Consider the following 107,609-nt stretch of genomic DNA (forward strand, 5'->3'; position numbering starts at 1 on the left):
CTCAGTATAGACATAAGGTGTTAGCATAAAATGTATTAAGTTAAAGATGATTAAAGTAACAATTAACAACCATTAATCCAAACAATGCAGTTCAGTGTTCAGTTCAGTTTTTACATTAAAATAAAAAACCATGCAGTAATACATTTATAAATAAAAATACTCACTCAGCTTTTCTGGAGAGTTTGACCACTGGCAGCAGCCTCAGAAGACATTCCTCTGACGGGTCATATTTACTCAAATCAAACTCATCCAGCTCCTGTTCTAAGTTCAGTAACACAAACACCAGAGCTGACCACTGAGCAGGAGAGAGTCTGGTTCCACTGAGACACCTGTAACCTCCTCTGTTAATTTAAAGGTAATTTTGTACTTCCTGCACTAGAGAATGATCATTCAGTTCATTCAGACAGTGGAACAGATTGATGGATTTCTCTGGAGATGGATTCTCCCTGATCTTCTCCTTGATGTACTCGACAGTTTCCTGTTTGCTGTGAGAGCTGCTTCCTGTCTGTGGCATTAAGTCTCGTAAGAGAGTCTGATTGGACTCCAGTGAGAGACCCAGAAGGAAGCGGAGGAACAGGTCCAGGTGTCCATTCTCACTCTGTAAGGCCTTGTCTACTGCACTCCTGAGGAAATCAGACATAGTTTGATTTCTGAAAAGATCAGACAGATCAGTGGTTTGTTGAACGGTTACGTTTCTTCTGATGAAAGAGAGAAATGCGTATAAAGCAGCCAGAAACTGTTTTACTGTAATAAGGTATATATTGGCTTTATCTGTGTAATCTTCTTCCCTAGTTGTGGAGATTGTCGAGTGAAATAGCTGAGGCCACGTACGGAACATATGAAGTTCCACTGAAACAGTGAGACTGAACATGACTTTTGGTGCTCATGATTGAATATGGCAGTTTTATTAGGAACCCTAAACATTAGAGAAGGAAATATTAAATGTGAAGTGTAGTAGTGCTAGTGCTTGTGAATAGACTCTCAGTTTAGATAGTGACGCTGAACAAAACTAACATGCAGTGCTTTATTAGGGTGCTGATGAAGTTGGAGTTGAACTGGTAAGAAAGCTATTATAGAGAGGCCTCATTAGACTCCCGAGGATGTTCAGTCAGAAGCTGCCCCAAACTCCCCTGATTCCAGTCATCAGCTGGAATGAAGCAAAGCGGCCTGCACGAGCTGAGGCGGGGGTTGTAGAGAAAGCAGATAAAACACTGCCATGTGTTAGATAAGGGCTGGGAAACTGGGCTTTACACACAGGATTTAGAGGACACAGCTTTGGAGTTAGTTTGATTACAGGTTGCAGTGATCAAGTTGCTGAAAATAAGAAGAGTAACTGAAAATAATAATTATAAGAATTAATAAAGAATGACCAGAGTAAAGAATGCAGAAGAACTTTAGCATCGTGGATTTATTTAAAGCCCCTGTTTGTAGACCTTCATTATCTATAGAGCTGCTAGTAAATCTGCTCTTTGACTAATACACATTTTGTAAAACTGACTGGTATGCCATCAGGTCCCGGACTTTTCCCATCATTCAGCTGTGACTCTGCTGGAATTATTTCATCAGTGTTAATTGGGTTACCTAGTGGTGTTAAATTAGGTTTTTTTCTGCTGACATGTGATTAGCTGATTGGATAATGACATGAATGAGCAGGTGTTCCTAATAAAGTGGCCGGTGAGTGTAGTGTACAGCATGTTAATGGCAGTAAAACGCTGTTACTGTGGAGTGGATCCGTACTGAACTTGTCTCCATGTCAGTAATGGCTTTTCTGGGTTCATCTCCTGGAGGATTTCATTTATCTGGTGAAAATCTGCAGATTCACAGCACATGTAATCTGCTCCACTTCTGTAAACCATTCAAACACTGCAACTCTTTCTTTTCTACGCTTACAAGCTGATGGACATTTTTCCAGATGTTTCCTGCACTAACTGCACTTCATAGTGTTTCTCTTAAAGCCTTGTTGATGCAGATGTTATACATACACGCCACTTTATTAGGAACACCCCTTACTCATACACACCACTTTATTAGGAACACCCCTTACTCAACTTACTTATAAACGATGGGGAACGTCAGGTGTTGTGTCTAAATCCGACTGCCCGGCTGGATCCTACACCCCTTCACGTGCACGCGCACAGCATTATCGTGTTTCCTGTAGATGGCAGTAAAAACACAGAAAGTTCACTCAAAGGCTTCACTTTTCATCCAAACGTTCAGTTAGATGGAGAACTTGTGCATTTTCCTGTAGATGGCAGTAAAGACTCTGAAATTTAATAACTCATATAACACACTGAGAGCTTATTTGTGCTCTTTTTTCTTTTTGTTTTCTCTTTTTTCTGCTTGGAAGTAAAATCAGTATGTACTCGTTGAATTTTACACTAAAGTGTCGGATGCTTCACAAAAGAAATGTAGTTTGTCAATAAGACAACACTCTTAACTCTTGTAATGATGTAAAAATGTGCACATTAGTGTATTAGATTTGTACAAAACCTTGAATAGATCTGTTTTATTTATGGATTCATTTATTTAAAAATATACTGAAGAAACTTGTTAAAAAGCCATGTAGACAATGCTGATGTTAATAACTCTTAGCAGGAGCCTGTTTTTCTCCTCATGTGTAAAGCTGTAAGTGATGTGAAGGATTGTGGTTTATGAGGTTTATGAAGTGCTGTAAGGGTTTACTAAAGAGCTCTAGAAATAAAATAAATAATAACAATAGTTACTGTGAAAAAATACTGTGAAACGCAAGTAGAAAACAAACAAACAAACAAACAAACAAGAAAAAGTAAAAGGAACGGGGGATGCTTTTCAAACCTCATCTCAAATGATATTGCGTATATTAAGTCCTTATAGCAACCGTTACATCTGTGGAAAAAACAAAAAAGAAAAGCAAAAATAAAAGGAAAAGGGACATGCCAAGCTGGGACTATTCGCAGGGCATGGGTGCTTGGTAAGGCGTGGCACTTGCCCATTTCAGGAAAGACCACTTTGCGCTTAATCAAACACCGAGAGATAAAAGAAAACAGAAGCTATTTATGGGGCAGATAATCACTACACTTCTCGATCATGGTAGATTAAAATAATAATAATAATAATAATAATAATAATAATAAAAAATAAAATAAAACCTTTTCTAAACAGTTGTACATGCTAAAAGAAAGATGTGTAATAATGAATATTTCACTATAATCACTAATCATTGTTTCATATTTACTACAATACCTAATGAGAAATTGTTTTTAATGTTTTGTTTTTGTTGCCGAGGTGCATTGTGGGAGAATTCCAAAGTTCCATTGCATCCTATACGTGTCTCTTAGTTCAATGCTTTGTTCTTTACGTGTTTTTCACACACAAGCGGTAAAAATGTTCACAAAAGGGCTTCAGTACTCTCGAATTAATATCTGTAAAAACTGGCAACAATTTTAAGAAAAGGACCTCAAAAAAAGAACACAACTACAAAAAAAATTAAGAAAAAATAAAAATTCCCAAGGTAGGCGAGAAAACACTCAAAATATTACCAAGTACAAATGAGGATATGACAGAATGAGGTAATGAGGTTAATCCTAAAATAATAAAATAACACCCACAATAACCCTGTGAATAAATCAGGAGAAGATCCTCAGGCTCCTCTCCACCTTCTTATTCACATAACTCAAATACAGAACACAGAATATACAAGACCAAATGTCTTGTAATACAAGACGCAGAATGTACAAGACCAAACCAAAGAAAAGCAAACCAACAAAACTAAATAAAACCAGGCCAGTAGCACAAGCAGCAGTCAGCCGCACAAAGCGGACAAAACAAAGCAGCAGTGCGGAAAATGGCGCCCTGCAGAATCACTGCACTTCCTTTAACCCGGATTATTCTCCTTCATGTGGACACTACACCCGCGCCTCTACTAGCGCTCCAAGCCGCTAACACACACACACACACAGCTTCAGCCTGCCAGTAACACCCTGAAACCCGGAAGGGAAACGACTGCACCAGCGGACCACATCAACAATCTTTCTGCATCAGCCAAAACCTCAAAGCGGAAAAGGGGGAACCCGGAACAGGCGCTCCTGCGGAAATGACGCAGCCCATGATTGGACACCCAAACACTCAGGGCGTGATACAATAACTGGGGAAAAACATCAGTGCAATGCCCCGTATCCAGGCCACTACAATATCCGCTACACTAGTATAGTTTTATCTTACCCATTCCACTTTCCCCTACTTTTAAAACATGTCTCCCGACAACTTATACAGGCTTGGATCAAAAAAAGCATCTGACTTTATCTCACTGGAATATTTATGGAGTGTAATGGACCACTACAGGTTTCCCAAAAACTTACTGGTATGCTTAAAACTCTGTATAAAAAAATCAAAAGTACAAATTAATATCAGTGGATGTTTAACTGATGCTTTTGAAAAACACAGAGGTGTAAAACAAGGCTGTCCTTTAAGCCCAGCACTTTATATTATCACAATTAGTCACTTTTACACAAGATAAAAAACAAGCCAAGAATACAAGGAGTATTTTAACTTATAAACACCTCCGTAAAACACTTAATATCAGAATAATGATTGTGGGAAATTGCAGTTATTATTATACTAGTCACTATGATTAATATTATTCCATGCTGTAAGATAAACAGAGTTTTTGTGTAGTTAGTGAAGTGTGTTGTGCTGGATGGATCTTGGTTACTCTCGTGTGGCCACATTTCCAAACTTGACTCTCTGCATTTTCAGTAAATAATTTGGTTCAAATAATGAAATGATTTAATAAATTAAATGTATGAATGCATGTTGGTCTTTATTTGGGGTTTAATCAGAATAATTTCATTGATGACAGCTGTATGATAATTACTTTTGAACATTAGATTGAATGTGATTGGTTCATTCTGAACACAGCCACACCCCCAATTATGCAACCAGATTACTGTAACTTTTATTTTTCCTATTTTTCCCTAAAATGTTTCTGATGGTAATTATCATCATGTGGAAAAAGTTCTGATATGATTTATCTTGGTTTGATTTTTTTACATCACAAAAACCTGCCATTTTAACAGGGGTGTGTAGACTTTTTATATCCATTGTAAGAAGCTTTAAATATGAGTTTCTCAGGTGGCTGTACATCCGAGAATCTTTTCATATGGTTGTATATATGTACTTACATAACTGTGGCCATGTCAAGTATGTGTTCTTGTTATAAAAACATGTTTATCTTGATTTTGTGTACTTTGCTGGCATTGTCTCTGTCATTTGTTTTATTCAGGTCTCATGGTAGAGTCTATGTTTGCTACATGCTGCAGCAGCCTCCTTGGGTGCAAAGTGTGTGTAGAGCAGAGGCAGGAGACTTCTGACCAGTGCATGAGGTGCCGAGGAGATTCTTTCAACACTAATGTGCATAGGGTTGCTGGGATCTCTGAAGTCTTCAGTGTACAATAAGACACAGTTTATGTCTGACGAACAAAAAAACAAAACGCTTAAATTCGTTCTGTCATGTTAAGGTTATGTTCTTTATGCTATATTGAGCAAAAACTTGCCATGAGTTTTTCTATCCAAAATTAGTACTTTACAATGAAAGTACAGTTCAGTAAAGTATAGTACAGTTTGTACAGCTTTATTTATTTATGAAAACTCTACAATTACTATTATTTAGTGTGAATTTATGAACCACTGATTAAACTACAAGCCTCACATGTACACACATATACAGAATTGTCAGTTTATTAGGTACACTCACTTTGTACCTACATCACTGGCCCTTTTTTTAAATCAGATAATCCACCTTATAGGCAACAAATGTAATGCTCAGTGAGTGTAGATACAAGGTAGGTGTAGCTAACAAACAGAAACACATAAACATAACTGTGGGATAGGGTTGGGTTGAACTTCAACAGAATAGAAAATACAGAAGTATGTTCACTGTTCCATACTGTATGTATTGTTCACTAAGTGCATTCCATGCCTGAACTACTCCAGTGAGTCCAAGATGGGCTACATGGCAAGACAGGTTGGATCAGCAATATCTGGCCACATTATCCTCCATGTTCAATTCATCTCTGTCTATTAACTGAATTAAGGATGCCTTTATTGGGTAATTAAGCTGATTATTTGTTTCTGGTCACATTCTCTCAACTGTGTGGCTCTGTTGGAGGAAAATGTTGCTTAATATCATGTGCATATTAACAAAATAAAACATTCTATTGATTTAAACCAAAGAATCAACTTTCTCACTTTTTATACACTTTCATCCAGCAATCCCAAAATCACCTGTGCTGACTGAGTTTGCAGATAAGGCAGACTTGATTGATTGTGCCTGTACTTTGCAAGCTGTTCTTGGATAAAAAGTGTGAGATAAAACTCTTTCCCGTGATCGACGCTTACTTGATCCCATGATCCAAAGGAGAGAAGTGCTGGTCTGCAGCACATAACAGGGACAGGCTTTCTGAATGGGATTACTAAGTCCATTACAAATATAACTGGAAAATACAACATTTCGATTCAAGTCTAGACTATAAGATTGTGGTGGTTAGTAGAGTAAGCCTGTTGTGTTGTTCATCTAAATGTGTAACCAAATGATGGCAAATTCCCTGTAGACTTCTCTGCATATTGTGAGGTTATTCTATACAGGCATTGTAGAATATCCCACAGTTTTGCTGCTATATCCATCAACTGCAAGGATGTGGGTCACCCCAAACATCCCAAGCTTTTCATTTTGATCCAAATGGATTTTATGCCCCATGTACTCAGCACTGTAGGAAACAGGATCGAGATTTCTTGCACCTTCAGTAATAAACAATGAGAAAGTGTGACAGCCTTTTAGGACAAAAAGGCTAAAAGAAGTAAGACTACAGGTCCAGAATTGCATATACTACATTTTTATTCTATGAATTTATATCTGGCTAATCTTGTTTTTAGCATTAAAACAATTCTGCTTACAGTCTAGCTATATAACTGTAACTTTTTATATGCAGAATAAGTGTGTAGCCTGCATGCAACTATACACATATTGGAAGGATTTGACACAGGCAGGTAAATCCAGGCTCATGAGACCATCAGAAATCAACTGAACTCCTTTTTTTCCGTGAATCCTGATACACTCACTCATTTGGTGGAGAAAAAAGTTATTTTTTTAATCAGTGTTATATTTCTAAGAAATAATAAAATGCTAAAATAAATATATGTTTGACCATATGGGGAAAAATATACAAGTAATTAAATCTTTTTATTTCCATTATTTCTGAAAAATATTGGAATATGGAAATTGGGTAGCTTAATTAATACATTTTCTATTCTGTAATTACATAAGAAAAAGACTGGAGAGAGCCACTATGAATATAAAACAAGTTTCATAACATGCGAAAATGCACTGTTCTGTTTTTACTGCTTACTGTTTTACTGCAGAATCACTTAAAAACACACACACACACACACTTCCACCTCTGCAGAATAAACAGGTAAAGTGAAAAAGCGAAGTGAAGGTGAAACTCAGAAGCTCCATTTTGTGTCGAGGGGAAAATAAACCATTTCAGGAGTAAAAACACAGTGAGTATCTAAATCTAAAGCTATAATATATAAACACACTGAAGTGACACTAGATGCAGAAGAGTTTTGTGGGTTTGTACTGAAGTTTTAATGTACACAGGTTGTTTTAGGACTTGATACCGTGACTATTTCCTGTAAGTGAACTCTGTGCTGATACAGGGTTTGATTTAACACACAGATGTTGGAGTGAAGTAAACGTGTGTCCTGCTGTAATCTGGAGAAGGAGACATGACCTCCAACATGAGTGTGTCTGGAAAACAGGACTTAAAGAAAGACGAGAGGTGAGTTACTTTTCCATTCATCAGCAATAAATACACACCGTCTCATGGGAACAGATCTGTATCTCTAAACACTCACTAGTTAACAGAGGAACTAGACTTTGCTTTAAGGTGTTTAATAGCAGTGAATATATCAGTGATCTGATCTAAGAACAGTTTAGAGAAATCATTCCCTGAGAGAAGAGTAAAAAGGACTGTGTAATGTGTAGCATAAGAGCAGCATAGCTTTGAGTCAGTGAACTCTACAGGCTTTAAGACCCAGCTGAGTCAGTTAGCTGTGATTGGGACTCCTGACATCAGAGTAATTCCTGAGGTATGAGGCGAGTCTCCTGTTTGAATAAGTGTGCAGACTGTAGCTGAATTAAAAAGATGGAATTATTGGTGTTTAATGATGAACACATTGTTTAACTGTGCTGAGACAGCAGAGTATTAATTATTGCTGATATTTCTGTTGTAATTCTAGAATGATGGAGGGAAAGAGATCAGACTCACCAGAACCCAGCTGTGTGTCCATGAAGAGTGACCGGTCAATGGGATTTCCACTTAACTTCACAGAAAGAGACAGTTCTACTGATGTGAGGTCAGTATAGTGAGGTGTTTTACGGCAGTGTTCCACCTGATCAAACTCACTCGTCTCATTATGAAGCCCTTCATGAGCTTTATCAGGTGTTGAAGCAGTAAAACACTAAACTGTGCAGTGCTGCAGCTCTCGGACTGGCAGTGAGGAAAACTGCTTTAAGAGTTCAGTTCAGTCTGCAGTCCCTGAGCTGGAGGGTCTGTGGTGCTACAGAAGAACATTTACACCTGGGAGATTAATGACAATATAACTATTGATTGATTCATTCATTCAAATATTTGTTTCTAAACATGTTAGCGTCAGTTGGGAAATCCTGAAATCAGTGTATTGTGTTAAGAGGATAGTGGAAAATATCTGTCACTGTATTTATTAGTGTGTGTTGTGTAGCTATGAATACATATAGTCCATATTATATGATGTGTTTTGTTTGTTCACAGACCACAACAGAAGAAATCAAACATCAGCAGAAATCAGTTGAAGTCAATATTCAAGGTGTGTGTCTTTTTAATGTGTGTAAATTGTGTGTTAGTAGGTTGCAGGTGTTTAAGATAATGACAATTTACAGTTTACAGATGTGTAGCAGCATTATGAGTAATCGGACAGAATTTCAGTTGTGACTTGTGGTAATAGAAAGAGACTTTTCATCTTTTCATGAAATAAAAGCATATTTCACTGTATTATTAGATTATAATATTTAGATCTGTTACTGTGTGTTTCTAACCAGGAGCTGGAACACAGAGTCATCATTCTGATAAAGAATGAGCTGAAGAGGTTTAGGAAGCTCCTGAGTCCAGATTACCCAGCATGCACTGAGAGGGAGGTGGAGGATGAGGAGGATCTGCACAGTGTCAGAGAGGGAGCGCTGAAGATCACACTGCACGTCCTGAAGAACATGAACCACACAGATCTCGCTAACACACTGCACAACAGTAAGAGCTCTGAGTCACAGCTTTATTCCATCAGGTTCACTTTAGAGAGAGGAAATTGTTTTAGATATTAACGCTTTTAGTTTTAAGTTTGATTTTAGTATCATGTGGATCTGGTGCTTTTCTGTTCTGTTTGTGGTCCAGCTTGTGGTTACTCTGTACAATGGTCCTGTTCCTTCAATAATATTTAGTACATGAATCAGGAATGAACAGCAGCATTTGAAAGAATTTTACATTTTATATTGTGGTCAGTGATTTTGCATTAAAACATATTATTACTTTGTTTATTAGAGTCTGTGTCGCCTGTGTATCAGCCAAAGTTGAAATCCAACCTGAGAGAGAAGTTTAAAAGAATTAATGAAGGAATCTCACAGCATGGAAGCTCAGCACTTCTGAATGAGATCTACACAGAGCTCTACATCACAGAGGGTTGGAGTGGAGATGTCAATAATGAACATGAGGTGAGACAGATTGAGACAGCATCCAGGAGACCAGGGACACAGGAGGCACCCATCAAATGTAATGACCTCTTTAAAGACAAGTCCATCAGAAGTGTGCTGACTAAAGGAGTTGCTGCAATTGGAAAAACAGTCTCTGTGCAGAAGTTCATTCTCGACTGGGCTGAAGGAAAAGCAAATCAGGATGTCTTCATGTTTCCACTTCCCTTTAGAGAGCTGAATTTGATGAAGCAGAAAAATCTCAGTCTGATGAATCTTCTTCATCGCTTTTTCCCAGAAATGAGAAAACTACAATTAATAGACTCCTACAAAGTGGTGTTGATCTTTGATGGTCTGGATGAGTGTCGACTTCCTCTAAATTTCCAGAACAATGAGAGATTATGTGATGTGACGGAGTCAGCCTCAGTGGATGTGCTGCTGACAAACCTCATCAAGGGGAATCTGCTTCCCTCTGCTCTCCTCTGGATAACCACTCGACCAGGAGCAGCCAATCAGATCCCTCCTGAGTGTGTAGACCAGGTAACAGAGGTACGAGGCTTCAGTGATCCTCAGAAAGAGGAGTACTTCAGGAAGAGGATTAGTGATCAGAGCCTGGCCAATAAAATCATCACACACATGAAGTCTTCAAGAAGCCTCTACAACATGTGCCACATCCCAGTCTTCTGCTGGATTTCAGCCACTGTTCTAGAGAGAATGTTGGTTGAAGCAGAGAGTGGAGAGATCCCCAAGACTCTGACTCAAATGTTCACACACTTTCTGATCTTTCAGATCAAACACAAGGACCAAAAGTACCATCAGAACTGTGACCCTGATCCTCAGCAGACCAGAGAGAGTATCCTGGCACTGGGAAAACTGGCTTTCCAACAGCTGGAGAAAGGAAACCTGATCTTCTATGAGGAAGACCTGAGAGAGTGTGGCATTGATGTCAGAGAAGTGTCAGTGTACTCAGGAGTGTGTACCCAAATCTTCAGAGAGGAGTCTGGGCTTCACCTGGGGAAGGTGTTCAGCTATGTACATCTGAGTGTTCAGGAGTTTTTGGCTGCTTTATATGCAATTCTCTCCTTCATCAGCAGAAATGTAACAGAACCACCAATGAATAATCTGTCTGATCTTTTCAGAAATTCAAACATGTCTGATTTCCTCAGGAGTGCAGTGGACAAGTCCTTACAGATTGAGAATGGTCACCTGGACCTGTTCCTTCGCTTCCTTCTGGGTCTCTCACTGGAGTCCAATCAGACTCTCTTACGAGGCTTAATGCCACAGACAGGAAGCAGCTCTCACAGCAAACAGGAAACAGTTGAGTACATCAAGGAGAAGATTAGGGAGAATCCATCTCCATAGAAATCCATCAATCTGTTCCACTGTCTGAATGAACTGAGTGAGCATTCTCTAGTGCAGGAAGTACAAACTTACCTGAACAGAGGAGGTTACAGTCGTCTCAGAGGAATCAGGCTCTCTCCTGCTCAGTGGTCAGCTCTGGTGTTTTTGTTACTGAACTCAGAACAGGAGCTGGATGAGTTTAAATTGAATAAATACGATGAATCAGAAGAATGTCTTCTGAGGCTGCTGCCAGTGGTCAAAGCCTCCAGAAAAGCTCAGTGAGTATTTTTATTCATAAATGTACTACAACATGGTTTGTTATTTTATTGTAACACTGAAATGCACTGTTTGGATTAATGCTTGTCAATAGTTACTCTGATCATCTTTAAATAAAGCTCTGGCACTTTTACAGAAGATTCTTTCACTTTTTACACTAACACATTATGTCTGCACTTAGGCACACATGTGAGAGAGAACAAGGACACTTTCACACCTACCCTTATTGGTTTGGACCGATTAAACTTTTTCTTTAGTTTGGATCTCTTTGGTTGTATGTCAACACTCCACCTGTTCTGGGGTCCACACCAAACTACTGAACTAGTGTCTGTGTAAAATCTAAGGTCCTGAGGTGACAGATTTGTAACGGTACACACCAACTACTATACCGTCTCTGTGAAATTCAACATGTAACTCACTGTAAAGTACCACTAGTACTGGCATGTTATTAACTGATAGTGTACAGTTCTATAATTCTTTATTTTCTGTAATAAAATGCACTATATCTGCAGTGTTGGTTGTAGAAACTTGAACACAGATCAGAGTGTATTGTTTGTAGGCTGCTCGCTCTCACATGTGTGTGTTATGTACATGACCTAATGGTCTTATAATAAATTGTAGCTGAGAGATTGTGGAGTGCAGAAAGACGTCCCTCCTCCTGTAAATGTGCTGATGTGGTGTCCTGTCCTCTGATTTCTGTGTGTGAGAGAAACACACTGACATTTCTGTTACATGTTAAACTTTAGCTGTATTATGGCTGTGTTTGTGTGTTTGGGATCAGTGTTCTGATATTTCATCATTTCTCTTCCAGGCTGTGTGAGTGTAATCTGACAGAGGAAAGCTGTAGAGTTCTGTCCTCAGTTCTCAGCTCAAACTCCTCCAGTCTGAGAGAACTGAACCTGAGTGAGAATAAACTACAGGATTCAGGAGTGAAGCTGCTCTCTGCTGGACTGGAGAATCCACACTGAACACTGGAGAAACTGAGGTACACATACACACACACACACACACACACACATGCACACACACACACACACACACACACCTATCTGAGTTTTAATAGATGCAGCAACATGCAGTTTTCATCTGTGGTAACTGTAATTGTAGTGATCTGATATATTTTCATTGTTATGTGTGTGAGATGGAGAGTAAATGTACTGTATATAAAGATTTTGTGTAGTTCATGTTTTCAATGCTAAAACTGAGTGTGTTAAGTGTGAGAAGGTTTTCTTTCTTGCAGGATGTGGTGCTGCAGTATTACAGATGAAGGTTGTGCTGCTCTGGCTTCAGCTCTGAGGTCAAACTCCTCATCACACCTGAGAGATCTGAATCTGAACGGTAATAATCCAGGAGAATCAGGAGTGAAGCTGCTCTCTGATCTACTGAAGGATCCACACTGTAAACTGGAGACACTACAGTGAGTTACTGACTTACTGCCTCTTTACTGTATTGTATGATATTGAATAATATTTACTGTGTACTGTATAATATTTTCTCTTTTTCTGTGTGTGTGTGTGTGTGTGTCTTGGTGTTTATGTTGATGTTTGTTTACACTGCTGCTCTTCTCTGTCTTTCAGCATTAAGGATCATAAATTCACCAGGACTGGCTTATGACAGGAGTCTCAGCTCAAACCTCTTTTCCAGGATAAAGCAGTTTTGGTGAAGCGTTAGAACCCGTCCCACATTTCCAGCAGTTTGGGAGCTGAATCATTCATATTCAGATGTAGAAGTTCCATAACAATAACCGGGACTGATCACATCCTTTTATCCACTCAGCTACAAGTTACTTCAGGCTTTAATAACATATTTTACAATCCAAAGTCAAATCCTTCAGCATCTACACACAACACAGAGATATCATCACATCATCACACTGATTACACAAATACACATCCATGTGTTGTAGCTGTTTATAGCTTATTTTTAGCTCCTTATTTTTTATCTTTTTTTTTAGTGTGTTTCTGCTCAACATGGCTTTATTCAGTTTGGTGTAACATGACAGTGAATTTTTTTCTCCACAGATGATTGATTTATAGTTGTGATTTAATCCATTTTTTCCCAGTTTTTTGTAAGTTTTTTTAAACTTCTGTTCCTTGTTTGCTACTGTGTTTTTTAAAGGACAATTCTGGCATAAAACTAGAATTTAATATATTATTTGTCATGCTCTGTAGTACTCTGTTGCATGGGATTGTATTGCTTACTGTCTGTGTTTTAGCCGAATTCAAGCAAAACTAAGTAATCATGTAATCATGCTAGCATTATGGTAGCTAAATATGTTGTTGCTAACTTCATTTATTTGACTCAGTTTAATTTTGAAAGATGTACAGTTACTCTCTGCTTGCCTCGTGGAGGCAGTTTCTCCAGTATTCAAACCAGTAAATCTCTCTACAGTGTCTGCTGCGTCATCATAAGATGTACGATCTGTAAGATACAGTTAGGCATGTTTACAACAGCTGTATCAATGGTTACATTTTTAACAAGTCAAACCATGAAGTTGGAGGGGCGACAACAAGAGAAGACCACATCAGGTTCCACTCCTGTCAGCCAAGAAGGGGAATCTGAGGCTACAGTGGGCACAGACTCACCCAAACTGGACAGTTAGAGATTGGAAAGAGGCCAGTATGTATTCTTCCAGGCCACTGAGAATGAAATGGATATAACTGAGATTATATTTCATGAATCTACACCAAATATCCCAAAATATTTTGACATTAGTCTAAGGCAGGCAAATACTAGTCTAAAACTAATACTATTTGTCATTTCTATAGGCATGTTGGTAGATTGTATTCAGTCTTAATTATTTGTTTTTACAACTCGAAATAACTTTAAACAACTTTTTCACCTCTCAGAGTATAATGAAGAGTATTTGTAATGAACATTGGTTCATCAAGATTTATTGATTGTGTGTTTGTGTGTGTGTGTGCGAATTTGTGTACTGTGTATCATCGGGTCCTTGGCTCCTGGCTGCCAGGATTGTTGTCTGGATGGTCGAGTTCCCTGTTTAAAGTGTGTTATTATGTACATGTATGTAAGGATTTAATAAAAAGGCATCATGCTCATTGGTTATTTCACTGTCATGATCCGCCCACTTCAGTTCATGAGATTTAGTTGGTCTATCAGTGTGGGTGAAAGAGAGAATGAGAAAGCCTGTGTGTCTCTGTGTATTGTTGCAGGGCTGGGGAGGAGGCCGCATTACCACTTTATGTTCTGTTTGGGGCTAAATGACTCCTTTTAAAACCCTGTACATTATAGAACTGATTGTTTCAGCCTGAGCTTACCTCAGCTCCTCTAACAACAATATTCACTTTACATAGATTGATATGTAACATGATTTTAAACTAGCACGTTGAATTAAAATAATAAAACTGGTATTTATACATCTGAAATAAAAAGGTGATGTTAGTTTTTGTTCCATTCCCTCCATCTTTTATTCCTGCTTTGGGCATAGTGGATTTTAGACTGAGTTATTATCTAAAACTCAAGAGGGACCAGGAAGCTAAAATGCTAGTTTTATATAGCAGCCTAGAGAGTATTACTTTACATTACATTATTACAGCTTTTTTTTTTTTTTTAAGGAATCCTTAATTCAGTTAATAGACAGAGATGAATTGAACATGGAGGATAATGTGGCCAGATATTGCAGATCAAACCTGTCTTGCCATGTAGCCCATCTTGGACTCACCAGAGTAGTTCAGGCATGGAATGCACATAGTGAACAATACATACAGTATGGAACAGTGAACATACTTCTGTATTTTCTATTCTGTTGAAGTTCAACCCAACCCTATCCCACAGTTCTGTTTATGTGTATATACAGAGCTGATAGTTTGTTAGCTACACCTACCTTGTGCCTACACTCACTGAGCCTTACACTCATTACCTATAAGGTGGATTATCTGATTTAAAAAAAAAAAAAAAAAAAAAAGGCCAGTGATGGAGATACAAGTTGAGTGTACCAAATAAACTGAAAACCCTGTATATATGTGTAAATGTGTGTGCAAGTGTGGTTCATAAATTGACACTAATTAACAGTAACCATAGAGTTTTCAGTAATTTGGAGTTTTCACTAATAGAAATAGAAATAGAAAAACTAACCTAAAATTGTTGCTCAATATAGCATAAAGAGCATAAACTTAACATGACAGAACAAATTTCAGCGTTTTGTTTTTTCGTTGTGTCGTCAAACATAAACTGTGTCTTGTTGTACACTCAAGACTTCAGAAAGCCCAGCGACCCTATGCACATTAGTGTTGAAAGAATCTCCTCGGCACCTCATGCACTGGTCAGAAGTCTCCTGCCTCTGCTCTACACACACTTTGCACCCAAGGAGGCTGCTGCAGCATGTAGCAAACATAGACTCTACCATGAGACCTGAATAAAACAAATGACAGAGACAATGCCAGCAAAGTACACAAAATCAAGATAAACAAGTTTTTATAACAAGAACACATACTTGACACAGTCAAAAAAGTCTACACACCCCTGTTAAAATGGCAGGTTTTTGTGATGTAAAAAGACAAATAAATAAATAAATAAATAAATAAATAAATTCAAAATAGTAAATAGTCCAAATGTAATTATAATACATCTGTCATCAATGAAATTATTCTGATTAAACCCCAAATAAAGACCAACACGCAACTCTTCTACATTTAGTGTCAGTTCAGTGTGTTTATATATTATAGCTTTAGATTTAGACATTCACTGTGTTTAAACTCCTGAAATGGTTTGTTTTCCCCTCGTCACAAAATGGAGTTGCTGAGTTTCACTTTCACTTTCATCGTCTACTTCGTTATTCTGCAAAGGGGGAAGGGCAGTGACGCAGTTCAGAGTGACGTAGCTATTTGTTATCGATATGATTCTCAAATCCCCGTCTCTCGCAATGCGCATGCGTGATGTAAATAGGTTGCGATGACGCAGCCCGACCTTTACCACGCAAGCGAACTCAATCCTCTGCGCATGCGCAAAAAATTCCAGACGTTCCGAAACGTTTTCTATTCAAAGTGGGCGGTCTCCAATCATTCTGATACATAATTACAGTATATAAAATGTATTAATTAATTAAGCTATCCACTTTCCTTAAACAAGTGTTTTATTTTCATTCAGATTACTAAAATCTTTTACTAAACTCTGACCTGCTGTGGTTCTTGGTGCTGTTCCTATCAGAGTTAATCCACTTTTAAAGAGCTCTATGGAGTCATAATTCCTTGCTGTTGAAATCAAACAAATTAAACAGTTAAAGGTTTTAATGAGATCAAGCACTGAAATGTGAGATATTCTCAAAAAAACAAATAACAGCTTACTTAAAACAAAAATGTAAATTTACTTAATCAGTAAAAGAAGCAGCATTATAATGAGCTTGTCTCAGACTATGTCCAACTCCAAACCAGACAGAACAAAAATGTGGAGGATGATGATTTCTTCTCCAAAATAAAATCTGAATTACACAGAATAAATGATGAATTATTCCTAAATGTCCAGGTCCAGACTGGTCTTGATATAAATCACACAGAAAACCCACAGAATGTAATAAAACAAGTAAAAACTTGTCAGAATCCCTCTTCTTTAGCTGCAACCTGACTTGGTAAAAGTGATGAATTAACCTCCAGCATACCTCTTTAACCTCGCTTCTTATAAGATATTTATACAGTAGAGCTCAAGGCTCCAGTAAGACATGAATATATTAATCTACTAATCTTCCTCTATTTCTAACACAGGGTTTGGATGGGAAAGAGAAACAAATTCACCCAACCACTCTGTGTATGGATGTGCAACAGCAAGGAGAGGAATTATGACTCCATAGAGCTCTTTAAAAGTGGATTAACTCTGATAGGAACAGCACCAAGAACCACAGCAGGTCAGACTTTAGTAACAGGAACATCCTTTGGGGAAATGTGAGACTGGAAATGAGCTAGAAATCCCTTATATGAGACCAACATCCCCCGAGATTTTAGTAACAGGAATATTTCATTCATTTAAAAAATCTGAATGAAAATAAAATACTTGGAAATTGGGTGGCGTAATTAATTCATTTTATATGCTGTAATTGCATAAAAAAAGATTGGAGAGCTCCACTTTGAATACAAAACCGTAATATTTAATTTCGTAACGTGTGACGTTATTGCGCATGCGCATATGATTAATTCCCACCGTGTCAATCTGCGTCACTGCCCTTCCCCCTTTGCAGAACTGACAAGTAGACGGTGAAAGTGAAAGTGAAACTCAGCAGCTCCATTTTGTGTCGAGGGGAAAATAAACCATTTCAGGAGTAAAAACCTAGTGAATATCTAAATCTAAAGCTATAATATATAAACACACTGAAGTGACACTAGATGCAGAAGAGTTTTGTGGGTTTGTACTGAAGGTTTAATGTACACAGGTTGTTTTAGGACTTGATACCGTGACTATTTCCTGTAAGTGAACTCTGTGCTGATGCAGGGTTTGATTTAACACACCGATGTTGGAGTGAAGTAAACGTGTGTCCTGCTGGAGAAGGAGACATGACCTCCAACATGAGTGTGTCTGGAAAACAGGACTTAAAGAAAGATGAGAGGTGAGTTACTTTTAAAAAGTGATTAGTTGACTTGTAAAATGTTAAATGCAAATAAGTAATAATAATAATAATATATTTATAATAATAAATAAATGTTAATAATTAAAAAAAAAGAAGATAAATTACTTGAAGTTCTACATTGTTCATTTTATGCCTCTACCTCCATTCAGAACAGCAAACTTATTGCCCAAACATAAAATCCCCCCTCATCTGAGTGGAGAAAAAATCTTCCACATTAAAACTCAGAAGTCTCTGCTTATACTAAACTAAATGAGATAAATATGCCTTGTCTTAACTAAACCAAGAATAGAAAAAAAAATCAGATAAAATTGCATTAAAATGAATTTTAATTCTTTGTGTGAACCTTTAAATGTAAACGGCTAAAAAAATGAATAAAATAAAAGCACGTACCCACAGCCATAGTCCTACATCTGAACAGAACATTAGGTGAACATTTGATGAACATTTTTGCTCAAACTTCTAGCTCAACAGAGAATTTTTTAAGGCCAGCAGTTCTGGATTGAGTTTTTTCTGGGCTAACTGTAACATCACCTTCTCCACAAAGTGAAACATGTTCCTCGTACCTGCATTATAGTCTATGTGCAGCACTGAGTCCAAACAAGACAAAGTGCATTTGGGTAAGGACAATGTCTCCAAGTGTTATTGCAATGGAAGATGGGTGGAGGTGTAACTGGGTTGTTCCTGGCTTTGGACTGTCTTCAGGAATGACAGTCAATATTAAGGCGCAGCAAAGCCTGTTTATTCAAAAGGAGGCTAAAGCAGAGATGGCTTGCCCCCTCACATCATTATTAGGTTTTATAGATGAATCATCAAGATGTTTCTGACCGTGTAACTAACCCCTAAGGTGTACTAACCATCATCTCTGCCTGGAATGAAAAGTGCTCAGCATCTGACAAGAAACCTGCAATAACTGATTGAGTACACATTACTACGCAAAAGTTTTAGGCAGAGACAGAGACAGTTCTACTGATGTGAGGTCAGTATAGCGAGGTGGTTTATGGCAGTGTTCCACCTGATCAAACTCACTCGTCTCATTATGAAGCCCTTCATGAGCTTTATCGGCTGTCGAAGCAGTAAAACAGGAAGGTTGGGCTGAACATTTAAATGAAGTATCCATGGCTGAATATTCAATACTCTCTCATCAATGTAATCAGTGATGTATTCTGTTACACTAATTTAAAAGGGTCACTTATTCAGATTACTTTTAGAATGATTTTAGAATACATATTTTAAAGGCACAGTTGAAAGAATTATGATGTGTGTTAGGTCATTTTTGTTCTTCTTATTTTGCTTCTTATTGATCAGTGTTATGGGATGGTAGCTTGCTGTATGTCATGCAAAGCCCTTCTAAATAGTTGGTTTGCTAATCCCTTCAAATTCACACACATTAGGTACCATGAATTGTATAATAAATTTAGACACCATGGTTTGGTTAACAATATCTATAGGAATAGTCTATGTATGTTCTGATTGGTGTTAATTTCATTAATGAAAACTATGATGAAAAATGTTTGTCAACGACCTTTTTCTCCATGACTAAGACGAGACAATGATGAGACGACACCGACATCATTAAAAACTAATTATATCAGCATGCAGTATTGTTGACGAAAAAAAGACTAGACTAAAATGTAGTAAAAACAAAATAAAAACTTTACAAAAATATTTTTGTTGACAAAATATTATAGACTTTTTTCTAAATTACAATCCAAATATCCTGTTCATTGGATGGCATGAGTGGCAGTTTCCTTTCTTGTGCTATGTGCGGCATATCAGGACTAAGCAAGCCCAGTGGGGAGTACCTCTCAATCTAATGTTCATTAAATAGTGACAGCAACAATTTGATTTGGGAGAAAGAGAAGATCTGATATTTGGGCCCATGTTCTCTATACTGAGGCTAAGAACAAAAAAAGCAAATGCCTTGTTATATCAGAAGGGAAGCAATGTGGAAACACAACATCTAGAAAGAATACAAAAAATCTCAGCCAGCCATATGAAGGCTAACCACAAAGATATTGAGGTAGGTTTACGTTTTGGTGGTAACGTTAGGTTGGTACTTCACACATCCAAAAAATTGGTTTCAAAACTTTTTTTTCTGTACTGCTCACTATTTTATAGTTGTTTTAAAGATAATATTGCACTCCAGTTGTTGAATCGTGTTGGTTCAAAATAAATGTGGAAATCAGAACATGTTCCATGTCTGGATGTATTCCTTAAATGGACACATCAGACCAGACACGTTCTGCAAAGATGCATTCTTAATCATTCAACCTGTGTGTTTCATCAGATAATGATAAGCTAAATCTCATGTGAAATAAGTGAAATAAGACAAAATAAATGACAAAATGACAAAACATAAAATGACAAAAAAAATATTGGTTTTGGCTAGACTAGATTGACTGAAATGTTAATCAATAATAATCTTATGGCTAAAAATGTCTACAGTTTTCAGTGACAAACTAGACTAAAATACTTACTTTCTTTGACTAAGATAAGACTAAAATGCCCAGACTTTTAGTCAACTAAAACATGACTTGAAGCAAGTGTTTATTGATGATATTTCTGTTGTAATTCTAGAATGATGGAGGGAAAGAGATCAGACTCACCAGAACCCAGCTGTGTGTCCATGAAGAGTGACGTGTCAATGGATCATCCAATTACCTTCAGAGACAGAGACAGTTCTACTGATGTGAGGTCAGTATAGTGAGGTGTTTTACAGCGGTGTTCCACCTGATCAAACTCACTCGTCTCATTATGAAGCCCTTCATGAGCTTTATCAGGTGTTGAAGCAGTAAAACACTAAACTGTGCAGTGCTGCAGCTCTCGGACTGGCAGTGAGGAAAACTGCTTTAAGAGTTCAGTTCAGCCTGCAGTCCCTGAGCTGGAGGGTCTGTGGTTTACACCCGGCAAATTAATGACAATATGACCATTTTATTCATTCATTCATTGAAACATTTATTTCTAAATATGTTATTGTCAGTTAGGAAATCCTGATATCAGTGTATTGTGTTAAGAGGAGAGTGTTAAAGGAGCAGTAATTGATTTTTACATGTACGTATCACCTCTAAATTTGCAGAACATGAAAAAAAAGGTCATGGCCTCAGCACAAGTGTATTATGTGGCTGGGTTGTTCCTGGCTTTGGACTGTCTTCAGGAATGACTGTCAATATACCCACAGACACCTGAGTAAAGTCCCCAGTTACATCTGAGTCTTACATGTGATCAGCAGAGTTAGAAGTTAGATTTCTCTGTGCTTCATTTTCTGCATCTATCCAGTGCCTTCAAATGATCACCTGCTCAGGAGGCACAGCAAAGCCTGTTTATTCAAAAGGAGGCTAAAGAAGAGCTGGCTTGCCCCTCGCATCATTTTTACAGATGTTTTACAGATGAATCATCAAGATGTTTCTGAGCGTGTAACTAACCTCTAAGTTGTACTTACCATCATCTCTGCCTGGAATGAAAAGTGCTCAGCGTCTGACAGGAAACCTACAGTAACTATTTGATTATACACAGTACTGCGCAAAAGTTTTAGGCAGTTTGGAAACAAATGTTGTAAAATTATGATGATCAAAAATAATGCCATGAATAGTTTTTATCAATTAACTGCATGCGAGGTTCAGTAAATGTAAAAAAAAAAAATCAAAATCCATGTTTGGTGACCACCCTTTGTGTTTAAAACATCACCAATACTCCTAGGTACACTTGAGCACAGTTTTTTAAGGTAGTTGGCAGGAAGCTATAAAAAATAGATTATAGTTTATAAATATAGATTATGGATTATAAAAATAAACTAAACTAAAACTAACAAAACTATAGACACTTACAAAACAGTCAGAAGAATTCTGGGTCATTGTCACCGAGGAGGATGGGGAAACCACAAAGCACAAGAGTTTGCATTGCTATAACATCCTGTGTCTCTCAAAAATGGAGATGAATTAACTAATTAACTTTATAAATTAACCACAAGGAGTGGAGTCTGTAACAGGTGGCTTTAGTTGAACTTATGGCAGAAATACATTTGCAAACCCAAAATTTTGCATGGACAGCCTCAAACATTTTAGGTAAATAAATAAGTCTAAAAATTTAATTAGAAGACATAAAATTTAAGTTAATATTAATGCAATATGTAGCCCACCTTTGTATTAACCTGGTGTAGAAAGTTTGAGAGTGTTTTGCCAACCAGATTTCAATCAAATGTGGAGTATGGTTGTCCAATGACCCAAAGAACAGCTACTGTAGATTTTTAGTTGCAACTCTTTGGAATTCTGCAAAAAATCCAAAGAAATAAACCATACAAACCATGCAAGGGACAATAAAGCTCAAAGCAGAGTTTTTAACAATACCACATTATTTCTTACCTCGCTATTTGCTTACACACCAGATACAACACAGAGGTTTTGTCTCTTAACAGTCAAGTAATGGACAAACTAATTTTATTTTTTTTAAAAAAAGGCAAATTTTATAATCAGAAATTTGAACTGGGAATTATATTGATTAAATCATAAATGTATATAGAGGCCTTTGTGGTTATATATTTCTTACTTGACATTTGTTGAAGATTCAAAATTCACACTACTGAAGGCTCTGCTTCCAGGTCAGGGAGCTGTCCATCCAAATCTCACTAACCAATGAGAGTAAATCACTGTTAAGCCCGACCCACACGAGAGATTTGTGCCAGAATGGCGAATGTAAACTCGCAGAGCATAAATAAACAAAAACTCTGGTGGCGCATTCATGAACTATGATTAGCAAAAAGGAAGCTTAGAAAACTGTTAACAAAGAATGCTGTTTATTTGAAGACTGTGTTAAATTTTTGCCACTGAGGTCATTGTATTTCTTTCTCATTATATATTTCTGTACATTACTTTAAAAGTTATGTTTAATACTTTTGCAACAAAGCTAATTCCATAGCTAACTAGCTATGTCCTGATCCCATCACTATCAAAGTAAACTGGTGTAAATAACTTACCGCCATTCAACAACACAAAACAGGAACGCAAACTGCCCAGTGAAATTGCCCACGGGGTGTTTGCCTGAGTGGTGCTAAGTGCAAATGCCTGGTGCTCTAGCACATGCTCAAATGAACTGAAAGCCTAATTTTCAACTGTTTCCCAAGAACACAAATAATCAAGTTCAGTAAACTTAATTGCAATGCATTAAGTAATAGGTGCATCACAAAAAAGTAATAAAAACTCAATCATAATGAGAAAAAATAAGTAAGATGAATGTTCATCTTTTACAGTGCACCATCTCGTGGGAAGAGATCTGTATCTCTAAACACTCACTAGTTAACAGAGGAGCTAAACTTTGCTTTAAGGTGTTTAATAGCAGTGAATATATCACTAGCTGCATTTACATGGACACTAATAATCCGATCGTAATTGGACTAGAAGCACAATCAGATTTATAAAGTCACATGTAAACATGTCAATCGGAATGAATTGGCCAAAACCGATTAAAATTTCATTCAGATTGTAAGGGGTGGTTTAAACCTTTTCTAATCCGATGGAGAGGACATGTAAACACTTCATAGGATTGAAAATGAAACCAGATAATTCTGCGCATGTGCAATGACGTACAAATCACGTAATGACGTATGACGCACGGCTGTCAGCGGTATTGGGGCTCTGACCGTAGCCTCACCAGGTGCCATGTTCCCCTCCACCATTGAGCATAGTGTCATAAATGACTGTCGTGTCATCCTAAAATTCTCCTTCCTCTCCTCGTCTGTGAAGTGGTGCAAGATGACGTTGTCCCCCGTTGTCCTTGCTTCGGACCCTCATCCACAGATGCCTTGTTCTGGGCTCGGGAAGGGGCATTTTAATGGCAAGAGAGTGGCTGCTAGTATCTGCATGTTGGAACGGCGGGAAACGTGTATTCGTGCACTGTGCGCATGTCAGGAGATCAAATCCGATTCTGTCATGTAAACGCGCATATCAACCCGATTGCTTTATTCAGCATTCTTGTAAACACTGCGATCGGATTAATCAATCTGAATGATTTCATTCCAATTGAAACAAAAAGTGTCCATGTAAACGTGACTACTGAGAAGAGTAGAAAGGACTGTGTAATGTGTAGCATAAGAGCAGCAGAGCTTTGAGTCAGTGAACTCTACAGGCTTTAAGACCCAGCTGAGTCAGTTAGCTGTGATTGGGACTCCTGACATCAGAGTAATTCCTGAGGTATGAGGCGAGTCTCCTGTTTGAATAAGTGTGCAGACTGTAGCTGAATTAAAAAGATGGAATTCTTGGTGTTTAATGATGAACACATTGTTTAACAGTGCTGAGACAGCAGAGTATTAATTATTGCTGATATTTCTGTTGTAATTCTAGAATGATGGAGGGAAAGAGTTCAGACTCACCAGAACCCAGCTGTGTGTCCATGAAGAGTGACGCGTCAATGGAAGATCCAATTACCTTCAGAGACAGAGACAGTTCTACTGATGTGAGGTCAGTGTAGTGAGGTGTTTTACAGCAGTGTTCCACCTGATCAAACTCACTCGTCTCATTATGAAGCCCTTCATGAGCTTTATCAGGTGTTGAAGCAGTAAAACACTAAACTGTGCAGTGCTGCAGCTCTCGGACTGGCAGTGAGGAAAACTGCTTTAAGAGTTCAGTTCAGCCTGCAGTCCCTGAGCTGGAGGGACTGTGGTGCTACAGAAGAACATTTACACCTGGGAAATCAATTACAATATAACTATTTTATTCATTCATTCTTTCAAAAAAAATTTTTCTAAATATGTTAGTGTCAGTTAGGAAATCCTGAAATCAGTGTATTATGTTAAGAGCATACTGTTAAATATCTGTGTCTGTATTTATTAGTGTGTGTTGTGCAGCTATGAATACATATAGTCCATATTACATGATGTGTTTTGTTTGTTCACAGACCACAAAAGAGGAAATCAAACATCAGCAGAAATCAGTTGAAGTCCATATTCAAAGTGTGTGTATTTTTAATGTGTGTTTCTTGTGTTTAAGTAGCTTGCAGGTTTTAATTTATGATAATGACAATTTATAGATTTATCACTGTACAGCAGAATTATGTGTAATCAGACAGAATTTCAATTGTAACTGTGGTACTAAAAAGAGACTTTTCATCTTTTCATAAAATAAAAGCATCTCTCACTGTGTAACATTATAATATTTAGATCTGTTACTGTATGTTTCTAACCAGGAGCTGGAACACGAAGTCATCACTCTGATAAAGAATGAGCTGAAGAGGTTTAGGAAGCTGCTGAGTCCAGATTACCCAGAATGCACTGAGAGGGAGGTGGAGGATGAGGAGGATCTGCAGAGTGTCAGAGAGGGAGTGCTGAAGATCACACTGCACGTCCTGAAGAACATGAACCACACAGATCTCGCTAACACACTGCACAACAGTAAGAGCTCTGAGTCATGGCTTTATTCCATCAGGTTCACTTTAGAGAGAGGAAATTGTTTTAGATATTAACACTTTTAGTTTTAAGTTTGATTTTAGTATCATGTACATCTGGTGCTTTTCTGTTCTGTTCGTGGTCCAGCTTGTGGTTACTCTGTACAATGGTCCTGTTCCTTCAATAATGTTTAGTATGTGAATCAGGAATGAACAGCAGCATTTGAAAGAATTTTACATTTTATATTGTGCTCAGGGATTTTGCACTAAAACATGTTATTACTTTGTTTATTAGAGTCTGTGTCGCCTGTGTATCAGTCAAAGTTGAAATCCAATCTGAGGGAGAAGTTTAAAAGAATTAATGAAGGAATCTCACAGCATGGAAGCTCAGCACTTCTGAATGAGATCTACACAGAGCTCTACATCACAGAGGGTTGGAGTGGAGATGTCAATAATGAACATGAGATGAGACAGATTGAGACAGCGTCCAGGAGACCAGCAACACAGGAGACACCCATCAAATGTAATGATCTCTTTAAAGACAAGTCCATCAGAACTGTGCTGACTAAAGGAGTTGCTGGAATTGGAAAAACAGTCTCTGTGCAGAAGTTCATTCTGGACTGGGCTGAAGGAAAAGCAAATCAGGACATCTTTTTCATGTTTCCTCTTCCCTTTAGAGAGCTGAATCTGATGAAGCAGGAAAATCTCACTCTGATGAATCTTCTTCGTCACTTTTTCCCAGAAATGAGAAAACTAAAATTAATAGACTGTGAGTCCTACAAAGTGGTTTTGATCTTTGATGGTCTGGATGAGTGTCGACTTCCTCTAAATTTCCAGAACAATGAGAGATTGTGTGATGTGACAGAGTCAGCCTCAGTGGATGTGCTGCTGACAAACCTCATCAAGGGGAATCTGCTTCCCTCTGCTCTCCTCTGGATAACCTCTCGACCAGGAGCAGCCAATCAGATCCCTCCTGAGTGTGTAGACCAGGTAACAGAGGTACGAGGCTTCAGTGATCCTCAGAAAGAGGAGTACTTCAGGAAGAGGATCAGTGATCAGAGCCTGGCCAATAAAATCATCACACACACGAAGTCTTCAAGAAGCCTCTACATCATGTGCCACATCCCAGTCTTCTGCTGGATTTCAGCCACTGTTCTAGAGAGAATGTTGGGTGAAGCAGAGAGTGGAGAGATCCCCAAGACTCTGACTCAAATGTTCACACACTTCCTGATCTTTCAGATCAAACACAAGGACCAAAAGTACCATCAGAAATGTGACTCTGATCCTCAGCAGACCAGAGAGAGTATCCTGGCACTGGGAAAACTGGCTTTCCAACAGCTGGAGATAGGAAACCTGATCTTCTATGAGGAAGACCTGAGAGAGTGTGGCATTGATGTCAGAGAAGTGTCAGTGTACTCAGGAATGTGTACCCAAATCTTCAGAGAGGAGTTTGGGCTTCACCTGGGGAAGGTGTTCAGCTTTGTACATCTGAGTGTTCAGGAGTTTCTGGCTGCTTTATATGCATTTCTCTCCTTCATCACCAGAAATGTAACAGAACAACAAATCACTGATCTGTCTGATCTTTTCAGAAAGTCAAACATGTCTGATTTCCTCAGGAGTGCAGTGGACAAGGCCTTACAGAGTGAGAATGGACACCTGGACCTCTTCCTCCGCTTCCTAATGGGTCTCTCCCTGGAGTCCAATCAGACTCTCTTACGAGGCTTAATGCCACAGACAGGAAGCAGCTCTCACAGCAAACAGGAAACTGTCGAATACATCAAAGAGAAGATCAGGGAGAATCCATCTCCAGAGAAATCCATCAATCTGTTCCATTGTCTGAATGAACTGAATGATCATTCTCTAGTGCGGGAAGTACAAACTTACCTGAACAGAGGAGGTTACAGGTGTCTGAGTGGAACCAGACTCTCTCCTGCTCAGTGGTCAGCTCTGGTATTTGTGTTACTGAACTCAGAACAGGAGCTGGATGTGTTTAATTTGAGGAAATATGACCGATCAGAGGAATGTCTTCTGAGGCTGCTGCCAGTGGTCAAAGCCTCCAGAAAAGCTGAGTGAGTATTTTTATTTATAAATATATTACTGTATGGTTTGTTATTTTAATGTAATATTGAACTGCACTGTTTGGATTAATGCTTGTTAATAATTATTCTAATCATCTTTAAATAAACCTCTGGTACTTTTACAGAAGATTGTTTCACTTTTTACACTAACACGTTATGTCTGCAGTTAGCACTGGGTCATATGGACAAACTCTTATATTGATTTATTATGTTTTCTCTGACTGCATCATGACTGCTTTTTTGTGAATTTTGTGAAGTAAACACTAGTGACAGGTACTGTTACTTTTCTCGTTTTATTTGAAAGTGACATTGAACAGAACTATCACAAATGAGAACAACAGAAACATAACACTGTCAAAATTGGAACAATACAAATACAAAATATAAAAAGCATATATTAAAACATTCTGTTCAACTTCAAGTTTTAGGAGTCCAACTAAGAGTACACCTAAGTACCAGTTCCTCATCCTTGTCAGGTTAGATCCTAAACTGCACTGAACTACAGTACCCATCAGCCACTGCACATCACAATACCATGTCACATACTCCACTGTTCACCTGTTTCCTGTTTCACCCTAATCAGCACCACTATTTAAGTTCTAGTTTTGCGGTGTCTTTTGTCAGGCTTCTGTTGTTGATTTGCCTGCCATAGTCTTGCCCATAGTCCTTATGTTTTGTTGTTTTGTGTTTTTTCATCATCATAGTTGCTTATTTTTCACTGTGCACAATAAAAGTCTGCAACTGTATCTCCATTACATGACAAGCTTTTAGTTGGGCTGATGTCTGTTCTGTGTCAGAGTGTTGTGGGGAGTTTGTCACAGCACACTGCTAGTAGCTCCTGGCTGTGACCTTAATGACATAAATCAGCTACTGAAAAGTAACTTTTGCAACATGGGCTATATAGATTATATAAGAAAATATCTATCATTAGACATTTTTTTTCTATCATATATGGACATTTTCACACTTACCTTGTTTGGTTTGGAGAGATCAAACTTTTTCTTTAGTTTGGATCTGCTTGGATGTATGTGAACACTGCACCTGTACTCTGGCCACACCAAACAACTGAACCAGTGTCTGTAAAATTGGAGGTCTCGAGATGACAGGTTTGTAACTGTATGGAGAAGAACACACACCAACTGTTTTACCGTCTCTGTGAAATTCAACATATAACTCACTGTAAAGTACGACTACTATTGGCATGTTATTAACTGATAGTGTACAGTTCTATAATTCTTTATTTTCTGTAATAAAATGCACTATATCTGCAGTGTTGGTTGTAGAAACTTGAACACAGATCAGAGTGTATTGTTTGTAGGCTTCTCGCTCTCACGTGTGTGTTATGTACATGACCTAATGGTCTTATAATAAATTGTAGCTGAGAGATTGTGGAGTGCAGAAAGACGTCCCTGCTCCTGTAAATGTGCTGATGTGGTGTCCTGTCCTCTGATTTCTGTGTGTGAGAGAAACACACTGACATTTCTGTTACATGTTAAACTTTAGCTGTATTATGGCTGTGTTTGTGTGTTTGAGATCAGTGTTCTGATATTTCATCATTTCTCTTCCAGGCTGTGTGGGTGTAATCTGACGGATGAAAGCTGTAGAGTTCTGTCCTCAGTTCTCAGCTCAAACTCCTCCAGTCTGAGAGAACTGAACCTGGGTGAGAATAAACTACAGGATTCAGGAGTGAAGCTGCTCTCTGCTGGACTGGAGAATCCACACTGTACACTGGAGATACTGAGGTATACACACACACACACACACGCATACAGAGGTCACATTATCATTTTATCAGAAAATATTACATACAGAAATGATTGCATGTGTGTTTTATATAGCTGTAAATTTTGGAATATGATTTAAATATTTGTAAGAAGCTGAAATGTGTTTGTGAGAATCAGATTTACTTTCTAGATTAATTATATAATATGAATAAAAACTGTACTTACGAATTGTAATTATAGCTGTTTAGATCTTGTGTCCCTGCTAGAGGTGTAACACAATGCTATTATCTGTATCTGTATCTGTTAAGTGCTCAAAATATTTTTAACTGTTTTCGTATTCAGATTTAAACAGGAAGAAAAAAATCAGGGCTGCTGAAAAAGAAAACATTTTTCATTCACAAATTATAACACATTTATTGTAATTTATTTATTTATTTGTTTGTTTGGTTGGCCGGTTTTTTATTATATAACTTTATTCAACTCCTGAACCAGATGTCCTGTGGAACTTTCTGGAAAGTTTTCTATCTTCTGTCTAATGTGACTGAGTAAAAAAGCTAACTATGTTTCAGAACAACAACGTCTTTCCCAAATCAAGAAACTGTTATTTACAGTTGACAACAACAGCCACATAATAATATTTGATCAGATTTACTTTAGCTTTTGTGTTTGTTACATTCCAAAAAGATCAGAAAAGTTCACTCGACACGCTATCAGAATCTGTTATAAAGCTGGACATGGTAGCGGCTCCATGAGGACAGATAACATCAGAGAAATTGCCTTATTGACCTCACTGTAAAGTACGACTAGTACTGGCATGTTATTAACTGTTAGTGTACAGTTCTATAATTCTTTATTTTCTGTAATAAAATGCACTATATCTGCAGTGTTGGTTGTAGAAACTTGAACACAGATCAATGTGTATTGTTTGTAGGCTGCTCGCTTGCACTGACATTTCTGTTACATGTTAAACTTTAGCTGTATTATGGCTGTGTTTGTGTGTTTGAGATCAGTGTTCTGATATTTCATCATTTCTCTTCCAGGCTGTGTGACTGTAATCTGACAGAGGAAAGCTGTAGAGTTCTGTCCTCAGTTCTCAGCTCAAACTCCTCCAGTCTGAGAGAACTGGACCTGAGTGAGAATAAACTGCAGGATTCAGGAGTGAAGCTGCTCTCTGCTGGACTGGAGAATCCACACTGTATACTGGAGATACTGAGGTATACACACACACACACACAGAAAGAGAGAGAGAGTTTTAAACACAGCAACATCCAGTTTTCATCTGTGGTAATTGTAATTGTAGTGATCTGATATAATTTCATTGTTGTGTGTGAGATGGAGAGTAAATGTACTGTATATAGAGATTTTGTGTAGTTCATGTTTTCAATGCTAAAACTGAGTGTGTTAAGTGTGAGAAGGTTTTCTTTCTTGCAGGATGTGGCGCTGCAGTATTACAGATGAAGGTTGTGCTGCTCTGGCTTCAGCTCTGAGGTCAAACTCCTCATCACACCTGAGAGAACTGAATCTGTACTATAATAATCCAGGAGAATCAGGAGTGAAGCTGCTCTCTGATCTACTGAAGGATCCACACTGTAAACTGGAGACACTACAGTGAGTTACTGACTTACTGTCTCTTTACTGTACTGTAGTAAAACTGTACTGATACTGAGTAATATTCACTGTGTACTATATAATATTGTCACTTTTACTATGTGTGTGTGTGTGTGTGTGTGTGTTTATACTGATGACGTTTGTTTACACTGATGCTCTTCTCTGTCTTTCAGCATTAAGTATGATAAACTCACCAGGACTGGCGTATGACAGCAGTCTCACCTCAAACCTCTTTTCCAGGATGAAGCAGTTTTGGTGAAGTGTTAGAACCCGTCCCACATTTCCAGCAGTTTGGGAGCTGAATCATTCATATTCAGATGTAGAAGTTCCATAACAATAACCGTGACTGATCACATCCTTTTATCCACTCAGCTACAAGTTACTTCAGGCTTTAATAACATATTTTACAATCCAAAGTCACATCCTTCAGCATCTACACACAACACAGAGATATCATCACATCATCACACTGATTACACAAATACAAATGTGTTGTAGCTGTTTATAGCTTATTTTTACCTCCACATTTTTTATCTACTTATTCAGTGTGTTTCTGCTCAACAGTTTTATTCAGTTTGTTGTTCCATGACAGTGAAATATTTGTTTCTCCAAAGATGATTGATTCACAGTTGTAATATTGATTTAATATTTTTTTATTTATTATATATTTTTTATTTATTATGTGTGTTGTGTGTATGTCATTTACACTATGTGTAGTACCAAATAAACAGTGACTGTGACTGAAACACAACAGTTCAGGTGTGTGAGGACTGTACTGTAATTACACTTAGCATGGACCACTACCAGGACTAACACGTGTTCCACCACACTGAGAAACTTCAATGTTGTGTCACGATTCATGAACTCTGAGCTGGACTTTATGACTGTTCATGAGGAATCTTATCGTAACCATGGTGACAGTGAGAGTCTCAGCTGTTCAGAGTGAACACATCCCCCCATATGCCTCACAGTGGTTTGATTATTACTATAGAGCAGTGTGTGATGCTGTGAGTGTGCTGGTGATGGCTGATGTCCAGTAAATAATGTGGTAATGTTAGCTTCAAACAAAGCATGTGTCAGTCAGACATGCATTTACTTTTACCCATCAATAAAACACGTTTCTGATCATAACCAGACTGCATTCTGTTCATTCTACTGATTTATTTCCCAGCCAAATGAACCTAATTGTGTGTGTGACTACACACACACACACACACACACAACACTATTAGTGACAAAGTGAACATGAATATAGAGCCCCATAAGAGCTTTTTCCCCTGTTACCTGACCTGTGATCAGTCCCTGACTACCAGCATTAAGGCAATTGGCCTGGGTCAGTTCATGAATATAATTATATTGTCCAAACTCTAAAGACCTACTGTAATCAGATACTGAAATGTTCATGCTGGGAGCAAAGTGGCCCTTTTCTATACAAAAAGGAAATATTTTTAGCAGAAAATTGCTTTTATTACTTTATTTAAAACTTTAAAAATTTCAGTACAATTTTTTTACCCTATAGTCACATGACAATTTTTAGAATATTGTTTATATAGAGAAACACAACTGAAGTACATCTTCAACAATTCAAAAAAAGATAACAACAAAATCTGTTTTTTTTATATTATGTTAAAATTCAGCAATATATGAATGTGGAAATAAAAATATGTTGTAATAAACCTACAACAGAATTACACAGTTAAACCAGAAAAATGCTGAAGAACCTAAAATGGAGGCCAGAAATAACAGAATATTAAAGTGTAAAGACTAGCAGACTCAAAAGACTAGCAGTCGAATATGTTCTAGCTATTTCTATAAAACATTTATAATTCCATATGAGATCTTCTGGTTATCAGAGTCTACTAAAAACATTTTCCTGTTAGCTAAACAAGACTGGGAGCTAACTAGCTAAATCAGCTTGCTAGTATCTGGCTGGGTTTAAGTAGGCTAGCTTAGGTTACACTTGAACTGAAAAGACAGGAATTAGCTGTCTGATCTAATTACCAATTAAATTATACCAGGTATGTGCTTAAAAAAAAAAACACACACACATATCACTTACCAACATTCAAGCATGAGGAGTGTTTTGGTGTTTTTGAAGTTTTGTTGAAAACTATGTGCTGATTTGGTGATTGTTCTTAGCTATATAGCTAGCTTGTGCTGGCTAGGTCTAACTAGCCGGTGTTAGAAAAGATGTATTGGAGCTCTGTTACAGTTCTACATGTTTCTTTTTTTAAGAATGAATAATAAAATCATTTTAGACAGAGATTGTGTGAATGATAAATAGTGCGTGAATGAGTAAATATCCGTACGGTAGACGTGCTAGTTGTAGCAGCTTTCCATTAAACTGCTGGTATTGGTAATAGGAGTGAGCAAGTAGTTGACGCGTAGAAAATTAGAGTCTATGCAAACAGATGTAAGATGCAAATAGTCTCTTTCTTTATTGTGCTTCAATGAATAAACATTGCTTCAATTAGCTTCCTGTGGTGTCATTTTGTTTAGTTCACAAAAAGTCCACACAAAACTCCATACCTTGTAGATACAGCATACTGTTCAACACGGTCCAACACATAATCCAAAAAGCCTGTTTAACATAATAAAGCACGACCTAAAACGGTCAAAAGCTGTGTGCTTCCCCACTACCAATACACACACCTGTTATCTCATCATCCAATTGCCCTGATGTACCATGGGTATTCTACCAGAGTGCCACCCAATGGACAAATATATAACTACAACAAAAAATGGCTTCAACACACCGGTCCCATAATTGCTTATAGCAGGAAAACATAATTACAAACTCAGAAAAAAATAATAATAATAATAATTAAAAAAATGAAGCCATAACTAACACTGTATCTTTGGACAGGAAGCAGTAAATTTAATTTCTAAATACCCCAACTTAGTCTGCTTCTAACAGAAGGCAAAACTTATTAATTGGACGTTCTAAGACACTACTTTTGGTTTGTACCTTTACTGAACGTACTAAACCTTTGTTGTCTGAGTAGGTCTCCAAAACTCTTCTGAGTATCCATGAGCCTCGTGGTGCTGAAGGATCAACAATGTCTCCAGAAGTGAAGTTTCTACGTTCTTTGTTCCACTTTTGTCGATTTTGCAACAAGGGTAGGTATTCTCTTACCCATCTTTTCCAAAAAAGATCGGCAATGTATTGCACTTGTTTCCATCTCCTTTTGGCATACAGGTCAGATCTTTCAAATAAACCAGGTGGCAATGCAGGATTCCCTCTCATAAGCAGGATGTGATTTGGAGTGAGAGCTTCTAGATCACTAGGGTCACTGGATAGTTTGGAAATAGGACGGTCATTCAAAATGGCTTCTGCTTCGCACAAGATTGTTTGCAATGCTTCATCGTCCAGTGTTTGTTGTCGAAGAACTGAACAAAGAATTTGTCTCACCGTTCGAATTATACACTCCCATATCCCTCCATAATGGGAGCCTGTGGGGGGATTGAAGCACCATTGAACTTCCTTATGAAGTAAGGCTCTCTGAATCTTCTTGTTGTCCAATGCTGAGAGAGCATCCTTTAACTCCCGCTCAGCACCAATAAAATTAGTCCCATTATCCGACCTCATAAGAGAAACTTGTCCACGATGACAAACAAACCTACGCAAGGCATTTATGCATGAGTACGTATCTAATGAATACACCATTTTCAAATGGACTGCTCTGCTTGCCAAACAAGTAAATATCACTCCATAGCGTTTTACTTTACTCCTGGCTCTTTTTACTTCAATGGGCCCAAAAAAGTCCGCTCCTACATTGGTAAAAGGAGGTAGGTCAGTGGTGATCCTTTCCAATGGAAGGTCTGCCATTTTTTGTTCACCCAATTTTCCTTTATAACGTCTACAGATGACACACTTGGAGATAATTTTTCTTGCCACAGAATTAGCATTTGTAATCCAATACTTGTGCCGCATTTTGGAAAGCATTAGGTTTCTGCCACCGTGACCTAACTGCTCATGGATGTCTCGAAGTATGAGATATGAAACATGCTGATCCTTAGACAACAAGATGGGATGTTTAGTTTCAATGGGCATTGCTGATTTACCAAGTCTTCCTCCCACCAATAACAATCCATTATGTAATACAGGATCCAAACTGTATACAGTACTGTTTCGCTTTACTCCAACACTTCCATCCTTGAGCTCTGCAATTTCGTTTTGAAATTGTTCCTGTTGACTAAAACGAAGGATACCAATCTCAGCCTTGGATAGATCTTCCACAGTCAACCTTTGTTCACCTAGAGATGCCTTAAGCTCCTGTAATTTTGAATCTACAGTAACATTGTTAATCTGTTTTGAAGCTGAGATCTCCTTTCTTTTGCGGCTCAGCTCCATCAGAATCTTCTGCAGCTTCAAGTACCAGGCAACTGCAATCTTTAGTCGTTTCTATTCAGAGTAGTAGTTAATTAGTCGACTAGTGGCATTCTGTCCACTCTGCAAGGCGACAACATTTACTTTCAATTCCCCTTTAACTTCCGGGTCATCATCTGTCAAGACCTGCTCTTTTACAGAAAATGGCGTATCACTCGGTTCCCAGAGAAAGCTAGGACCATCTATCCATCGCTTACTGCTCAAAAAAATGTTACATCTTTAGCCCACGAGATGCATCGTCTGCTGGATTTTCTTTAGTGGGGACATACCTCCACTGCTGAAGTTGTGTAGCATCTCTTATGTAAGACACTCTATTAGCGACAAATGTGTGAAAGCATTTGTCCTCGTTTCTGATATAATTCAGAAAAGTCGTGCTGTCAGTCCAAAAGACTGAATCTTCCAAAGGAAGTTGCAACTCCTTTTTCAGCATGATGTCAACTTTAACTGCCAATACAGCCGCTGTTAGCTCCAAGCGAGGTATAGTCACTGGTTTTAATGGTGTTACTCTAGACTTGCCAAGTAGGAAAGCCACTTGTACCATGTTTAAACTGTTCTGCAACTTGAGGTATGAAACCGTGCCATATCCACTTTCGGATGCATCAGCAAAGTGATGTAAACAAGCATGAGTGGGCAGTCTGAAATCCATGTGTTTAAAACATCTGTTCACATTGAACTCTACAACTCCGTGCAATTCAGATATCCAGTGTGCCCGTTGCTTCTGGAAGACTAATGGGATAACCTCATCCCAGCCCAAATTTTGTCTGCACAACTCTTGCATAAGCACTTTAGCAGGCAGAATAAGCAGTGCTAGAAATCCCATAGGATCGTACACAGAGCTTACGACAGATAGAACGCCCCTTCTTGTGCATAGTCGATCTTTCACAGAAATCTTAAATTGAAAGGTATCAGTTTCCACATTCCACTGGAGACCTAAAGCTCTCTCGATGGGCAATTTGTCTCTATCCAGGTCTAACTGCTGTATCTCCTTAGCACGATATTTTTCAGGAATTGACTGCAACACTTTATGGCTGTTGCTGATCCATTTCAAAAGACGAAAGCCTCCTTTCTGACAAAGCGCAGCGAGATATTTAACAACAGAGATGGCATCTTCCTCTGAAGAGACGCTCTTCAAGCAATCAACTACGTAGAAGTTATTATTGATGGTTTCAATTACTTCCGCTGGAAAGTCTGCCTGATTGTCTTTCGCTGTCTGTCTTAAGTCATAACAAGCACAGCTAGGAGAAGATGCAGCCCCGAAGAGATGAACTGTCATCCTAAATATAATGGGCTCTTTAGTTATTTCTCCACCAGGCCACCATAAGAATCGTAGAAAGTCCACATCTTCCTTGGCCACTTTGACTTGGTGGAACATCGCTTCGATGTCCGTCATGAAGGCTACTGGTTCTTGTCTGAATCTCATCAGTACACCTACCAGAAGATTGGTTAGATTAGGGCCTTGCAACAGTTGACTATTAAATGACGTACCTTTATATGTTGCTGCACAGTCAAACACAACTCTTAGTGATCCCTTCTTAGGATGAAACACCCCATGATGTGGAATGTACCAGACTTTGCCATCTACACGCTCTAGTTGGTGAACTGGCACCATCTCCACATAACCTTTATGTACAACATCAGTAAGAAAACTTGTGTATTTCTCATGAAAGTCTTGGCTCTTTTTCCAATTTCCATTTCAAGTTATTAAGTCGCTGTTTAGCAGCACAAAAGTTGTCAGGTAGCGTAACATCATCAGTCCTGAATGGCAATTTTAGGCTGTAGTGTCCATCTTGAAGAATGACTGAGCTGTTCATTATGTTCATGAACCGAAGATCTGCCCTTGACATTTCCCTTTTATCAGCAGTCCTTTCGCTGAAATGATTCATGATTGAACTGATTGTTAAGCATCTCCTCCAGTTTAACGACAGAAATTCTGTTAACAGTAACAGCAGAATGCCCATTTTCATTCTTGTGGTCACTGTTGTCCTCCATAGTCCCACTGACAACCCATCCCAATAGGGTTTTGATGGCGAGTGGCCCATTACCATGACTGTTTATTACTTCATATGGTTCAATCAAATTGGACGCATTATTTCCAATCAGCAAATCAACTTCTGTTTGAATGTATGGTATCTTAACCTTGTCCAGGTAGGACCACTTGCATAACTTCTCTTGAGTAATGATGTCTCCTGAACTAACAGGCATCTTCTTTTGTGTATATACATCTGGAAGTGGGGAAAAAATGATTGCTGTTGATACCACTGATTTCAAGTCCACCAATAACGTTACAAGAAACAGACTGTTCTTGACCCATGGTCCGAAGAAATATATTGACCCTTTTTCCACTCATGTTCAGCTCTTCCATCAAATGTTCTGAACAAAAAGTAGCTGAGCTTCCTGGGTCAAGAAAAGCATATGTCTGAATCACCTTGTTACCTTTAATAGCTTTCACTTGAACAGGTATGATTGGCATTAAACTCCTCTCTTTGTCGGCCCCTGTGTGACCACAAGTTTTAGCAGACATTAATTTGCGTTTTTCTTCTGATTCCGTCACACTAACTTCCTTGTGATATATGTGCAGGATAATTGGATGTGTGGCACCACAAACTTGACAGATCAAGCAACTTTCACATTCTTTACTCAAATGTTCTACCTTTAAGCAACCAAAACAATTTCCCTTGACTTTCAAATTCAAGTTTGTCTCGTTGAGTCTTTTTCTTTAAAGCAAAACATCTTTCCAATGGATGTTGATTTGTGTAAAGGGTTAATGAATGGTACATTAAATTTTTAATGGAAAAGAGACACCCCCCCCCTAATTTTAAAATAGGAACATTACCAATGGAGTTATTTATGCACATGTGCATGTGTGTATTAGAACACCGCCACATCAGTAGATGGCGCTTGAGCGCTCCTGTGAAGCACAATAGAGACTAGTTTTCTCCCGGGCGTGATCTCAGAAGTAAATTGACGCGCCAAGGGAACAACACTCATTTTGTCTGTCTCTTTATTGTTTCACAGGTAAAGTAATATATACTTTAAACATTTTTCTGTTGATTAATGTGACTTTGTTGAAGTAATTGAAAGTGATCACGAAGTGTGTTAAGTGACTGTACGCGTTTCTAATATGTTTTGGAGAATCTAATTTTGCTGAATGCTAAATTGAGGCTGAATTTACTTGACGTCATAGGTGTAAATGATTAACGCTGTCTTAAGTGCATTTGAGAGTGTACCATATAATGTTAGTGTATGGCAAAATGTCTGTAATTTTAAACACATTAGTAATGAGTTGTTTGCTATGTAGTGGTACGTGCACCTGTTGTATTAGCTGTTCAATAGCCATATTGAATGCTCTGCATGCACATGCTCAGTGTGTGACACGATGCAAATTACATTGTAAACGTTCTAAATGCAACAGTGGTTGATGTATTTCTCTTGATATGTGTGTTTGTGACACATTTGTGTTTGGTTCTTTTGAGTAACGTGAGACACTTGTTAAGTGAACTTGGAACGTTGGTTTATTCTTTAAGTTTTGTATATGGAATTTGTTAGCGTGCATATTCTGCTCTCTATGTGTGATATGTAACTCAATGTTTTTTTATGTGAAATAAGTAAGGTAAATGGATGCATATGTATACATGTATGTTGTGTGCATGTATTATTCATATCACATTATCCCATGTACAGATGTCATGTAACATGAGAAGTGCTCACGGTTACTAATAGGTTCGATCTCAGAAGTAAATTGATGCGCCAAGGGAACGACACTCATTTTGTCTGTCTCTTTATTGTTTCACAGTTTCACAGGTACACAGTGCTTAACGGGCTGTGTGTCCTTAGTTGCCGACCCAGATATCCCCTAGGTCTGAGGCCGGTAACATTTGCACAGAACAAACAAGTTCCAGTAGACTTGGACACAAAACGATGTTCTTGCTGTGGCTGCACATCACTAGTTTTCTTATATGAAAATGAAGTAGCAACATTGGTGGCAAAACTGCTTCCTCTAACTGTTTTGTGCACTTGTGTTTTAGATATACTTGTGCTTTGTTTATCTTGGATATCTCCAAACACAGGATCAGATACCACCTGTCGTTCAACAAACTCCACAATATGTGAGAACTTTGCTCTGCCTTTACTAGATTCCATAATTCCGCAAGCCTTTGCTCTCCATTGCTCTCTTAGCTTATAGGGTAACTTTGTTACAATAATTTTAATATTGCTGGGCATGTTGAGTTCTTGCATGTAAGAAAGCGCACTCACAGTATTACAACAGGCACGTAAGAACAAAGCATAAGCCTGTAATCCTTGTACATCCTCAGACTTTAAGGCAGGCCTCTTTAACACCTTCTCCAAATAGGCAGTAGATACCTGGAATTCATTAGCAAAATGTTCCTTTAATGATCTTTTGGCCAATGCATAGCCTCTGGCAGGGGGTAAGTGCTGACAACTTTGTACCAAGTCCTTTGGCTGTCCACTTGTAAACTGCTCGAGGAAATACAAACAATCTATTTCATTGGTAGTTTTTTCTTCAATGCTGTGTTCAAATGTTCAGATGAAGGGAATGTATTGCAATGGATCTCCATTAAAGATCAGAATCTCTCGTTTAGGTAAAATATGAGGATGCTTAACCCCAGCTATATGAGGATGCTTAACCCCAGCTATTCTTGCTGCTGAATGAGATGTTGTTAATTCCTCCCGTCTTTTCAAAACTTCCAGCAAGGGATCACACTGAGAGGTAACATTGTTTCGTTGGTTCTGATCTGATATAGCATGTGATGCGGTAGCACCAACTACTCCAGCTGTATTTGTCGACATTGAATTCAATGGCACATATTCATTTGCAGTAGGATTCAAACCCCTGGGCCACGTAGGATCAGAATTAAGGTTATGACTCACATTGATCTTTCTTTGATCACTCTGTTTTCCCTTTGAACTTGAACATCCATTATGTGAACATTTGCTTTGATTATCAGAAGCTTGTAACACAGCAATCTTTGCAGTAGAAGCTGCTATTTCAGCATCCAATTGCAACTGTTCCTTTTTCCGTCTTAATTCCTCCTCCTGAGCTTCAATAGCAAGTTTGGCTTTTAATGCAGCAGTGCGTGCCATAAGTGCAGCTTTCTCTGCCATCGCCTGTACATGCGCTGATGAAACAGATCCACTTCTACCACTGCGTGAGCTATGTTTGCTGCTTTTGGAGGAAGCTAAAGACACATTTGAAATGCTGTCTCCAGGACCCACGTCATTATTTATATCATCCACTTCAGAAATTTTGTGACTTGGCAATGTGTCTGATAACCACTTATTTACACGTTCAGTGAACTCATTGATTGGTAGCATCTTTGCTTTGAACCATATTTCTTGTTTTTCAACTTCCTGGACAGGTAACAAAACCAATAATGACTCATGGGCCTCTTTAGCCTCTGTACACACTACTTTAAAGTCTTCAAAGATCTTGCAAATCTCAGGTTCATATTCTCTGGCATCACACATTAACCTGTTACCAGCCTCTATTAGTTCCTGAGCCTTTTTTAAACTTTGCCTTTCTTAAGTTTTGCAAAGTATCAACCTTTTCCAATAAAGCTTTGGGTCTTAACAGTTCTTTTCCCTTTTACAGACTCAGTATCAACATTTGGCAAGTTTTGAGTTGACTCAGTAAACCCTTCAGCATTGATACACTTTTCATCTTCCATTCTGCAAACAATTGTGAACAAACATACACTTCATATACATAAGCAATGTCTATTCAGCAACCAATGCATTGGAATTACGCTTTAAACCCAGTTGTGTGCACACGTAATTTTAAATGGCCATTTTAATGTTGCAACAACAAACATAGCTATAATCCATTCGATCGACCAGGCCTGACGAGACGAGCGCGCAGAGTAAATCCAACAACAAATCCTCCAAACGGGAAGAAATATAATCCAAAATGAATCCACCAAGTCAAATGAAGCCAATGATTAAATCCAAAGACGTGTGACAAAATGATGTCCTCACTTGCAGCAACACGTTATCTTTATCCAAATGAACGGCGCCCTTCTGTCCGTCGAAACAAATGCGTTGACTTTTACTCCAACGATGAATCAAGCGATGTCCCAGCAACAAACATGGATCCAACAGGAACAATCCATAATTACCGTCACATTTCCACGATGAAGCTTCCATGCTCGCTACTTAGTGAAGCACAGTTTTGGACTTTCTGTAGCAGCTTTCCATTAACTGCTGGTATTGGTAATAGGAGTGAGCAAGTAGTTGACAATTAGAACGTAGAAAATTAGAGTCTATGCAAACAGATGTAAAATGCAAATAGTCTCTTTCTTTATTGTGCTTCAATGAATAAACATTGCTTCAATTAGCTTCCTGTGGTGTGATTTTGTTTAGTTCACAAAAAGTCCACACAAAACTCCATACCTTGTAGATACAGCATACTGTTCAACACGGTCCAACACATAATCCAAAAAGCCTGTTTAACATAATAAAGCACGACCTAAAACGGTCAAAAGCTGTGTGCTTCCCCACTACCAATACACACACCTGTTGTCTCATTATCCAATTGCCCTGATGTACCATGGGTATTCTACCAGAGTGCCACCCAATGGACAAATATATAACTACAACAAAAAATGGCTTCAACAATGAACCTCTTCTTCCTCCTGCTCATCCTCCTCTTGGAAGGCAGAATACATGTTGGAAAGGTTGAAGAGTAAAACACAGGCTACAGGCATTTTGCAAGCGCTTGGTGGCTCAACACGCAGTTGTGGAGACAGTGAGAGCTGCGTTTCAGCTGGAGCTTCCTACAGGCCTAAATCACCACCAACATCAGCATCAACAAGGCTTTAAGAGAAACACTATGAAGCTCAGTTAGTGCAGGAAACATCTGGAAAAATGTCCATCAGCTTGTAAGCGTAGAAAAGAAAGAGTTGCGGTGTTTGAATGGTTTACAGAAGTGGAGCAGATTACATGTGCTGTGAATCTGCAGATTTTCTCCAGATAAATGAAATCCTCCAGGAGATGAACCCAGAAAAGCCATTATTGACATGGAGACAAGTTCAGTACGGATCTACTCCACAGTAACAGCGTTTTACTGCCATTAACATGCTGTACACTACACTCACCAGTCACTTTATTAGGAACACCCGCTCATTCATCTCATTATCCAATCAGCCAATCACGTGTCAGCAGAAAAGAGCCTAATTTAACACCACTAGGTAACCCAATTAACACTGATGAAAGAATTCCAGCAGAGTCACAACTGAATGATGGGAAAAGCCCGGGACCTGATGGCTTACAGTCAGTTTTACAAAGTGTGTATTAGTGAAAGAGCAGATTTACTAGCAGCTCTATATACAATGAAGTTCTACAAACAGGTGCTTTAAATAAATCCACGATGCTAAAGTTCTTCTACAAGAAATGAGAAGTTGAGATAAAGGTCAGTGGTGATTAGAGAGCTGAGTTTGAAGAACACAGAGGAGGGAAAGTGCAGCTGCAGCTCTTTACGTGATTGCAATCAGTCCTCTTCTACACAACATTCAACCCCATTCAAGAGAACAAGGAGGACGAACCTCCACACAAAGAAATAAACACATCTGCTTATGCGGACCAGAGAACCGTTTTTATAAAGAACCAAAAGGAACTGGATGGAATAACAAGTGTCCTGAACACAACTGGCCGTAACTGTCAACCCTCCCGTTTTTCCCGGGATTCTCCCGTATTTTACCATTCTATCCCGCTATCATCCCGTTTAAATATTTTCCCGTATTTTTAATCTTTCTATTAAAAAAAATCCCACTGGGTATAATTGATATGTTTGCTACAACCCCTGGCAAAAATTATGGAATCACCACACTTAGAGGATGTTCACCCAGCTTGTATACTTTATAGCAAACAAACAAATCACAGATATGACACAAAAAAAGGTTTTGTTCAATAGCTTAACATTCTGGCTTTGTGAAACATACATCAAAAAATTCAATGACATTTTTTTTAATTAATGGCATGTCTTTTTCCACATTAAGTAGAGGAAAAAATTATGGAATCCCTCAATGTTGAGGAAAAAATTATGGAATCATCTTTTAATTTCCATTTCTAAAACAAATACCGGGACAAGTCTAAATAAAATGCTAATAAGTCAGCAGTTAAAAGGGAACTTAACGGGCTGTTGGACTTGGCTAATTGAAAGGAAACATGGCTCCAACAAGAGAATTGTCAGTTGAAACAATGGATAGGATTATAAAACTCCTTCAACAAGGAATTTCAACATGGAGTGTGGCCAAAGAAGTTGGTTGCTCCCAGTCAGCTGTGTCTAAAATTTGGTGCAAGTATAAACTTAATGGGAAGGTTATAAAAGGTAAACATACAGGCAGACTAAGGAAGACGTCAAAGCATCAGGATAGAAAACTCAAAGCAATATGCCTTGAAAATAGAAAATGCACAACAAAACAAATGAAAAACAAATGGGCGGAAACAAGAGTCAATGTTTGTGACAGAACTGTAAGAAACCGGCTGAATGAAATGGGATTTACATATAGAAAAGCCAAACAAAAACCAGCACTAACACCAAAACAGAAGAAAACAAGGTTACAGTGGGCTAAGGAGAAGCAATCATGGAGTGTGGATGATTGGATGAAAGTGAAATTCAGTGATGAATCATGAATCTGCATTGGCCAAGGAGATGATGCTGGAACCTTTGTCTGGTGCCGTTCTAACGAAACATATGAAGATGACTGCCTGAAGAAAACAATCAGATTTCCCAACTCATTTATGATATGGGGTTGCATGTCAGGTAAAGGACCAGGGGAGATGGCAGTCATTACCTCAGCAGTCAATGCACAGTTGTACAGTGAAATTTTGGACACTTTTCTCATTCCATCCATAGAAAATATGTTTGGTTATGATCAAGTAATTTTTCAGGATGACAATGCATCTTGCCACAGAGCAAACAGTTTTAAAGCTCTTTTTAAAAGTCCGGATCTCAATCCAATTGAAAATTTATGGTGGAAATTAAAAAAACTGGTCTATGATAAGGCTCCATCCTGCAAAGCTGATCTGTCAACTGCTATTCGAGAAAGTTGGAACCAGATTGATGGGGAATGTTGTTTTTCATTAGTGAGGTCTATGCCTCAAAGAATAAAAGCCAGAGGAGCAACAAAGTACTAATTGTGTTTTTTTTTTGTTGATGATTCCATATTTTTTCCTCTACTTGATTTGGAAAATGACATGCCATTAATAAAAAAAAATGTCAGTGAATTTTTTTTATGTATGTTTCACAAAGCCAGAATGTTAAGCTATTGAACAAAACCTTTTTTGTATCATATCTGTGATTTGTTTGTTTGCTATAAAGTAAAAAAGCTGGGTGAATATCCTCTAAGTGTGGTGATTCCATAATTTTTGCCAGGGGTTGTACATTCGCAGTTGGATTTCCCTTATTTTCAAATCCCAATGTTGACAGATATGCAACTGGCAAATAAAGGAACAAGAAATTACATCTGAAATTGAAACTCTAGTCTTTCTGTATTATTATTATTATTATTTTCAGTTCCTCTTCTTATTTTCAGTGACTTGATCACTGCAACCTGTAATCAAACTAACTCCAAAGCTGTGTCCTCTAAATCCTGTGTGTAAAGCCCAGTTTCCCAGCCCTTATCTAACACATGGCAGTGTTTTATCTGCTTTCTCTACAACCCCCGCCTCAGCTCGTGCAGGCCGCTTTGCTTCATTCCAGCTGATGACTGGAATCAGGGGAGTTTGGGGCAGCTTCTGATTGAACATCCTCGGGAGTCTAATGAGGCCTCTCTATAATAGCTTTCTTACCAGTTCAACTCCAACTTCATCAGCACCCTAATAAAGCACTGCATGTTAGTTTTGTTCAGGGTCACTATCTAAACTGAGAGTCTATTCACAAGCACTAGCACTACTACACTTCACATTCAATATTTCCTTCTCTAATGTTTAGGGTTCCTAATAAAACTGCCATATTCAATCATGAGCACCAGAAGTCATGTTCAGTCTCATCACTGCTTCAGTGGAACTTCATATGTTCCGTACGTGGCCTCAGCTATTTCACTCGACAATCTCCACAACTAGGGAAGAAGATTACACAGATAAAGCCAATATATACCTTATTACAGTAAAACATAAAGGGAAAAAGGGAGGGGAGGAGGCGGGAGCATTCACTAACATTTCTCTAATATTTCTCTAACAGTTCTCTCCACTCTCCCCCGGCTAACTACTACAAGTGTAGACTTATAAACACCTCCATAAAATACTTCATAACAGAATAGTGATTGTTGGAAATTGCAGTTCCTGGGTTTGGCCACACGAGGGCAGTCAAGCTCCATCCAGCACAACACGCAGCGCCGCCTCAAACAGCCGGTAGGCCTTGTGTCCTTCCCACAGACACAGAGCTCATCAGCCTTATTACTGTGCACTGGATTATTCTGCCATAACAACTCCAACACACGCCTCTTCTCTACTGTTTACTATTATTATTAGTAGTAGTAGTAGTAGTAGTATTTTATTTTCTATCCCTTTTTTAAGAACATATCTTCATGCCTCTCAGCACTTGACATGGAAATGTTAAAAAAGGTTTATATTTACTTTTTATATCCGGATATCTGTAACAACTGGTTTGTGACAAAAAGTCCTTTGTTAAAAACGCTATATAATGAAATAAACGAGTGAATGAATGAATAAATAAATAAAATTAAAATGCCGGTCTTGCATTTTTAAATCAAACTTTATTGAATAATTCACAATTTGTTACAATAAATCTTCAACATTCGCAATTGTTACAATAACTCTTGAACATTTACATAGTTTAAATATTTCACAATTTGTTACAGTAATTCTTCAACATTACTAACTTTTAAATATACAAAAATAACTATTTACAACATAGTCCAATCCTATTATTATATCTACATAGTTATTTCCCTTAAATATTTACAGAGATCATATTTTTAATAAAGACCATGGAGATTTATTTTTAGATCTTCGCTCCATTGTCCTTTGTCTTTTTAGTTCATTTAAGATTAGTTTAAAAAGCGTCTCAGCTGGGAGATGGCATTGCTTACTGATCATTGTGCACCTTGTTTTCCACATTTTATACCTAACAATCCACATTATAATCCAATAAAAATCTTTTATATTTTTGGCTATCTCACATATTCCATACATTATTGTCTTTTCATTTATGTTCATATTCAGCCCTAGATTTTTTATTTTTTTTGCCATATCTCAGCTGAGTGTGAGCAATTTCACTGTAAAATGTCATAGGTTGACTTTCCTTAGAAAAAGCAAGGAAACTGATTGCCTTAAAATTTCCAAGTAAAGTAGCGCATTAATTTTTAGTTGGTAAAACTTAACTCAATTTGCATATAAAACTTGTTTATCAAGTCTAATTAAGTATTGATGACTCAAAATCATTATTTCACATTATTACCAAAACATTGGGAAACTGATTGCCTTAAAATTTTCAAGTAAGCTGAACTACAAAAATTAATTTAAGACAAAAAGCAACAACTAAACTCTAGCAAAACATTATTTATTTTTCTTCAATTGTCTTCAGGCACTACAATGTACCAAACACTGCCATTCAGACATTCCTAAATGCCAAACATTATTCTTCAATGTAACATTAACAATTCTTTACACAACTCAAATGTGCAGTGCAACTAAAAACAATCTTTCTTTTACAGTATAATACAAGTGCATTGCGACTAATTACGACTGACGAGTGACTGTTTCAAACACAACACCCAAGAATCCTGACTTTTGTGCAACCACAAGCTTAACACAATCTCACACAGCATTCACTTCCATCAGCAGAAGGTTTTTAAGTGACTGTTTTGGTTTCAGGGATTTATGTCCAAGGGAAAGAAACACTCTGAATAAAATCAAAGATGTTCTTTAGTTGTGGAGGATTCTCCAAATTTAGTGCATATATCAGCCCAAAAAGCGGCACATGGCATGTGGAAGATTTTCAGGATCATCCATCGCTATGGCTCCTTCTAGAATAATTGCTCTGTGCGAAGCCTCCAGATGCAGTGCTTGTGGAGAATCCTGGCTGTCTTCAGGTATCACGGTCAGAAATGTGGAGTGTGTCCCAATCACAGTCCTAATAAAAAACAGAAATATTACAATCCTAGTTACATTAAAAATCCAAACCTCACAAATGTATGTGTCATTTAAAGATCCAGGACCATCACCTTCTTTATGTACAACTAATGGAGATAAATAAAGGTTGTGAATCAAAATATCGTGTTAAATTTATATTCAAAACAGTGAACTGTACAATGAAGGTGGAACTTGCATACAACAAAATGTACAAGGGCCTGAGTTCAAAAAGAAATGAAAAAGAAAACTTCAAAAGCAGAGTTTGTGCTTCTGGTCCAAGCTAAGAGAGTTAAGTGTACAGAGTTCAATGAGGCATGCCTATATGTGGTTATATGTGTGTGGGCATTATTTGGAATGAAATGTAGGATACTTTCCAAATGTGTTTGAAAAAAGTCAGTGGTTTCTTCTCCAGAATGAGAGGAAGGCCACGGAGAACTGCTGTGTGCTTAGCAGTGATGTCAGTGCTCTGAAAAAATTATAACACAGAATCAATTAAAAGTTGAGCTAAAACAGTAACAGAATTTAGTTTGCAAGAAAGAAACACTGACAAGCTTACCATAGATTTAATTTGCTCAAAGATCTCAGAAAGTCTCTTTCCAACTGCCCCTTCTTTGATTCAGAAATTTCCAGAAAACGAGCTGTATGTTGATCAAGTGTTGAAAAGAAATCTTGCTTGAGGCTTTTTCTTGTGAAGCGATTAAACTCTGCAATGATCTATGAAAGGAAAAAGAAAAATTTAAGATCTATTGGGTTTTTAGTTAGTGTTAAAGGAAAACTCCACCCAAAAATGAAAATTCTCTCATCATTTACTCAGCCTCATGCCATCCCAGATGTATATGACTATCTTTCTTCAGATGAACTTAAATGAAGATTTTTAGAAAAATTATCCATCTCTGTAAGTCCATATAATACAAGCGAATGAGCTCCAGAAAGTTCATACAGCCATCATGTAATCCATACGACCCCAGTGGATGAATCAGTGTCTTCTGGAGCCAAACGATAAGTGTGTGTAAGAAAAATACTCATGTTTTAAACTTTAACTATAAAACAAAGCTTCCGGTCAAGTGTCTCACGCGCGTTCACGTGAGGGTCGAGTTCACGCTTGATGTAAACGGAAGCGCGTTGTGAAGGTCATGCAGGAAGTGACGTGTATAAGCACAGAGGACCGTCACCTCTCGCGCGAGCTTCACAACACGCTTACATTTACATTTTCTCATTCTTCCTTCTCAAAACTAAAATGTGAACAGAAAAAAATAATCATGTCCTACTAAAGATGTCTTTAATATTTTTAATCTTTTTTTTAACACTCTGCATGAACGTGTTTGTCTTCCCTGTGTCTTTGCGCCCCCTGCCGGTCACCTTCGCTAATGTTGGCGAGGTAAAGTAGTTTCTTAGTTAAAATAGAGCTTTATGATTTTCATTTTTTCTGTTTTTTCTCCCATATGGAATAAACGGAGGATACATGGATTCTAGCAAATGTTAAACTGCTCATTTCCATCAGCACAAACCAGCTATTTGATTATAATCCCACCACATCCAATGTCACTGTGTAACGCTAACTCATTTAATATGACTTACACGGTTGATTAATGTAAACTGACCAATTAACCAATTAAGCAATTAAAAACTAGGACAAACAATATGCTTTTCCACTCAGCTTCCAAATCGACTCCACCTACAGGTAGAACTGCGCATGACCCCCACAACTTTTCAGAATCCTCATTATTTTAAGTAGAGGTTAATTGAATTTGTAGAGTTTAATAAAACAAAGTTTAAAAAGTTGTCATTGCTTAGTTACACTCAGTAAGGTCAACAAACTTATTCAAAACAAGCTATAGTCACTTCATTTTATTAGTAAGATCATCAGTAACATTTTCCAGTGGTCTATTGTCTCATCCTCATCACAATCATGAACAGGACATTTTTTCTTTGTTCCAAAACAGCTCCATTTCACCTCACATCTAACTGCGACTCTACCCCACTGACCAGCCCCATGACGTCACGCCCATTTTCACACATGCCTTTGCTCTTCATATTTCTGATCCATTGCCTAAAAACCTCCCCATATTCATCCTCGTTTATTTCCTCAGATATGGATTTGTTAGCTAATTTGTCCCAGTCTATTTGTAAGTGTTTATATTTGTGTTTAAAATGGCCGTATATTAATTTGTAAGAAGGAGTTAGTGTCTGGCTCTGCCTGCTTTTTTCTGCCATGTTCTTATGTCCCCTATCCAATCTGCTCTTCTTTTTATAGCTTGTGTGATATTTGGACAGAAGGATCCTTTAATTGAAGCCCTATGTCGATGGCCCCAAGTCCAGCAGAAGCTGTAGGTTTGTATAAAAGCTCCCGGTTCGTTACTTCCCTGTTATTGCCCCAGATAAAGCCAACGCAAAGCTTGTTTCATTTCATTCCGCATTTATTGTCGGGAGGGAAAATGGCAGCTAAAAACATCAGTTTACATCATATGAAGGTCTTGCTTATTTGAATCCTAGTTTTATAATTCAGCAGCTTGTGTGTGTGTGTGTGTGTGTGTGTGAGAGAGAGAGAGAGAGAGAGAGAAAGCGCATGAAAACAGACAGAAGGGAAAATAGACATACAAACGAACAAAACTATAAACAGCGATATAGAGAAATATAAATTCTTACTAGTTTGCCCATATGTTCATGTTATTCCTACAGCCTCTGTCACCGTTTTGGGATCAGGATTATAAGAGCCATGTAAATATTCATGTGTGATGTCATGTGACTGTGGGAAAATCTGGGCGTGTCATTAATTATTTGAGAGTTAAAGCACCTGGGAGTGGGAGGGGTTGGCAGGAAGGAAGGGGGTGAGTGTGGGAGCACACATTTGTTTGTTGACCGTAAATTCATTCAAAGTTTTTGCCTTGATTCAAATGATCTCCCGATGCTTCAGGAAATGTTGATGCCTCAGTGTTAAGTATTCGGAGGAGAAAATAAACTTCAAGATGCAAATGTAATGGATGATTGACGTGTCACAAGTTATTCCCGCATTCAGCTCCTGCGGCTTTGGTTGGCTTTTAGGCCGCTACAGTTTAGTCAACAAACAAATATGTTGTTGGATGAATGAATGGATTTTGGATTATGCAAGGAGACCCGAACGCTTCTGCAACTGGAATTAAGAGCAGCGCTGATGGAGCATATGGATCTACTCACACTCGTTCATGAGAAGGATTACTGCATGATTGGATTTTCGGAACAACAGGATCGATGATTTTGGATATGTTTGCTAACATCGAATCGGTAGTACATGGACTGTAATTTTTTCTTTGCTTGTGTTTGCGGATGATTTGAAATGGCTTGGCGGTTTTGTTGCTGTTGGTTTGCTGTTGATCTAGCGCTGTTGGTGTGTTTAAGCCGTTGTTTGGGCTTTGGTGAGAGTGTGTGAGTTGAGGAGCGTCTTTGACGTGCTTTGTTACAAAGTGTTTGCGTGTTTCGGATTGTGCTCGCGTGTTTTGAATAGACGCGCTGAGATGCGCAGGCTGTAATCATGAGTGAAACTGAATCTAGTGCGGATGTTGAACCTGAACAGGAGGAATGTAAAAGAAAAGTTCAGCTTACCGCAAAGGCTTTGGCTAATAAAATTGAGCAACTTCAGAAAGAAGGAAAAAGAAATGGGAATGTGATTAAAAGTTCTATACCGGCCATCAAAGAACTCATGCAAAGAAATGAGAATATTTCAGCTGTTCGCTCTGAACTTGAAAGCTTGAGGCAAGTTTTTGAAGAGGCAATCAAACTTCATGATTCTGTGATCCCATTATTACCCGGTGATGAGCAAACCAAACAGAATGATTGGTTCTCAAGTGTAAATATAAATACATTGACACCTTTATAAAAGACACAAAGCAGTGGATAAGTGGAATTGAGAGCTCAGATGATAATGCTCAAGATCAACCACTGGAATCAGCTGGGTATCTTCTAGATGGTTCAAGAGACCAAAATATGTCCAAAATTTCCATGCATGATCAAGATGATAAATCCAAGTGACAGCATTTCTAATGTTGGAAGTAAAGGATCAAGTGAACGAAGCTCCACCTCAAGACATTCAACAACATCATCAACCTCTTCAGCACGCATTAAGGCAGAGGCCGATATAGCAGCTCTGTTGGTACGTCAAAATTTAATGAAGGAAAAACACTCTATTGAGGAAAAAGAACAAAACATAAGAAAACAAAGAGGAATTTGGGTTGCGAATGGAAATTGCTGCAACTATGGCAAAAGTGAAAGTACTTAAGGGCTCCAGTGTGCATTGTGTTAAAAGTGATGTGACACATCATTCTGATGGAATGAATTCTTATGTTGATAAAGGACAACAGACCACCCAGACACTTAATGCCAATGCAAAATCATTTATTCCAACTCAACAAATGGTTTCTTCAGGTGCAAAGGCAAACAAGGGGAACATTTCTCAAGCCATTTACCCCCAGACAATTCCAAACTCAAGTCAGCGTGGTAACGTGAACGTAAGTGCCCAGTATGGAAGCAGTGCCAGTGACGGTTCAGGAAATAATGATCAAATTCTCCATATCACGGATAAACAAAATGAAATTACATCTTTACTGGTTCAGCAACAGTGTCTGTAATCTTTGCCTAAAAGGGAAATTCAGATGTTTGATGGCAACCCTCTGCAATATCACTCCTTTATGAAATCCTTTGGTGTGGAGAGTAAAACTGAAAGCCCTAGTGATCGCTTATATTTTCTTCAACATTACACCAAGGGTCATCCAAGAGAGATTATAAAGTGTTGCCAGCATATGTCTACTGATCTTGGGTGTTTAACGGCCAAAGCTTTACTACAAGAGCATTTTAGCGACCAGTATAAAATTGCATCTGCCTATATGGAAAAGGCTCTTTCATGGGCAAATATCAAAAGTGAAGCTTTACAAGATTATAGTTTGTTCCTAAGAAGCTGTTGTAACTCCATGGAAAATATTCAGTATTTGCGTGAGATGGATATGTTGTATGTAGTGAAAAAATTACCATGCAAATTAAGGGAAAAATGGAGATCATTTTCGGGTGCCGAAAGATGATGCAGACTTGTTGAGATTTCTTTGGTGGCTTGATGGTGACCTCACTCAAGATATGGTAGAATATCGTATGGTCGTGCACCTCTTTGGAGCTACTTCGTCATCCAGTTGTGCAAACTTTGCCCTCAGAAGGTGCACAGAAGATGGCAACAAAGACTTCAGCAAAGAAGTAATTGATGCAACCTTGCATTGTTTTTATGTAGATGACTGTCTTGTCTCTGTAGATTCAGAGGTAAAGCTGTTTCTCTGTATCATGACCTCGTAGCTATTTGTGCAAAGGGGGGTTTCACATTGATGAAATGGATAAGTAACAGTCGAGATGTGCTGGTAAAAATCCCAGAGGAATTCAGAGCAAAAAATGTGAAGGATTTGGATCTGGGCCAAGACTTACTTCCCGTAGAGAGAGTGCTAGGTGTACAATGGTGGGTAACAATCTGATGCCTTCAAGTTCAAAATCGTGTTGCAGCAGAGGCCTTCAACCAGAAGAGGGATCCTTGCTACTGTGAGTTCTGCTTATGATCCCTTAGGAATTCTGTCTCCAGTGACTTTATATGCAAAAAAGATCTTACAAGACTTGTGCAGGAAGAATCTTGGCTGGGATGATATTATTCCTGCTTCAAATGCTCAGGAGTGGATCAACTGGTTGGGTGGATTGCATGAGTTGGAGAGTTTCAAGATTGATAGATGCTTCAAACCTATGGGTTTCGGAGAGGTGAACACAGCACAGTTGCACCACTTTTCTGACGCAAGCTAAGATGGTTATGGAGTGGTTACTTATCTGCTTTTGCATGATAATAACTCACAAGTGCATGTTGCTTTTGTAACGGGGAAAGCTAGAGTAGCTCCTTTGAAGCCAGTGCCTATCCCTCGAATGGAACTTACTGCTGCAACATTGGCAAGTCAAATGGATTCATTGTGGAGAACAGAACTGTGTATGTGCCTTCAAGACTCTGTTTTCTGGACCGACAGTACCTCTGTACTGAAATATATCAGGAACGAAGTTTCCAGGTATCGAACTTTTGTTGCTAACAGAGTTTCAGAAATTCTTAAGGTATCTCAATCATCACAGTGGAGGTACGTGAGCACTGCAGTAAATCCAGCAGATATAGCTTCCAGAGGGTTGAGAGTGGAATCATTTCTGAAGAACAAAAGTTGGGTGTTCGGACCACAGTTTCTTCTTTTGCCTGAAAAGGAGTGGCCTGTTAATCCTAATGACCTGGGAGAATGTTCACCAGATGATCCAGAGGTAAAAAGAAGTGTCACTGTCAATTGTACAATTAGAGGAGGACATGGATGTTACGACGCACTTTATCCAATACTTCTCCTCTTCGAGCAGTTTAAAGAGGTCAGTAGCTTGGATTCTCAGTTTTAAGCGACTACTCCTAAATCTAAATCAGAAGAGGAAATCATTGAAAATGGCTTCAGCACAATCTGGCATGGATGAAAACCAACAAAGACAAAAACTGAAAGATGAAATGGAGAAGACAAAGGCTCAATGTGACAAAAGTGACACATTTATAAACTTCCAATTCTTGAAGATGGTGTTTTAAGAGTAGGGGGATGGTTGAGTAGGGCAGCTATGCCTGAAGAGGCAAAACATCCTGCTATACTTGCAAAGGACTTTCACATCTCCGGCATCATTCTTAAACATATACATGAAGAAGTGGGTCATGGTGGCCAAAATTATATGCTATCAAGTATTGGATACCTGGTGCTAGCGTAGCCATAAGGAAGATATTATCCAAGTGTGTGATCTGCAAATGTTTGCAGGCAGTGCCAGGGCATCAACAGATGGCAGACCTACCTCTGGATAGAGTTTCTCCAGATAAACCTCCATTCACTTATGTTGGAGTTGACTGTTTTGGACCCTTCGAAATTAAGAGCAGGAGAAGTATCGTGAAGAGATACGGCGTCATCTTCACATGTCTAGCCATTCGTGCTATTCATATTGAAGTGGTGCCATCACTGGAAACAGATTCCTTTATAAATGCATTGCAACAATTCATCGCAAGATGTGGACATGTCATAGAAATATGATCTGATAATGGTACAAGTTTTCTTGGAGCGGAGCATGAGTTGAGACAAGCTATTGAAGGCTGGAACCAATCTCAGATTAACAGCATACTTCTGCAGAAAGGAATCAAGTGGATTTTTAATCCTCTAACTGGTTCAGATCATAGAGGCACATGGGAAAGATTGATTAGGTTATTGATACAGTTCTATGTGAAGTTGAAGCAATCATTAATGAACGTCCCATTACTAAGGAATCTACTGACCCCAACGATTTGGAAGTACTGACACCTAATCATTTGTTGCTTTTAAAGACTGTACCATCATTACCACCAGGAATCTTTCAAAAGGAGGATATATATTCTCGTCGACGATGGAAACAAGTGCAGTATATATCGGATCTGTTTTGGAAACGATGGACAAAAGAGTATTTACCTCAGTTGCAAGAGCGACAGAAGTGGTCAGCTTCAGCCCGAAACTTCATTCCAGGAGATATTGTACTTTTGGTTGATGATTCTGCACCCCGTACTTCATGGATAATTGGGAAAGTGATCCAAACCTTTCCAGATAAAAAAGGTTTTGTCCGCCAGGTGCGACTCAAGATTAAGACCAATTTTTTTAATAGACCAGACACGAAAATCTACCTTCTGCAGGAGGCAGATATTTGACATTTCCCTTGGAAAAAGATTTTTTTGGACTGGTCAATATAGACAGACACTGAACCTTCATAGACATTGATTTTACACATTGATATGATCAAGTTAATCACTCATTGACACTAAAGTATTAAGAGCTTTACATGGACTCCATCAAATGTTTTTGTAAATAGACAGACATTCACTGATGTAAAAAAAAAAAATTAATTATTGTATTTTGAGATTTTGAAGCAAATGTCTATGTCTCCTATGTGTATTTAGTGGATGTAATTTTTATTAAGATTATAATAATTAGGGGCTGGAGTATAGGAGCCATGTAAATATTCATGTGTCATGTCATGTGACTGTGGGAAAATCTGGGTGTGTCATTAATTATTTGAGAGTTAAAGCACCTGGGAGTGGGAGGGGTTGGCAGGAAGGAAGGGGGTGAGTGTGGGAGCACACATTTGTTTGTTGACCGTAAATTCATTCAAAGTTTTTGCCTTGATTCAAATGAACTCCCGATGCTTCAAGAAATGCTGATGCCTCAATGTTAAGTATTCGGTGGAGAAAATAAACTTCAAGATGCAAATGTAATGGATGATTGACATGTCACAAGTTTTTCCCGCATTCAGCTCCTGCGGCTTTGGTTGGCTTTTAGGCTGCTACAAGGAATGATGTTTTAGAAAGACTATCAGGAATCAAATCCACTAAAATCACCATCAGCCATCAAAGCATCATGTTATATAAGGCCGAGTTGAAGGAGAGCCATGTCAGTGCTCTTGATGTATTTGCACCGGTCGAGTGTTGTGTGTAGTATTTGAAATGGAGCCACTTTGAAACGTGCACTTCCTGTAATGTTTCTTGATCCAATAAAGAAACAGTGTTGTAACAAACTGATTTTTATTCTATTTTTCAGGACAGGAATAGAAGCCGCCACAACACAGCTTGACTTCTTCTTCGTAATTCCCAAACTCCACTGGTAGGTTTAACACTACTGACACCTAGTGGGTAGTTTAAGAACTTGCAAATACAAATACATTCTATCACCAAATCCCCTTTCCTTTAGAGGTAAAGAACCAGTTATTCCAAGCACTTATGTAAACTTATAGATTAAACAACCATTAAGCCAGCACTGTACAAATTATAAGACTTAATACAGCAAATTACAGTCTCAAGAATTATTTACATTGTGCGGTAATAATCAACATTACATTTCCTCTTTTTTTTCCATTTTAACTCAAATACTTATGTTATGCTTAAGCATTATTCACAGGTTAAGTCTATCAGGGGGCTTCACTGTGCGTTTTGATCTTCGCAGTACTGGTGAATGCATATCTGCAGCTGGTTCCTTGTCACCCAGCACTGGAAGTGTTTCAGATGTGTTTGGTGATACTGCACAGTCTGTGTCCTCTGTAGAAGTATCCACTAGTACTGTCTCTTTTGTTTTCAACAGACTCCTCCGATTTCTCCTCAGGATTTGACCATCCTCTGTCCTGACAGTGTAAGATCTTGGGTTCACCTCCTCCAGGACTGTGGCTCTTTTAGACCAGGTACTGTAATCCCCAAGTCTTACTATGTCATTATTGGAGAGTGGTTCTAGGCTTTTTGATGCCTTGTCATAATTTGCTTTTTGTCGCTGTTTCAGGTGCTGTTGTTTCCTTTTTAGGTATTTGTTCTTGTTTGGTGATGCTAAGCAAGGAAGTGTGGTTCGTAATCTGCGCCCCATCAGGATTTCCTCAGGAGACACACCATGTTCTAGTGGAGAAGCACGGTAATTGAGCAGAGCTAAATAAGGATCTGATCGACTGCTTTCTTGAGTAGTAACTTCACTACGTGTACTCCTTTCTCTGCTTTTCCATTCGACTGTGGATATAATGGGCTTGATGTCAAATGTTGAAACCCATACTCCTCAGCAAATTTCTGGAAGTCTTTGCTACTGTAGCATGGCCCATTATCGCTGCAAACCACCTGTGGAATGCCGTGTCTTGCGAAGATGGATTTCATATGTGTTACCACACCAGCAGCAGATGTACTGGGAAGCAACACTATCTCTGGATAGTTTGACAGGTAGTCTATCACAAGCAAGTAGTTCTGTCCATCCAGGAAAAATAAGTCAATCCCAACTTTCTGCCATGGTTCATCTGGTGGATCAATGACAATCATTGGCTCCTTCTGTTGCTTAGCACGATGCTTCAAACAAGTATCACAGGTTGACAACATCCGGTCAATGTCAGCATTTATGCCGGGCCAATAGATTGCAGTTCTAGCCCTTCTTTTACATTTTTCTGCTCCAAGGTGCCCCTCATGCAGTCTTTTCAACATCTCTTGTCGCAGTGACTGAGGGATAACGATCCTATTCTGTCTCAGCAGAAGTCCCTTGACCACACTTAGCTCTGTTCTGATGTTGTAGTACTGGGCACATTCTCCTCTAGGCCAGCCATCATTCAGATGTATAATGACCTGCTGCAGACATCTGTCTTTCTCAGTCTCCACTGCAATTTGCTTGAGCTTTGCATCTGTGACTGAAAGAGTTTCAGCTACCATATTCACATGATGAATCACCTCAGCGTCTGTGGCGCTTTCAGCATGTTTTTCACTCTGTATTGCAGCTCTGGACAGAGCATCTGCCAGAACAATGTACTTTCCTTGAGTATAAACCAGCTCCAGGTCATACCTCTGCAGTCGCATCATCAGCCGCTGAATTCTTGGAGACATTTGATTCAGGATCTTTTTGATGATAGCAATTAATGGTTTGTGATCAGTCTCTGCCACAAATGTCGGTAACCCGTACACATATCTATGAAATCCACTCCATACACCAAGCCCAAAGCATTCTTTTTCTATCTGTGCGTATCGATACTCAGATGGAGTCATCGTTCTCGAGGCATATGCAACTGGCCTCCAACTGTCTCCCTCCGCCTGCAATAGAACTGCACCCAGTCCATCTTTGGATGCATCTGTAGATATCTTTGTCCTTTTTGATAGGTCAAAAAATATCAGCACAGGCTCTGAGGTGAGGAGAGTCTTTAATCGTCCCCATTCTTGATCAGCTGATGATCAGCTGTCCACTTGAAGTCCCCTTTGTCACGTAACAGTTCTCTCAAGTACACTGTTTTTGAAGACAAGTTTGGTATGAACTTTCCGACGAAGTTGATCATACCCATCACTCTTAGTACAGCCTTTCTGTCTGTGGGTCTGGGCATTTTGAGTATTGCCTGTACTTTACTCTTATCTGGTTCTACACCCCCTTCTGACAGCTTGTCTCCTAGAAACGTTATTTCCTTTGCTCCAAACTGACATTTGTCCTTATTCAATTTCAGCCCATACTTCCGTATTCTCTGTAGGACATCCATGAGCCTTTTGTTGTGCTGTTCCATTGTGAATCCCCACAATACAATGTCATCCACATAAACACGCACACCCTCGATGTCTTCAATTATGTGTTCCATGGCTCTGTGGAATACCTCGGGAGCTGAAGAAATACCGAACGGCATCCTCAAGAAGGAGTATCGGCCGAAGGGAGTGTTAAATGTGCAATACCTTGTACTGTCCTTATGTAATTTCAGCTGCCAAAAGCCCTGAGATGCATCCAGCTTTGTAAAGAACTTTGCCCCTGCCATCTCGCTTATGATTTCTTCTCGTGTCAGGATTTGATAATGTTCTCTTTGAATGTTGCCATTTAAGTCCTTTGGATCCATACACACACGTAGATCACCATTTGCTTTTTTCACGCACACCATTGAATTGACCCAGTCTGTAGGCTCTTCCACTTTTTCTATGACTCCCATTGATGTCATTCTTTCCAGCTCTTGCGTCAGCTTTTCACGAAGAGGTGCTGGAACCCCTCTTGGGGCATGGACTACTGGCTGTGCGTCTTTTTTCAACTGTATTTTGTAGGTAAATGGTAATTCTCCGAACCCTTCAAAAATGTCAGGAAACTGCTGCACTATATTTCCCACATTGTTCTGTGTTTCGCCATTATTTATTATGTATACTCTTTTTACCAGACCTAGGTCTTCACATGCCTTGTCTCCCAGCACAGAATCATGTCCACCTGGAACAACCACGAACATGAGGTGATGCTCTTTGTTTTTCATTTTTACCTTGAGTCTGCATGTTCCTTTTGTTGGGATGTTTTGTCCATTATAGGCCTTGAGTTGCACCGTTTTCTTATTTATATGTGGCTTGATTTTCATCGCTCTGACATCATGCTCTGAAATCAGATTGACTTTTGCTCCTGTGTCTAGCTTTAGTGACACAATTACTCCGTTTATTTCCAGAGCAGTCATCCACTTGTCCTGTGCAACACTATTCACATCAGTCTGCTCTGTTCTTTCCTGACTGGAATCGGCCTGCTCTACCATTCCAACAACGAATGTGTCACTGAGATCTGTTTCTTCCACCGTATGTACATGCTCCTTTCGACTCTGTCTCCCTTTGGAAAAGCATTGCTTGGCAAAATGATTCTGCCCTTTACATTTGGCACAGACTTTGCCGTAGGCCGGGCACTGTTTTGGCGGGTGTTTTCTGCCACATCTCTTACAGTTAAACAGTTCTTTCTCCTTTTGTTGTTTCACTTTACTCATTCCACATCTCTGCATCTTCTCTGTTACTGCAGCTACAGCTGAACTGTCACTTCCACTCGTCTTTGTGGTTTCATAGAAAGTTTTAACATGCTGAAGAGCAATCTCGCTGGCATGACATATCCGAACAGCTCCATTCAAGGTAAGCTCTGTCTCTCTCAAGAGCCTCTCCCTCACTTTTTTATCATTGATGCCAAACACAATTTGGTCATGAATCATTGAATCTTGCAACTGTCCGAAATTGCATGTCCTTGCTTTCAACTTCAAATCTATTAAGAAACTGTCAAAAGTCTCTCCCTGTTGCTGCAGATGAGAACGAAAAACATACCTTTCAAAAGTCTAATTTTTTTTCAGTGAGCAGTGTGAGTCAAACTTCTCAATTACCACATCGTATTTGCCTTTATCTTCGGCCTGTTCAAACACGAGCGTGTTAAACACCTCTATAGATTGAGGTCCCGCGATGGTGAGTAGCAGTGCAATTTTACGTGCATCCGACGCTCCATCAAGGCCCACTGCTTGCAGGTAGAGCGTAAGTCTTTGTTTAAATGTTCTCCATTCACAATCAGTATTCCCCGTCCAGTTCACAGCGTCAGGCGGTTTAACACTTTCCATGACGACTCTGGGTGGTGGTGATCACCACTCCTGGTACCATGTATGTTTCTTGATCCAATAAAGAAACAGTGTTGTAACAAACTGATTTTTATTCTATTTTTCAGGACAGGAATAGAAGCCGCCACAACACAGCTTGACTTCTTCTTCGTAATTCCCAAACTCCACTGGTAAGTTTAACACTACTGACACCTAGTGGTTAGTTTAAGAACTTGCAAATACAAATACATTCTATCACTACACTTCCTAAATCTGGCCACACGATGGCAGTCAAGATCCATCTACAACAACACACAGCGCTGCTTGAGGCGGTGCTGCGTGTTGTGCTGGATGGAGCCTGGCTGTCCTCGTGTGGCCAAACCCAGGAACTGCAATTTCCTATATTCATTATTCTGTTATTAAGTATTTTATGGCGGTGTTTATAAGTCCATACTTGTAGTAGTTAGCCAAGAGAGAGGGAAGAAATATTAGTGAATGCTCGCGCCCCCTCCACTCCTTTTTTTCCCTTTATGATAATTATTGTTTAATGTAATAATGGATATATTGCCTTTATCTCTGTAAATCTGTAATCTCTAAAACAGCTCCATTTAGCTCCACACTGTACTGCTAACCTGCCTACACTTATTAACCACATCACATCACAAATGTTTTCAGAAATATCTTTTGTGTTTGTTTTTAATACACTGCTCACTCTCAGTTACTGTAAGATGTTTATGTTTAAAATACCCCCATGTTCATGTTTATATTTTCTTATAAATACTTTTATATTCATTTTTTGAAAATATCCCACATTTCAGTGCTTGATCTCATTAAAACCTTTAAGTGTTTAATTTGTTTGACTTCTTTGGTTAATTCCTGAACAGCTTGTTTGTGTGTAAGACATGTTGTATTGAGTTTGCAGTAAGCTCTCTGCTCGTTTATGTTTAAGTTTATTCTCACTGAAACGGCTAAATGATCTGATTCAACTCAATACTCTGTTTTATAGTATAAAACTTTTGTCATATTAGAGACATGTATTTGATCTGTTCTACTTCTTGTTTTAGTGTCAATCCGTGTGAAGCCAAAGTCATGAGGAAATGTTTCTCTAAAGGTGTCCTTAAGTTCACATGGATCACATACATTCTGTAGAAGTTTGTAGAAGGTTTGGAAATGTATCTTTCTCATGTGTAGCTGTATTGAAATCACCACACAAAATGATACTGAAGCTGACATTGAAAACTTCATACAACTTGTGAAAAATCCTCATCTTTCCAGCTCTATCTGGTGGAGTGTCGTGATAATCAGCTCTCAGTAATCTTCCTGGAATCATTTCCCTGGACATAATCATTTGATCTTTAGAAAAAATACCCACTCCATCAGCACCGTCTTCTCTGATGGACATTATCACATTTCCACTGGTCCACTTTTTTTTCCACATTGTCTACATCAGTTTTATTTGTCAGTCTTAGTTCTTGATCATTATTATTTAACTTGCCTGAGATCTGGTTAAAGTTAGCATTCATCGCTGTTTAGCCTTATTTTTTAAAGATATATTTTTTTTTTTTTAAATAATTTTTGAAATATGTGTATAGGAATTCCAAGTTCACATTTCTCAAACATCATCATGATGAAAGAAATCAAATCTGTGTTCAGGTTGTCACTTCCGGTTGCGAGAGAAAGCTTAATGTAAACACAGTAGAGTTTCCCCCTGTGTTTATGACCATCAGGGTGTGAGACACATTTCCCTGTATATAGTGTGCATCATCAATAAGCTGTATACTGAATTTGATCCTTCAATATCACTGTATTAATGCATTAAGCCACGTTTAGTACATTAGACCATGTTAAAGCGTTTTAGAATGTCCCTGAGAGTGTGTGTGTGTGTGTGTGTGTGTGTGTGTGTGTGCGTATTTATTACCTGTCTACAGTCACTGCCCTTCCCCCTCTGCAGAATAAACCAGATAAACCAGTTAAACCAGTTAGACAGTGTCAGTGAAAGTAAAACACAGCAGCTCCATTTTGTGACGAGGGGAAAATAAACCATTTCAGGAGTAAAAACACAGTGAGTATCTAAATCTAAAGCTATAATATATAAACACAGTGAGTATCTAAATCTAAAGCTATAATATATAAACACACTGAAGTGACACTAGATGCAGAAGAGTTTTGTGGGTTTGTACTGAAGGTTTAATGTACACAGGTTGTTTTAGGACTTGATACCGTGACACTTTCCTGTAAGTGAACTCTGTGCTGATACAGGGTTTGATTTAACACACCGATGTTGGAGTGAAGTAAACGTGTGTCCTGCTGTAATCTGGAGAAGGAGACATGACCTCCAACATGAGTGTGTCTGGAAAACAGGACTTAAAGAAAGATGAGAGGTGAGTTACTTTTCCATTCACCAGCAATAAATACACACCGTCTCATGGGAACAGATCTGTATCTCTAAACACTCACTAGTTAACAGAGGAACTAAACTCTGCTTTAAGGTGTTTAAAAGCAGTGAATATATCACTGATCTGATGTAAGAACAGTTTAGAGAAATCATTCCCTGAGAGAAGAGTAAAAACGACTGTGTAATGTGTAGCATAAGAGCAGCATAGCTTTGAGTCAGTGAACTCTACAGGCTTTAAGACCCAGCTGAGTCAGCTAGCTGTGATTGGGACTCCTGACATCAGAGTAATTCCTGAGGTATGAGGCGAGTCTCCTGTTTGAATAAGTGTGCAGACTGTAGCTGAATTAAAAAGATGGAATTCTTGGTGTTTAATGATGAACACATTGTTTAACAGTGCTGAGACAGCAGAGTATTAATTATTGCTGATATTTGTTGTAATTCTAGAATGATGGAGGGAAAGAGATCAGACTCACCAGAACCCAGCTGTGTGTCCATGAAGAGTGAGGAGTCAATGGGAGAACCACTATACTTCAGAGACAGTCCTACTGATGTGAGGTCAGTATAGTGAGGTGTTTTACAGCAGTGTTCCACCTGATTTTAATCATTCATTCATTCAAACATTTGTTTCTAAACATGTTAGTGTTCGTTAGGAAATCCTGAAATCAGTGTATTGTGTTAAGAGGAGAGTGTTAAAGGAGAGTTTAACAGGAGAGTGCTAAAGCTTTTTTGGTGATCAAAGAAATATCAGCAAAGTCTGTAAGCTCTAGGGTTGCCACCTTCAGGGAGGAAAAATAAGGGACACCCCCCCAACTAACTAACTACATAAATAAATAAAATGTTTTTAGGTTGTCTGTCTATCTGAGACTTTCACTGGCACATATTGTTAAACCATTTTCCTGCTTCTACGGATTTACAGTTGTGTTTTTACTGATAGAAGAATGATGATTTAACACTGTGTGGATTATTGAATAGAAAAAGGATATGGTTACGCTTTTTTTTTTTTTAAAGTAAAATAGTTAAAATATATTATATCTATGGATCAAAATATATTGGATAGACTGTATGGTTGTTAATTTATTCTTTTTAAATTGTAAAGTGACCAATGTATAGAATATAAAGTAAAATATTTAGAAATGACCAATTAAAACTATCTAATCATTTTAGTCCTCAGTATAAAAGAATAGATGGGATATTATCAGACTAATTTGCACTAAACTGTGCAAACACACAGTGCTTCAGGGAAAAAAAAACCCTGAAGAAATGCAGTACCACCAGGATAAACACTAGCAGTGCTTTTCCAAGATGGAGTATTTTATTACTGATGAAGGAATGAAGCTGGACAGGGAATTAGTGCTGTTGCTCCTGGACGGGTCTGTAAACACAATCTGTAAGCTTTGAACTGTTTCAGTGGCCTGCATTACATAACAAATCCAGTAGATAGATTTTTATCATGGATAAGGAATAAGTAAATGCTTTGGATTAACCACCTTGATATTGTAATGTTAGATAACTATATAGCTAAGCTAACAATGCTAATAGCTATAGGTTTAGCTGAAAAATCACTAATTTCACTTATTTCTAGTGCTATAACTTTGCATTTTTGGCTGTGTGAGCAAAAACTAAATGCTAAAATCCTAATATCAGCCACCTGGCACACTGGAGACATGAAGCTCTGAAGCTCACTGATGTAACAAGCAGAGTACCTGTGAAACATGATTAGACAATAAATCACTCAGCCATCCTGTATATAAACTAGTCTATAGTGTCGTGGCAAAACTCTTCAGATCAGAATAACAAAAATAACTTTCCAAAGTCAAAGGGTTTTGGATGCCAAATATCAGACTTTATTGAATCAACCAACAAAGCAGAGATCAGTCAGTTTATTTATTTATTTATTTTTAAAAAAGTTCATTCATCACAACCTCAAAAATGCACTTCAGTAGTCTGGTAGAGAGAAAAACACCTTCCCATGAGATATGACGGAGCACATCTGGACTGAAGAAGATACAATTTATGAATGAGAACTGCGTGCTTATTGTTTTTCCCAAAAGCACAGTCCACCTGCAAGGTCACACCAGTTTGTTTTAGGTTTCTTGATTCACATACACAGAAATATCCTTGTAAAATCATAAAGTCACTCTCTAAATGCACTAAATCTCTTATCATTTCTAAGTATTTTAACTCATGATTATACTTGATGGATTATATGATAATTATATGATAACCATTCTTGCAGAATAGTCATGCTAGTCACTGTTGTTAACAGCTAGTGAAAGTGTTTTAGCTATAAAAGAGAACCACGGATGAGCTGCAGCGTTGTCCAGCATCGAGTGGAACAAAATCAAAAAAGAAAAAATGAAAAACGAGCTAGTCAGTTGGAGGAAGCTTTTCACTTTATCATAATTTTCTTATTATTCTGCAGTGTCTTACATTTATGCTGTGTATTATTATTCTTACTACGCCACTGCTCGTTATTATGCATTTCTCCACTATTCTGTTATTCTATCATGATTATTATCATCATATGGTCCATATTACATGATGTGTTTTGTTTGTTCACAGACCGCAAAAGAAGAAATCAAACATCAGCAGAAATCAGTTGGAGTCCATATTCAAGGTGTGACTTGTGTTCTTTTCATAAAATAAAAGCATCTCTCACTGTGTAACATTATAATATTTATATCTGTTACTGTGTGTTTCTAACCAGGAGCTGGAACACAAAGTCATCACTCTGATAAAGAATGAACTGAAGAGGTTTAGGAAGCTCCTGAGTCCAGATTACCCAGCATGCCCTGAGAGGGAGGTGGAGGATGAGGAGGATCTGCACAGTGTCAGAGAGGGAGTGCTGAAGATCACACTGCACGTCCTGAAGAACATGAACCACACAGATCTCGCTAACACACTGCACAACAGTAAGAGCTCTGAGTCATGGCTTTATTCCATCAGGTTCACTTTAGAGAGAGGAAATTGTTTTAGATATTAAGTTTAGTTTAAGTTTGATTTTAGTGTCATGTACATCTGGTGCTTTTCTGCTCTGTTCGTGGTCCAGATTGTGGTTACTCTGTACAGTGGTCCTGTTCCTTCAGTAATATTTAGTACATGAATCAGGAATGAACAGCAGCATTTGAAAAAATTTTACATTTTATATTGTGCTCAGGGATTTTGCACTAAAACATGTTATTACTTTGTTTATTAGACTCTGTGGCCTCTGTGTATCAGCCAAAGTTGAAATACAACCTGAGAGAGAAGTGTAAAAGAATTAATGAAGGAATCTCACAGCATGGAAGCTCAGCACTTCTGAATGAGATCTACACAGAGCTCTACATCACAGAGGGTTGGAGTGGAGACGTCAATATTGAACATGAGGTGAGACAGATTGAGACAGCGTCCAGGAGACCAGCAGCACAGGAGACACCCATCAAATGTAATGACCTCTTTAAAGACAAGTCCATCCGAACTGTGTTGACTAAAGGAGTTGCTGGAATTGGAAAAACAGTCTCTGTGCAGAAGTTCATTCTGGACTGGGCTGAAGGAAAAGCAAATCAGGACGTCTTCTTCATGTTTCCATTTCCCTTTAGAGAGCTGAATTTGATGAAGCAGCAAAATCTCAGCCTGATGAATCTTCTTCATCACTTTTTCCCAGAAATGAGAAAACTACAATTAGTAGACTGCGACTCCTACAAAGTGGTGTTGATCTTTGATGGTCTGGATGAGTGTCGACTTCCTCTAAATTTCCAGAACAATGAGAGATTGTGTGATGTGACAGAGTCAGCCTCAGTGGATGTGCTGCTGACAAACCTCATCAAGGGGAATCTGCTTCCCTCTGCTCTCCTCTGGATAACCTCTCGACCAGGAGCAGCCAGTCAGATCCCTCCTGAGTGTGTAGACCAGGTAACAGAGGTACGAGGGTTCAGTGATCCTCACAAAGAGGAGTACTTCAGGAAGAGGATCAGTGATCAGAGCCTGGCCAATAAAATCATCACTCACATGAAGTCTTCAAGAAGCCTCTACATCATGTGCCACATCCCAGTCTTCTGCTGGATTTCAGCCACTGTTCTAGAGAGAATGTTGGGTGAAGCAGAGGGTGGAGAGATCCCCAAGACTCTGACTCAAATGTTCACACACTTCCTGATCTTTCAGATCAAACACAAGGGCCAAAAGTACCATCAGAAATGTGACCCTGATCCTCAGCAGGCCAGAGAGAGTATCCTGGCACTGGGAAATCTGGCTTTCCAACAGCTGGAGAAAGGAAACCTGATCTTCTATGAGGAAGACCTGAGAGAGTGTGGCATTGATGTCAGAGAAGCGTTAGTGTACTCAGGAGTGTGTACCCAAATCTTCAGAGAGGAGTTTGGGCTTCACCTGGGGAAGGTGTTCAGCTTTGTACATCTGAGTGTTCAGGAGTTTCTGGCTGCTTTATATGCAATTCTCTCTTTCATCAGCAGAAATGTAACAGAGCAACAAACCACTGATCTGTCTGATCTTTTCAGAAAGTCAAACATATCTGATTTCCTCAGGAGTGCAGTGGACAAGGCCTTACAGAGTGAGAATGGACACCTGGACCTGTTCCTCCGCTTCCTTCTGGGTCTCTCACTGGAATCCAATCAGACTCTCTTACGAGGTTTAATGCCACAGACAGGGAGCAGCTCTCACGGCAAACAGGAAACTGTTGAGTACATCAAGGAGAAGATCAGGGAGAATCCATCTCCAGAGAAATCCATCAATCTGTTCCACTGTCTGAATGAACTGAATGATCATTCTCTAGTGCAGGAAGTACAAACTTACCTGAACAGAGGAGGTTGCAGTCGTCTCAGTGGAACCAGACTCTCTCCTGCTCAGTGGTCAGCTCTGGTGTTTGTGTTACTGAACTCAGAACAGGAGCTGGATGAGTTTATTTTGAATAAATATGACCCATCAGAGGAAGGTCTTCTGAGGCTGCTGCCAGTGGTCAAAGCCTCCAGAAAAGCTGAGTGAGTATTTTTATTTATAAATGTATTACTGCATGGTTTGTTATTTTAATTTAACTGAACTGCACTTTTTGGATTAATGCTTGTTAATTGTTACTTTAATCATCTTTAAATTAACACATTTTATACTAATATTATGTCTGTACTGAGGACTGAGAGATATGGATAAAATCTTGTATCACGATATGGATAATTTCACATCTTGAAAATGTGTTTATATATATGTAGCCAGGTGTTAAAGGAGGGACCACATACAACACTCTTATAATTTTGTGGGGCTTTATTCCTCGACTAACCCGGGTGGGACTTAGAATTAATTTAGTTAAAACTTGGAGTTCCCAACAGTAACAAGTGACCCCCATACAGCACAATCTTTGGGGCCTATGACAGGATAACCATAAACATAAACAGAACCAAAACAACAGTAGTGGCTTTTCCTACCAGACAAGAACAACCACTGAGTCAAAAGTGCATCCACATTTCAAAATTACGTTACAAAATACATTCAAAAACAGCTTACAGTATGAACCAACTTACTTTCAGAATGGCGACTCGCCAACACGGGTCGTCACTCACACTCAATGGCTCATGTACAAATGCTTTTCTCCCCTCTTAAGACAGACAAAAGTGCAAAAATAAACAAAACCTTTTACATAAGCTGTCAAATAAACAAATATGAAAGCGTAAACAATATAATCGGACACTCACGCCGTCCCGCGGCCCCGTGCTTCCTTCAGCATGGTGACAGTATCCAGAGGTAATCACAGTCAGGCCTTCAACTTAGCACACACGTTCGCACGTGTTGGACTTGGAACTTTCGCGCGTCGCGAGTGTGTGACGTCATACATTAGCAACTGCTCCGTCTCGCATGTAAGCTCTTAAAGGAATGGCGCCTCTGATGAAGGATGCGACTGCTACAACACTGACACTATTCAGGAGAGTTTTTACAGTCTCACTACCAGTGATTTTGGACCTACTGCTGACCCGGCTACATATATACATATAACAATATATTCCGTCTTCTGTATAATTGATGAAAAAAGTGTCTGTACAAAATAACTGCGTGTATTTAAGAACTAAAAAGCTAAATACCCACCTCTTCCATGAACACTTAACTAACTCATAACTTGTCCCCACTGGAAGAAAAAAAAAAAGATATATTTCCTATAAATTATATTTCTTCATTTGTAAGAGGCTTTGGATAAATGTGCCTGCTAAATGAATAAATGTAAATGTAAACACATTTCTGGACTAAACACCAGTGAAAGGCACTTTCTTTTCTCCTTTTATTTGAAAGTGACATTGAAGAGAACTATCACAAATAAGAGCACGAGAAACATAACAATATGAATACATGTAAAAGTAAATAATAAAAAGTAAATAATAAAACACTATTTCCCTTCATGTAACTTTTAGGTACAAGTTCCTCACATTTTGTTCTGTGTGACACAGTGTTGTGGGGAGTTTCACTCTGTCATGCTCCTCCATGCTTGTTTTTTTTCCCCACATTTTCTCCCTAATGTAGTCATGGCTGATTCCCTCCCTCCAGTTCAGTCTCCTCTATCACACGACTCTGTCCTCTACCAACTTCCCACACAAGTGACACCAACCACATCTTTTCATACTGCTCATGCAACATAACACACTTGGAGGAAAGCAGTATCTGCCCACTTCCATATGCATGAGCTCATAGATGCCCATGATCAGTTAGTATCACTGTGATTGATAGGGGAGAGAGAGTATGCCACCCCTCCCTCACTGAGAGCATGGACTCACTTGCTCACTTGGACTCCCGGTCACTGATGGCTGTGGCATCATCAGGATTTAAACTAAAGATCTCTGGAAAATAGGCTGAACACTTTTCTGTCACTCAGGAGCCTTTGTTTACTAGCACACTGCTAGTAGCTCCTAGCTCTGACCTTAGTGACATAAATCAGCTGCCAGAAGGTGGCTTTTACAAAATTGCTGATACAGAGGATACAGGAAAATATCTATCAATAGACATTATTCATTATTCTATTTTCTCATCCTATGATATGTATCACCATATCGCACAGCCCTATCTGTACTGAGGGACACATGTGAGAGAGAATAAGGATGCTTTCACACCTAATTTGTTTGGTTTGGACAGATCAAACTTTCTCTTTAGTTTGGATCAGTTTGGATGTATGTGACTCCACCTGTACTCGAGTCCACACCAAACACCTAATCCAGTGTGTGTGTAAAATCAGAGGTCTCGAGGTGACAGATTTATAACAGTACGAGCACAGAGAACAACACACACCAACTGTTTACCGTCTCTGTGAAATTCAACATATAACTGTCACACTCCGCTCCGACACCACACCTGCACTTCCGCATTCCAGCCGGAGTTTTCATCCCGCATCCACATCCGCTGTGCGGAAGCGCGAGCACACCTGTTCCCCATTTCCCCACTGACTGCTACCTGTATAAATAAGCTACACACGCCTCCACACAGCGCTGGGTTATTGTGTGTCTGTCTTTTAGTTATTGGAAATATTTCATTGAAATTATTGTCTGTGGATTTATCGGGTCAGACCTGGTTTGTTTATTGGCTTTGATCTTGTTCTGTCCTTCGGATTTTACGGACTTCCTGGTTCCTGACGTCATCGTGCTGCGGGTAACGAGACTGTGTTCACTGTTGTGGATTTATGGCGGTGGATTTAGTCATTGACTGTTCTGTGTACACGACCCTATAGACTGAGACCTGCAGTTTCCCCACACCTCCACCTGCCACTAACTCACTGTAAAGTACCACTAGTACTGGCATGTTATTAACTGGTATTGTACAGTTCTATAATTCTTTATTTTCTGTAATAAAATGCACTATATCTGCAGTGTTGGTTGTAGAAACTTGAACACAGATCAGAGTGTATTGTTTGTAGGCTGCTCACTCTCACATGTGTGTGTTATGTACATGACCTAATGGTCTTATAATAAATTGTAGCTGAGAGATTGTGGAGTGCAGAAAGACGTCCCTGCTCCTGTAAATGTGCTGATGTGCTGTCCTGTCCTCTGATTTGTGTGTGTGAGAGAAACACACTGACATTTCTGTTACATGTTAAACTTTAGCTGTATTATGGCTGTGTTTGTGTGTTGAGATCAGTGTTCTGATCTATCATCATTTCTCTTCCAGGCTGTGGGGGTGTAATCTGACAGAGGAAAGCTGTAGAGTTCTGTCCTCAGTTCTCAGCTCAAACTCCTCCAGTCTGAGAGAACTGAACCTGAGTGACAATAAGCTGCAGGATTCAGGAGTGAAGCTGCTCTCTGCTGGACTGGAGAATCCACACTGTACACTGGAGATACTGAGGTATATATATACACACATACACACACACATATACACACACACACACGCATGCTTAAATTAGATGGGCAGCTTCATTAGGGGTTTATAATTTTTAGTGGTTTAAGCCTGTAATGCTCGACTGGGTTCATGCTGCGTTTCCTCTGAATAGCAAACACAAACAGAAAAGCTGTAACTCTTTGGTTTAAACTAAAAAACACTAAACTTATAGTTCTGTCATCTGTCCTTTTATGTAATTTGTACTTTGATTAGACAGTGTGTGCTCAATCTAGAAAAAAAAAAAACTTTTCTTCTCCAAACACATTTTAGGGAAAAATGATGAGAGTAAATAATCCACCTCAGTCACGTTCATTACACTCACGACTGCGTCTGTAACACGACTGCTGTTGACGTATACCGAACGCATCACTGAAACGGGATAAAAGATTATAGCCCTAATTAAGCTAAGTGTATGAGGCGTGTCACTCCTTGTAATCACAGAGACAACCTTAAACCACATCTCGCTCAGATACAGCAGATGGGATGATACATGAATGCTAAGTTAAACGCTATCCAGGTGAAGCTAGCCACGCTAACAATGAGCATCAACATAATAAACTCCAAAATCAACAAGCTAGAGTCAGGTGTGAAGAGCAATTCCATTCCCCCCAGCAGACACGAAAAACCCTACAGTCAGTGGAACTTAAGCTAGAGGATTATGAAGATAAGAACAGGAGATGTAACATCTGTATTATTGGGCTGAGAGGGTAACGAAGGGCGCCCATGCTATCCAGTTCCTCTGACGATCCATACCCCAATGCCTCTCCTCTCTGCGCACCGGATCTACAGCAACACAGTAACTAAACGAGGGGAAAATCGCACTCTGATTTTCAGTGTTCATTATACAACCTTGAAGCCATTCTTCAGGCTGCTAAGAAAGTCACGCCTGGTCTTCTCCCAGGCCATGTCCATGGCATAAGCTTAAAGGGTTGAGTTTTTCCTACTCAATCCTGCCACACTGAAAATCATAGATGGCCCACTTTTGCGGAGGATTTCCTGAACTCAGCAGCAGCACAGAGCAGAGCCACTTCACCATCAACCACCGAGCTGGCAGTGGATGGCTAGGCTAACAATGCTTCTGGTGTGGTGCTGCAGCCTTTTTCTGAGCTTTGTTCATACTGGACTTGTTTAAGCTAGCCAGGCTACGGGTGCTACAGAAACTGATAAAAGTTTCAGTTTCATACTTCATATTGCAGTAAATTAACTTTTCTTTTTTTTCCCCTTCTTCACTGGACTCTGGAGGATGACAGACACCAGTTTCATGCAAAGTATTTCTGAACATTCTGGACTGCCCTCCTAGCTGTCTGAGCTGGGTTAGATCAGGCTAGGCTAGGCTAGGCTAATTGCTAGCTTCGGCCTGATAGGATAAGGATGCTAGCGTTGTGATGCTGCACACGTCCGCTGATAACACATAGGCCGGGCTGGCTCTAGCTCACTGGGACGAATATGCTCAGACTGGGCCTGCTAAGGCAAGCTGGGTTAACTATATGGTGGAGAACTGATTACCTCCTTTTTTTCTTTTTTAAATGTTAAAGGTTAAGTTATTGGTTACTTTAAACTGTTGGACTGGAACTTTCCTGGCTGCTCCATATTCATACATGGTCACAGTCCATTCTGGGCTTCTTAAGTTCACATTTTTGTAATTTCTTTTGATTTTTTTTTGTCTCTCATGTTCTGACTTGTCTTTAGTGTTGGTTTTTGTGTCTGTCATGTTCTCTTTGTGTATGTGTTGTCTATTGTGTGGCTGGAACCTGTTCTGTCTACTCAGTTTTCACAAAGTTGGTAACTCCAGAGATTGAGAGTGGGACTCTCATCTACAAAGTTGAAAACAGGCATCAATGTAACACACGGCGGTTGTGGTAGCGGGTGTTTATTTTTCCAGTATTTCTAGTATTGCAATATATGTACTGGATAATGAGTCGACTTAATATTTTGGTTTGGAACTGTGGCAGATTGAACTCTCCCCACAAACAAATCAGTACTTTAAATCTACTTAATCAGAAAAAGATAGATATTGCTCTATTATAGGAGATGCATCCATTGAGTTTGTCATCTAGCCAATAAGTTTTATCATACAATCAAATTTTCATCATTTGACACAAAAAACAAAGGAGTCATTGTTGTAGCTACATGCAGTCTTAAAATAAAAGTGCTGGAAACGTGGACAGACCTTACAGGTAGGATAACAATTTGCTAAGGTAGACCTCAACAGCAGAAGAATTGCTCTTATCTCTGTGTATGCTCCAAACACATTTGATAAAACCTTCTGTGATACAATTACCCAGAAAATACTAGTATTACCTGGTTATTCCTTAATAGTCAGTGGTGCATTTAACACGATATGGGACTCAGTGCTTGATAGTTCCAGCTTGTTGAGGTTCAGAGAAAGGGAGCTCACTACAGCTCTGCATTCTTGGGCTTGTAGCATATACATATCACAATTTATCACTGAATTTAAGGAATTTATTAGCTTTAACAATGGCTCGGTGGAGGACCCTAGGATATTATGGGATGCATTCAAAGGCTTCATAATGTGTAACACCACACGTTTTTGTTCTAATCTGCGTAAAGCTAAGTCTGCTAACCTACAAGCCTTGAGGAAAATTTTAAAAGACTAGTCTCGGAGTTACAACATGGCATCTACAAATAAGTGGCACTGCAGAGAGATATAGTCAAAAAAGAAATAATGATATTCTAAAACAGCATTCAGAGTTTCAGGTTCACTACTACAGTATTTCCAAGGTGCCAGTCCTAGTCATCTATTGATAATTAGAACTAGTGAGCAGTTTGCAGACATTCCTGCCATTAAGATTCCAAATGGGAATATTACCACTGATCCTAAACAGATAAATTATAGTTTCCAATCTTTGTATTCCAGCTTATACAAATCAGAAATATTCCTAGATCAGGATAGGTGTGACATTATTGTAAGTAAGTAAAACCTCCCTCAGCTCTCTAGCTTGGACTCAGGGGATTTGGATAACCCTATTTCCTTGGAGGAACTGGAAGAGGCTGCCCTCGATATGCAAAGAGGTAAATCTCATGGAATCCTCCAGAATTTTGTCACCTGCTGGATCATATAGGCTCATTTCTCATGAACATCATTAAGTACTCCATTGAAAAGGGCAGTTTTTTTAAGGGTTGTTAATACAGCCCTAATTTCCTTAATCTTGAAAAAAGATCCAGTTGATTGTGCCAGTTACTGACCTCTCAGTCTTCTGAATTCTGTCCTTAAATTCTACACCAAACTGCTCACCCATCACCTTCAGCACCATATGCCAACATTAGTAAACTGCCATAGCATCATTTATTCCAGCCACTATTCCCATTGTTCCACACTTCAAGTACTTACGAATTGAAATTTTCCCCTCTCTCAATCAGATTGCTAAACACAATTACCAATTACTCCTTAGCTTTTACCAAGGTGCAGGACTCTCTAGCTAGATGGACGAGCCTCCCCATTTCTCCTCAAGCCTGAGTTTCCAAAAAAATAAATGTTTTTTTTTTTTTTTTTTTTTTTTAAATGTTTTTTTAAAAAAGAACTTTCTGCCCAGAACAAATTTTATTAGCTTTAATTAGAGCATGGACTCTGTCCTTTATAGATGTAATCTACATGGAACTCTCAACAGCCTGAATTAATGGTGCTAATGAGGTTAACATTAATCACTGATGTAAGGCAATCAGTGCCCTGGAAAGTCTCCTATAAAAACCTAACACTTGTATATCTTCATTTTCTAAACAGTATGTGCCTGTGTGTGTGTGTTTGTGTGTAGCAGATTATGAGAGTGTTTATACAAGTAGTATTTTTCTTGTCTTAATGTGGTCACATTTTTGAAGGTCACTGGAGGACTAGTGTCACCCGGATAAAATTGGGGAGGGTTGCGTTAGGAAGGGCATCCGGCGTAAAAACTGCCAAATCAAATACGCAGACCAATGATCCGCTGTAGCGACCCCTAACGGGAGCAGCCGAAAGAGGAACGATGTGGTCTGTCATTCTTGTATACTGCCCTGTACTGCATTGTGTTGTGATGTTGATGTGCTTATTCAGAGTGAATGAATAAATAAATAAAAATTTGATCACAAAAAAAAATTCAAAACAATCCTCTTCTTTTTTTGTTTTCATTTGTTTTTTGTTTCATTCCTATCTGTGAAAGACAGAGGGCTTAGCCCTGCTATTACACTGATATGAGCTGCCCTGCATGTTATTAACTGGTAGGATACAGTTCTATAATTCTTTATTTTCTGTAATAAAATGCACTATATCTGCAGGGTTGGTTGTAGAAACTTGAACACAGATCAGAGTGTATTGTTTGTAGGCTGCTCGCTCTCACATGTGTGTGTTATGTACATGACCTAATAGTCTTATAATAAATTGTAGCTGAGAGATTGTGGAGTGCAGAAAGACGTCCCTGCTCCTGTAAATGTGCTGATGTGGTGTCCTGTCCTCTGATTTCTGTGTGTGAGAGACACACACTGACATTTCTGTTACATGTTAAACTTTAGCTGTATTATGGCTGTGTTTGTGTGTTTGAGATCAGTGTTCTGATATTTCATCATTTCTCTTCCAGGCTGTGTGAGTGTAATCTGACAGAGGAAAGCTGTAGAGTTCTGTCCTCAGTTCTCAGCTCAAACTCCTCCAGTCTGAAAGAACTGGATCTGAGTTACAGTAAACTACAGGATTCAGGAGTGAAGCTGCTCTCTGCTGGACTGGAGAATCCACACTGTACACTGGAGATACTGAGGTACACACACACACACACACACACAAAACATTAAGTATGTTAATAAATGTCAATTCCTAATAATAATGCTACACAACCTGAAAATAAAATATTAAAACCTAAAAAGTCATTAAGAAATAAATACATGTAGTCAAACATTGAGTATTGAGTAGATCATTAAGAGATAAATAGTGGTTTTAAGCATGAAATCAAGAGGACTAATTAAAAGGCAAGGTAAATAAATGTGTTTAAGCTGCTTTTTAAATATATTTAGTGAAGGTGTCTGATGGATATACACTGGGAGTGAGTTCCACATCCTGGGAGCAGCGACACTAAAAGCAGTTTCACTGAGCTGCTGCTTCTTATTAAAATTCACCTTAAGGAAGCCAGCATTTGTTGATGTTAAAAATGATTTGGGGTGAAATCCATCAGGCATTCTGCTAAATACACAGGTGCAATGCCATTAAGAGTTTTAAAACTAATAAGAGCACTTTAAATTCGATTCTGGATGTCACAGGTAACCAGTGCAGTTCCTCCACAATAGGAGTAATATGGTCTCTCTTTAGTTTGTGTTAGAAGCTGAACAGCTGCATTTTGTACTAACTGTAATGGATAAATAGTAGATAAAAGTAGGTAAAGAGAGTAAATGCATGGATGTGTTTTTCTGCATCTTCTTTAGATAAAAATAGAAGAACTTGTAATGTTCCTCAAATGATTAAATGTGACCTTAGAGATATTATTGATGTGAGGAACAAAGCTGAGATCAGATTCAACTGTTACACCCAGATTTTTAACCTGTAACCTAGCTCATTTTTCAATAAGTATTCTCTTTTCTGTTTATCTCCTACAATTAATATCTCCATTTTATCCTATTTTATATTTTAACTGCAGAAAGTTCTGTAACATCTGGTCAGATATTTAATTCAAGCATGTAATCAGTTTGTTAACTGGCTCTTGATTACTCAGTGACACTGATATATAAAGTTGTGTGTCGTCTGCATAACTATGAAAACTGATTTCATGCTTTTGAATGAAAGAAAGAGAGAGAGAGAGAAAAGCAAGGGTACTAAAATAGATCCTTATGGAACTCCAAATGAATGTCATATTGTCTTGATGAGTGACTTCCCAATTTAATATAAAACTGTCTAACACACAAGTATGATCTGAACCAGCTTAGTACTGCTCCTGAGAGACCTACCCAATGTTCAAGTCTGTGTAGAAGAATATCATGGTCTACAGTATCGAAAGCTGCACTCAGGTCAAGAAGAACAAGAATGGAAATGTGATCAGAACTGGCACTTAACCACAGATCATTTAAAATCCTGACCAAATGTGTGCACACCACAGCTGATTTGTAAGAAAATGGTTTGACATGAAAGATGAGAAAAAGAGATCTACACTGTAGCCAGGTGATCATGGACACTGAGCATCACACAGAGAAACTGCTGTGTTTAAATAGTTTAAAGTGTCTCAGTGACTGTTGGTCAGAAATCTCTCACACTGATACAGTCTTCAGCCTCTCACACTGCAGTCACTTCTCTCTGTTTGAAACGTGACAATAACAAGAAATCCAAGCACTGATAAACTTGGACATGCACAGGAATGGCACAAGGTTGTTGTGTTGGTTAAATTAGTGCTGGCTCTAAAGTGTTGAACAGCATTTAAAGAAGATGCCGTGACAAACAGAAGTGATTTATAAACCAGCTTTCATCCTGCAGAAAAATCAGACTGGTCTCTAAATATCTAAATATCTCTAACAGTGTGCTCTAAATCTTAAATTATTTATTTCCTATTTAACATTTCTTTAATTAATGCCATTTAATAGGAAATGGAGTTTCACAAAAGGTTCATTAAATTGGTGCGTAATTGAATTAAATAGTGTGATGATGCACATTTTTAATTTACACATTAAAGATTTCCTGTGTAAATGCTCCTACACACAGTTTATGAATAAATTCATTCATATCCAGTGTGATGAATGAGGCCCAGTGTTTTATAGGAGTAAAAAAATTAAAGTGTTATTTTTTTAAGGTGTAGATTAGCATTGTTTCTGATGTTGAGCTTTATTTTTTCTATGTGTGTGTGTTTGTGTGTGTGTGTGTGTGTGTGTGTGTGTGTGTGTACTGGGGTGTTATGTGATTTGTATCTGTGTGTGAAAGTTATAAGATTAAGGTCAATGAACAATGAGGTCACTAAGCCGAATTTCTCTGATGTTATCTGTCCTCATGGAGCTGTTACCATTTTATAGACCTGTTTCTATTGTTCTATGGGAGCAAAAATATTCCAGAAAATGTTTGTAATGGAAAGTAAATGTGTGCACAATGTACACTGATCTACACACTGAACACACTGTAATGAAGCAGTAAAGGACAGTGTGTAAATGTGTAAATGTTCTCCAGCAGAACTTTCCCCAGAGCTGCTGAACACACTGTATGAAAAACTCTCTGCTAGAAATAAAGAGACGTGTTTGTTCAGAGTGGCCTCTCTGTTATTATCTTGTTTCAGAAAGTTAAATACATCGTCTCATATGAGCTGAGACACATGGATCTGTCCAAGAGCAGTCCAAGTTTATACACAGGCTGTTCATTTTATATTTTTATCCTGACATTAGAACCTTGTGTTCAGGTAGACAGTTTATTTCCCAACTGATGGAAACACCTCATTTCACAATCAGATAAATAAATCAAACATTTCATCATTTCTCTTCCAGGCTGTGGAAGTGTAATCTGACAGAGGAAAGCTGTAGAGTTCTGTCCTCAGTTCTCAGCTCAAACTCCTCCAGTCTGAGAGAACTGGACCTGAGTTACAATAAACTGCAGGATTCAGGAGTGAAGCTGCTCTCTGCTGGACTGGAGAATCCACGCTGTACACTGGAGAAATTGGGGTACACACACACACACACACACAGAGCAGAGATCAGATTATCACTTTATTACCAAATGTTCCATGCAGAAATGATTGTGTTTTTCTGTAGCTGTAACATTTAGAATATGATTTAAATATTTGCAAGAAACTGAAATGTGTTTGAGAATCAGATTTACTTTCTAGATTAATTCTATATTAATAAGAAATAAAAGCTGTATTTATGAACTGTAATTGTAGCTGCTAAGATCTTGTGTCTCTGCTAGATGTGTAACACAATGCTATTATCTGTATCTGTGTCTGTTTAGAGCACAGACTGTTTTTGTATTCGGGTTTAAACAGGAAGTGGGCGTGGTCTGTACCAGAGGGTTTTTCATGTGAACCCTATCACTGTGCACTATTACAACATATTTATTGTAATTCATTCATTCATTTGTTTGTTTAATTTGTTTCATTATTATAAAACTTTATTCAACTCCTGAACCAGACATCCTGTGGAACTTTCTGGAAATCTTTCTATCTTCTATCTAATGTGACTGAGTAAAAAAGCTAACTATGTTTCAGAACAACAATGTCTTTCCCAAATCAAGAAACTGTTATTTACTGTTGACAACAACAGCCACCTAATAATATTTGATCAGATTTACTTTAGTTTTTGTGTTTGTTACATTCCAGAAAGATCAGAAAAGTTCACTGGACACGCTATCAGAATCTGATATCACACACAGAGAGAGAGAGAGAGAGAGAGAGAGAGAGAGAGAGAGAGAGAGAGAGAGATTTAATGAAGTTTTGCTATCTATACTTGTGCCAGTATATAAAATACAACAAATTCACTCAATATTCACCAACCAAAATGTTTACTTGCTAAATGAAGACAAAATAAATTAAAATAACTCAACTGTATAAAATAGTTACTTTCTCATACAGTAATCCCGAATCATATTAACTTAATAACAAACCAAGCAGCCAAAATGTTGTACCGGCTAACAGTTAATTATTTACTCAAGCGCGCTATCCTTAGCCCACGCTCTCACTCAGACTGGCAAATTGAAAATGCATAAACAAAACAAAAGCTGCAGGGCTGTGAGGTGGCTGGGGTGCGGTGTGGCCCAGACTGAAATGGCCTCTTCACTCTAAGAAGAGCAATGACTCTACTGACTGCAAAGGTACGTGGTCTTTACGGCTTTCTGGGCTTTTACGTGCTCGACGTTTCTGAAGTTAGCACCTGCATCGCTCCGTGTTACTCGTCCACAGGCGTTTATCCAGCGGTGCCAGAGGAACCCTGAGCGTTACCCAGTAGCTCAGAGTGCTATCTGGTTCTCCTCAGCGACTCCCAGGGGAAAACAGGTGAACAGCAGCCAATAGTGTGTAGCTGTGTGAGCTGAACAACAGGCTAGCAGTTCAACTAGTTAACTAGGCTAGTCAGCTAGGTAATAGACTATGTGCAAACTTCATGTAGAAACAGCAGCTCCCTCCTTCTAATCAGTTCGTAACTAGTAAGTTCTCATGCTTAGATTATTGTTTTAACAAGTTTCATTAGTTATTCACAAATCCTAGTTTTTTCACGGAGAGAAAACTTCTTTCTCCTTTTCCCCTTTTTTCTTTTCCCGTTCTCCTCGCTGATTAACCCCTATCCAAATAACCAATCAGAATCATGCACGTTGCTAGGCAACCCCCCTTTTATCCACTCTCACCAGGTTTGTACTTTTCCACTCTCTTTTTAAACAATGCAATGAAGTTATCTTAAAACAAATGAAACTAAAGTTTTTATCCCCACCAACTTTCATGAACTAAACCTTACTTACAAACTGCGTTATGTGTACGAGTGTGTTTCCAAGTGCGTATATGAACTACATTTTTTTACAAAACTGTATATGCATGAACATGTACACACTATTTTAATGGGGTTACATAGTGACATGATACATTTTCATTGTTGTGTGTGTGAGATGGAGAGTAAATGTACTGTATATAAAGATTTTGTGTAGTTCATGTTTTCAATGCTAAAACTGAGTGTTAAGTGTGAGAAGGTTTTCTTTCTTGCAGGATGACTTACTGCAGTATTACAGATGAAGGTTGTGCTGCTCTGGCTTCAGCTCTGAGATCAAACTCCTCATCACACCTGAGAGAACTGAATCTGAATGATAATAATCCAGGAAAATCAGGAGTGAAGCTGCTCTATGATCTACTGAAGGATCCACACTGTAAACTGGAGACACTACAGTGAGTTACTGACTTACTGCCTCTTTACTGTATTGTATGATATTGATTAATATTCACTGTGTACTATATAATATTTTCTCTTTGTGTGTGTGTGAGAGTGTGTTGGTGTTTACACTGATGCTCTTCTCTGTCTTTCAGCATTAAGTATGATAAACTCACCAGGACTGGTTATGACAGGAGTCTCACCTCAAACCTCGATAAAGCAGTTTGGTGAAGCGTTAGAACCCGTCCCACATTTCCAGCAGTTTGGGAGCTGAATCATTCATATTCAGATGTAGAAGTTCCATAACAATAACCGTGACTGATCACATCCTTTTATCCACTCAGCTACAAGTTACTTCAGGCTTTAATAACATATTTTACAATCCAAAGTCAAATCCTTCAGCATCTACACACAACACAGAGATATCATCACATCATCACACTGATTACACAAATACACATCCATGTGTTGTAGCTGTTTATAGCTTATTTTTAGCTATACATTTTTATCTGTTTATTCAGTGTGTTTTTGCTCAACATCAATTCATTCAGTTTGTTGTAACATGACGGTGAATTTTTTCTCCACAGATGATTGATTTATAGTTGTGATTTAATCCTTTTTTCCCCAAATATTTTTGTCAAACCTCTGTTCCTTGTGTGCTAATGTGTTTTTTTAAAGGACAGTTCTGGCATAAAACTAGAATTTAATATATTATTTGTCATGGTATGTAGTACTCTGTTGCATGGGATTGTATTGTTTACTGTCTGTAATCATGTAATCATGCTAACATTATGGTAGCTAAATGTGTTGTTGTTAACTTCATTTGTTTGTCTCAGTTTAATTTTGAAAGATGTACAGTTACTCTCTGCTTTCCTCGTGTTTCTCTTCTTGCTGGTGTGACCTTTGTATGTGACGTCTTCTGTCTAGAGTAACCACACGGAGCTGGTCAGGCTTGTGGTAACAGCAGGTTTATTCTGCAGTCTGCATTATTGATAAGGAATAAAAAGTAGAATGGGTCATCTCTTGTCGGCAAACAGCTCATACTCTGTCTCTCTGGAAAATCCTCTGCACTTTTTTTCTTTGGATTACATTACATTGTACATATATATATATATATATATACACATATATATATAAAATATGTGCATCATTCATCAGTTGTGTTGTGATCATATGGTGGGCAGTTTGTTGTAAACAGAATAAAAATAAAACTGAATAATTCTCCCCTTGCTATATTGTGAAAAGAAAAAGAAATTCCTATAAATAAAGAATATATATATATACATATATCCTGCACTGGACTGTTACCTTTTTACATATTTTTCACCTTTTGTAAACAATACATAATACTCAAACAAGTTACAGTTTCACTTAAACCATGTAACCAACCAAAATAACAGTAAACAGCTCTAACACTCTGCTACAGTATTAATGCGCTATGTGGGATAATATACTGTAACATACCTGCATTATTGATAAGGGATAAAAGTAGAATGGGTATACAGAATCTCTTGTGGGCAAACAGCTCATACTCTGTCTGGAGAGACTGCACCTCGTTACAGTTAGCTAGCTTCGAGTTGGAGTATTGACATGTCGTTTGGCAATAAAAACACATAAAATGATTCGACAACTTAACAAAATCATGATGAAATGAATGTAGAACAGTTATTATCTACCCCCATGCTGCTAGTTGAATTTTTATATGCTTTACAATTAAGTTAACATTCTTTGGATTTTCTCTGGAAAATCCTCCGCGCCTTTGAGGATTACCCATAATCCCTTGCTTCTACTACTACTTGCAGGTACAACATTTTGACAGCAGGATTTAACATGAATACATTTGAACTATGTTACACTGGCACAGTTCTAAAATTTAAATAAAATTTAATTTATTTGAAAATATTCTGGACATGTATGTAACACTGTGTAACAGTAACTCAAAAAATCCCTATCTGTTGAGTTATTTCTGTCACGTAAGTAATCTGTTCGCTCCATCGTGAATAATTTACTTACAAAGCAAAGTGATTGCTTATTAGCAGTAACCAGCTCGCTATCTCACTTCCCTGAATACACCATTATCTGTTGAGCATCGCCCCGCATTTCCCTCTTCTCCCCCATCGAGATTTAAAACTGTTTCAAAAGGCTAAAAGGTATAAATAACACACTGATCTGTGGCCATGTAGTTATAGAAGTCATGTAGCAAACGCTATTATAAAGTCTGATACTGCACTGCTGTGTAATTATACAAATATTTAGACATTTCTTAAAGTCATTATTATTTGGGTAAAATGTTCCTTAATTCTGTAAAAAGTTTAGTTTAACCATAATTACTGAATAATTCAAATTAGTTACTGAATGATATGTTTTAAAATGAATAACTAAATAACAGTCCATGGATTTTAGAGGTTCATTTCACATATACTATAGAATAAGCGATGGTAGCTCCTCTAACAACAATATTCACTTTACATAGATTGATATGTAACATGGTTTTAAACTAGCATGTTGAAATAAAATATTTAAAAAAAAATGGTATTTGTAAATCTGAAATGAAAAGGGGATGTTAGTTTTTGTCCCATTCCCTCCATCTTTTATTCCTGCTTTGGGCATAGTGGATTTTAGACTGAGTTATTATCTAAAACTCAAGAGGGACCAGGAAGCTGAAATGCTAGTTTTATATAGTAGCCTACTGATGTAGATAAATGCATTAGAGTATTACTTTACATTACATTATTACAGCTTTTTTTTTTAAGATCTCGCTCCCTGAGATCTTCCACTGTGCTGAATGTGTGCTCCCACTGTTACAGTCTGCAAACACTAACCTTTTACTAAAACACTGTCCTTTACAACACACACCTTTATTTTCATTAGCGGCCTCTGCCTTGTGGAAAGTTTTTACACAAGTAAACTCACCGTTCACCAACAGCTCAGATGCTGGAAAAAGCTTTACACCAAACCATTTCCACTCACTTCCACTGCACGACTAACAGCATTGTCTACATGCCTGAAAAGAAAAGAAAAAGAAAAGACTCCAAAACGCTCCTATATGCCACTTCACCTAAAAGAGTCGTTTGGAAGAATCGACTCCTCCTTCATGAACGGCACATCTCCAGAGTCTACACTGGGATTGGCATTTATAACCTTAACACGCTGGCTTTGCTTCTTTTGTGGTTTCTATTTTTATTAAATTATTTATTTCATCCTAATTTTCTGCTCTTCAACTTGTGAAAAACACGTAAAGAACAAAGTATTGAACTAAGAGACACGTACAGGATGCAATGGAACTTTGGAATTCTCCCATAATGCACCTCGGCAAACAAAAACAAAAACAATAACAAAACATTTAAAAACATGATTTCTAATTGTGATTTTTAAGATATTGTAATAAATATAAAATAATAATTAGATATTATAGTGAAATATTAATTACTACTTTTTTAGCATGTATAATTGTTTAGAGGATTTATTTATTTATTTATTTATTTTAAATCTACCATGATCGAGAAGTGTAGTGATTATCTGCTCCATAAATAGCTTCTGTTTTCTTTTATCTCTCGGTGTTTGATTAAGGCAGCGCAAAGTGGTCTCTCCTGAAATGGGCAAGTGCCACACCTTACCAAGCACCCATGCCCTGCGAATAGTCCCAGCTTGGCATGTCCCTTCCCCTTTTACTTTTTCTTTTCTTCTTTGTTTTTTTCTCTACTTTTTTCCACAGATGTAACGGTTGCTATAAGGACTTTGGCAATATCGTTTGAGATGAGGTTTGAAAAGCACTGAATTAGATTTCAGAGTCTTTACTGCCATCTACAGGAAAATGCACAAGTTCTCCATCTAACACCTGACTTTTCCCATCGAGAAAATCAAGATAAACATGTCTTTACAACAAGAACACATACTTGACATGGCCACAGTTAAGTAAGTACATATATACAACCGGGATGGGATATATATCAAAGATGGCGCCGTGCATGTGGCAGCCTGTCGCAGCAGCTCTGAATGTTTTTACATTGTTGTATTTGTTGTACTTTTTAAATTCTTTTTATCAATGTCTGAGGACTGTGATCATATGCAGCCTTAGGTTTGAGAGCATCAGAAAGCACTGGATTATGATTCTTTTTATATTGGCATTTTTAATTGGAACTTCGGGGGCAGCGTCAAGTGCGGAAAACTTTGACTCCGTGATTTACTCAAGAGAGCAACTTTTGGCGCTTCAGCATACAGCGATGTCATCTGTACCAAGAATGGATATTCCTGGGGATCTGAGGAGGAGAAGAAGGGGGTGCAGAGCAGGAGTGAAACGCTGATTAAAGAAAAGACGATACAAGCCATCTTTAGCTGTTATCATAATGGGAAGTGTTCGATCATTAGTCTAGACTTGAATCAAAATGTTGTATTTTCCAGTTATATTTGTAATGGACTTAGTAATCCCATTCAGAAAGCCTGTCCCTGTTATGTGCTGCACACCAGCACTTCTCTCCTTTGGATCATGGGATCAAGTAAGCGTCGATCAAAGGAAAGAGTTTTATCTCACACTTTTTATCCAAGAACAGCTTGCAAAGTACAGACACAATCAAGCAAGTCTGCCTTATCTGCAAACTCAGTCAGCACAGGTGATTTTGGGATTGCTGGATGAAAGTGTATAAAAAGTGAGAAAATTTTATTGTTTGGTTTATATCAATAGAATGTCTTATATTGTTAATATGCAAGTGACATTAAACAATATTTTCCTCCAACAGAGCCACACAGTTGAGAGAATGTGGCCAGAAACAAATAATCAGCTTAATTACCCAATAAAGGCATCCTTAATTCAGTTAATAGACAGAGATGAATTGAACATGGAGGATAATGGGGCCAGATATTGTGGATCCAACCTGTCTTGCCATGTAGCCCATCTTGGACTCAGCGGAGTAGTTCAGGCATGAAATGCACATAGTGAACAATACATACAATATGGAACAGTGAACATACTTCTGTATTTTCTATTCTGTTGAAATTCACCCCCAACCCTATCCCACAGTTATGTTTATGTGTATATACAGAGCTGCTAGTTTGTTAGCTACACCTACCTTGTGCCTACACTCACTGAGCCTTACACTCATTACCTATAAGGTGGATTATCTGATTTAAAAAAAAAAAAAAGGGCCAGTGATGGAGATACAACTTGAGTGTACCAAATAAACTGAAAACCCTGTATATATGTGTAAATGTGTGTGCAAGTGTGGTTCATAAATTCACACTAAATAACAGTAACCATAGAGTTTTCAGTAAATTGGAGTTTTCACTAATAGAAATAGAAATAGAAAAACTAACCTAAAATTTTTGCTCAATATAGCATAAAGAGCATAAACTTAACATGACAGAACAAATTTCAGCGTTTTGTTTTTTCGTCAAACATAAACTGTGTCTTGTTGTACACTGAAGACTTCAGCGAGCCCAGCGACCCTATGCACATTAGTGTTGAAAGAATCTCCTCGGCACCTCATGCACTGGTCAGAAGTCTCCTGCCTCTGCTCTACACACACTTTGCACCCAAGGAGGCTGCTGCAGCATGTAGCAAACATAGACTCTACCATGAGACCTGAATAAAACAAATGACAGACACAATGCCAGCAAAGTACACAAAATCAAGATAAACATGTTTTTATAACAACAACACATACTTGACACAGTCAAAAAAGTCTACACACCCCTGTTAAAATGACAAGTTTTTGTGATGTAAAAAAAAAAAAAAAAAAAAAAAATTCAATAAATAGTCCAAATGTAATTATAATACAGCTGTCATCAATGAAATTATTCTGATTAAACCTCAAATAAAGACCAGCACGCAACTCTTCTACATTTAGTGTCAGTTCAGTGTGTTTATATATTATAGCTTTAGATTTAGACATTCACTGTGTTTAAACTCCTGAAATGGTTTATTTTCCCCTCGTCACAAAATGGAGTTGCTGAGTTTCACTTTTCAGAGTGACGTAGTTATTTGTTATCGATATGATTCCCAAATCCCCGTCTCTCGCAATGCGCATGCGTGATGTAAATAGGTTGCGATGACGCAGCCCGACCTTTACCACGCAAGCGAACTCAATCCTCTGCGCATGCGCAAAAAATTCCACACGTTCCGAAACGTTTTCTATTCAAAGTGGGCGGTCTCCAATCATTCTGATACATAATTACAGTATATAAAATGTATTAATTAATTAAACTATCCACTTTCCATAAACGAGTGTTTTATTTTCATTCAGATTACTAAAATCTTTTTACTAAACTCTGACCTGCTGTGGTTCTTGGTGCTGTTCCTATCAGAGTTAATCCACTTTTAAAGAGATCTATGGAGTCATAATTCCTCTCCTTGCTGTTGCACATCCATACACAGACTGGTTGGGTGAATTTGTTTCTCTTTCTCATCCAAACCCTGTGTTAGAAATAGAGGAAGATTAGTAGATAATATATTCATGTCTTATTGGAGCCTTGAGCTCTACTGTATAAATATCTTATAAGAATTATTTTACTGGGACAGATTTTGTTTTAATTACAAAAATGTATATTTCTTGAAACAAAAGTATATATGAGCAGTGAATATCAAATACTTCATTTGTCCAGTTTGCTTTCTCTCTGCACCAAAATAATCATACAGCCATCATCAATTAAATTATTCTGATTAACTCCCAAATAAAGACCAACACTTAACCCTGCAGTTCTGTACTTCGCCAATAAAACCTTTTCCCCCAAAAATGGTTCTATGTAGAACCCTTGGAGAGTAAAGAACCTTGTATATAAAAACAGATCTATAATTCAGAGAATGTGTAATGTGAAATCAGTGCCATTACTTTTTGCAATTTTCTTTTGGATCACCACTTACACTGAGGTGGTGTACACATGGTGTGGGGGTGTAGGTATGTATGAGTAAGGAGTGTTCCTAATAAAGTGGTGTGTATGTATGAGTAAGGGGTGTTCCTAATAAAGTGGTGTGTATGTATGAGTAAGGGGTGTTCCTAATAAAGTGGTGTGTGTGTATGAGTAAGGGGTGTTCCTAATAAAGTGGTGTGTGTGTATGAGTAAGGGGTGTTCCTAATAAAGTGGTGTGTGTGTATGAGAAAGGGGTGTTCCTAATAAAGTGGTGTGTGTGTATGAGTAAGGGGTGTTCCTAATAAAGTGTTGTGTGTGTATGAGAAAGGGGTGTTCCTAATAAAGTGGTGTGTGTAAAGGGATGTTCCTAATAAAGTGGTGTGTGTGTATAAGTAAGGGGTGTTCCTAATAAAGTGGTGTGTGTGTATGAGTAAGGGGTGTTCCTAATAAAGTGGTGTGTGTGTATGAGTAAGGGGTGTTCCTAATAAAGTGGTGTGTGTGTATGAGTAAGGGGTGTTCCTAATAAAGTGGTGTGTGTGTATGAGTAAGGGGTGTTCCTAATAAAGTGGTGTGTGTGTATAAGTAAGGGGTGTTCCTAATAAAGTGGTGTGTGTGTATGAGTAAGGGGTGTTCCTAATAAAGTGGTGTGTGTGTATGAGTAAGGGGTGTTCCTAATAAAGTGGTGTGTGTGTATGAGTAAGGGGTGTTCCTAATAAAGTGGTGTGTGTGTATGAGTAAGGGGTGTTCCTAATAAAGTGGTGTGTGTGTATGAGTAAGGGGTGTTCCTAATAAAGTGGTGTGTGTGTATGAGAAAGGGGTGTTCCTAATAAAGTGGTGTGTGTGTATGAGTAAGGGGTGTTCCTAATAAAGTGGTGTGTGTGTATGAGTAAGGGGTGTTCCTAATAAAGTGGTGTGTGTGTATGAGTGTAGCATATAACATGTTGATATTCCTTTCACACTTAGAGCGTTTCAGCTCTTAAACATAAACGAGCAGAGAGCTCACTGCAAACTCAATACAACATTCTTACAAACAAACAAGCTGTTCATGAATTAACCAAAGAAGTCAAACAAATCAAACAGTTAAAGGTTTTAATGAGATCAAGCACTGAAATGTGGGATATTTTCAAAAAACAAATAACAGCTTACTTAAAACAAAAATGTAAAGTTACTTAATCAGTAAAAGAAGCAGACTATGTCCAACTCTAAACCAGACAGAACAAAAATGTGGAAGATGATGATTTCTTCTCCAAAATAAAATCTGAATTATGCAGAATAAATGATGAATTATTCCTAAATGTCCAGCTCCAGACTGGTCCTGATATAAATCACACAGAAAACCCACAGAATGTAATAAAACAAGTAAAAACTCAGAGAAAACAGGAGTATTAAAGGCATCAGAGACAGCACTGGAAATATTATTGAAAATGAGAAACACAAAAGAGACAAAATAAGGAAAAAATGCCAAGACAAGTCATCAAAACTAAATATAGAGGAAAATAAATAACTCACTTCTTATAGCGACATGGCCAACATTAAAATACACTAACTTACTACATCTAGAGGACAGTGAAGATGAAATGATAGAAGTGATCTCACAGATAAACGATGGGAAAAGTCCAGGACCTGATGGATTACCAGCAGAACTTTCCAGAGCCTGTAGGAGAGACATTGCAGATCTCTCAGCTGCTCTGTAGAATGAAGGATTACAGGAGAGAACATTAAATAAATCATTTCATCATAGTGCATTATCACTAATATATAAAAAGGACACCAGTATGATTTCAATAATTGGAGACAGAGAAGTCTGATGAATGTAGATGATAAAATCCTGGCTAAAATAATTGCAAACTGGATGCAGGACACTTTAAATAAGATTATAGAAATAGAGCAGATGTGTGTGATTAAAGGAAGATACATGAGGGACAACCTCAGAACAGTGAGAGACCTGATTATAAATACACCAGATATAAATTACTTTATTGTAGGCTTAGACCAAAAAAAGCATCTGACTTTATCTCACTGGAATATTTATGGAGTGTAATGGACCACTACAGGTTTCCAAAAAAATTACTGGTATACTTAAAACTCTGATATGATACCCTACCACGCCTGTTTTTGACTTGCCCCTCATTACTTCATGTCCTGCCATTGACAGAACAGCAGCAGGTACACTCCTGTCTGTCCTGCTTGGCCTGTTTCTCACGCTGAACGAAATAAAATCATAAAAGGGAATTGTGTGTATTTACATGGCAGAGTTTCTTGTAATATCGGGGCGAGTTTTAACACATAACTGAGACTGGGATCTGAATATTCAGCTCTGTAGGATATATAAGCATTTAGAGACTGTAGGATTATAACTGAGAGATTAAAGAGTCAAATGATAAATTTGCCTCGTTTTAAATTAACGCTAAACACAGAGCTGAAAATTAACGTCTGTGTGAAATTTTAATTACACTATGGTAAAATTATCTTGCCTTGATATCTTCCAAAGTCGTTCGAATTTTGGTGCGATTTTTTATAATTATATATATATTTATATATGCAGTGTTGCTATGGCAACCAGGAAAGACAGGAAGTTTCGTCATACCAGTGTATGTGGAAACTACTAAATAAAGTCTGTTAGCACGCGCCCCGCTCTTCCCTACATAACAAAAAGACTGTTCACTTTGAATATAAAACAAGTTTCATAACATGTGAAAATGCACTGTTTACTGTTTACTGCAGAATCACTTAAAAATACACACACACACACACTCACACACACACACTGCCCTTCCCCCTCTGCAGAATAAACCGTTAGATGGAAGTAAAAGTAAAACTCAGCAACAGTCATTTGTTGTTCTGTTACATTTCTGCTGATGAAGGAGAGAAATGCGAATGAAGCAGCCAGAAGCAGCAGCATTTTAGGAGTTGATACCAGGGTTTGATTTAACACACCGATGTTGGAGTGAAGTAAACGTTTGTCCTGCTGTAATCTGGAGAAGGAGACATGACCTCCAACATAAGTGTGTCTGGAAAACAGGACTTAAAGAAAGACGAGAGGTGAGTTACTTTTCCATTCACCAGCAATAAATACACACCGTCTCATGGGAACAGATCTGTATCTCTAAACACTCACTAGTTAACAGAGGAACTAAACTTTGCTTTAAGGTGTTTAATAGCAGTGAATATATCACTGATCTGATGTAAGAACAGTTTAGAGAAATCATTCACTGAGAGAAGAGTAAAAAGGACTGTGTAATGTGTAGCATAAGAGCAGCATAGCTTTGAGTCAGTGAACTCTACAGGCTTTAAGACCCAGCTGAGTCAGTTAGCTGTGATTGGGACTCCTGACATCAGAGTAATTCCTGAGGTATGAGGTGAGTCTCCTGTTTGAATAAGTGTGCAGACTGTAGCTGAATTAAAAAGATGGAATTATTGGTGTTTAATGATGAACACATTGTGTAACAGTGCTGAGACAGCAGAGTATTAATTATTGCTGATATTTCTGTTGTAACTCTAGAATGATGGAGGGAAAGAGATCAGACTCACCAGAACCCAGCTGTGTCTCCATGAAGAGTGACCAGTCAATGGGAGATCCAATTACCTTCGGAGACAGTTCTCCTGATGTGAGGTCCGTATAGTGAGGTGTTTTACGGCAGTGTTCCACCTGATCAAACTCACTCGTCTCATTATGAAGCCCTTCATGAGCTTTATCAGGTGTTGAAGCAGTAAAACACTAAACTGTGCAGTGCTGCAGCTCTCGGACTGGCAGTGAGGAAAACTGCTTTAAGAGTTCAGTTCAGCCTGCAGTCCCTGAGCTGGAGGGTCTGTGGTGCTACAGAAGAGCATTTACACCTGGGAAATTAATGACAATATAACTACTTTATTCATTCACTCATTCAAACATTTGTTTCTAAATATGTTAGTCAGTTAGGAAATCCTGAAATCAGTGTACTGTGTTAAGACGATAGTGTTAAAGGTGCAATAATTGATTTTTACATGTACGCATCACCTAGAAATTTGCAGAACATGAAAGAAAGACAATGGTCATTGCCTCAACAAAAGTGTATTATGTGGCTGAAAAAATCGGTCTGGAAGCCACATAATACACTTTTGTTGGCCTTGTGTCAGTCATCTTATAGACACTCCCCAATGTCCCTTCACTCCGCCCCCATCTCAGCTTGTTTGGCAAGGAAAGACATCTCCAAATCCTGTAAGCTCTAGGGTTACCACCTTCAGGGAGGAAAAATAAAGAATAGATAGATAGGTAATGTGTTTTCAGGGTGTCTGTCTGAGATTTTCTTTGGCTCATATCAAACCATTTTCCTGCTTCTACAGAATTAGTTTTGTTTTTACTGATAGAAGAATGATGATTTAACATGGTGTGGATTACTGAATAGACAAAGGATATGGGGACCCTTTTTTTTTTTTTTTTTTTTAAATAAAATACTTAAATCTATGGATTAAAATATATTGGATAGACTGTATGGTTTTTTTAATTCATTCTTTTTAAATTGTAAAGTCAACAATGTATAGAATGTAAAGTAAAATATTTATAGATGACAAATTAGAACTATCTAATCATTTTAGTCTTCAGTATAAAAGAATAGATGGGACATTATCAGAAAAACACTGATGAAATGCAGTAACACCAGGATAAACACTAGCAGTGCTTTTCCAAGATGGAGTATTTTATTACTGATGAAGGAATGAAGCTGGACAGGGAATTAGTGCTGTTGCTCCTGGACGAGTCTGTAAACACAATCTGTAAGCTTTGAACTGTTTCAGTGGCCTGCTTTACATAACAAATCCAGTTTATAGATTTTTATCATGGATAAGGAATAAGTAAATGCTTTGGATTAAACACCTTGATATTGTAATGTTAGATAACTATATAGCTATGATAATGCTAATAGCAATAGGTTTAGCTGAAAAATCACTGAGAACTCATTATAAATAAATGATAGTGCAGTAAAAGCACTCTTGATGATCCTCATAAATCACTATGAGAATTTCACTTATGTCTAGTGCTATAACTTGGCTTTCATGCTGTTTTTGGCTGTGTGAGCAAAAGTTAGATGCTAAAATCCAAATATCAGCCACCTGGCGACACAAAGCTCTGAAACTCGCTGATGTAACAAGCAGAATACTTGTGTAACATGATTAGACAATAATCCACTCAGCCATCCTGTATATAAACTAGCCTATAGTGTCATGGCAAAACTCTTCAGATCAGAATAACAAAAATAACCTTCCAAAGTCAAAGAGTTTTGGATGCCAAATATCAGACTTTATTGAATCAACCAACAAAGCAGAGATGATCATCTGATTTACATAGTCGTGGCTCATGCTTTTATACATGTCAGGATATACCAGACTCGGAGACAAAGGTGAGAACCCAACACAAATTTATTAAAGGATTTGCCAAACAATGGGTATGCAAAGATGGGGTAAACACAAAGATAAGTACTGCAGGCTGGTGGGTAACACAGATAGAGACACTAGGTAAAGGACTGAGGGAAAGGAGCACACACCTCACATGTCTTGGAGGAGAAACGCTGGAGAAATGTAGGAAACCATAGAGACACTTCCAATGACCACAGGTACTCACAGAGAAGAGGTCTATTCCTAGTTGAGGCCAGACAAAAAGTGCATGTGAGGTGTGTGTTTATATGGAGTCCTGATGAGTGTGGTGATTGGAGACAGGTGGTGCTGATTAGAACTCTGGGGAGAGAGGGCGCTGACTGTTGGTGACAGAGCATGGTGTTCCTGTGACAATACACTTCTAGAACTTAAGTGATCTTATTAAGTGAAATCTTCTCTTTTTTTTTAATCACACCCCTGCCTCTTGCCACAATTATTTCACTGACCCTCTATCTTAGTTTTAACCATGGAGAGATGACAGAGACAGAGATCAGTCATTTTATTTTTTAAAAAAAGTTAACATTCATCACAACCTCAACAATGCACTTCAGTAGTCTGATAGAGAGAAAAACACCTTCCCATGAGATATGACGGAGCACATCTGGACTGAAGAAGCTACAATTTATGAATGAGAACTGTGTGCTTATTGTTTTTCCCAAAAGCACAGTCCACCTGGAAGGTCACACCAGTTTGTTTTAGGTTTCTTGTTTCACATACACAGAAATATCCTTGTAAAATCATAAAGTCACTCCCTAAATGCACTAAATCTCATCATTTCTAAGTATTTTAACTCTTGCTAATACTTGATGGATTACATGATAACCATACTCAAATCATATCTTGATTAAGAAAATTCTTCCAGAATAGTCATGCTAGTCACTGTTGTTAACAGCTAGTGTGAATGTTTTAGCTGTAAAAGAGAATCACAGATGAGCTCCAGCATTGAGGTGTCGAGTGGAAAAAAATCAAAAAAGAAAAAATGAAAAACGAGCTAGTCAGTTGGAGGAAGCTTTTCACTTTATCATCATCATTTCCTTATTATTCTGCAGTGTCTTACATTTATGCTGTGTATTATTATTCTTACTACTCAACTGCTCATTATTATGCATTTCCCCACTATTCTGTTATTCTATCATCATTATTATCATCATATAGTCCACATTACATGATGTGTTTTGTTTGCTCACAGACCACAAAAGAAGAAATCAAACATCAGCAGAAATCAGTTGGAGTCCATATTCAAGGTGTGTGTGACTTGTGTTGTTTAATCGATGTGCAGCAGAATTATGGGTAATCGTGGTAATAGACAGAGGTTTTTTTTTTTTCTTTTCATAAAATCAAAACATACCTCTCTGTGTAACATTATAATATTTAGATCTGTTACTGTGTGTTTCTAACCAGGAGCTGGAACACAAAGTCATCACTCTGATAAAGAATGAGCTGAAGAGGTTTAGGAAGCTCCTGAGTCCAGATTACCCAGCATGCACTGAGAGGGAGGTGGAGGATGAGGAGGATCTGCACAGTGTCAGAGAGGGAGCGCTGAAGATCACACTGCACGTCCTGAAGAACATGAACCACACAGATCTCGCTAACACACTGCACAACAGTAAGAGCTCTGAGTCATGGCTTTATTCCATCAGGTTCACTTTAGAGAGAGGAAATTGTTTTAGATATTAAGACTTTCAGTTTTAAGTTTGATTTTAGTATCATGTACGTCTGGTTCTTTTCTGTGCTGTTTGTGGTCCAGCTTGTGGTTACTCTGTACAATGGTCCTGTTCCTTCAGTAATATTTAGTACATGAATCAGGAATGAACAGCAGCATTTGAAAGGATTTACATTTTATATTGTGCTCAGTAATTTTGCATTAACACATGATATTACTTTGTTTATTAGAGTCTGTGGCCTCTGTGTATCAGTCAAAGTTGAAATCCAGCCTGAAAGAGAAGTTTAAAAGAATTAATGAAGGAATCTCACAGCATGGAAGCTCAGCACTTCTGAATGAGATCTACACAGAGCTCTACATCACAGAGGGTTGGAGTAGAGACATCAATAATGAACATGAGGTGAGACAGATTGAGACAGCGTCCAGGAGACCAGCAACACAGGAGACACCCATCAAATGTAATGACCTCTTTAAAGACAAGTCCATCAGAACTGTGCTGACTAAAGGAGTTGCTGGAATTGGAAAAACAGTCTCTGTGCAGAAGTTCATTCTGGACTGGGCTGAAGGAAAAGCAAATCAGGACGTCTTCTTCATGTTTCCACTTCCCTTTAGAGAGCTGAATTTGATGAAGCAGGAAAATCTCAGTCTGATGAATCTTCTTCATCACTTTTTCCCAGAAAGGAGAAATCTAGAATTAATAGACTGTGAGTCCTACAACGTGGTGTTGATCTTTGATGGTCTGGATGAGTGTCGACTTCCTCTAAATTTCCAGAGCAATGAGAGATTGTGTGATGTGACAGAGTCAGCCTCAGTGGATGTGCTGCTGATAAACCTCATCAAGGGGAATCTGCTTCCCTCTGCTCTCCTCTGGATAACCTCTCGACCAGGAGCAGCCAATCAGATCCCTCCTGAGTGGGTAGACCAGGTAACAGAGGTACGAGGCTTCAGTGATCCTCAGAAAGAGGAGTACTTCAGGAAGAGGATCAGTGATCAGAGCCTGGCCAATAAAATCATCACACACATGAAGTCTTCAAGAAGCCTCTACATCATGTGCCACATCCCAGTCTTCTGCTGGATTTCAGCCACTGTTCTAGAGAGAATGTTGGGTGAAGCAGAGAGTGGAGAGATCCCCAAGACTCTGACTCAAATGTTCACACACTTCCTGATCTTTCAGATCAAACACAAGGACCAAAAGTACCATCAGAAATGTGACCCTGATCCTCAGCAGACCAGAGAGAGTATCCTGGCACTGGGAAAACTGGCTTTTGAACAGCTGGAGAAAGGAAACCTGATCTTCTATGAGGAAGACCTGAGAGAGTGTGGCATTGATGTCAGAGAAGTGTCAGTGTACTCAGGAGTTTGTACCCAAATCTTCAGAGACGAGTTTGGGCTTCACCTGGGAAAGGTGTTCAGCTTTGTACATCTGAGTGTTCAGGAGTTTATGGCTGCTTTATATGTATTTTTGTCTTTCATCTTTAAAAAAAGCAATGTGTTAATGGAGCAAAGCCCTAGCATTCTGCATCTCTACAAAAAGTCAAACATGTCTGATTTCCTCAGGAGTGCAGTGGACAAAGCCTTACAGAGTGAGAATGGACACCTGGACCTGTTCCTCCGCTTCCTTCTGGGTCTCTCCCTGGAGTCCAATCAGACTCTCTTACAAGGCTTAATGCCACAGACAGGAAGCAGCTCTCACAGCAAACAGGAAACAGTCAAGTACATCAAGGAGAAGATCAGGGAGAATCCATCTCCAGAGAAATCCATCAATCTGTTCCACTGTCTGAATGAACTGAATGATCATTCTCTAGTGCAGGAAATACAAACTTACCTCAACAGAGGAGATGACCGTTGCCTCTATGGGGCCAGACTCTCTCCTGCTCAGTGGTCAGCTCTGGTGTTTGTGTTACTGAACTCAGAACAGGAGCTGGATGTGTTTGATTTGAGAAAATATGACCGATCAGAGGAATGTCTTCTGAGGCTGCTGCCAGTGGTCAAAGCCACCAGAAAAGCTGAGTGAGTATTTTTATTTATAAATGTATTACTGCATGGATCGTTATTTTAATGTAACACTGAACTGCACTGTTTGGATTAATGCTTGTTAACAGTTACTTTAATCATCTTTAAACAAACCTTAGGTAATTTTACAAAAGACTGTTTCACTTTTTACACTATCATGTTATGTCTGCACTGAGGGCTGGGTGATATGGACACAATCTTATACCACAATTGATTACGTTTTCTCTAAAATTGTTGTAAAAATGATCTATTCAAAATAACTTTGTGCATGCATCACTGCTTTTTGTGAATTTTGTGAACTAAACACCAGTGAAAGGCACTTTTTCTTTTCTCCTTTGATTTGAAAGTGACACTGAACAGAAATTTCACAAATCAGAACAAGAAAAACATAACACCGTCAAAATTGAAACAATATGAATACAGTATCTAAAAAGTAAATATTAAAACACTCTATTCAACTTCAAGTTTCAGGAGTCCAATTGACATTACCACATCCAGTTTTAGGTAGCAGTTCCTCATCTTTTAGTTGGGCTGATGCCTGTTCTGTGTTGGAGTGTTGTGGGGAGTTTCGCTCTGTCACAATCCTCCATGCTTGTTTTTGTTTTAGTTACAGCACACTGCTAGTAGCTCCTAGCTCTGACCTTAGTGACATAAATCAGCTGCTGAAATGTAGCTTTTGCGACATTGGCGATATAGAGGATATAGGAAAATACCTATGAATAGTTATTATTCATTATTCTATTTTCTCGTCCTATTATATGTATCACCATATGGCACAGCCCTATCTGCACTGAGGCACACATGTGAGAGAGAATAAGGAAGCTTTCACACATACCTTTTTTGGTTTGGACAGATCAAACTTTCTCTTTAGTTTGGATGTAATATGAACACTCCACCTGTACCCGGGTCCACACCAAACACCTGAACCAGTGTCTGTGTAAAATCGGAGGGGGGTGAGCACGAGATGCTGTGAGTAACATGAGACCACGGACCTGGAGGTGAAAATACAACAATCATGTCGGCGCCTGCTGGTAACACCTGAATGGACTTATACTATTAATCTAGAAATTAAAAAAAAAAGAGTCAAAAAAGTAAATCTAAACACAATCGTGTAACAACAAGCCCTGAGCAGTTTGAATATAGATAAAGAATTTTGTACGGTGGCGGACTTAACGAACTTGGAAGCATTTATCGACCACTACTAATAATAAAACATATGAATGACTTTGGCCTTGGCGATAGTTGGAGATTATTCACTCCAACATTGAGAGAATATTCATACTTTTCTCCCATTCATCAATCATTTTCCAGAATAGATTATTTTCTTATAAGCAATAAATTAAAGACATATGTAACAAATACAATACACCCAATTATAATCAGTGAGCATGCACCTGTATCTCTAACTCTAAATATAGAACCGTACACAAAATCTTCTCCTATATGGCACCTCAATATTTCACTACTCAAAGATCCAGAATTTATTACATTAATACGAAGAGAGTGGACATCCTTTATGGAAGTGAACGACTCCCCAGAGTCTACAGCATGAGTATTATGGGAAACAGCAAAAGTAGTAATCAGGGGAATAATAATATCATATTCATCATATAAGAAGAAAAACAATTGGAATTAGAAATTCCAGCTGGAACAGAAGATTAAAGAATTATCGGATAGATACACTAAGAACTTAGATGATCAAACACTCTCTGAATTGAGAAAAAAGCTTCAGCCACCAGACTATAAACAGTGACCTCCACACTACGCCACCCCAATCAACCAGGCTTTATCAAAAAAAAAAAGGTACTCTTCAGATAACATCCATAGATTATTTAACCTGATAAATATTTCTCAACAGTCCAAAATTAATGCAATCATTGCATCACTGGAAGCTGAGAAAGCATTTGATAATGTCAACTGGACATTTCTATTCCACACATTACACAGATTTAGCTTCAGGGAGTCGTTCATCCACTGGATAAAAATATTGTACACTGCACCAAAAGCCACAGTCACCACACATGGGATCATTTCTCCCATATTTACACTTCACCGAGGAACACAGCAAGGATGTCCACTCTGCCCTTTATTGTTTGCCATTTTCATAGAACCGCTTGCAATAGCTATAAGACAGAATAGTAAAATCAACAGAATTCATACCATAAACACACAAGATAAAATTAGCCTCTATGCGCATGATATCTTACTGTATTTGCAGAGCCCTAAATCTTCACTTCAGGAAACATTTAAAGTTATCAATACTTTTTCCAAAATATCAAACTACACGATAAACTGGAATAAATCTACCATACTTCCGCTCTCTGGTGAGGCTTGGGATTCTGCAGCTCAGGATTCATTTCTTCCACTCCCAAACCCCCTCCACACCAACCAACTTCTGGAAAAAATTACATTCTGTTGTGTCACATTCATATGGAAAAACAAACGTCTTCATCTTCAACTCTCCATCTGCAGAGGAAAAGGGAATTTATCTATATGTTCTGGGAGTGTCCACCGGTGGTCCTGATCCTAAATGATTTGTCTGCGCTTAATTTTTCTGAACTCAAAAAATGAATAGTTCCTGCCAGACTCACTGCTGTCAAGAAAATGCCTGCAGTCCACTGGAAACCTCCTCAGTCTCTCTCTGTTATAGCATGAGCATGGACTCTTTTATAGATGTAATCTACATGGAACTCTCAACAGCTCAAATTAATGGTGCTAATGAGGTTAACATGAATCACTGGTGTAAGGCAATCAATGCCCTCGAAAGTCTCCTATAAAACCTGTAACACTTGTATCTCTTTATTTTCCAAAACTTAGACTCAGAGCCTGTGTGTGTCTGTCTGTGTGTGTTCTCTGTGTTTGTGTGTATCAGATTATGTGAGTGTTCATACAAGTAGTTGATTTTTCCTGTCTTAATGTGGTCAGATTTCTGTCATTCTTGTATACTGCCCTGTACTGTCTTGTTTTATGATGTTGATGTGCTTGATCAGAGCGAATGAATAAATTTGATCACAAAAAAAATCCAAAACAGTCCTATTTGTTAAACGCAAAAAAGATGATTTAGATTTCTTAATCTTTGAAAGACAGAGGCCTTAGACCTGCTAGTAGATTGACTCGTGCCTCCCTGCATGTTATTAACTGGTAGTGTACAGTTCTATAATTCTTTATTTTCTGTAATAAAATGCACTATATCTGCAGTGTTGGTTGTAGAAACTTGAACACAGATCAGAGTGTAGTGTTTGTAGGCTGCTCGCTCTCACATGTGTGTGTTATGTACATGACCTAATGGTCTTATAATAAATTGTAGCTGAGAGATTGTGGAGTGCAGAAAGACGTCCCTGCTCCTGTAAATGTGCTGATGTGGTGTCCTGTCCTCTGATTTGTGTGTGTGAGAGAAACACACTGACATTTCTGTTCCATGTTCAGCTTTAGCTGTATTATGGCTGTGTTTGTGTGTTTGAGATCAGTGTTCTGATATTTCATCATTTCTCTTCCAGGCTGCGTGTGTGTAATCTGACAGAGGAAAGCTGTAGAGTTCTGTCCTCAGTTCTCAGCTCAAACTCCTCCAGTCTGAGAGAACTGGACCTGAGTGGAAATGAACTGCAGGATTCAGGAGTGAAGCTGCTCTCTGCTGGACTGGAGAATCCACACTGTACACTGGAGATACTGGGGTACACACAGACACACACACACACACACACACACATTAAGAATGCCAAGTGGAAATGCATGCACACCACATCTCATTTGTATTTAGTGACACCAAAACTCCATAAAAGGTAAATGGAAGTTATTTTAACTCACATCTACACCAATAAAATATCATTAATCAGTATAACAGCACCTGGGAAGGCCAAAATCTGGAAACAGTTTACCGGAAAGGTGAATTAGGTGTGAATGTTGTGAGGTGAAAAGAAAATGGTTTGACATGAAAGGTGAGAAAAAGAGATCCACACTGTACGCAGGTGATCATGGACACCGAGCATCACACAGAGAAACTGCTGTGTTTAAATAGTTTAAAGTGTCTCAGTGACTGTTGGTCAGAAATCTCACACTGATGCGCTCTTCAGCCTCTCACGCTACAGTCAGTCACTTCTCTCTGTCTGAAACGTGACAATAACAAGAAATCCAAGCACTGATAAACTTGGACATGCACAGGAATGGCACAAGGTTGTTGTGTTGGTTAAATTAGTGGTTAAATTAGCGCTAGCTCTTGTGAGTGGCCAAGCCCATTTAACTCTGATCCAACACCTCATCAACCTTTTCTCTCAACAGCTTCTAGATTTTCCACATTATTACATTTTTAATTCACACATTAAAGATTTCCTGTGTAAATGCTCCTAGATGCGGTTTATGAATAAATTCATTTGTATCCAGTGAGATAAATGAGGCCCAGTGTTTTATATGAATAAAAAATTAAAGGGTGTATTTTTATATGGTGTGGATTAGCATTGTTTCTGATGTTGAGTTTTGTGTTTGTGTGATTTGTATCTGTGTGTGAAAGATGAAGGTCCAAAGAACAAAGAACACCAACTGTTTTATCATCTCTGTGAAATTCAACTTTGCGTTAATGCTGAAATATCTACATCACTTCTCACATCAGAACAAAGTGCATTTATTTCTACAGTGTGTAGATCAGTGTACATTACACACACATTTACTTTAATAACATGCCAGTACTAGTCGTACTTTACAGTGAGGTCAATAAGCCAATATCTCTGATGTTATCTGTCCTCATGGAGCTGTTACCATTTTATAGACCTGTTTCTATTGTTCTATGGGAGCAAAAATATTCCAGAAAATGTTTGTAATGGAAAGTAAATGTGTGCACAATGTACACTGATCTACACACTGAACACACTGTAATGAAGCAGTAAAGGACAGTGTGTAAATGTGTAAATGTTCTCCAGCAGAACTTTCCCCAGAGCTGCTGAACACACTGTATGAAAAACTCTCTGCTAGAAATAAAGAGACGTGTTTGTTCAGAGTGGCCTCTCTGTTATCATCTTGTTTCAGAAAGTTAAATACACCATCTCATATGAGCTGAGACACATGGATCTGTCCAAGAGCAGTCCAAGTTTATACACAGGCTGTTCATTTTATATTTTTATCCTGACATTAGAACCTTGTGTTCAGGTAGACAGTTTGTTTCCCAACTGATGGAAACACCTCATTTCACAATCAGAGAAATAAATCAAACATTTCATCATTTCTCTTCCAGCCTGCGTGAGTGTAATCTGACAGAGGAAAGCTGTAGAGTTCTGTCCTCAGTTCTCAGCTCAAACTCCTCCAGTCTGAGAGAACTGGACCTGACTAACAATAAACTGCAGGATTCAGGAGTGAAGCTGCTCTCTGCTGGACTGGAGCATCCACACTGTACACTGGAGATACTGAGGTATACACACACACACACACACAAACACTGATTTAAATGTTTGTAAGAAAGTGAAATGTGTATGTGAGAATCTGATTTACTTTCTAGATTAGTTCTATATCATGAATAAATAAAAACTGTACTTATGAATTGTAATTATAGCTGTTTAGATCTTGTGTCTCTGCTAGAGGTGTAACAGAATGCTATTATCTGTATCTGTATCTGTTTAGTGCCCAAAATATTCGTACTTGTTTTTGTATTTGGATTTAAACAGGAAGTGGGCGTGGTCTGTATCAGACGGTTTTTCATGTGAACCCTATCACTATACCCTGAAAAACAGTGAAAAATCAGGGCTGCTGCAAAAAGAAAACATTTTTTCATTTACAAATTCTAACGCCTTTATTTTCATTTATTTATTAATTTATTCATTCATTTATTTATTATGTTTTTTTAATATATAACTTCATTCAACTCCTGAACCAGATGTCCTGTGTTTCAAAACAACAATCTGTTTCCTAAATCAGGAAACTGTTATTGAACATTGACAACAACAGCCACCTAATAATATTTGATCAGATTTACTTTAGCTTTTGTGTTTGTTACATTCCAGAAAGATCAGAAAAGTTCACTGGACACGCTTTCAGAATCTGTTATAAAGCTGGAGATGGTACCGGCTCCATGAGGATAGACAGCATCAGAGAAATTGCCTTATTGACCTCACTGTAAAGTACCACTAGTATTGGCATGTTATTAACTGGTAGTGTACAGTTCTATAATTCTTTATTTTCTGTAATAAAATGCACTATATCTGCAGTGTTGGTTGTAGAAACTTGAACACAGGTCAGAGTGTGTTGTTTGTAGGCTGCTCACTCTCACATGTGTGTGTTATGTACACGACCTAATGGTCTTATAATAAACTGTAGCTGAGAGATTGTGGAGTGCAGAAAGACATCCCTGCTCCTGTAAATGTGCTGATGTGGTGTCCTGTCCTCTGATTTCTGTGTGTGAGAGAAACACACTGGCATTTCTGTTCCATGTTAAACTTTAGCTGTATTATGGCTGTGTTTGTGTGTTTGAGATCAGTGTTCTGATATTTCATCATTTCTCTTCCAGGCTGTGGAAGTGTAATCTGACAGAAGAAAGCTGTAGAGTTCTGTCCTCAGTTCTCAGCTCAAACTCCTCCAGTCTGAGAGAACTGGACCTGAGTGTCAATAAACTGCAGGATTCAGGAGTGAAGCTGCTCTCTGCTGGACTGGAGAATCCACACTGTACACTGGAGACACTGGAGTAAGATCATCAAACACACACACACGCACACACACACACACACACATACACACAGAGCAGAGTTTTAATAAAAACAGCAACATCCAGTTCTCATCTGTGGTAATTGTAATTGTAGTGATCTGATATATTTTCATTGTTGTGTGTGTGAGATGGAGAGTAAATGTTCTGTATATAAAGATTTTTTGTAGTTCACGTTTTCAATGCTAAAACTGAGTGTGTTAAGGGTGAGAAGGTTTTCTTTCTTGCAGGATGCGTTACTGCCGTATTAGAGATGAGGGGTGTGCTGCTCTGGCTTCAGCTCTGAGGTCAAACTTCTCATCACACCTGAGAGAACTGGATCTGAACGGTAATAATCCAGGAGAATCAGGAGTGAAGCTGCTCTCTGATCTACTGAAGGATCCACACTGTAAACTGGAGACACTACAGTGAGTTACTGACTTACTGCCTCTTTATTGTACTGTATGATATTTAATATTCACTGTATACTGCATTATCTTGTCACTTTTACTATGTGTGTGTGTGTGTGTGTGTGTGTTGGTGTTTGTTGGTGTTTATGCTGATGATGTTTGTTTACACTGATGCTCTTCTCTGTCTTTAAGCATTAAGGATTGTAAACTCACCAGGACTGGCGTATGACAGGAGTCTCACCTCAAACCTCTTTTCCAGGATAAAGCAGTTTTGGTGAAGCGTTAGAACCCGTCCCACATTTCCAGCAGTTTGGGAGCTGAATCATTCATATTCAGATGTAGAAGTTCCATAACAATAACCGTGACTGATCACATCCTTTTATCCACTCAGCTACAAGTTACTTCAAGCTTTAATAACATATTTTACAGTCCAAAATCAAATCCTTCAGCATCTACACACAACACAGAGATATCATCACATCATCACACTGATTACACAAATACACACTCACATTTTTTATCTACTTATTCAGAGTGTGTTTCTGCTCAACAGTTTTATTCAGTTTGTTGTACCATGACAGTGAAACATTTGCTTCTCCACAGATGATTGATTCACAGTTGTAATATTGATTAAATTTTTTTTTTTTATTCAAATAATTGTTCCTTGTTTGCTAATTTGTTTTGATAGTAATCATGATATTTTGATTATTTAAGGTATTTAGATTTTTAAACTAAAAAACAGTAACTGAAACTTAACTACATGCACTGTATATATTCCTGTTATTTAATAGTTTTGTATATATGTTGTGTGTATGTCATTTACACTATGTGTAGTACAAAATAAACAGTGACTGTGACTGAAACACAACAGTTCAGGTGTGTGTGGACTGTACTGTAATTACTCTTAGCATCGACCACTACCAGGACTAACACGTGTTCCACCACACTGAGAAACTTCAATGTTGTGTCACGATTCATGAACTCTGAGCTGGACTTTCTGACTGTTCAAGAGGAATCTTATCGTAACCATGGTGACAGTGAGAGTCTCAGCTGTTCAGAGTGAACACACCCCCCCATATGCCCCACTGCCTGCATTAATTATTACTATAGAGCAGTGTGTGATGCTGTGAGTGTGCTGGTGGTGGCTGATGTCCAGTAAATAATGTGGTAATGTTAGCTTGTGTCAGTCAGACATGCATTTACTTTTACCCATCAATAAAACACGTTTCTGATCATAACCAGACTGCATTCTGTTCATTCTAGTGATTTATTTCCCAGCCAAATGAACCTAGCTAGCTAGTTTTGTGTGTGTATGTGCACACACACAACACTATTAGTAACAAAGTGAACATGAATATAGAGCCCCATAAGAGCTTTTCCCCTGTTACCTGACCTGTGATCAGTCCCTGACTACCAGCATTAAGGCAATTGGCCTGGGTCAGTTCATGAATATAATTATATTGTCCAAACTCTAAAGACCTAATGTAATCAGATACTTAAATGTTCATGCTGGGAGCAAAGTGGCCCTTTTTTTATACAAAAAGGAAATATTTTTAGCAGAAAAGTGGTTTTATTACTTTATTTAAAACTTTAAAAATTTCAGTACAATTTTTTTACCCAACAATAGTCACATGACAATTTTTCAAATATTGTTTATATAGAGAAACACAACTGAAGTACATCTTTAACAATTTATCAAAAAGATAGTAACAAAATCTGTTTTTTTTTTTGTTTGTTTTTGTTTTTTATATTCTGTTAAAACTCAGCAATATACAAATGTGGAAATAATATATATTGTAATAAACCTACAACAGAATTACACAATTAAACCAGAAAAATGATGAAGAACCTAAAATGGAGGCCAGAAATAACAGAATATTAAAGTGTAAAGACTAGCAGACTCAGAAGACTAGCGGTCGAATATGTTCTAGCTATTTCTATAAAACATTTATAATTCCATATGAGATCTTCTGGTTATCAGAGTCTACTAAAAACATTTTCCTGTTAGCTAAACAAGACTGGGAGCTAACTAGCTAAATCAGCTTGCTAGTATCTGGCTGGGTTTAAGTAGGCTAGCTTAGGTTTTGTTACACTTGAACTGAAAAGACAGGAATTAGCTGTCTGAACTAATTACTAATTAAATTACATCAGGTTCATGTTTAAAAAAAAACCAACAGTTTTACAAAGTGTGTATTAGTGAAGGAGCAGATTTACTAGCAGCTCTCTATATAATGAAGTTCTACAAACAGGTGCTTTAAATAAATCCACGATGCTAAAGTTCTTCTACAAGAAATGAGAAGTTGAGATAAAGGTCAGTGGTGATTAGAGAGCTGAGTTTGAAGAACACAGAGGAGGGAAAGTGCAGCTGCAGCTCTTTACGTGATTGCAATCAGTCCTCTTCTACACAACATTCAACCCCATTCAAGAGAACAAGGAGGACGAACCTCCACACACAAAGAAATAAACACATCTGCTTATGCGGACCAGAGAACTGTTTTTATAAAGAACCAAAAGGAACTGGATGGAATAAGTGAACATTTTAAACATGATGAAAAAATGTCTGGGGCCAAATGAGAGCTGAATGAAACAGAGGCAGTGTGGATGGACTGCAGCGCTGCTCCGCCTTTACACACAGAAAGTAAAGATGAAATCAAAATATTACACTAAATATAACACACTACAAGTGTCCTGAACACAACTGGCAAATAAAGGAACAAGAAATTACATCTGAAACTGAAACATAGAAAACCAGAACACAAATAATAAAGAGCTTTATATTGTCCAAGCTTTTATTTGCAGCCGCGGTTTGAAAATACACGGTGAAGCAGCACTATAAGCTGCGGCTTTAAACAGCAGTGGCTCTGGGAACGTGCACTTCCTAAACCTGGCCACACGATGGCAGTCAAGATCCATCCACAACAACACACAGCGCTGCACTCAACACCCTTTAGATTATTATTATTATTATTATTATTATTATTATTATCTCCACGGAGGACGTGGACACAGGTATGGAGCACAGTGAAGAGATTGTTTACAGACAAGTTTCAGAGAATGCAATAAGAGATTCAGAAAGTATGAAGGCCGCTGAAGCAAATCCCGAACTGCAGCTAGACGGGAAAATGACTAACGCTAACGAGGAGGAACAAAAAGGGTTTAAAGCACCAATGAAAAGGAAACAAGGAACAAGGACTTTGGTCCCATATTGGTTTAAAAAAAATTTTTTTTTAAACATAACGGAGAGTGAAGAAGAAGATGAGACAGAAAGTGATTTCAGACTCCAGCGTCTCCTTATCACAAGCAGAGCTCAAGTAGGAGTTATGATGCAGAAGATATGAAAGTGTTTCTCAGATCAACTAAAAACAGTAGAGGAGTCCGTGTTAACCAATACTTTCCCCACTTAAAGCAGTTTATATAATAATAATAATAATAATAATAATACTAGTAAAGAGTAGAGGAGAGGCGTGTGTTGGAGTTGTTATGGCAGAATAATCCAGTGCACAGTAATAAGGCTGATGAGCTCTGTGTCTGTGGGAAGGACACAAGGCCTACCGGCTGTTTGAGGCGGCGCTGCGTGTTGTGCTGGATGGAGCTTGACTGCCCTCGTGTGGCCAAACCCAGGAACTGCAATTTCCCACAATCACTATTCTGTTATGAAGTATTTTATGGCGGTGTTTATAAGTCTACACTTGTAGTAGTTAGACAAGAGACAACTCCAACACACGCACCTTCTCAACTCTTTATTATTATTATTATTATTATTATTATTATTATTATTATTATTATTATTATCATATCACAATTATGTGACTCCATTTAATGCCATCTGAACTGCATTCAGCTGCTATTTCTACCTCCACTGTAATATAAATTACGACTGAGTCTATGGATTTCTGCTTAAGGTGCAGTATTTGGATATTGGGATGGTGGTTGTGTGTTGTGTTGTCTGTGATGTGTGTGTGTGTAAACTGTGTTGAATGTATCGTGTTGTGACCAAACACCAAGAA

The 107,609-nt window shown here is 38.3% G+C and overlaps 5 protein-coding genes and 1 long non-coding RNA gene across 7 annotated transcripts; 4 read left to right on the forward strand and 2 right to left on the reverse strand.

Annotated features, from left to right (window-relative positions):
- Nucleotides 1-9,989: 9,989 nt before the first annotated feature.
- LOC128318884 (protein NLRC3-like) lies at nt 9,990-10,819 on the forward strand (the record flags this gene model as incomplete). Its single annotated transcript, XM_053237007.1, has 1 exon — nt 9,990-10,819. A coding segment is annotated over exon 1 (819 nt), but the record flags the coding sequence as incomplete, so codon positions are not given.
- Nucleotides 10,820-17,623: 6,804 nt separating this feature from the next.
- Nucleotides 17,624-29,257, forward strand: LOC128318749 (NLR family CARD domain-containing protein 3-like). The gene is made up of 7 exons (XM_053236580.1): nt 17,624-17,924; nt 24,278-24,394; nt 24,831-24,885; nt 25,119-25,323; nt 25,612-27,385; nt 28,963-29,130; nt 29,233-29,257. Exons 1-7 carry the CDS (start codon nt 17,872-17,874, stop codon nt 29,255-29,257), a joined length of 2,397 nt encoding a protein of 798 aa, XP_053092555.1. The 5' UTR covers nt 17,624-17,871.
- Nucleotides 29,258-46,045: 16,788 nt separating this feature from the next.
- LOC117597970 (uncharacterized) lies at nt 46,046-48,327 on the reverse strand. Its single transcript, XR_004578711.2, has 3 exons — nt 48,038-48,327; nt 47,784-47,941; nt 46,046-47,693 (listed from the first exon to the last, which is right to left on the reverse strand). It is a non-coding gene; the product is annotated as an uncharacterized LOC117597970 (long non-coding RNA).
- A 9,614-nt stretch (nt 48,328-57,941) lies between these two features.
- On the reverse strand, nt 57,942-60,269 carry LOC128318881 (uncharacterized protein K02A2.6-like). The gene has a single exon (XM_053237003.1). The coding sequence runs from the start codon at nt 59,720-59,722 to the stop codon at nt 57,947-57,949; it is 1,776 nt and encodes a 591-aa protein (XP_053092978.1). The 5' UTR covers nt 59,723-60,269; the 3' UTR covers nt 57,942-57,946.
- A 1,790-nt stretch (nt 60,270-62,059) lies between these two features.
- Nucleotides 62,060-81,825, forward strand: LOC117597896 (NACHT, LRR and PYD domains-containing protein 4C). 2 transcript variants are annotated; one of them, XM_053236985.1, is made up of 11 exons: nt 62,060-62,153; nt 62,351-62,472; nt 62,931-63,041; nt 65,049-65,103; nt 65,194-65,398; nt 65,683-67,456; nt 70,611-70,784; nt 75,389-75,562; nt 78,252-78,425; nt 80,450-80,626; nt 80,765-81,825. In XM_053236985.1, the coding sequence occupies exons 2-11, from the start codon at nt 62,420-62,422 to the stop codon at nt 80,838-80,840; spliced, it is 2,973 nt and encodes a 990-aa protein (XP_053092960.1). In that variant the 5' UTR covers nt 62,060-62,153; nt 62,351-62,419; the 3' UTR covers nt 80,841-81,825. The 2 variants fall into 2 exon arrangements, with proteins under 2 accessions (XP_053092960.1, XP_053092962.1); XM_053236987.1 differs by lacking the exon at nt 78,252-78,425.
- A 12,226-nt stretch (nt 81,826-94,051) lies between these two features.
- Nucleotides 94,052-103,706, forward strand: LOC128318877 (NACHT, LRR and PYD domains-containing protein 12-like). The gene is made up of 7 exons (XM_053236997.1): nt 94,052-94,102; nt 94,260-94,464; nt 94,752-96,531; nt 100,032-100,205; nt 101,756-101,929; nt 103,022-103,195; nt 103,444-103,706. The coding sequence occupies exons 2-7, from the start codon at nt 94,428-94,430 to the stop codon at nt 103,622-103,624; spliced, it is 2,520 nt and encodes an 839-aa protein (XP_053092972.1). The 5' UTR covers nt 94,052-94,102; nt 94,260-94,427; the 3' UTR covers nt 103,625-103,706.
- Nucleotides 103,707-107,609: the final 3,903 nt, after the last annotated feature.

The sequence above is a fragment of the Pangasianodon hypophthalmus genome, chromosome 9 (assembly GCF_027358585.1).
Source record: "Pangasianodon hypophthalmus isolate fPanHyp1 chromosome 9, fPanHyp1.pri, whole genome shotgun sequence".
NCBI lineage: Eukaryota > Metazoa > Chordata > Actinopteri > Siluriformes > Pangasiidae > Pangasianodon > Pangasianodon hypophthalmus.

What these genes read in the sequence shown, in the direction of transcription:
- LOC128318749 (XM_053236580.1), top strand. Translation starts at nt 17,872, where the DNA reads ATGACCTCCAACATGAGTGTGTCTGGAAAACAGGACTTAAAGAAAGAT. An exon ending in CGCTAACACACTGCACAACA is followed by an intron (nt 25,324 to 25,611) that starts GTAAGAGCTCTG and finishes TTTGTTTATTAG; the next exon opens with AGTCTGTGTCGCCTGTGTAT. An exon ending in AAAGCCTCCAGAAAAGCTGA is followed by an intron (nt 27,386 to 28,962) that starts GTGAGTATTTTT and finishes TTTCTCTTCCAG; the next exon opens with GCTGTGTGGGTGTAATCTGA.
- LOC128318881 (XM_053237003.1), bottom strand. Translation starts at nt 59,722, where the DNA reads ATGATTCATGACCAAATTGTGTTTGGCATCAATGATAAAAAAGTGAGG.
- LOC117597896 (XM_053236985.1), top strand. Translation starts at nt 62,420, where the DNA reads ATGACCTCCAACATGAGTGTGTCTGGAAAACAGGACTTAAAGAAAGAT. An exon ending in TGTACACTGGAGATACTGAG is followed by an intron (nt 75,563 to 78,251) that starts GTACACACACAC and finishes TTTCTCTTCCAG; the next exon opens with GCTGTGGAAGTGTAATCTGA. An exon ending in TGTACACTGGAGAAATTGGG is followed by an intron (nt 78,426 to 80,449) that starts GTACACACACAC and finishes TCTTTCTTGCAG; the next exon opens with GATGACTTACTGCAGTATTA.
- LOC128318877 (XM_053236997.1), top strand. Translation starts at nt 94,428, where the DNA reads ATGAACCACACAGATCTCGCTAACACACTGCACAACA. An exon ending in CGCTAACACACTGCACAACA is followed by an intron (nt 94,465 to 94,751) that starts GTAAGAGCTCTG and finishes TTTGTTTATTAG; the next exon opens with AGTCTGTGGCCTCTGTGTAT. An exon ending in TGTACACTGGAGATACTGGG is followed by an intron (nt 100,206 to 101,755) that starts GTACACACAGAC and finishes TTTCTCTTCCAG; the next exon opens with CCTGCGTGAGTGTAATCTGA.